This window comes from Podarcis muralis, chromosome 4 (genome assembly GCF_964188315.1).
Source record: "Podarcis muralis chromosome 4, rPodMur119.hap1.1, whole genome shotgun sequence".
NCBI classification, from domain to species: Eukaryota; Metazoa; Chordata; class Lepidosauria; order Squamata; family Lacertidae; genus Podarcis; species Podarcis muralis.
The window spans coordinates 15934465-16078139 of NC_135658.1; the positions used below are offsets into that span (position 1 = coordinate 15934465).

Consider the following 143675-nt stretch of genomic DNA (forward strand, 5'->3'; position numbering starts at 1 on the left):
TAGCACATTTGCAAAGCTAAGCAGGGTCCGGTGTGGTTTCCAATTGGATGGGAGACCATTTGTTGAGATTCCTGCATTGCATGGGGTTGGAATAGACAGGAGTTGGACGAGATGGCCATCGGGGTCCCTTCCAACTCTACAGTTCCTTGATTCTGTAACTCTTAAGATTTACATTGTTGCCCTTCAAAGTGTGTTTCGATGCAGAGTGGTCTGCCTGCGCGGCTGCAACACTGCTGCCCCCTGGCTGTGAGTCTGCAACTTTACAGCTTTCAGCTCCTGCCACCCCTGACCAAGTACATCACGACTGAGGTGATATATGTACAGACTTCCCATTTCGGGATGTGAGTGCGTCAAAGTGTGCAAACAGTTCAATTGCCCAAAGGCAAATAGACCTAATATTGTGCTGTGGGAATTATTATTCTTCCAGCAAATAATTACCTCTTGGAAACATGACAGAACCTTTTTTTTGTTTTTTGTACTTTTAATACCAGTGCGTCGGTAAGGCCTGAGGCCTACCTTAAATGTAGACCTTTCTCTATTGCTGTTTGTTTATAGTGCTGACTGCCACCCGAATCAATGGATTTCTTAACACATTATTTCCTTGCGTCCTGGCTCCAGGTCTCACTCACGTCGAAATACGGAATATATTTGACAGTCATACCCCCTGCCTCCTTCCCTCCCTTATAGTCCACCATAACCTAAGGAATTCTCACGCTAAGTGTTGCATATTGCCCCTGGATTTAACAAACTTCCAGAAAAGAACAGAGATGAGTTAAAAGGGAGTCTGTTTGTAGGTAAGATAGGGCACATCCAGGGAAAGAAATGAAAAAGCTCAAACAACTTTGCCAAAAAATGAAAAGTTCAACAAACAACAAAATGAACAAGGGTTTGGAGCAATTTCCCTATGAAGAAAAGTTGCTGCCTTTGGAACTTTTTAGTTTAGAGAAAAAAGTGGTATGACTGAGGTTATTTCATGGTATAGGGAAAGAGGGTCAAGATGAGATTTTCTCTGTCTGTCGTGTTATGAGAATTATAAGGTCTAAGATATAAAATAAATGTTTATAAATGTGCCAGGCAAACACATACACCAGTGTGGTGTAGTGGTTAAGAGTAGTAGACTCGTAATCTGGTGAACTGGGTTCGTGTCTCCGCTCCTCCACATGCAGCTGCTGGGTGACCTTGGGCCAGTCACACTTCTTTGAAGTCTCTCAGCCCCACTCACCTCACAGAGTGTTTGTTGTTGGGGAGGAAGGGAAAGGAGAATGTTAGCCGCTTTGAGACTCCTTAGGGTAGTGATAAAGCGGGACATCGAATCCAAACTCTTCTTCTTCTTCTTCAGAAACCACATGTCTGAAACAGTAGCTACAGGAGAACAGTCCTAAAGCTATTTTGACTCTTTCAGTGACCTCAAATATTCCTCTGCAGTTTGTATGGAAATGGGAAAAGCCTCCCCATTGTCTCTTGGGGAAAGTCACTTTAATTCTTTTCCCCCCTGAATTTCATTATATATCATGTCCCAAAAGGCCTTTGAAAAGAACGTTAGAGAAAGGGGCAGAAGCGCTAGCATTATATTCGAGGAAACTAATGCAATAATTCCAATGTCCAAATGCACCCTAAGAAAAATGGTCCTTTCTGTTTTGCTTATCATCGCGGTTAATCTCTCTACTCTGTATGTCTTCCACCACTTCCTTCTCTTCCAACAGAGCCCTATCAGGGTTTGCCGTTATTCTGTTTGAAAGGCAGCCGATGACGGATGGCTGATGTTTTCCCCAGCACCAGATGTTCTCTCCAACTGCTGCTGGATAAATGAAGACCCTCTGCAAATATGTCACCGGGTAATCATCCTGAGCTGGCAACATCTGGCCCATTTGCCGATGCCCCACGTCGCCCTAATGGTATCATCTTCAACGTCAACGATCTGCCATGAGTGACTAAAATAATGGATGTTTCTGTCAGGCAACAATCCTTAAAGAGCAGGGAGGGAAGCAGGTGGAGGCTGAAGGAATCAGGGCAAACACCGATAACTCCATCATATTAGCACTATGACCAGAAGTTATAGAAATGGGGGGAAAACTCCGCACAAGAGGGGCATTGCAGGGTGCAGCAAGCAAACTCTGCCCCGCTGTCCCCATTGCCCACTGCAAGATGAGGGGTGACTGTCTAAAGTGGGGAGCCTGCTTCTATTCGACACCCCAAACTATGGAGTCCCCACCACATACAGGTTCCTCACTTCAGACAGTCACTTCCGGGAAGCTTCTAACAGTTGTTGGAAGGGGACTTTCTTGGGTCCTACAGGAATCTCATTGGCCAATGTGAAAACAGGATATTGGAGTAGGTGGGCCACTGGCCTGATTCAGCAGATTCTTCTTATGTTAACCTCAGACAGGACACTCATGTGTGAACACTGTGGGCTGCATTTAATGTTGTTGGCATCTGTGTGTCTCAAGAGACAATGGAGTGCACCAGGGCCGGATTTAGGTTTGATGAGGCCCTAAGCTACTGCAGGTAATGGGGCCCTTTATATATCCTTTGTCAACAACAAATTGTCACTGTTTTTTGTGTTGAATATACGCTATATGGTAATTTATGGACCTAATAGGGATCTAAAGCCATTTGCACATGTAGAATATAGGCACCTTATATATAGAAATGATCAAACCAGTGATATTATAGGGAGCAGGCTAACAGGAAGGGCCCATTACTTACATCATAGGAGCCTGCACAGCACAAAACACTGCTTCTGTATCTAGTTTTTATTTTATTTTATTTTTTATCTTATATTTTGGAAATGTACATCCAGGTTTGTTTTTTACTTAAAAAATTTTGAGGGCCCCCAAGAGAGTGGGGCCCAAATTATAGCTTGTTTAGCTTATACAGTGGTACCTTGGGTTACATACGCTTCAGTTTACATACGCTTCAGGTTACAGACTCCGCTAACCCAGAAATAGTACCTCGGGTTAAGAACTTTGCTTCAGGATGAGAATAGAAATTGCATAGCAGCGGTGCGACGGCAGCAGGAGGCCCCATTAGCTAAAGTGGTGCTTCAGGTTCAGAACAGTTTCAGGTCAAGAACGGATATCTGGAATGAATTAAGTACTTAACCCGAGGTACCACAGTATACTTGTTCCTCCGGCAAAATATTTTGTGCCAACAGAATTTCATCGTGCAAGATCAGTGGCGTAGTGTGGGGGGTGCAGGGGGGGCCGGCCGCACCGGGCGCAACATCTGGGGGTTAGGGTTAGGGGGCGCAAATCCACGGGTTGGGGGCGCAAATCCATGGGTTAGGGGGCACAAATTACTTGCCTTGCCCCGGGTGCTGACAACCCACGCTACGCCACTGTGCAAGAGAATGTCTAAGCAGGTTGCTGGTAATGTGGTTGCACAAATATTGCACAATTGTTGTGCAACAACGTCCCACTAGTAGAGCTGTTGCACTGGATCCCTCCACTGCACAACATTAGAAGTCACCCCTCGTCTAGCGCATGAGACTTTGTGGTAGTGGACAGAGAACATTCCTGCTTCCTGTTCTTTTCACGCATCTAATTACAAAGCCCAGTGGTGTCGCTGTTTTCATCTGCTCACCTGGAGCAACCCATACAAATTGAAGCACAACAAATCTTTTGATGGTGATCGTTGGCTACAGACCAGCGTACTCGTCTGTGCGCAGTGCAGTCCCATTGTTAGCTTTGAAAGTAGAGCTGTATGTCAGCAAAGTATTCTGCCTCCGAGAGTGGGACATCCCCAGCTGTAAGCGTTGTGTTCTGTCCCTGGCCCCTGGCCATGCATTTGAAATTAAAAGCAAGAAACAAAAGAAAGTATTCTGTTTGTCAAAGTGCTATATCAATAGATCTTTAAAAAGCATGCCACTGAAACTGTGTCCCCCCCCCCAAGCACTGATTTAAATTACCTAGTTTTTCAGTTAACTTTGCTTTAAAAAACACAGTTCCTTTTTGTTGACACAACCACTTTCCCCCCATACTCCTTTTCCTATTCATTTTGATTTGGCTCATTTGATTTGGCTCGTTGTACAGATCACCCCGGGGACGCGGGTGGTGCTTTGGCTTAAACCACAGAGCCTAGGACTTGCCGATCAGATGGTCAGCAGTTCGAATCCCGGCAACGGGGTGAGCTCCCGTTGCTTGGTCCCTGCTCCTGCCAACCTAGCAGTTCGAAAGCACGTCAAAGTGCAAGTAGATAAATAGGTACCACTCCGGCGGGAAGGTAAACGGTGTTTCCGTGCACTGCTTTGGTTCGCTAGAAGCGGCTTAGTCATGCTGGCCACATGCCCTGGAAGCTGTACGCTGGCTCCCTCGGCCAATACAGCAAGATGAGCGCCGCAACCCCGGAGTTGGCCACGACTGGACCTAATGGTCAGGGGTCCCTTTACCTTTACCTTACACATCACCCCACTTAAACGGATGTCTTATGCGACGGATGCCAAGTGACTGTGCTTTAACCTGGTTTTCATTTTTTAAGATTTGCTTATGTATGGCAACTGTTGCAGAGGTTCAAGAGACCAAACAATAGCAATTGCGCCCTTCTGAATTTAAGTTAGATCAGGCCTCCTCCCACAAAAAAATATATCTAAGGTCACATCAAGGCTTGTTGTGGGTCAAGGAGCAATATCTACTGTCTCTCTGAGAACACAAGAACTGACTATTATCCTGATCTGCCTCTGTTACTTTTCAGCATGTCAGGAGACCTTTCAAAGAACAGAGCGGCAATAAAGAAAAATGTGGCATAATAGCAAAGCTAGAGAGATCTTTGAAGGCTGTGATCCAAGGATTGGAGCCCGAAGGACACATCCCGTTCTGGACAACTTTCCAGAGGCCATAATCCAGTGGTGGGCGGAGCCATGGGCAACAGTGGGTAGAGCTACCAATATAAATGTTACCTTTGTACAGGAGATAAGATAGCTCTCTGCCAGTAGCTAAAGGGTTGTCCAATGGAAGATGGAGCAAGCCTGTTTTCTCCTTTTCCAGAGGAGAGGACCGGAACCAATGGCTTCCAGGACTCACAGCCAAGTAGGTAGCCATCATTTTAGCATAATGGAAATGGCACTGATGTCAAATTGACTAGTTGTTCAATTGTCAATACTTCGGGATTCTCATACTTCCATTCATAAATTGTTGCCCGATATTCTAAAACCAGATTTCAATATCTATTTGCTTTGCAAGATCTGAAGGTTGTTACAGCAGAAAATATTGCCATGGCGGTTATTGGAAACACCAAGGGCAAAACTACCTGTAGACTTTCTTCACTCAGGTCCTATTGAAATGAATGGGAGCCGTGTGGGAGCTCCTAATCATTTCAGGGGTGCTTTCCAGAATAATATCTCCATGGATCATGCCCTGAAGCAGGGGCAGGTAGGAGAACTGTCGGGATCTACTAGGAGATGTGATTTGGTTTCCATTCTGACTCCCATTTGCTTAGCCTCAGCAAAATGACTTTTTCTTCTTTTGTCGATTATGTTGCTCAAATGAAGAAAACTTGAGGTGGTGGCAGAAACCAAGAATGGATTTTTATGCAACAGGATTGAGAGCTTAGGAAGTGGAAGGGGGCAAGCAGAATATAAAATGGAAGAATGGTATAAATAGGTGTGGAATATAGCTATTAATGATAGATTAACACGTGCCATTAAGGTAAGATGGGGAATATGCAGGAGAAATGATTTTGAGGAGAGATGGAGGGCGTTTGTAGAATTTGTACTGTTAAAATGGAAAGGGATCAAACCATCGCAAGAGGTGTTGAAATTTTGGGAGGTTGGATAGTTACAATGGAATGCTCTCTGTGGTGTAGTGCACATTTTTATTCTTATTTATTTATGATTATAGTCAAAATAATTTTCAAAAAAGAACTGAGGAAAAAAAGGATTGTGAGCCTAACTCTTTTTAAAATTATATTTTATTGAATTTTCAAAAAAAAATAACATATACACTCCAATACATTGTGAATTTTCCTTTTGTTTATTGACCTCCCACCCCGTTTTCCACAGCGTTTTTTATTGCTGTACCTTTGCTGAACTCTATATTCTGCCCCTAATACCACAACAACACAATGATCTCCAATTCCTTCCATTGCTCACAGTTCAAATCCTGCTTATGAGTTCATCACACTGAAATATTTCTTTTAAGTAATCCGAAAAAGGCTTCCATTCTTGCATAAAACAATCATCATTAGGTGATTGTGAACTCAGCTCTTGTACTGAAAAGAGATTCCTGGGCAAAGAATGCGGGCCTTAATTCCAAGAGCAATTTGCCCTCCCAGTATTTTGCTTCTGGTTCTTATTGGTGGATCTTGGGGTTCTTCTTAAAAGCAACCACACAAAACCCCCAAGAGTGGATCCCACATGCCAGAAGTCTTCCTTCTCCTGCTCTAAAGGATCCTTTGAAATTCAGAGTGTAGTGTATTGCAAGAGAAGTGGGAAGCTTGGTGGGAGCTGCTAGATCAATAAACATAAGAACGAGTGTAGCGCAAGCTAATGAGATTATTGTTGCAGAGAAAGGAAGTTGTGCAGTGAGAGAGAGAGAGAGAGAGAGAGAGAGAGAGAATGTTCCTGCCAGCGACATAAATCTCAAGCAGATGCTAGGCATTTAATTTTTACTACAGGGTGCCTGCGCCGGATAGTTGGGAAACGACTATAAATATCTGCTTTTTTTATTATGTCTCTGGGAAGGCAAGAAAACCCCAGAAAGGGAAGGAGAGCTCGCAGTGTGTCGTTTGACGGGGAGCCACCAGCTTTAGGAAGCACGAACCCACAATTTTATGAGCTGGACCCCCAGGCTAAGCTAACAGAAAATGGCTCCCCAAGACAATTTAGCCTCCTGTACATCCGATTCTCAGGTACCGTTCATTCCATAGGTTCGAGACAACTCTCCTTGTATGCTCTGTGCTCCATGATAGCAATTGTGGCTTCATAATTCAGCATCCTAAGGACCACTTTCTTAATGTGATAGATATTTGCCTTATGACACAAAGGTGACAAGGTCAGTGTATGATACATTGTAAATAGCTGGGGATGGGGACTAAAGAAGCGAAGCAAAGTTACCAGGGCCGGATTTAGGTTTGATGAGGCCCTAAGCTACTGAAGGTGATGGGGCCCTTTAGATGTCCAGCTGTCCTGTGTCAACAAATTTTCACTGTTTTTTGTGTTGAATATATGCTATATGGCAATTCATGGACCTGATAGGGAACTAAAGACATTTGCACATAATAATATATATATATTATCAAAGTAATTGTTGAACGGAAATACAACTGGAAATGTACATCCAGGGTTTTTCCCCTTAATTTTTTTGGGGGGCCCCCAAGAGAGTGGGGCCCTAAGTTATAGCTTTTTTAGTGTATAAGTAAATCCGGCATTGGAAGTTACAGGGCCTTCACGGTAGTGGCGCCCACCCTGTGGAACGCCCTCACATCAGATGTCAAAGAAAAAAACAACTATCTGACGTTTAGAAGACATCTGTTGGCAGCCCTGTTTAGGGAAGTTTTTAATGACTGATGTTTTAATGTATTTTTAATCTTTTGTTGAAAGCTGCCTAGAGTGGCTGGGAAAACTCAGCCAGCTGGGCGGGGTATAAATAAATATATTATTATTATTATTATTATTATTATTAATTTGTGGGGGAACTTATCACCCTGGCTGGTCTCCTCAGGCTGGAGCACGTGCTTGCCCAGAGTTTTGCAAACCAATCTGATCTTTTGATGTTGTTGCAGCTCTATAAACCAACAGACAAATAAAATTCAATTGCACAGTAAAAGGTTTTCATTGTCTAATCTATTTAAATGATAGCTATCTGCATGCAACTGAATTAGCAGAAAAAAATATAGAGCTGTGCTTTGCTTTAAAACTGGCAAGGGCATTATTATTATTATTATTATTATTATTATTATTATTATTATTATTAATTTATATATCATCCTATGCCCACAGGTCTCAGGGTGGTTCACAGGACAAAATCGCAACATAGAGACACAAAATACACAACCAAAATAAAAACAAGAACAACCCAGTAACTGTTGGGATATTTCCATTCCACCTTAAAAGGGAGCAGGCTTTTGTGAGTCACAGAGTCTGCGCATTTCCTGTTCACAGGATGTTTATGTTTTCTGTTGCTTTCGTTTTCTCTCTTCGTGCCTGAATGCTGAAGCAGGTGGTCATGTTTTTTCTCTGTTCTGACTAACGCTGAATAAACTTATAAATAATGCTCTCCTGCATGCATCTTTTGCTGTGCATTATCTGCTGATAAGAGTGTGCATCAGTTCCAGAATGTGGGACTATTTCTGGAGCTCGTGTCGCTAATTGCTGATACTGCGTGTCTACGGGAGATCGATGGATCGTCCAGCAGCCGGCTTGGGGGCCATGATGGACTTTGTCTCCCTGGCAGTATCCCAACAGTAACTCCCCCTCAACTAATCAGAGAGGGAAAACAGAATTTAAAGCACACATTCACAATATTTCTAATAAAGCGTATAAATATAAGCACCCACCAGGCATTGTCAAGGAGTAGATTAAAAGATCGATTTAACTGTCTTTCAAATAAAAACATTTTAGGCATTGGTCCCGTCCCCCAATTGCAACCATTCATAGAAGCTCTTTGATCCAGAGGAGGCTTCTATGAAGGCCCTCTGGGAGGCAATCCTCTATCATCCCTCCCTTCCTTTGCTCCCATCCCCAATTCCCCAAGGGGTTGGGGAAACCTTTGGGACAGAATTTGGTGGGAGCAGGGGAGATGGCCTTGAGGGCTGCAGGAGAAAGGTGGCATTTGCAAAAACTGCCTCCTACCTGTTAAGTTGTGGGTGAACCTATCAGACGACACAGCGATTCTTCAAACAGCTCTTGTTTATTCACAGGCCAGAACAGAACTGAACTGAAAGGTTCAGCCAGCCTGCTTATATAGAGCTCCACTACAACACAACAGTAACAACTTTCTGTAACTATCCAATCTCTGAATGACACTTTCAATTCCTTATTTGCATATGTGGACCTGAGTGAAAACTATCTACAGTATCCCCCTGCTGGCCTAGGGTGAGAACTTCAGTACATAACACTACCGTCCATGAAACTGGGGTTTGGGGTGGGGGCTCGTAGGGTCCAGTCCCACTCTGTATATTCCTCCACCCAGTGGCAACATGAGAAAAATAACTGGGGAGTGGGGCACAGAAGGAGCAAAGCATATTTCTGGGTGAACAAGGAAGAAAAATAACAGCACGTGCTAGTGACAGGAGTTCAGAAATGGGAGGCAGGCAAATAAATGCAAGGTGATCTCCTTTAATGGGGGGGGTCATTTGTCCCCCTCCTGTGTGCCGTCTGTCACAAAAACATTCAGCTTTCATTATTTTATTTCTTAAAGCGAAGTGTGGGTTGTGGAGATATTTTGTTTGTTTGTTTCATAAAAATTATGCACTGCTTGATTGTAAAACAAAAACAAAAACCAACTCAGTTTACAAAATTGAGTTTACAAAAGACACACACAAGTTAAAGTACTACACTGGTACCTCAGGTTAAGAACTTAATTCGTTCTGGAGGTCCATTCTTAACCTGAAACTGTTCTTAACCTGAGGTACCACTTTAGCTAATGGGGCCTTCTGCTGCTGCCACATGATTTCTCTTCTCATCCTGAAGCAAAGTTCTTAACCCAAGGTACTATTTCTGGTTTAGCGGAGTCTGTAACCTGAAGCGTCTGTAACCTGAGGTACCACTGTATTAAAATTACCTGAAATTTCTAAGCCTCTGGGGAGGATTACTAAAACAGGAATGATTTGAGCACATGCCAAAAAGATACAGAGATGCGGACGCACACAAACAAATAATGCATATATACACTCCTACAGTGTTTTTTTTTCTGGGGGGGGACACGCAGGGGTACGCATACCTCTAAGCATTTTGTGAATCTAAATTTGGCCTCATTGAGGGGCAGTATTTCAGTATGAGTAGGAAAATGAGAGTACCCCTAAACTTTGTTTTAGAAAAAAAAAGTACTGCGCTCCTACAGATGTTAGCAGGCAAAACATCCAACACAGCTATAACCATATTGGTTCTAAGTTTGGGAGGAAAGGAAGGCAGCTGACAAATGCACCACAGAGGGACGGGAGACAGGAAAGGTGGGCTGCCCCATAGATCACTGTGTTACAAGCTTGGGCAGGGAAGGAAGCAGTTTTCTGTAACTGATAATTTCTTATTTAAAAGCCTAGAAAGCGGGGAATGATGGCAGTGATTGTTCGTGGTGTAATCCTGCCATCTAGTGGTCAATTTGAAACATTAGTGGAAAGTGAAAGCTGCTTCCTTTGCTTGCTTGCTTCCTAGAATTAAATAAGGGATCATAGAATTGTGTAATTGTAAGGTTGGAAGGGGAAGGGACGCGGGTGGTGCTGTGGGTTAAACCACAGAGCCTAGGACTTGCCGATCAGAAGGTTGGCGGTTCAAGTCCCTGCGACGGCGTGGGCTTCCGTTGCTCGGTCCCTGCTCCTGTCAACCTAGCAGTTCGAAAGCACGTCAAAGTGCAAGTAGATAAATAGGTACCGCTCCAGCGGGAAGGTAAACAGTCTTTCCATGCGCTGCTCTGGTTCATCAGAAGCGGCTTAGTCATGCTGGCCACATGACCCGGAAGCTGTACGCCGGCTCCCTTAGCCAATAAAGCGAGATGAGGGCCGCAACCATAGAGTCGGCCAAGACTGGACCTAATGGTCAGGGGTCCCTTTACCTACCCTTTTAAGGCTGGAAGGGACCACAAGAGTCATCTAGCCCAACCCGCTTCAATGCAGGAATCTTTTGCCCAATGTGTGGCTTGAACCCACCATGTTCTACAACAGAACTATGGTTTTCTCTTTCACTCAAGAAAGGCTCATACAGGCCTGCAGCCTCCTTGAACATGCAAGGTTAATGGGAGCCACAGGAAGGCAGAATGCAAGACACTTTATAGTATTTGGTCTTTAAACATTGCGTTTATAATCCACCTTTTTCTGCAAGGAACTGTAAGTGGTCGTCATGCATGTGGTTCTCCCCCCTCCGCCAACCCCACAACAACCCTGTGAGGTAGGCCAGGAGGCAGTGATTGTGACCCAATATCACCAAGCGAGCCTCGTGGCCAAGTGGGGATTTGAATCCTGTGTCTCAGGTCTTAGTCTGACACAAATCAGTACACAGCGCTGCCTATTTATTTACTTCTGACTTGGAAAATAGGCTCTGCAAAACACCCATTATTATAATTACTTTATACCACATAATGCCAAAATAGGATTCTAAATAGACCACAGTGGGCTGCCTCCCCCCACTCTGAGATCATCTTCTGAGGCCCTTCTCTGTGTGTCTCCTCCATGAGAGGTCCAAAGGGTGGCAACACGAGAACGGGGCCTTTTTTGCAGTGGCTTCCCATTTGTGCAATGCTCTCCCTAGGGACAGATCCTGAAGCTGAGGCTCCAATACTTTGGCCACCTCATGAGAAGAGAAGACTCCTTGGAAAAGACCCTGATGTTGGGAAAGATGGAGGGCACAAGGAGAAGGGGACGACGGAGGACAAGATGGTTGGACAGTGTTCTCGAAGCTACCAGCATGAGTTTGACCAAACTGCGGGAGGCAGTGGAAGACAGGAGTGCCTGGCGTGCTCTGGTCCATGGGGTCACGAAGAGTCGGAAACAACTAAACAACAACTCCCTAGGGAAAATACAAAACACAATTGTATAGAAAAGAAAAAGAGCAAAAGTAATAGAAAAAGAGTAACTTAAAAGACTCTCTGTCATATTTATATTGTATATATCTTATCATTTATCCACACATAGAAAGGCAGACTCCCTTCCTGTCTATGTCCTCTTTGATCCATCATAAAGGAATACATCCCTCACTATTAGCCATAGGTGAAGGTAAAGGGACCCCTGACCATTAGGTTCAGTCGTGGCCAACTCTGGGGTTACGCCGCTCATCTCGCTTTATTGGCTGAGGGAGCTGGCGTACAGCTTCCGGGTCATGTGGTCAGCATGACAAAGTCGCTTCTGGCGAACCAGAGCAGCGCACGGAAACGCCGTTTACCTTCCTGCCAGAGTGGTACCTATTTATCTACTTGCACTTTGACGTGCTTTCGAACTGCTAGGTGGGCAGGAGCAGGGACCAAGCAACGAGAGCTCACCCCGTCGCGGGGATTCGAACCACAGACCTTCTGATTGGCAAGTCCTAGGCTCTGTGGTTAAACCCTATTAGCCATACTGGCTGGTAAAGATGAGAGTTGGAGTGTGCCCACATCTGGGTTGCCACCGTTTCCCCATCCCTGTATTTATGACGGCCAACACCTTTGCCTGTTTGTGTGATTCATTTATTCCTGATGGACGCCTCTCATTAATTGACAACGGATGCTGCCAAAACCGAGGCTGCCAAACCAGACCAGCCCTTCCAGAGCATCCCCGGTGGGACAGCGGTGGCCTCAGCCTGAGAAGACACCTGTTCCTGGCTTTGCTCTCCTCCAAAGCGAAGGAATGGCAGTGCCAGGCCTCAGACCTTGGCAGCGGTACAGCACTTGGAGCCTGGTTTGCAGAGGATCCTTCTCGTCTCTGCCTGCCCTCCTCGCAGCCTGCAGGAGGAGTCGAGATCTGTGTGCAGAGGAAAAGTGTGAGGACTTTGCCCCCTTGTACAGAGTCTCTCTCTCTCTCTCTCTCTCTCTCTCTCTCTCTCTCTCTCTCTCTCTCTCTCTCTCTCTCTCTTTCTCTCTCTGTGTGTATATGTGGCAGGGGACTGGAAGAGGTCAGGCGGAATCCAGAGCCTGGGAAAACTTTCTTTTGCAACAGGAAGGATGTGGAGCTCCCTGCATGCTGCCACGGAGCCTACCTACGCAAGGGGCGACAGGAGCCGTTCCTGGGTGCTGGCCGTGGGGGTGGCAGTTGGCGTGTTCCTCCTCGGATTCCTCATTGGTATGGTGCGGGCTGAGCCAAGAATCTCGTTTTATCTGCAAAAGGGCTTGGAGAGGAGGAGGCTGGAGGTCGAATTGCATGCGCTGCTGCTCTGTCACTCATTAGGGGAGGGAAATAATTGCCTTCGCATTCCAGGGAGCGAGTTCTCCTCCTGGAACTTGTTAGGAGGGGAAGAAGAAAGTTTAAGAGGAAAAAAAGTTGTTTTAGTCTGCAAGCAAGAAGCTTTGTTTCTTTAAAGTTTTGAACAGATGAGGGTTTTAAAAAAGGCATGGAAAGCTCTCGCCTTCCTCTCTTGCAGCTACTAAGAACAGACAAAGTGGATTTGCGGTATTCGCTCAGCAGCATAAGTCAGTGGCTTTTAAAAAACGGAAAGATTCACGGAGGGCAAAGTCAACAGTGACAAGTTGTGATCATTCAAGAGAACCTCTGCATACAGCAGCAAAATACCTTTGAGTGCTGGTTGCTAAGGACAGAGTGCTGTTTTTGTGGCTTGCTTGTGGGTTTGGCGGGGTTGGTTTGGTTGTGGTTGCACTTTACCTGCTCAGAGTAAGCCCCCTTGAATACTGAAGGGACTTACTTCCGAGTAAACATGCAGGTGGACTGGACTGCAGGTGGATCTTTGATCTGATGTGCCAAGGCATTGCTTATGTCCGTCTGTTCTCTTGCCCGTTAAAGGCACATTTGCTTTGCTTTAAACAGAACAGAACAAAAACAAAATTCAATTTCTGCGTGTTAAAATCATTTCAAACTTCTCTGCTCCATCCCTTTGTGTCTTCAAGGGGAGACTCCCATTGCTTATGGAGCCTAATGGCACCACAGACATACACTCAGTATCGTCAGGCTTTGGGGACAAAAAAAACCTGTGGGGCACCTCAAAAACAAACCCATGAGAACTGGACATGCTCACTGGGTTCCTTGTGTTTTTGATTCCATGGAAGCACTTCACACTGCAACATTTTGTTGCAGGGTCCTGCTTGCTATTTATTTACACTAGAACCAACGCGCATAAATAAACCCTTTACAAAGGCTGCGTGCACACAATTTAAATCTCATGTCTTATCCCCAAAAATCCTGGGTATTGTGGCTTGTTAAGGGTGCTGGGAATTGTAGCTTCATGAGGGGTGAACTACAGCGCCTAGGGGGTTTTTTTTGGGGGGGGGAGAGAATTGTGCTTTAACTGTGCTTCAAATGTCTGGTGGGCATTAACCCTAGGTGAACAAACCAAAATGGTATGCCTTTGCCCCAAAGGAGCTTACAATTTATTTATTTATTTTAAAAATAAAGACTATAGAGGGAGGGGACAAAGAAACAAATTAGGAGGGGGAAATGTTTCTCTCTCCAGCCTTCCCAATTTCTGAAACTGTGGCAATCAGTAGAAATGAATGGATTTCCTCTGGCATTTTTTCATATTCCATGAAGGTGAATGCATGGTTAACATTATGAACCTCAACGGTTGTATGGATAAAACTCACTCTGTAACAAGCAAAGGGCCTTTAAGCCATGTCTATCTAGGATTTGGGTCTTCAGTCAATGAGCTGACACTGCCACCGCCATGTTGGATTCCATGTTTTTAAGCAGACGGGTGGACTAGAAGACCTTTGGGGTCCCTTGCAAACGTACAATTCTGTGATTCTACGATGGCAGTTGCAGTTGTTGTAGCTCTCTCTGGTCTATCTTGCAGGTTGGCTGAGTAAACCTGAAGGTCAACTGCCAGCAACAGGTTCCCACGAGAAGATGAAGAAGGCGTTTATGACAGAAATGAAAGCTGCAAATATCAAGCAATTTCTATAGTAAGCAACGTGCACTGCGTTGATTTGTGTGTGTGTCTTTAAATTGACCCAGAAACCACTTTTTTGTGACTCTTTTGGAACAAGGTGGTTTTAGCAAATGACAATAAGCTCAGTCACCAGAGATCTATCAGAAATGGTAGATTTCTGATCTCTGATTCTAGTTATACAGGATTATTTATTTGTTTGGAATCTTTACTTTTCCCATCCCAAGGGGGGGGGCAAGACAAGGCAAAAGAGAATTAGATTAATGCCTAAATTCACCCCCAAGCTGGTGATATATAATAGCTTTTTTGAGAGTTAGAAGTGGCAAGATAAGGGGTTCATTGTCTGCGATGTGCACACTCATTTCTTTTGTCTGACTATCATCCCTGATCAAACACTAGAAAAAAGAAAAAGACTGATGCACAGTCCTGAACTTGTGGCACTGAACTGAAAAATAACAACCCTGTATTTGAATAACAGAAACAAGATGGCAGATATGGGTAACTGCTCTAGCCATGCAGCTTTATGGTGCAATTATTCCTGGTATATGCTGCCATTTTTAGGTAAAGGGACCCCTGACCATTAGGTCCAGTCGTGACTGACTCTGGGGTTGCGGTGTTCATCTCGCTTTATTGGCCGAGGGATCCGGCGTACAGCTTCCGGGTCATGTGGCCAGCATGACTAAGCCACTTCTGGCGAACCAGAGCAGCGCACGGAAACGCCGTTTACCTTCCCGCCAGAGCAGTACCTATTTATCTACTTGCACTGGCATTCTTTTGAACTGCTAGGTTGGCAGGAGCAGGGACCGAGCAACGGGAGCTCACCCCGTTGCGGGGATCTGAACCGCCAATCTTCTGATCGGCAAGTCCTAGGCTCTGTGGTTTAACCCACAGTGCCACCTGCATCCCTTGTCATTTTTAGAGACTGCCTTAAATTAGATACTTCAAGTGCATTGCAGCTAGGAGGCCTTAAGTCAGGGGTAGGTAACTTCCGGGAGGAAAAACAGAGGAAAAATTAAAAGTAGACTGGGCTTAAGGCTTAAGCCAACCAGACCCATGTAGCTTTCCTATGTACAAGAAGCTGGTGTAAATTTACATCAGATGAAAACCCTGTTCGGCAGCAGGGCTGTTGCTCTTCCTATGCCTGACAGAAGGAAAGCAAGCCTTTAAAATAGTGTTCTTTGCCTAGCGGGCAGGCGAGATGTTCTGGCCTTGCCTCAGTCAGATTCAGCTCAGCTGGTTGAGCCGCAGGTGAGCCAGGATGAACAAGCTATACTGAAGTACCTCTGATGGTGCCAGGACTGCAGGCTAAAATATATTTTTCAGTTTGGTTGGTGGCATTTCCTGAGATTAACTTAGCGGCATACATTTGTAATTACAGTGTTTTTAGTCCATGGCAGTGTTAATAATCAAAAAGCTGGCACACAGAGCACGTTTTCAAGTAGGAAAGAAAACTATCGCTCAGACTTATTTAGCAAATGAGTCAGTGTTCCAGTTATAAATGCTAATATGTCGACGTTTGTCCGCCCAGCGCCAGCTCAGTATGTTTTGTGATTGTTAAGCAGTGTTAAAGAGGAACCTTTCCCTCCTTTTATTCATACTTGTTCATGAGGGTGTGTTACACATTTTAGATGCCTGCAAAATGGATGCAGGGTGAATGAATGAATGAATGAATCTTTATTTGCGTCAGCCAACGGCCATAGCAATAAACCAACAATACAATATACAATGCCACTTAAAGGCCAAAAGAATAAGCATGTAGGTTTGAACTGCTTAGTCAATCGCAGCTTTTATTTAAGCACATAAGAACCTTAGACAAGCCTGCTGGATAAAGTCAATGGCCCATTTAAGTCCAGCATCATGTTCTCAAAGTGGCCAGGCCAGATGTCTGTGAGATACCCGCATTCAGGATCCAAGCAAAAGAGCATTTTCCCTCCTGTGGTTTCCAGCAACTGGTGAATACCTGCTACCAACCGGAGCTTTACATCTCCAGAATTGCTTTTGGCCAAGTTGTAGATCTATCCCTAGAGATGCAGAGAGGTTCTCATTCACTTCTTGCCCATTGTGCACCAAATCCTAGTTAAACAGAAAGCGTAAAGGTAAAGGTAAAGGGACCCCTGACCATTAGGTCCAGTCATGGCAGACTCTGGGGTTGCGGCGCTCATCTCGCTTTATTGGCCGAGGGAGCCAGCGTAAAGCCTCCGGATGATGTGGCCAGCATGACTAAGCCACTTCTGGCGAACCAGAACAGCGCACGGAAACACCGTTTACCTTCCCGCTGGAGCGGTACCTACTAATCTACTTGCACTTTGATGTGCTTTCGAACTGCTAGGTTGGCAGGAGCAGGGACCGAGCAACAGGAGCTCACCCCGTCACGGGGATTCAAACCGCCGACCTTCTGATCGGCAAGTCCTAGGCTCTGTGGTTTAACCCACAGCACCACCCACTTGCCAAAACAGAAAGCATAGCTTGTATATAATAATAATTTATTATTTATACCCCACCCATCTGACTGGGTTTCCCCAGCCACCCTGGGCGGCTTCCAGCAAAATATTAAAATACAATAATTCATCAAATATTAAAAGCTTCCCTTAACAGGGCTGCCTTCAGATGTCTTCTAAGAGTCAGATAGTTGTTTATTTCTTTGACATCGGATGGGAGGGCATTCCACAGGGCAGGAGCCACTACTGAGAAGGCCCTTTGCCTGGTTCCCTCCAACCTCACTTCTCGCAGTGAGGGAACCACCAGAAGGCCCTCAGAGCTGGACCTCAGTGTCCGGATGGAACAATGGGGGTGGAGATGCTCCTTCAGGTATACTGGGCCAAGGCCGTTTAGGGCTTTAGCAAGCATGCCAACTGGCCAAACCAACCAACACACTTGGGGTACATTTCAGAACATTCTCAAGACGAGGTAACCCAATGCCATCAAAGGCCCACGGGCAACATTAAAAACAATCAAGGTGGAGCCCACAAGGTGGAGATGGAGTTAGTGCTGAGCTGGTAATAGTCTGGAAGTGCATCCTGTGTATTTTATCTTATCTTAAACTTCTTGTACGCTGAGTTGGCAACTTTTTTTTTTTGCCACAAAGCAGTTGAGAAACATGCGAGAGAAAAATATTTAACAATTTGATTAATCAAATTTTCCTCCGCCACAGCCAGCACGGTTGCAGGGCTGAGAGAGATGGGAGATGTGCAGACCTAACATATAGAATAAGAGAACAAGGAGAACATACATTTAAAGAAGATTGGGAAATGTTTATTGAATATATGGGGGGAGATTGTGTACACTTGGAAACGTTGGCAGCTTTAAGATAAATTCAACAGTGTAAATAAGTTTTGATGGATGTAATAATGGAATACTGAGTGATTTAGTTTATGTAAAATATGCAGGGATTTATGTTATACAAAGTGAACCATAGAAAGAGAAGATGGGAAGTTATTGGTATCTTAAGGTTGTTTAAATGAATATTCTAAATTGCAAAACAGAATATATATATATATATATATATATATATATATATATATATATATATTGAATACTTAACTAACTGACCTGTCACATCAGTTTTGCCCCGCCCTAACAAAGTCCTTCCCCCCCCCCCCAAATCCTGGCTACATCCACGAAGCAAGACCTCAGTTTTTGTTCTCATTAGGCCTGACACTCTTGTGAAGATCCTGTTTTGCTATTAAAGAGTTAACTCTTGCTGGATTGGTGTGATTTGCTGCTGGCTCGCTCCTGTCAGTGACCCGCCTTTGGCCAAGATGGTCACCCGGCTGTGATTTGTGCAACTTGCACAGCGAGGACCGACGTCCAACAGCAGCAGCAAGCCCAATGAAAAAAATAAATAATTGTGATTTCATTCATTATACCCTTCTCCTCTTTTCCAGCAATTTCACTCGGCTGCCTCACTTGGCAGGCACACCAGAGAACCTGCGCCTGGCCAAACAAATACAGGCCCAGTGGAAGGAATTTGGCCTGGATTCGGTTCAGCTGGCTCACTATGATGTTCTGCTGTCCTACCCAAATGAAACAAATCCCAACTACATCTCAATTGTCGATGACCAAGGGCATGAGGTAAAGGGGAGAGGGAGAGAAAATGGATTTCCCCATCTGGCTTTAGCGTTTTTTTAAGTCAACCATCCCTGTCCCTTTCAGAACATTCAGTTTAACAGATAACGGTGCAGTTATGAGAGGTAAATCCCGCTGAGCTTTGAAAAGAGCAAAATACCTGGAAGAGATCTTTTCTCCAGGTGAACCTGCCCACACTTTGAGGTGACAATTCCTTAAATGCCAGTGTGGCGTAGTGGTTAAGAGCGGTGGACTCGTAATCTGGTGAACCGGGTTCGCTTCCCCGCTCCTCCACAGGCAGCTGCTGGGTGACCTTCGGCCAGTCACACTTCTCTGAAGTCTCTCAGCCCCACTCACCTCACAGAGATTGTTGGCCGCTTTGAGACTCCTTAAAGGTAAAGGGGCCCCTGACCATTAGGTCCAGTCGTGACTGACTCTGGGGTTGCGGTGCTCATCTCACTTTATTGGCCGAGGGAGCCGGCGTACAGCTTCCGGGTCATGTGGCCAGCGTGACTAAGCCACTACTGGCAAAACCAGAGCAGTGCACGGAAACGCCGTTTACCTTCCCGCCGGAGCGGTACCTATTTATCTACTTGCACTTTGACGTGCTTTCGAACTGCTAGGTTGGCAGGAGCAGGGACTGAGCAACGGGAGCTCACCCTGTTGCGGGGATTCGAACCGCCAACCTTCTGATTGGCAAGTCCTAAGCTCTGTGGTTTAACCCACAGCGCCACCCGCATCCCATGAGACTCCTTCGGGTAGTGATAAAGCGGGATATCAAATCCAAACTCTTCTTAAATGGCTTTCCCACCTTTGCCCAATAGGAGTTCACACTAGCAGTGGAACAAAGTGAATAGAATAAAATGAAAACATATTTGATAGCTTTTAATTTCAGTCACATACCCTCACAGGTAATAATTTCAAGGATGCCAGGGTAGTCTCTTTCAGCCATCAAATGCCTGGGTGAATAGAACTGTTTTTCCATTCCTTCTGAATGTTAATAATGAGGAAGACAGACACATCACTCCAGACAGAGCCTTCTTTGTCACAGAATCCCAACCTTTCCTCAGATATATGTGCCCAGTTCCTACTTTCTATGTGCATTGTGGAGGGAGGGACTGGCCACACTTTCTTTTCTCAAGCTTTTAGCAACATCTCCTCTCATTCTGCTAGGTTGTTTGCTTACAGTTGTGATTCCCCAAGTTGATTTTGGGGCCTGGTCATAGATGCCACCTGCAGCCCTAACATGAATGCAATGCGGGACGTTAACTGCGATTCCTGCATTGCAGACGGTTGGACCAGAAGGGAAACCCTTTGGATCCTTTCCAACCCCACAGTCCTATGAAATTTAACAAATGGATTGACAACATGATAACGCTCGCAACCTATGAACGGACTGCTTACAGATGTAGACTTGGATCAATATGGCAATATTTGGAATGAGCTTCTACGAAATGTAGTAGGCTATTAATATTTACATATGTCTTAGGATAAGAATATCAATTTCATATAAGAATGTATGGGCTAGGATGTTTTCGATATATTGTATATATTCGTATACTGCTTCTTTCTACATGTTTTTGTTTTGTTTTTATATATACATTTTTATTGATTTTTTAAACATATCAGTTCCAACAGTCATACACATCTTATACAAACTTCCATCAACACGTCTGATGATTTTCCATGCCTTATCACTTACTTTCTACGTGTTTTTGAGCCTTTTTATTTTTTCTTTTCTTTTCCCACATGCATCACTTTATTTCTTTATATTCGAAACCTTTGCAATTAAAATATTAATATGGGGGGGGGGGGATTATATGAAATTAGTCTAAACCTGACCTTAATATTCTGCCTCCTCCTCTGCTCCTTGTTAACTGCCCAGATTTTCAACACCTCATTATCTGAGCCTCTCCCTCCGGGGTATACACACATTGAAGATGTTGTTCCACCCTACAGTGCTTTCTCCGCTCAGGGCATGCCAGAGGTAAGGACTGATGTGGGGTAGAGGGTTGTGTGAATGTACCCTTCGGTTATGCGAATGACCCTCTCTCTCTCTGGATCAGGAGTGGTGATCCCTTTTCAGATCAAGTGTCGCTTTCCCTTGTGCTCAACCTTCTGAGGACCACATATTAGAAGTGGGCGGGGCCAGAGGCAAGAGTAGGCGGAGCACCCGATGCAAATTTTTTACTTTAGTGAAGCAGTAAGCTAGTTTCCACACATACACACACTCTGCCCTCCACCCAGACAAGCAGGAGGCATGGTCAGATCTTAAGGACATATTCCAAGTAGGCAGATACTCTCAAGGGGTGTGTGCATCCAAGGCAGCAAGGGGTGTGGTCTGGGGAAGATTCAGGGGCCAGATAGAGAGACCTCAGGAGCCACATGTGGTCCTCCTAACCTGAGTGTCAGGGGCTGGTCTGAATCGGAAGATTGGGGAATGGAGTCACAGGGAGATCAGCTCCTAACAGAAGAGGAGGAAGACTATTTGCCTCCCCTGCTTCCAGCGTTTCCAAAAACAGAGAGACAGGTAGACACAGCAGCTGCTCAGTTGAGAGGAGCTACCCAGCTATGAGATAGTAGCTAAGCAACCAGAAGGGAGGGAGCAGCTGGGCGATACATCAATAGAGAGTGGGGGAACCCCCTCCCCCCCTGAACTCAGAGGTCCAAGCGTGTCAAAGAACAAAGGAGACGCAGAGGGGGAGGAACTTCCCGTTGGCACGCTTCTTGCTGTGGAAGTGGGGAGGAGTCAGAGTAAGGCAGTATGGTGTAGTGGTTAAAAACTAAGCGATAAAAAAGGCAAGGTGATAAAGCATTATGAACATAAAAAGTAGGATGGCATGTGCCCATCTACATTATCAAAACCCTGCCTTAAACCTTCCTTAATGTTAAAAACCATGAGTGTAGATCTGTCCCTCATCAGAGAAAGATATTTTTGAAAAAGATATGAGGGTTCTTTTGGTGCTCCCTAGGAAGAAACAGACCCCCCAGAACTGCAAAGGCATACAGCTGATGTTGGGGGAACTGCTGTTGGCTGAAAGACTCTGGGCACCACAAACTGATGTTTTAGCATTATACAGAGCAAACAGCAATCTGGGGAAACCCGACTGCTGTTTATCCGATTCAGTGCTAAACCACAGGTTTTCCCAGGGGAAGTGGCAGGGCAAACTGGCGTGGATGAACCCTTGATCTTGACACAAGAATAGCGCATTGTTGGTAGATTTATTCTGCTCTAGTTTGTATTCTGCTGCTTCTCCAATGCCATCATATTGCCTGCATTCACACAGAAGCATATTCTATTTTCCCTCCAATGTTTCCTGCTATTCTCTGCATTTGAGCTTTCAGATGCCACAAAAACCACTTCTGGAAATATAGCAGAATATAACTTAGTGCAAGCTTAGCACTCATATCTGTGTTCTGTGCAAGTAAAGGTATGGTAAAGTAAAGGACCCCTGGATGGTTAAGTCCAGTCAAATGTGACTATGGGGCTGTCGCTTTTCAGGCTGAGCAAGCCGGAGTTTGTCCACAGACCGCTTTCCGGGTCATGTGGCCAGCAGGACTAAACCACTTCTGGCACAATGGGACACTGTGCTGAGTGCCAGAGCGCACAGAAACGCCGTTTACCTTCCTGCCACAGTGGTACCTATTTATCTACTTGCGCCGGTGTGCTTTCGAACTGCTAGGTGGGCAGAAGCTGGGACAGAGCAATGGGAGCTCACTCCGTCGTGGGGATTCGAACTGCTGACCTTCTGATTTGTGCAAGTAATACAGAATTGAGCACTAAACTTCTATCGAGCAGGCTCTTCTTACATTCTGTTGTTCTTATACCCCAGGGAGATCTGGTTTATGTGAACTATGGAAGCATAGAAGATTTCCAAAGATTAGAACGAGAACTCGGAATTAATTGCTCTGGGAAAATTGTCATTGTCAGATATGGGAAAATCTTCAGAGGAAACAAGGTAATGATGATTATATCCCATCTCAGTGTGTAGGGGATGCTTTGGCACACAGACGGAATTTGCCCAAATGGGAGAGCTGCTTTTAAATTGTTAAAACAACAACTACAAAGGCAGAAACTTACGGAGAGTAACTTAATACTGATGTGTGATATTTGGATATTTTTTCAGGTTAACACAACAACTGTGAAGGAGGTAATTCAGCATAGAGCAGGGCCTGGGGGCACTTTGATCATGCCCCCCCCCCAACATACCCATTTCACAGAAGGAAAACAGGCAATTCTCAAAAAAAACCCTCTCTAAAATAGCAGGCAAAACAGCTGCACACACTTCAAAACCAGTAGAACAAGTACAGTGGTACCTTGGTTCTCGAACTTAATCTGTTCCGGGAGTCCATTCGACTTTTGAAACCATTTGAAAACCAAGGCGCAGCTTCTGATTGGCTGCAGGAACTTCCTGCACTCAAGCGGAAGCCATGTCAGACATTTGGCTTCTGAAAAACGTCCGCAAACAGGAACACTTACTTCTGGGTTTGCGGCATTCGGGAGCCGATTTTCTGCAACTGAGCCATTCGGGAACCAAGGTAACACTGTACAACACTGTACAACAAAACCTTGAACCCACAAAGCATTCCCACAACAAGCAAACAAAAAACACCTCCCAAACATTAATGTTTAAGATAAAAAATGAGAGGGCCAGGGAACCTTTGGAGGCAGCGAGGATGCTATGGTGCCCACCAGCACCACATTGGGGACTCCAGGCCTAGGGGGCAATCCTATGTCCAGATTCCCCACGATAAATAGTTTAGGATGCAGCCGATTTCCAGCTCAGGCAGCTGATTCCTGGCTCTGCCAGCATTAAGTCTCCAACCTCAGTTCGACCAATGACACGCCGGTGTAGCTTGCTGATCCCAGCTCAGCCAGGGCTCAGACAGCTAAGCCAAAGCTGGCTGAACAAAGGCCAGTGTCAGTCCCCAAAAAGAGGCGTTCTGGCGGAGCTATGTGGATCGCACCAGCGAGGGCAGTGGCTGAGGCTGTATCCTGGCAACTCAGCACAGTATACTATTTTAAAAGGCTTGTTTTCTGACTGCCAGGCTTTGGCAGAGCAGCAACCTGCTGCTGAACAGGGTTTGGGCCTGCTGTAATTTTACATCAGCCTAACTTGCACCAGCGTCTCATGCATAGGATTGCTTCTTTAGTGTTGGAGCTCATGATTCCCTTACACCTTCGGTCCTGGTTGGCAGAAGTTTGGGGAGGTCTGGAAAGCTGGTCCAATACATTTTGTTGCCCGAAGTGAACAGCAAGAAGCCAACTCTCCACCTGCCTCTCCACCAGTGGCCAGGGCTGGATTTAGGTTTGATGAGGCCCTAAGCTACTGAAGGTAATGGGGCCCTTTATATGTCCAGCTGCCCTTTGTCAACAACAAATTGTCGCTGTTTTTTGTGTTGAATGTGTGCTATATGGTAATTCATGGACCTAATAGGTATCTAAAGCCATTTGCACATAACAAAATATGTATTTTATCAAAGTAACTGTTGAACTGAAATTAATCTGGAACGGATTAATCTGTTTTGCATTACTTTCTATGGGAAAGTGCACCTTGGTTTTGGAACGCTTTGGTTTTGGAACAGACTTCCACAATGGATTAAGTCTGAGAACCAAGGTACCACTGTATATAGAAATGAGCAAACCAGTGATATTTTAGGGAGCAGGCTAGCAGGCGGGGCCCATTACTTACATCATAGGAGCCTACACAACACAGAACACTGTTGCTGTATGTAGGTTTTATTTTATTTATTTTTTATCTTATATTTTGGAAATGTACATCCAGGTTTTTTTCCTTTCAATTTTTTCGCGGCCCCCAAGAGAGTGCAACCTTAAGCTATAGCTTGTTTAGGTTATACATAAATCCGGCACTGCAAGTGGCTCAGCAGTGGAATCTTATTTGAGCACTGGGATCTGGTGGGGATGGGACAGAAATCCTATTTGGTTAGGATTTCAATGCAAACCTACCTGCTTTGCACTGCCTAAAACTGTGTGCAAAAGTGAAACGCGGTGATCTGAATTTTGTGATGCAGTCCTCCAACCAAATAATGTGTACAAAAATGTTATATTGGGGAGGGTGTGTATGTGTGCATAAAAACATATGAAAATATATTTTTAAAAATAGCATTAAGTGCATTGTTTTAGGGTAAATTGCTTGCAAAAAAGCCCTAACATGTTGATGAATTTTCATGAGCTTTTTTATTTAAAAAAGTAACAAACTGATCCAGAACAGTGGAGAACTAACATAAGACTGGAAACTGGGATAAATTGGAAGCGATAGATTCATCCATCCTAGAGATTGCTGACACCATCAAACTTTGAAGGCAGCATATTAGGGATTGTTGTACGCAAAATGGGGCGGGGGGGTGTCCCCATTGGCTGCTATGGTGTCTGGCTGTGTCCGCAGATACAGACTTGGCCATCTCTGGCAACTACCAGGCTTTGCCATATGGAGGCAACCTCTCACCTTTGCAGGAAGGAACAAACTAACAGCAGCATCAATGTGATTCCCGCCCCCACCAGGTGAAGAATGCTGCTAATGCTGGAGCCAAAGGAGTCATTTTATACTCCGACCCAGCTGACTCTTGTGCCCCTGGAGTAGACCCTTACCCAGCAGGGTGGAATCTTCCCGAAGGTGGAGCTCAGCGTGGGAATGTCCTGATTCTGGATGGAGCTGGGGACCCCCTCACGCCAGGGTATCCTGCCAAAGGTGAATGAGACTGAAAATCACACTGCTTTATTTTGCATTCCCCCATTGCATTGGAGGGATACATTCTGAAATGTGGTTAACCGGGGGTTGGGGGAAATGGCAAGACAATGCCATAAGGTGATATATGTTTGAAAGGATAGTGGAGATTGCGGATTATAATCGCACTTCTGTATCCTAGATTTAAACTGGATTAGCAGTGTTTCCTCTGCTCGGGAAAATTTGGGAATAGTTTTTTTCCCCCCATTCCTCAGAAAAGTTTATTTGTGTATGCCACTACTGCAGCCCGTGTTTTGTTAGCCCCGAAATGGAAAATGAGCGAGGTCCCAACTAAAGAAGAATGGCTACTTAAGAATGAACGTTTAGAGAAGATTGGAAAATGTTTATTGAATATACGGAGGGAAATTGTGTACACTTGGAAATGTTGGCAGCATTAAGATGAATTCAGCAGTGTAAATAAGATTTGATAGATGTAATAATGGAATGCTGAATGGTTTAGTTTATGCAAAATATGCAGGGGTTTTATGATCTGCAAAATGAACCATGGAAAGAGAAGAAGGGAAGTCATTGATATTTTAACGATGTTTAAATGGGCATTCTAAATTGTGAAACAGAAAATTTAATAAAAATTAGGGCGGAGGGAATTCAGGGTTAGAGGAAGCCAGGGCTCTTTAGAAGAAGGATGGGGAAGAGGTGGCCCACCAGATGCACCAGCAGTTGCCCCTCCTTCTCCTTTCCCATCATGCACCAGCTTCAGTGCAGAGATCCTTGCTTATGGGGCTTTTTCTGCTGATCAGGAAGCGCAAGGAACAGGCTAGACTGCAGAATGCTGGAGAAATATTTATAGTGGGAAGAAAAACGCATGCGCTCCCCTTGACCACATCACTTTGATAAGATAAGCCCAAGCCTGCACTCACCGAAACTCTAAAGGACTGCGAGAAAGAGGCAGAAAAAGTGCAAATGTCTTGCACAGGGGGAAAGGGGGTTTGAGAAATTATGGGACAGGGCTTGGCACAGCAGTTTTTAGAAACCTGTCTCTAGCACCAAGGCCAATTTTGGGAATGCATCGCATGAAGTTGGAGCACAGTAAACAAATGATATTGACAGTACCAAACCATCTGCCAATGAGCGGTTCCTTTTATATGACAAACCTGCAGGCAAGGTTTCTTGCTTTTAACTTGGCTGGCAAGGAGTTTGAAGCCCTTCGTAATTAAGCAATATTGTAATTAAATACATGGGGTGATACTCCAAAACATTTCTCTTCAAAGGAACTGCGAATGGTTTCTGGTAGCTGCCAAAGGAACTGCGAATGGTTTCTGGTAGCTGCCAGACTTTCTATTGCACACACAAAAATGGAAGAACTTAAATGATGTGCCTCTTGATCATTGTGGCATAAGAACTTATGAAACCTCGGAATTGCTGAAAAGATAACTCACGGGATTCATGTGATGGAAGGCAAAGAACCAGCAGAACAATTTTATGCAACTTGGTGGGACTTTTTCATCCTTACCTGCCCCTAAAAAAAGCAAAAAGCAAAAATTTTGCTTTTGTTTAATGTACCAGGTATCTGTCAAAGTAATGTATCTTTTAAAAGTCATCTGAAGGCAGCCCTCTTTAGGGAAGTTTTTAATGTTTGATGCTGTACTGTTTTTAATATTCAGTTGGAAGCCGCCCAGAGTGGCTGGGGAAACCCAGCCAGATGGGCGGGGTATAAATTATTATTATTATTATTATTATTATTTACCATTGTTGCATAAGCATCTTTCTGGTGACTTTCTGCATACTTGTGTTGGAAACTTAATTAATTAATTAATAAGCGAGCAATGTTGTAATTATTATTTTCAATATTTCCCCACCCCCCCCTTGACCCAGAGTACACCTACCGCTACGATGAAGCCCAGGCGACAGCCCAGTTGAACATTCCTGTCCACCCTATCGGTTACCATGATGCTGAGATGTTGCTGAGGTAAGCATACCTGGTGGTTAACATTTACAGGTTTAGTCAATTCCACAATCAGCTTTGTGGGCCGGCATGGCAGGTTTCATTCACCTTGCTCCCACCCAGCCCAGGACCAACAGATGCGCAACACCACTGGTGTTTACTCCCAAAGCCTATATAAAAAATGGCAAAGGACCGTACAGTGTATTTACAATTGTTTGTCTCTCCCCTCCGCCCTTATATTGCTTTCACATAGGCAAAATTCTTGCCCTTCCACAATGGTGAAACATATCTGATACATAAACCACTGAGCCTCTTGGGCTTGCCGATCGGAAGGTCGGTGGTTCAAATCCCCGCAACGGGGTAAGCTCCTGTTGCTCTGTCCCAGCTCCTGTCAACCTAGCAGTTCAAAAACACACCAGTGCAAGTAGATAAATAGGTATCGCTGTGGCGGGAAGGTAAATGGCATTTCCATGTGCACTGGTTTCTGTCACAGTGTTCCGTTGTGCCTGAAGCAGTTTAGTCCTGCTGCCCACATGACCTGGAAAGCTGTCTGTGGACAAACGCCGGCTCCCTTGGCCTGAAAGTGAGCGCCACACCTCATAGTCACCTTTGACTGGACTCAACCGTCCAAGGGTCCTTTACCTTTACCTACATATCAAACTCCTTTCCCTATGTGATGTTTACTCTAATGCACCGCTGTGTTTTGTCTTGACTCAACCAACTGTGATTTCTGTACAGTGGTACCTCGGGTTACATACGCTTCAGGTTACAGATGCTTCAGGTTACAGACTCCGCTACGCTTCAGGTTACAGACTCCGCTAACCCAGAAATAGTACCTCGGGTTAAGAACTTTGCTTCAGGATGAGAACAGAAATGGTGCGGCGGCAGTGGGAGGCCCCATTAGCTAAAGTGTTACCTCAGGTTAGGAACAGTTTCAGGTTAAGAACGGACCTCCAGAACGAATTAAGTTCTTAACCTGAGGTACCACTGTACTTGCCTTGCCGCTTAACGGGATTGTTCGTCTGCTTGCAGAGCCTGATTTCTGTTTAAGAATAAGATCTGCAGTGCTGTGAAAGCATAAATATGCAGGCTAGCAAAGCTTTCCATTTCTCAACAGACTGTCACTTTTCCCCAGCGCTACAAAAAGGGTCAGGCTAGTCGGTTAAACAAACACCGCACCCTCGATTTACTGAGAAGCCCTGCATTCGTCACTGAACAAGGTAGAACCCACATATACCCAAGTGACTTGTTTATTTTTGAAAGGGCTCAGAGCAGAGCCATTGAGATTCCAGAGCATGGCTTGGCTCCAAGACGTCAATCTCCAGTAAGCTAATGCCAGTTAAAATCCTAAATGTCCAGTTTTGAGCAAAAGGTTACCTTGTGCGTCTACCCACAGTGACTGACAAAGCCAGCCGGGGTTACAGTTCCCAGGCTGAGACTTGTTCCTTGACGCTGGAGGAGTCCATCTAAGGATATGGGGGCAACAAATAATGACAAATTATAGGAAAATTAATAGGGAGGGAGGGAGGAGGATGGACAGAAAACAGGGAAACGGCTTTCAAAAAAGCTATTTCACTTCAAGCATCAAGGAAGCTGATGGGAAAGAGACTTATCTGCACTATACTTAAAGAGTCCTTGTGTTAGAACAATTAGTTATAAGAGAGATCGTTCTTTTTTTAAAAAAAAACATTAAGAGAACATTCTGTGCTGGTACATGTTTTTCAGCCTTTCCCCACTTTTCCTTGTCTTACAAAGGCAGAAACCTTGAGCCAAAAAGAGAGAAAGTCAAGGGGTGGGAGAGGAAACCAGGGCTTAATACAGCGAACAAAAAGGTCATAGAATCATAGAATTGTAGACCCCAAGAGTCATGATTTTAAGATGAAGAGTCTCATGCTTTACCAACTGAGCTGTCCTAGCAGCTTCGGAGATGAAGTTCTCAAATATATTTTCAAAGAACACATTCCCCTCTTTTCCTAAACGGATCGTGAACTTTATTATCACTGTTGGCAAGTCTGGGGTTCTTGAAGTATGTGGTTCATTGTGTAACTTCTGGCCCCTTTTCTGCAATTCCATCCTAGGCGCTGCCCCCTGCCCCAGTTTAAGCTGTGCTAAACCTGCTTGTTAGGAAGCAAACCATATTGACCACAGTGGGATTTCTTTCTCACTTAGACATGCATTGGGTTATGTTATAATAATAATAATTTTTTATTTATACCCCGCCCTTCCCGGTTCAAAAACCGGGCTCAGGGCGGCTAACAACAAATTTAAAACACTTAATTATAAAAGCAGCATAAAATACAGTATAAAAACATGAATAACAATAAAATTTAGGGGAAGTAAGCATTAGATAATCCCCAGGGCTAGCTGGCTGAATTGGTCCTACTTGGGCCAGCGAGGAGGCCAGGGGAAAATTAGCTGTGAGGTCTCAGAGCGGGTGATCTTCATAAAAGGGGAGGGAAGAGAAGGAAAATAAAAGATCAGGCTGAATTCAAATTAAAGGCCAGGCGGAATAGCTCTGTCTTAGAGGCCCGACGGAAGGAGGTTAAATCCTGAAGGGCCCTAGTCTCATGGGACAGAGCATTCCACCAGGTCGGAGCCATCACTGAAAAGGCCCTGGCCCTGGCGGAGGATAGTCTGACTTCCTTAGGGCCCGGGACCTCTAAACTTTGGTGGTTCATGGACCTTAAGGTCCTCTGCAGGGCATACCAGGAGAGGCGGTCCCGTAGATACATTATGTTGCCATAGAATCCTAGTTGGAAGGAACCTGAAGATCATCTAGTTCAACCCCCCGTGATGCAAGAATCTTTCCCAAATGTGGGTCTTGAACTCACAACCCCCTACGTTAAGAGTCCCATGCTCTACCAACTGAGCCATGAGTGTTCTTGTCCATGTATGTCTACGTGGTTCTCAGCCACATTATTGCTCTAGGAAGATTTTTGCTTGCAGTCTTCCCTCAGAGATTTGGTTGGCTGCTAGTGGGAAGTAAAAGACGAGCTTGTCAAAGCCTCAGTGACACACTGGGCAATAGATATAGGTCACAATATAGATTTTAACCTCTGGGAAAAACTCTGGAAAAGCAATCTCAAGTTCACAGCATGTTACTCTTTGAAGGAGAACTACTTGAAAATGCTTTACAGGTGGTGTTTAACTCCAAGTAGGCTTGCTAATACGTATAAGACTGAATCAGATAAGTGCTGGAGATGTAATGAGTTTGAGGGAATGTTCTTTCACATGTGGTAGACTTGTAAAATATAATAATAATAATAATAATAATAATAATAATAATAATAATAATAATAATAATAATAATAATAATTTATTATTTGTACCCTGCCCATCTGGCTGGGTTTCCCCAGCCACTCTGGGCGGCTTCCACAGAGACCAAAAATACACTAAAATGCCACACATTAAAAACTTCCCTGAACAGGGCTGCCTTAGGATGTCTTCTGAATGTTAGATAGTTGTTTATCACTTTGACATCTGATGGGAGGGCGTTCCACAGGGTGGGCGCCACTACCGAGAAGGCCCTCTGCCTGGTTCCCTGTAGCTTTGCTTCTCGCAGTGAGGGAACCGCCAGAAGGCCCTCAGAGCTGGACCTCAGTGTCCCGGCAGAATGATGGGGGTGGAGACGCTCCTTCAGGTATACTGGACCGAGGCCGTTTAGGGCTTTAAAGGTCAACACCAACACTTTGAATTGTACTCGGAAACGTACCGGGAGCCAATGTAGGTCTTTCAAGACCGGTGTTATGTGGTCTCGGCCTTTAAAAGGGTAAAAGAGTACAGTGGAGGCTTGGGTTGCGAACGTGATCCATGCGGGATGCATGTTCACAACCCGCGTCTGTACGTCTGCGCACGCGTGGGTTGCAATTTGGCGCTTCTGCGCATGCGCGACCACCAAAACCCGGAAGTAACCCATTCCGGTACTTCCAGGTTTCGGCGGTCCGCAACCCGGAAAAATGCAACCTGAAGCGTCTGTAATCCGAGGTGTGAATGTATTGGGGAATGATCCACAATGAATTGAAAAAAATGTTAAAAGTCCTTCCCCTCCCCCCCTCCAAAAAACCAGAGTCTTTTCTGTTGGGGATAATTCAGACTGAAATTCCCAGGTGTCAGAAAAGGTTATTTATGTATGCCACTACTGTAGCCCGTGTTTTGTTAGCCCAAAAATGGAAAACGAGTGAGGTCCCAACCAAAGAAGAATGGCAACTTAAGTTGACAGAATATGCACAGCTTGCAGACGTAACATATAGAATAAGAGAACAAGAAGAACATACGTTTAGAGAAGATTGGAAAACATTTATTGAATATATGGGAAATAACTGTATAACTTAATGCTGTTTAACTTAATGCTGGCAGCATTAAGATAAGTTCAACAGTGTAAATAAGGTATGATGGATGTAATAATGGAATGCTGAATGGTATAGTTTCTGTAAAATAGGTAATGATTTATGTTATGTAAAATGAACCATGGAAAGAGAAGGGGAGTCATTGATATTTTAAGGATGTAAAAACGAGTACTTTAAATTGTAACACAGAAATTTTTTTAAGCAATATTATATACAAACATTTGGTTGGTTGCTGTGAAAACAGGATATTGGACTAAATGGGCAAAATACCTTATCCAGCAGGCTCTTTTTTATGTTCTGATGTTGCTTATGGCACAGAAGGGCATAAACAGGGAGGGCAATTTATCCCTTTTGGGGAGAACTCGCCATCTGAGTGGCACCACAGCAGTAAAGGCCCTACTCTGTGCCTTAGCAGTTCTGACATTGGAACACTACTAAATTTGGACCAAGGCCTTATTTGATGGTGTGGGGAAATAGGGAGGTGAAAGAGAGAAGTTTTTCCCCTTAGTTATGAAGATCCCAGGCCGTTAAAGAGAGGGGGAAATACCTTGAGTCTGGGAGTTAATAGGGAAGGAGTGCAAATATTTTAAGACTGGTGAGACATGTTCTTTGTGAGGCCAACTCTATTCTGTGACGCTCCATTCTGTGCCAGCAGAATTTTCTTAATGAAATGTATAAAATGATGGCAGAATCAGAAGTACACACACAACCCTTAATAAAATAAATGGAAGTGGGATTTTGGAGGGAGGATTTCTGATGAAACATGGAAATGAGTTTGGTGGCTGGTCCCTTCCAAAACTCCACGTCTTTATAATGAAAAAAGCTTCTACAAAGCTCTTGTTGAATTGTTATCTTGAAGAATGAGCAACCTATTTCCAGAAGTTGAAGATAAATATTGGGTATATTGAGGTGTAAGAGCTGACTTGGTGCTTATTTTGAGGAAGTGTGCTAGTATTTATTTTTTTTAAAAAAAAAAGAAGCAATGTCAAGAAAATGAAAGGATATTGATTAACTCCTGTTCTGATAGTTATCTTGTTTGGCAATCTTAAAAGTGAAGAATTGGATTGAGATGGAGAAATGATTGCCACGCTGGCCAATGGCTGTACATAGATAAGCAATCAGCCATAAGTGCAGACAAAAAGTACCCTCTATTAATCAGAGATCCATTGAGCAGGATATAGGCCGTGAAAGCAGGATTTATGTTGAAAATGACTGACAGTATTAAATATAGAGAAGGCAGGCAAAGGAAGTAAAAGTTTCATTGGAAAAAATGGCCAGTGGTTATTATTGTACTGGAACAGATAATGTGCAACCATATAGCTTATTTTGGTGTGCTGTAATCCTATGTTATTTTCTTCGTTTTCTCCTCCTCCTTTATATGGAAACTGTATATATACAGGAATCGTAAAGTTACTTTTTCATTTCAGGTTTTTTTCTTTCTTTTTCTTTTGCCTTGCTCGTTTCTGCATTACAGAAACTAATAAGGGGAAAACGATGCACTGTTCTGCACTAGCATTCTGTGGCTTGGGAACTATCTCCAAGGGCAGATCCACAAGGAGTGCGTTGTAGTAGTCTGTGTTGGAGGTTCCTAGGGTCTTGTTTCTCGGGTCATAACACATGGTGTCCCTGTGCCAAAAGCAATAGTGTCCAGTAGAACCACCCCATGCCTCCAAAACTGCCTCCTTTCACTCCCCCAAGAAGTACCAATGGCCACCAACTTAGATGGTTTTGTAAGAGGATTACAGTGGCACCTCGGTTTACAGATGCTTCAGGTTACAGACACTTCAGGTTACAGACTCCGCTAACCCAGAAATAGTACCTTGGGTTAAGAACTTTGCTTCAGGGTGAGAATAGAAATCGTGCTCCGGCGGCGCGGCGGCAGCGGGAGGCCCCATTAGCTAAAGTGGTGCTTCAGGTTAAGAACAGTTTCAGGTTAAGAACAGACCTCTGGAACGATTTAAGTTCTTAACCTGAGGTACCACTGTAGACAATTTCCTGTGGCTACTTCCCATGCTGACTGTGTTTCACACCCACTGTTGGAAGCAGTAGGTCTCTGAATACCAGTTGCTGGAAACAGTGGCGGAGGAACCCTCTCCATCACCCGGGGCAGGACAAACTGCCCGGTGACGCATGCACGACAGCCCATACGCAAGCAGAAGCCTGTATGGACACTGTGTGGACGCGGCACGAGCGGCGCCCACACTGACTGCATGTGCACCCTCCGCCGCTCTACAGCTGGGGGGAGGCAGCGGACCATCTTGTCACCCCTCCCCAGTGCGGTGCCCGAGGCGGACCACCCCCTCCGCCCCCCACTTCATACACCCCTGGCTGGAAATCACAAATAGGGTGAATTCAGGTCCTGCTTGCAGACTTCCCATAGACATTTGGTCAGTCGCTGTGAGAACATGATTCCGGACTGGATGGGGATTTGCATTGATCCAGGAAGTCTCCTCTTAAGTTCTTGTGTTCCTTATGGTCGCTGGTAAGATTGGGTTTTCCTCTTCTCTCTTGATCCTTCTGCAGCAGGTGGGTCTTCTTCCTAGTGGATCACCCATCTCTAGCCAAAGGCATTCTAGGAAACAAGGTCTTCCACCCTGTGGCAACTCAGCTGGCAAGCGATCTTCCAGACTGAAAGACAAAACAACCCACGACCAAGTTTGAAAGCTTGGTTATGCCTGAAGTCTTTTCGCCTTCCGATTTTTATTTGCCAATCATTACCCTTTGGGGTTTCGCAGTTACAAAATGGAAGTGCCAAAAGAGGGACTTGGGGAACAAAATATTCTGGAAGCCTACATGCCAGAAGTTACTTCAGTTTTGGAATTTTTGTAAGGAGGATCACACAATTGCTCCTACTTCTTTCTCAGATGGATGCCAACTGTAATGTTATCTTTTTCCAACAGGGACATGGGAGGACCACCCCCACCAGATGACAGCTGGAAGGGAAAACTCTCTGTGCCTTACAACGTTGGGCCAGGCTTCATAGGAAGTTCTTCAAAAAGGTGGGAGGAGAATATAATCTTGTGATGTTGAGTAAATGGTCAATAGGAAAATGGAGCCACAGAACCTGCACTGAATAAGAAAGGTTTAGTTGGTTAGGGTAATGAAGGCTGTCTGTCAATCCTCTTTGTTTTGGACCAAACAAAGATCCCTCCTTAAGACCACCTTATTGTACTTGTATGAGCCTACCTGAACTTTATTTATTTACTTATATGCCACCTTTTTCCTGACGGGACTCAAAGCAGCTTACATATAAACTCAAGAACCACTAAAAATATAGAAAAATCAGTCATTAAAATACAGTTACATATTGATGTATATAAAACCTGTTCAAAACATACCAATAATTACAAAAAAAAAAAACCAGCATGGCACCAGCCCTTTAATGGAAAGCATTCAGTTCCCAAAATCCTGTTGGAACAAAAAAATATTCACTTGCTGGAAGAACAATAAGGAGGGAGCAAGTCAATAACTTCTCTAGGGAGGGAGTTTCAAAGTCTGGGAGCAGCCACTGAGAAGATCAGTGTTTGTACTCCTGCTTTCTGGTTGACTGGTAGAAAGGTAAAGGTAAAGGACCCCTGGATGGTTAAGTCCAGTCAAAGGTGACTGTGGGGTTGCGGCGCTTTCAGGCCGAGGGAGCCAGTGTCATGTGGGTCATATGGCCAGCAGGACTAAACTGCTTCTGGCGCAATGGAACACCGTGACGGAAGCCAGAGCACACGGAAACACCATTTACCTTCCCACCACAGTGGTACCTATTTATCTACTTGCACTGGTGTGCTTTTGAACAGCTAGGTTGGCAGGAGCTGGGACAGAGCAACGGGAGCTCACTCCATTGTGGGGATTCAAACCGCCGACCTTCTGATCAGCAAGCCCAAGAGGCTCGGTGGTTTAGACCACAGCGGCACCCTTTACCTTTTTGACCCATAGAAGATGCTAGAGTAGCAGATACATAAACAGGGTCTTCTTGGTGGTGGCCCCTCAACTTTGGAATTCCCTCACTAGGGAAATATATATGACCTCATTGCTGCTGGTTTTGCATATGACCTCATCACTGCTGGGACTTCCGCTTTCTTTCTTCCCTCTGCAGCCCACAGCACCCCCTTCCCCTCAGATCTGCTTCAAATGGTCGCCTCAAACCCTTCAGAGCACTTTGGATGGGGCGGGATGGGGGGACTGCAGAGGGAAGGGGAATCCATTCTGCCAACAATTTCTGTTTTGCTGATGGATGCTTACATGTTGGACTCCATCTAGAAAGATGAGCACACAGGTTCAAAAAAAAGTGGCTCTCATGCTGAAGGCTGGTGTTAAAACTAAGTCTACCTTCTGAAAATGATATTTCGTAATTTACTATACTATTACTATGCTGTGGTCTAAACCACAGAGCCTAGGGCTTGCCGATCAGAAGGTTGGCGGTTCGAATCCCCACAACGGGGTGAGCTCCTGTTGCTCGGTCCCTGCTCCTGCCAACCTAGCAGTTCGAAAGCACGTCAAAGTGCAAGTAGATAAATAGGTACCTCTCCAGTGGGAAGGTAAACGGCGTTTCCGTGCGCTGCTCTGGTTCGCCAGAAGCGGCTTGGTCATGCTGGCCACATGACCCGGAAGCTGTACGCCGGCTCCCTCGGCCAATAAAGCGAGATGAGCGCCGCAACCCCAGAGTCGGCCACGACTGGACCTAATGGTCAGGGGTCCCTTTACCTTTTTATAACAATGCAGAATTTCAGCCTTAATCCATTCTGACTTTAAAGTCTAAAGCATGCATTTATTTCTTAACCTGACATTTAACACTTGATTTTTTATATATATATTGCACTTGCATTAGCAAAGTCAAAATGCATGTCCACAGCATCAAAGAAGTAAGAAGAATTTACAACGTGATCGGTACTCTCCAAGGTGCAACAGAGCCAGGTAAAGCCATTCCCTTGCTCACGTTCTCTGTGGGATCAAGCCAGCGGCAGGGTTGTAGTTCAGAGGTAGAATGCATAGTTTGTATGATAAATGCCCCTGGCATTCCTGTGTAGAGCTAAGAAAGGCTTTCACCTGAAATCTAGGAAGTCCTTTAAATTTAGACAGTCCTCCAGACCAGATGGACCAATGATCTGACTCCTGATTTAATAATAATGCTATATTTTCCTAATACAGTCGTACCTTGGTTCTTGAACGGAATCTGTTCCGGAAGCCCATTAGACTTCCGAAAACGTTCGGAAACCAAGGCACAGCTTCCAATTGGCTGCAGGAGCTTCCTGCACTCAATCGGAAGCCGTGTCAGCCGCTCGGCTTCTAAAAAAGGTTTACGAACCGGAACACTCAAGCCGAAATGCTCAACCCACAAGGCATTCATGTAAAAAGCCTTAAAGTAACTTTAAGAGCGTAGAGAAACTGGGGGGAAATAACAAATGCCATAGAGTAACCTATAAAATAAATCCAGCGAAACAACAGTAAACACTTCAGTGGCAAAAAAGTACTATCATAGACACCATAATTGTCACAATCCATCAGATGCTGGCTAGAAGATGTTGAAGGAAATTAATGATGGTACCTCGTTGGTGCCTTTTTGGGAACAGCATTAGACATGCAGGGAGCCACAACTGAAAAGGCCCCCTCGCTTTAAACTTCCCTCAGAGGCGGAAGAGGGACCTCAGATTGAAGGGTCTGGGTAGGTATGTTCTGAAGATATGTTCTGAACGATATCGAGGTCTTGAGCCATGCAAGGCTGTCTAGTCAAAACCACGTCTATTTATTTGTTTTTATCCTGCTATTCCTCTTTTCATCATGGAACCAAAGTCCAGCCATCCTTCAGAATTCACACGTCTCCAAATTGAAGCGCACTTCTCCAGCTACAGAAAGATGTGCTACAGAAAAAAGGCACATACTGGGGTGAAGTGTGCATTTAAATGCATTTATTACTGAACGTAGCCTATAAAATTGCAATTTGTTAGGGGTTATGTCTCTGCAAATATGTATATCAGACAAAACGGCATATAAAAACGTACATTAGGGGAAAGTGACACTAAAATGCTGGTGAATTTTCATGAGGACTTTTTAAATCAAATTGCAAACTGATTTGGGAACGGAATGAAAGATTGGAAGGATGAGAAAGGGAGACCAAAATGGTCAGAACCTCTCATCTCTAGCGCCAGATTATCTTCAGAGGGGCCCTCAAGTAGAACTCTCGCCGTGATTTATTGCGCCCATTTAAAAATTAATCCTCATTTCCGTTGATCCAGACAGGTACGTTATCCTAGGTGGCCACCGAGACTCTTGGGTCTTTGGTGGGATTGACCCACAGAGCGGAGCGGCTGTCGTTCACGAGATTGTCCGAAGCTTTGGAAAGCTGAAGCAGCAAGGTGAGGCAAGAAGAATGCAGAACCTAAAAATTTATCAGTTTGGGGATCCATCCATCCAACCAACATCTCGTCTTCCTGTGAGCTGTTCTGCAGGTTCTTCCACCCCCTTTCCTGAGGCATTTTTGAGGGGTGCATAGGGAGGAGGAGATGGAGAGGAAAGCCTAGGCTTCTGCTAGCAGAACTTGCTACTTGAGTCCAGCCCAGGCATAGGTGCCAACTCACTGGGGCCCTGGATGCCCAAGCACCCACAAAATTCCCCAAGAAGGGGCTGAGTTGTCGTGCATGAAGGGGGAGCAGGAAAAAACTTAAACATGTAGCAGAGTTTCCAAAAAAATAGACCAGAGGCAATTGTCCTTCATCCAGCAGAGCTTTACTTGCTACTAAAGGTTAGTAGCTGTGCCGAAAAGCTGGAGGAGCCTGGGCCCATAACCTGTCGTCTATGAAGGGGAAGCAGGAAAAAACTTAAACACATAGCATTTTCCGTACGTCTCCTGTACGGACGACACTGCGACACACATCCAGTGGAGCTGTGTGCACGCTTTAGCAGAGTTCTGCAAGTAGCCAGACGGTGAAGGAATGTGTCACCACGATTTTATTCTTTATAGCAAATTAAAACAACAAAACATGGCTGGTGTGAACAGCATCTCTCACACACGTCTTCTCTGTCGGAGAGCAGAGAACAAAAAGGACCAAAGAACAGAAGTTCTCTAGTCTGAGTTCCATTCCCACACTTGCAGCAGTATGGAATGTAAACATGGAATCATGTGACCCAGCAATGGAAGAACGAATTACTGACATTCATGGGCACCCATGGTTGTAGGAACTCCTGGATCCAGGTGCAAAATACTGGTATGGGTGGGATGCAAGACATTCAGCCATGTAGCCAATCACCTTTTGGAACCTATAATCCGTACATTGGGATGTTTTGCATATATGATTCTTCATCTGGGATAGTAAAGATTGGGCGTCTAATGTAAGGTTGGGGAAAAGGTTCCTCATTTTATCCTAGTATGATCTACATCTTCCCTGCCACCCCCTGGTGTAAACACTGTTACAAAATAGTTTTTTCTGTTTATTAGTTTGTCACTTTGTAAAATGAGTTGTGTAGGACAGCAGTTCAAATTCTGCGCTCGGGGAGGGCGACGACCTGAATTCTGCAACCTGAATAACTGATAACAATAGAACGCATTAGGGCGATTTCCCCTATTTAGACATAATTTATTCTGGTTTGGGCTATCTTGGGGATGTGATTTTGGGTACAGATTTTTTATGTATTTTTTTACTTTATTGTGTGTGTCTTTCGATCTGTCTAATATGCAATGCAATGTAGCAACATGCAGAACCTTTGCAAGGAAAGGCCACAGCTCAGCAACAGAGCAGGTGGTCCTGGGTTCAAATCCCAGCATCTATAGGTAGGGCTGGGAGATACTCCTGCCTAAAATCCTGCAGAGCTGCTGCCAGTCAGTGCAGACAATGCTGGGGTAGATGGAGCAATGGTCTGCTTTGGTATAAGGAAGCTTCCTAAAATCCAAAACGAAACAAAAATTGAAGCAAAAATGCTTGCAATTTAGAGGGTTTCGGTCTTTTTTCATTATTTCCTGTAACAGCGGCAATCCTGCATGCACTGAGATTGCTCAGCTCTGATTGAAATCAATGGGATTTAAGCAGACACAAGGACTGACAAGCAGAAAAGAACAGGGCATGCAAATGTCTTGCCTTTGAATTGTTTTATTGATGATGGAGAGGCTTTAAGGAACAATGGCTTGTTGTTGTTGTTAAACGACCAAGTCAGAACTGCAAAGGACTTGCTCGATTTGGTGTGAATAACATTTTGCAGAAGAATACTGGCATCTTAATGGGTAAAGAAGCATGATACAAATCACTCCAGTCGATAGCAAGCTCAGGTTGTGAGTGCTGATAGGAATGTAGCCAAAATGGGACACTGACAACATGGCCTTTTTATAATGGTTTGGGGGGAGGTTATTGGGTTGTTGTTGTTGTTATTTTGATTATGTATTTTGTGGTTTTATATTCTGATTTTATCCCGTGAACTGCACTGAAACCTGCGGTTATATGACAGTATAATAATAATAATAATAATAATAATAATAATAATAATAATAGGGGGACGTGGGTGGCTCTGTGGGTAAAAGCCTCAGCGCCTAGGGCTTGCCGATCCAAAGGTCGGCGGTTCGAATCCCCGCGGCAGGGTGCGCTCCCGTTGTTCGGTCCCAGCGCCTGCCAACCTAGCAGTTCGAAAGCACCCCCGGGTGCAAGTAGATAAATAGGGACCGCTTACTAGCGGGAAGGTAAACGGCGTTTCCGTGTGCTGCGCTGGCTCACCAGATGCAGCTTTGTCACGCTGGCCACATGACCCGGAAGTGTCTCCGGACAGCGCTGGCCCCCGGCCTCTTAAGTGAGATGGGCACACAACCCTAGAGTCTGTCAAGACTGGCCTGTATGGGCAGGGGTACCTTTACCTTTACCTAATAATAATAGGAGGAGGAGGAGGAATCAACATGCCTGAGGGACCCTGAGATTGGCAGTAGTACAAAAAATCTGCAAAAGGCACTTCAGAAGGGCAAAACTTCCCCTCTGAAAAAGAAAATATGCCTTAGCCCGCTGAAACTGAGCCCATTCAGTAGCCACAGAACGCTGACTGTCAGTTGGAGAGGAAAACAAGCAAACCCAAAACAGGGGATGGGATGGTGGAAAGCTCTGCTTGAAGTCCTTGCAGCTTGTAGTATCCTGGATGAAGGCACGGCTGGTAGACACGCAACCCTGAATGGGATTCCCTCTTACAACAAATCAAGGAGTGTACATTGAAACATTCTCTTACAGGTCCCTCTTGTTAAATTCTGGTCCTGATCCCACTCAGAAAAAGGCCTACCTCAAGGTTATTTTCACCACTAGCTTCATCCTCTGATGAGCTGTGTGTGTGTGTGTGTGTGTGTGTGTGTGAGAGAGAGAGAGAGAGAGAGAGAGAGAGAGAGAGAGAGAGAGAGCGCGCTGGCGCAGAATGCAGTGGCCAGACTGTTGTCTAAAACACCTAGACCATGGGTAGGCACACTAAGGCCTGGGGGCCGGATCTGGCCCAATTGCCTTCTAAATCCGGCCCGCGGACGGCCCGGGAATCAGCGTGCTTTTACACGAGTAGAATGTGCCCTTTTATTTAAAATGTGTCTCTGGATTATTTGTGGGGCATAGGGATTCATTCACCCCCCCAAAATATATATATATATATATAGTCCAGCCCCCCACAAGGTCAGAGGGACAGTGAACCAGCCCCCTGCTGAAAAAGCTTGCTGACCCCTGACGTAGACACACACATATTGCACCTGTGCCAAGTTTTTCCTGGCTTTTGATCAGCTGCCAAGGTCTTCTAGTTAACATACAATTTCCTTAAGAACTCAGGACCAGGTGACTTGAAAGACCACTTGCCCCTGTATAGACCTGGCATAGCTGTCAACCTTTTCCTTTTTTTAAGGGAAATTCCCTTATTCCGAATAGGATTCCTCGCAAGAAAAGGGGAAAGTTGACAGCTATGGTGTGAGATCATTTCCAGGGAAATTATATTCATGGCATCGCACCCTACAGAATCTCACACCACAGTGAACCCCAAGAATGGCCATTTTTTTGCTGTTGCCCCTATACTGTGGAATGCCCTTTCAGAATGTCTTCCCTCTGCCGTACACGACACAGCAACCGTTCATTGCTTCAAACGTCTTGTAAAGCCTTCTCCTTTTGCCTAGGCCATCCCTGACCTGCAAGACGGGACCCTGTGTTTCATGTATGAATCCCCTGAATTTCTGTTTTAGGTGCTTTTATTTTAGTTTTATTTTATTTGCCTTTGTTTTATGGTTTCCATTTGTATTTTTGTTTTATATCAATAGTGGTTTTTATATCTCGCGTGTCATGCGCTGCTGAGGAGGTTTTTGAAATGCTAAGTGGTTTAGAAATGGTTTTTAATAAACAAATATATTGTGTTCGTAATGATGCTCTCAATATCTCAACTGCAGGATGGAGGCCTAGGAGAACGGTGATATTTGCCAGCTGGGATGCTGAGGAGTTTGGCTTGATAGGATCTACAGAGTGGGCTGAGGTAAATCAATAGGAACGACACTTCCAGGTGGTCGCTGTCTCTGAGTAGGATCCATTCACATACAGTGGTACCTTGCTTCTCAAATGCCTTGGTACTCAAACAACTTGGAACCCAAACACTGCAAACCCGGAAGTAAGTGTTGCGGTTTGCGAACTATTTCCGGAAGCCGAACATGCTCCATTTGGAGTGTTATGCTACTGTTTTGAGTGCCACACTTCTGTATTGAGTGTTACGCTGAGGTCTGTCTGTTTTTGCTATTTATTTTGCTTTTTTGCGGCTCTTTTCGTTTTGTTTTTCTGACTGTGTGGAACCCAGTTCAGCTACTGATTGATTGATTGATTGATTGATTGTGTGGCTGCAGTGTTTATTGCTTTCATTTTATGGATCAATGGTCTCGTTAGATAGAAAAATTCATGTTAAATCGCTGTTTTAGGGGTCATTTTTAAAAGTCTGGAACGGATCAATCTGTTTTGCATTACTTTCTATGGGAAAGCGCACCTTGGTTTTGGAATGCTTTGGTTTTGGAACAGACTTCTGGAATGGATTAAGTTTGAGAAGCAAGGTACCACTGTAGTGCCCAGTTCAGACTGCATAGTTACAGCCGATTTGGAACTCTTGTACAATAAACGCACGTCCTAAAAAGATCAGATTTTTTTGTGATAAGGAAAATGCTGAGGAAATTGAGCTAATACTATTCTTGCTGCAGTTGTCACATATATAAACAATTTTTAATCCTGCTTGTGAATCTCTGTACCTACTATACCTAGTAAAAGGGCTTCTTGTTTTTTTTTTACAAATGTATATTTCAACATTTTAAAAATCTCATTATAAATCATTTCCCAGAAGTCTTTTACTTTCTTACATTCCCACCACATATGGTAAAAAGTACCTTCTTTTCCCTTACATTTCCAGCATTTATTATTTGTTTTGTACATTTTAGCTAATTTCATCTGTCCATCATTTTCACCATGGAGAAATATTTTAGGCATGAACATGAACAAACATTTTCTTCATTTCCATTGTAGGAAAATGTCAAAATACTGCAGGAGCGTGGTGTGGCCTATATCAATGCTGATTCCTCCATAGAAGGTAAAATATATGCAAGTTTTAATAGAGAATGAGAAGGCTGTGGTCACTGAGTTGTCTTTTGGGGTTAAACTTCATAAACATGTAATCCTTGGGTTGGGGAACTGTGGATTTTTTTAAAAATCAATATAGCACCACGTCATGCTAAATTTCATTCGCACCAGTGGGTGTAATGTGATGCAACAGCGACCTCATTTGCACTTCTGTTCCTCCACTAAAATGAATATTTGGTCCATTAAGTTCATTGGGGGTGGATCTAGACACAGGGGGGAAACCGCGGTAAATAAGTCAAAGATTAGATTGTTATGACAAAAGGAAGAAATCTCTATGGAAAGTCGCGTTTTAAAATTTCCTGCTCTCTGGCGCCATCAGGTGTTACATGTTTATAGTGCATTCAAATCGCTGTATCTTTGCTAATGTAGCTGAGTCCTGGGTTTGATCTGAATAAAACTTAGTTGAATACCACCCAATAAAGCATTCAGGCCAGTGTGCATCAGAAAATACAACATCATGCAGTGAAACTCAAAAGAGAAGAAGATAGTGAATTGAAGGAGTTAATTTTATTAGAAATATGATCTTGGAGAACTGTTACAATGTGATACAATGAAATTCAGTTAGGGAGGATTTGAGAAAGCCAGTAAACAATGAAAGTTAAATTAGGTCTTAGAAGTAATAAGTGTTTTTCTTGTTTTTCTTTAGTATTGTAATGTGTTTCTTTTTTGTGTTTTGTATGTACAGTAATTTCTGTTATAAATGTGGGAAAGTAATTTTAAAAAATTGAAGAAGAAAAAAGAAACTCAAACTAGAAATTTAAAAAGATGGGATGTATCCTCTGCTCTTTGATCTAGTGGAGGCTTCTGAGATTGGGGGGGGAAAGGTCTTAAATTTCTGTTCCAAATGGCCCCCAACTCTATGGAACAGATTAAGGGGGTGCAGGGATTGCAGATACATAGCTGTCAACATTTTCCTTTTTTAAAGGGAAATTCCCTTATTCCGAATAGAATTCCTCGCAAGAAAAGGGAAAAGTTGACAGCTAGAATCCCCTCCTTTCCCTTCTGTTTATGGAAGCTGTCCCTTGGATTAAAGAGCCTTCCATTAGTGGAGTTTGGTGCATGCTCTGCCACTGGTTGCACAAATGCGCATGTTGTTGTTTAGTCGTTTAGTCGTGTCCAACTCTTCGTGACCCCATGGACCAGAGCACGCCAGGCACTCCTGTCTTCCACTGCCTCCCGCAGTTTGGGCAAACTCATGCTGGTAGCTTCGAGACCACTGTCCAACCATCGCGTCCTCTGTCGTCCCCTTCTCCTTGTGCCCTCCATCTTTCCCAACATCAGGGTCTTTTCCAGGGAGTCTTCTCTTCTCATGAGGTGGCCAAGGTACTGGAGCCTCAGCTTCAGGATCTGTCCTTCCAGTGAGCACTCAGGGCTGATTTCCTTCAGAATGGATCGGTTTGATCTTCTTGCAGTCCATGGGACTCTCAAGAGTCTCCTCCAGCACCATAATTCAAAAGCATCAATTCTTCGGCGATCAGCCTTCTTTATGGTCCAGCTCTCACTTCCATACATCACTACTGGGCAAATGTGCATATGAATTTTCCACCTCTATGATTCTATTCCATGACTATTAAATGGGGCCTGAATATGAAAATCATGAAGTTGTTTTAAAGGTCTATATACAAATGTGCATGTTGTTGTTGTTTAGTCGTTTAGTCGTGTCCGACTCTTCGTGACCCCATGGACCAGAGCACGCCAGGCACTCCTGTCTGCCACCGCCTCCCACAGTTTGGTCAGGCTCATGTTTGTAGCTTCGAGAACACTGTCCAACCATCTCATCCTCTGTCGTCCCCTTCTCCTTGTGCCCTCCATCTTTCCCAACATCAGGGTCTTTTCCAGGGAGTCTTCTCTTCTCATGAGGTGGCCAAAGTATTGGAGCCTCAACTTCACGATCTGTCCTTCCAGTGAGCACTCAGGTCTGATTTCCTTAAGAATGGATGCGTTCGATCTTCTTGCAGTCCATGGGACTCTCAAGAGTCTCCTCCAGCACCATAATTCAAAAGCATCAATTCTTCGGCGATCAGCCTTCTTTATGGTCCAGCTCTCACTTCCATACATCACTACTGGGAAAACCATGGCTTTAACTATACGACAAATGTGCATATAGACCTTTAAAACAACTTCATGATTTTCATATTCAGGCCCCATTTAATAGTCATGGAATAGAATCATAGAGTTGGAAGATTCTTCCAGTCCAACCTTCTGCAATGCAGGACCCCTTGCCCAATGTGGGGCTCAAACCCACGTCCCTAAGATCCAGAGTCTCGTGCTCTACCAACTGAGCTATCTAAAAGACAGTAGAGTGGCAACTACCCGTGTGGCGTAGTGGTTAGGGTGACGGGCTATGATCCAGGAGACCAGGGTTCTAATCCCCACCCAGCTGTGAAGATCGCTGGGCAACTTTGATTGAGTCACTGCCTCTCCGCCCAACCTACCTCACAGGGTTGTTGTGAGGATAAAATGGGGAGGAGAGCTTGACCTCCCCGGAGGAAAGGCATGATACAACTGCAATTAATTGATATTACTTCTCTTTCAGGCAACTACACCCTTCGAGTTGACTGCACCCCACTGATGTATAGCCTGGTATATAATCTGACTAAAGAGGTAAAATAAAAGAAGAGGAAGGGGGGAAATGAACTCTAAGAAGAAACATAATAGATTTATAAATATTAATAATAATTTATTATTTATTACCACTGTACTTACAATCAAGCGGTGTATAAATTTTAGGAAATGAATGAACGGACACATTTATGGAACTCCCAGCTGGGCAAAAAAAAAAAAACCCACCTGCCTCTAACAGTGCAATCTGAAAACTTTTTATTTGCTTTGAGATATGTGACGCGGGTGGCGCTGTGGGTAAAAGCCTCAGTGCCTAGGGCTTGCCGATTGAAAGGTTGACGGTTCGAATCCCCACGGCGGGGTGCGCTCCCGTTGTTTGGTCCCAGCGCCTGCCAACCTAGCAGTTCGAAAGCACTCCCGGGTGCAAGTAGATAAATAGGGACCGCTTACTAGCGGGAAGGTAAACGGCGTTCCGTGTGCTGCACTGGCTCGCCAGATGCAGCTTAGTCACGCTGGCCACGTGACCCGGAAGTGTCTCCGGACAGCGCTGGCCCCCGGCCTCTTAAGTGAGATGGGCGCACAACCCTAGAGTCTGTCAAGACTGGCCCGTACGGGCAGGGGTACCTTTACCTTTACCTTTTACAGCCATTGTTGTCTCCAACTTTGTTGCTGTTCTGTCTTTGATTGGCAGGTGCTAATGTGGTGGTTGTTTTCCAAATTTGGAATTTCCAAATTCCAAATTGTGATTGCATTCCTGTTCTTTTATATCACTACCTGCTCTGTGGTCCTTTGGGAATGGGGTGGGGGAAGGCAAGCAATAAAACTGATGGGGGGGGGAGGAAGTTCTTTCTGCTTCCTGTCTCTTGTTTGCCATGGAATAGGAAGAGGGCAGCTTGTTTGTCGCCCATCGCTTTCGTTTTCACGTTTGCAAAACTTACTATGTTTTAATAGATACCAAGCCCCGATGAAGGCTTTGAAGGCAGATCTCTTTATGAAAGCTGGCATGAGAAAAACCCCTCAACGGAGCAGGAAGGTGTGCCCAGGTAAATTCCAGGGGGGTTGGGATGGAGAGGGGATGGCGGAGGAAACAACTGTGGTTCCTTCCAGAAGTGGGGTTTCTTCATTTACCTGTTGCGTCACAAGGACCGAAGTGCAAAACAAGCAGGGCAGAAGTGGGACAGCTGTGCCTCGTTGGCCTTCACTGGATCTCCCTAGAGAGACAGTGTGGTGTAGTGGTTAGAGTATAGGACTAGGAGCTGGGACACTAGGGTTCAAATCCCTGCCTGGCCATGTAACCTCACTAGTGTTGTTGGACCAGTCAGTCTACCTCACTGGGTTGTTGTGAGGATGAAATGAGAACAGAGAGAGCCAAGTACACCACTGTGAGCTGTTTGGAGGAAAGAAGGGTTATGCATTTGTTACTATGCTTTCAATTGATTAGTCACTTACTATGTAAAACAAATTGGGACGCGGGTGGCACTGTGGGTTAAACCACAGAGCCTAGGACTTGACAATCAGAAGGTCGGCGGTTCGAATCCCCGCGATGGGGTGAGCTCCCATTGCTCGGTCCCTGCTCCTGCCAACCTAGCAGTTCGAAAGCACGTCAAAATTGCAAGTAGATAAATAGGTACCACTCTGGCGGGAAGGTGAACAGCGTTTCTGTGCAGTGCTGTGGTTCTCTGGTTCAGCCAATTAAACGAGATGAGCAGCCGCAACCCCAGAGTCGGCCACAACTGGACCTAATGGTCAGGGGTCCCTTTACCTTTATGTAAAACAAAATTAAAAAATTCCTTCCAGTAGCACCTTCGAGACCAACTAAGTTAGTTATTCGTGTGAGCTTTTGTGTGCATGCACACTTCTTCAGATACTTTTAACTCTTTACTATGTAAAGAGTCTCTAAGTGGCAACCCAGCCAGATGGACGGAGTATTATTATTATTATTATTATTATTATTATTATTATTATTATTAGCGGTAGTATTTATTACTACTACAGTGGTGCCTCGCAAGACGAAATTAATTCATTCCGTGAGTTTTTTCATCTTGCGATTTTTTCGTCTTGCGAAGCACGGTTTCGGAAAAGTTTTGGAAAAGCTTCAAAAATCACCAAAGTCTTCAAAAACCTCAAAAAAGGCTACCACACCACATGCTATGAGTTGCTCCTTGAAGTCAAGTCGCAACTGTATTAACGGTTTTAAGAAAAAGGAAACAAACTTGCAAGACGTTTCCGTCTTGCGAAGCAAGCCCATAGGGAAAATCGTCTTGCGAAGCAACTCAAAAAACCAAAAACCCTTTCGTCTTGTGAGTTTTCCGTCTTGCGAGGCATTCGTCTTGCGAGGTACCACTGTACTAAGTCACCCTTGCTTGTGGAGTGTTCCCTCAGCCTCCTCTCTTCTCCCCTCTCCTTGGGAGTCCTTTGGGCAGCTGCAGCTGCCGCCCCTGGTCTCTGAGCTGCCCCCCCCCCGCCCCAAAGAGAGGTGCCTCCTCTCACTTCCCCACAGGGGCCTGGGAAGCACCCCCTGGCCAGCCCCAGAGGCACCATTCACCTGGGGAGCTTGTAGCCAGGGCTGCTGTTGCAACAGACAGCCATGCAAGCCTTTGGGAGGCAAAGACAATAGCAGAATTTTAGAAGCATAACATAAAATTAGAAAAAAAGAGCAATGTGTTACAATGAAAGCTAGACAATAACCCATAAAAAAGATCAGTGTGTACACTGTGTTGCTTTGAAAACAATAATTTTACGGCAATGTTTACCCAGTTTGCCCTCTCTCCTGTCTCTTTTTTTCATTTCACGAAAGGATTAACAAGCTGGGCTCCGGCAATGATTTTGAAGTCTTTTTCCAGAGGTTGGGCATCGCTTCCGGAAGAGCTCGATACACGAAAAACTGGGTAAGCCTGTTCTGTTACTTCCACAGCATCTTGGCATAAGCGTCCTGGGGGATTTGGATATAAATCCCTTTAAAAGCTCATTGTGATTTATTGTTGCTGGCATATGTCTATCTGGGAAGACGATGGAGGAGTGCGCCTTTTGGGGGTGAAGTCAAACAGTTGGAAGGTTGCAGTGCCTGCTGTGGCTGGAGAGACCGATATGGGAGAGACATGTTTTGTTGCAGCTGGGGCAGATGAAGGCGTCTGGTTGTGCTGCTGCAGATGCACCGTGACATTTCATCTCTCTATACTCCTCCCAGCCGTCATTCCTTCTCTGGTCAGCACTGTGGATTCACAACCTGTCTGTCTGTCTCCAGCATAGGAGCCAGTTCCTAGGGGCTGAGGTCCCTTCAGCCCCCCTAGTAAAAACCACACAACAGAACAACAAACAAAAAGAAAAACAAGAACAGAGAAGTACATCAAAGAAGAAAACAATGTGAAAAGCACCATCCTTCCCACCATAATAAAAAAATAAAAACGAACTTAATCCTTTGAAAACCCAACCTTATTTACATGTGGATTGACTTCCTGTAATCTCTCCCTTCTGAATTTCTGCATGTAACAGCTTTCCAATATTTTAATATTTAATATTATTTATTTATTAATTAATTTATTAATTTATTAATTAATTATTAATTAATTAATATTATTTATTAATATTTGATAATTTTAATATTTCCAATATTTCCAATATTTTAAACAAAAATATTTCCAACTGTTATCTATCTTATTCACTTTTCTTACCAATCTAAATCGCGTTTATATAATTAAATCCTAATTTAGTCCTAGGCCTATTTGGTACTTTCAAGTAACTTCTAATTATTTATATTCCCCCAGTAAAATATTTGAGGGGCTGGTGAGCGCTGCCATTCGAATAGTGTGCGTCTTGTGAGTGATTTACTGCCCCCTCCCTCAATATTTTATTCAAGCTGGCACCCCTGGTCTCCAGGCACTGTGAATTTATTGTAGATGCCAAGTTAACCTGGCAAAATTCACTGGAAGCGAAAGGGGTTTGGCTGTGGAGTTCTGTAAGACTAAAACCGACCCCAAAGATTATTTAAGACCAATGGAGGCTGGCACTCATTCAGATTCACAGGGCGGAAGCTACTGACAGGTAGAGGAAAGCAATTTTGCTTTTGCCTCCATCCTCCTCCCAAATCTACAGTGGTGCCTCGCAAGACGAAATTAATTCGTTCCGCGAGTTTTGTCGTCTTGCGAAGCACGGTGTCGGAAAAGTTTTGGAAAAGCTTCAAAAAAATCACCAAAGTCTTCAAAAACCTCAAAAAAGGCTACCACACCGGATTCTATGAGTTGCTCCTCGAAGTCAAGTCGCAACTGTATTAACGGTGTTAAGAAAAAGGAAACAAACTTGCAAGACGTTTCCGTCTTGCGAAGCAAGCCCATAGGGAAAATCGTCTTGCGAAGCAGCTCAAAAAAACCCTTTCGTCTATCGAGTTTTTTGTCTTGCGAGGCATTCGTCTTGCGAGGTACCACTGTATAAAGGCCACGCTAAGGAGGAGATCCTATGACAAGATGCGCCAGCATGAGCAGTTTAGGATTCATTGCATCTCTGGCTCAGTCAGCCAATCCCTGGCTCAGCTTGGCTCAGCCAGAGAGTTAAACTAGCTGCTGCAAAGGACAGGAGAGGAAAGCGCCCTTGGGGTCAAATCCTGCTTGAGGGTTTCTGGTTGGCCACTGTGGAAACAGGATGCTGGACTAGATGGGCCATTGACCTGACCCAGCAGGGATGTTCTTACATTCTTAAGAATGTAACCAACCCCAGCTCAGCATAATTTCCTCATTGCGGCTCATATGGGGCTCAGCCAGCTGAGCTGAGGCCAGTGAGGTTCCCCCCAAAGGGGTGTTCTGGAGGCACTGCACGGCAAGACCAAGCCTGGATCCTAACTATGTCCAGTTGGGTCATGCAACTCGGAAACCCTGAATTCCATACCTGAATGTGCAGGCAGGCAGAAAGTCTGTATTGTATTTAACACTCGATTGGGAGCTGCCAAGAGTGGCTGGGGAAACTCAGCCAGATGGGCGGGGTATAAATAAATTATTATTATTATTATTATTATTATTATTATTATTATTATTATTATTATTAGAGTGAGTGTCAGGCTTCAGGGAATCTGACCCCCCTCCCTCAAGGTAGGCTGCCAGTCATGGATAAACAAGAAGCTCTTACCAAAGTTTTTATTCAGTATTCGCCTCTTGGAGTAATGGCATTGCTCCAGGTAATCTCCTTCCCCCTTCGCTTCTCAGTCGTCAACATTTTATGGTGGCTGCTTAAGGCCAATTGCCTCTTAGCCCTTTGTTCTCCTACTTTCACTGCTCACTGTGTTCTGGAGAAGGCGGGTCTGGAATGCTCTCTAGTGATAATGTAGGTACTGGTGTTGGTCTGACGCGGTCGAAATATATAAAAAAATTAAAAATTTTCCAGTAGCACCTTAGAGACCAACCAAGTATGTTCTTGGTATAAGCTTTCGTGTGCGAAAGCTTATACCAAGGACAAACTTCGTTGGTCTCTAAGGTGCTACTGGACAATATTTTATTTTTTATATATACAGTGGATGCTCAGGTTGCGAAAGTGATCCATGCTGGAGGCATGTTCGCAACCCACAGCGCTGCGTCTGTGCACGCGCTGGTCATGATTCGGTGCTTCTGCGCATGTGCAAAGTGCAATTTAGTGCTTCTGCACATGTGTGAGTGCCGAAACTCGGAAGTAACCTGTTCCGGTACTTCTGGGCTTGGCATGGTGTGCAACCTGAAAACATGCAACCTGAAGCGTCTGTAACCAGAGGTATGACTGTGTCATACCATAATGTGTCATCCAGCTGTTCCTGCTCTGCTTCTCCCATTATTTCCCAGCTCTGCGCCTCTTCTATCTCTGAGCTGTGACCTTCCTCAAACCACTGTTCTAAATCTATACTGTCCTCCTCTTCTTGGGAAGGTTCAGAAAGAGGGGGAGGCAGTCTCCAACTTTCCTCCTCTGATGTCCAGTCCCTGACAGCGAGGCAAGGCTGAGCTGACCCATATCCACTGGATGCTGAGCCGATCTCACAGTCAGTGCTGGCCAGCATGGGGCCTGATCTATCTCCCACCACAGGACCTCCTGGTCCTGCCATGAGTGACCAGGGAGCTGATGTGGCAGTGGCTGCCAAGAGTTTGCAAAGTTTGGGTGGCTACACATTTCACCCAACCCAGCTCGTAGGGCAGGCTTCCTCAATCTCGGCCCTCCAGATGTTTTTGACCTACAACTCCCATGATCCCTAGCTAGCAGGACCAGTGGTCAGGGATGATGGGAATTGTAGTCTCAAAACATCTGGAGGGCCGAGGTCGAGGAAGCCTGTTGTAGGGGGGTTTTTGGCTATGCGTAAAAACCGATGAGATGTGAAAACGCACTCTGAGTGTGCCCACTTCTTACTTTTCTTTTCTTTTTTATAATAATTTTTATTAAATTTTCCATTATACAAATATCACCATATCAAACATTTTCACAAATTTCAACTTTTGGACTTCCGTCAGCTTCTCTGCCAATCATCCGTCACTTCTTACTTTTCAGAGGGTGGACAAATACAGTAGCTACCCTGTTTATCACAGTGTCTACGAGACCTACGAGATCGTGGAGCAGTTTTATGACCCCACTTTTAAGAACCACCTTGCTGTGGCTCAGGTGCGTGGAGGGATGGTGTTTGAACTGGCCGATTCCATCGTCCTTCCTTTCGACTGCCGGGATTACGCCAAGGCACTCAGCGGTTACGCGAACGTCATTCACAACATGACCCTGAAACACCAGGAAGCCCTGGTGACGTACAACGTGTCGTTAGGTATGTGCTATCGGGCATAAGACAAGAATCAGAGAACAGCAGAGGTGGAAGCAATCTTGGAGGTCATTTGTTCCAGGGATAGCTAACAACTAGATGTTTAGGACTACATATCTCATCAGTTCCGGCCAGCATGGACCAATGGATGGTCAGGGATGATGGAAGGTGGAGCCCAACAAAACCCGTAGCAAACCACATTATTACCATGTTAGCTATCCGTACTTTCCTCCTACCAGAACCCCAAGAGGCTAAAGACATTCCGTTAGAATTTTATTTTATTTTCTCATTTAACAACATTTGTATACTAACTTGATTGTAATAAGACTTCTAAGAGTGGCTGGGGAAACCCAGCCAGATGGACGGGGTATAAATAATAACAGTAATAATAATAATAATAATAAATAAATTATCATTATCATCATTATCATTATCATTATCATCTAAGCAGATGGGGGCGACCCACAAACAATTAAAATTATAAATAAAAGACATTTTAAAAAGGCATTTTAATGAAGCCATTTTAAAACATCCAGAAATAATTAAAATCAACACTGAGCAAAAAGGTTAAATCACCTGTCAGTAGTCTGCATGACTGGATAAAGGTAAAGGTAAAGGGACCCCTGACCATTAGGTCCAGTCATGACCGACTCGGGTTGCGGTGCTCATCTCGCTTTACTGGCCGAGGGAGCTGGCATACAGCTTCCGGGTCATGTGGCCAGCATGACTAAGCCGCTTCTGGCGAACCAGAGCAGCGCACGGAAACGCTGTTTACCTTCCCGCTGGAGCGGTACCTATTTATCTACTTGCACTTTGACATGCTTTCGAACTGCTAGGTGGGCAGGAGCAGGGACCGAGCAACGGGAGCTCACCCCATTGCAGGGATTCGAACTGCCAACCTTCTGATCGGCAAGCCCTAGGCTCTGTGGTTTAACCCACAGCGCCACAGGCTTGCCTAAATAAAACCTTTTTTAACAGGCACCCAAAAGTGTACAAGGAAACCCCCCTCATATATCAAGACGCAGGGAGTTCCAAAGTGTTGCCGCAGAGGGCTTTCTTTCAAGTGCAGAACAGTGCATCTGTAACTGTGCCAGTTCCACAGATCAAAGGGGTTCAGAGAACATGGATGGGGTAAGGACATCCTGCCGTCCAAATGGTCCCAAGTTGTTATGGTCCTTACATGCTAATAGTAACATTTTGTACTTGTCCTGGAAACGAATCAGCACCCAGTGCCGATCTCTGAGCAGAATTAATGAACCGGGTGGCACTGAGCACACTCTGAGCCTAGGGATTTGTTTTCATTACCCTAACTGAACCGAACTTGCAGTCCTTTCACACGCCCTGGTTACCTTTCTTTATTTCAGCAGCCAGATTTAGATGGGGGAAAGTAATTTTGTTTATTGCCGTGGTCCAAATCCATTGCTGGCCCCTGCAAAATCACCCAAGGATCTACCAGGTAAACCTTCTGCCCACCTTTGCCTTGCTGCAATGCAGGAATCTTGCAGCAAAGACTCATAGAGGGAAAGTCTGAAGGGGAAGGTTGCAAAGTGGGACTCCTAAAAAAACAAACAGTTCCCCAGTGACTCTGTTAATCCAGCTGCTTTGCATATCCCACTGGTGTCGGATCAGTACCCCACCTGCGCATGAGTGCATCACAATTCCCTTTGTGGGCTCTTTCCCTTGCTACGCTGGTTGTGTCCAGGTCTTATGAACAAGCCCTGGTTTTTCCCTGGTCAGCAACTAGGCTTCCCATCGCTTAGGGGAGAAACCACAGGCCAGTGGCAGAGCACATCTTTCACGTGCAGAAGGTCTCTCTTTAGTTTTTTTAATTCATTTTCACTTTTACCATTTAACATCATATATAAATCATAATCAGGGACGCGGGTGGCACTGTGGGTAAAACCTCAGTGCCTAGGACTTGCCAATCGCATGGTCGGCGGTTCGAATCCCCGTGGCGGGGTGAGCTCCCGTCGTTTGGTCCCAGCTCCTGCCCACCTAGCAGTTTGAAAGCACCCCTAAGTGCAAGTAGATAAATAGGTACCGCTTTATAGCAGGAAGGTAAACGGCGTTTCCGTGTGCTGCGCTGGCTCGCCAGAGCAGCTTCGTCACGCTGGCCACGTGACCCGGAAGTGTCTTCGGACTGGCTCCTGGCCTCTTAAGCGAGATGAGCACGCAACCCCAGAGTCGGACAAGACTGGCCCGTACGGGCAGGGGTACCTTTACCTTTACCTTATAAATCATAATCATTTTACAAATAGGATTTTCAGAATCCCTGAACTTCCCTCCACCCCTCCACGGTTTCCCCAGATATTCTTTTCAAACTGCATCTTATCATATTCTCCATATTTTCCTAAAGCTCCATTTTTATCATAATTCTCACTTCATTGCATGTGTTTTTAAAATCCTGCCAATGTTTTCAATTGTTTACGGTGTTCTTTCAAATAACTTAAATTTTTTCCCCATTCTTTGTTAAATTGATTGTCCTCTTGATCTCTGATTTTCCCAGCCATTTTCATCAATTCGGCATAGTCCATCATCTTTATCAACCATTCTTCTTTCGTAGATAGATTGTCCTCCTTCCATCTTTGGGCAAGTAGCATCCTTGCAGCTGTTGGAGCATACATAAATAATCTCTTCTGATCACATGCAGAAGGTTTCAGTTTGCCCCGACGTCTCCAGATAAAGCACTTTAGCTGGCGCGGTTGAAAATCACCTCCCTTTGAACCACTGCTCATCAGAGCAGTCGGTGTGGAGCTAGACGAGACCTTGGGGCTGTAGTGAATTTTTCAATGAAGTTGTTCAATGAAGTTCAATGAAGTTTGCAGAAGCTGTGAAAAAGACAAATTCAATTATAGGCATCATTAGGAAACTTAAAACCAAACCACCAGCATAATAGGCATATACAAAGTCTGTTTGTCTGCGTTGTTATATGTAAATTGTTTTGCAATAAAGTTAAAATTAAAAAATAATAAATAAATAAATAAATAAATTTTATTTTTACCCCAGCCAAGACGGGCGGCTAACACCCGATATAAAAACAAATTGATTGAAATACAACTTAAAAACAAGATTTAAATACAACATTAAAACAGCCTCCTTTCAATGGAAACTCAAATAAAAAACTTTTTTGGGGATGAAAACGTCAAGTCTCCACCAAGGCTAACTATCCAGACTGGGCCAGAAAAAAGCCAGGGAAGTCCCCAAATAGGAGTTCTATCACAGGAGGAGAAAGGAAAAGAGATGAGGGGGAGGGAATAAAATTGATTAATAAACATTTAATAGGAGTGTTCGCACTATATCTCCGTGGATGGAGCAGACAAGATTCACGAAATCCATTGACGAGCTTTCCCCCCTCTTTGCTGTCCCAGGTTCTCTCCTGGATGCAGTGGGGAAGTTTTCAGAATCTGCCAGTGACTTTCACAAGAGATCGCAACTACTGGACACCAATAAGTAAGTCGCCTGGAATTATTGGACACCTGGCCTGTTCTGCCCAGGAGCAGAATTCTTCAGGCTGAGGTCTGCTGATAAATGCATGCTAAAGAGAGAGTTACCCTCAGTGGACTGGGAGGGTCTAGCTAAGAAAGTGCAGTGCTCAGCTTCCAAGAAGCTGTTGAACAGACCTGTGTGCATTTGAGAATGTCGGCTTTTGTGTTGGCTCCCAAAGGGCAGCGCCGAATGACTCTGTTGGAGCAGCTTTGATGCTTTTTTTTGTCCCTGTGTTCTGATTTTCAGCCCTATTGCAGTGAGATCTTGGAACGATCAGCTGATGTTTCTGGAAAGAGCATTTATTGATCCCCTTGGATTACCTGGCAGGCCGTTCTATAGGTAAGAAAACATATGCTTTTTATGGCTCAGTTGGTAGAACATGAGATTCTTAATCTCCGGGTTCTGGGATCCACTTTCAGCAAAAGATTCGTGCATTGCAGGATGTTGGACTAGATGACCCTTGGGATCCATTCCAAGTCTACAATTCTGTGATTTATCACCCCCACAAGTGATGGGGAGCCTCAAACACCAGCCCATGTTGCATTGGCATGTAAAGAAACCAAATGCCAAAAACAAATCATAATTAGGAAACGGCTCATTTGATTTCCAAGCATTTCCAAATGTGACCTGAGCTTCTCCCCCCAAACCCCTCAACTCCCTTCCTCCTACCTATCCTAATCCATCCCCTTTCCCCTTTGAACCTCACCTACTGTGGCCAGCAATGGTGGCAGGAATGATGGTTCTCCAACTGCCTTGAGAAGAAAAAGCAAGTGGTCTTTCCACCCTTCCTTCTTCGGCTGATGTTGGAGTCAGACCTGGTATAAATCACCCTTCCTGTCTTCCTAAGTGTGAGGTGCATCTATCAGAGACAAGAAAAATGCTTTTGCTTCTGGTCCATGGCAGAAAGAAATTCCCCACTCCTGACAAAGAGGAACAAAGAGATGGATATTGGAGGATAGGACTTGAGTCCCTGAAAAATTTCAGTAGGGTGGGTTAAGGTTCCTCACCAGGCACAATCTCTCCAGATGTTATCATGAACTCTGCTTTTTAAATATGGTTGCTTGTGTTTCCAGACACATCATCTTTGCTCCGAACAGCCACAACAAGTATGCTGGAGTATCCTTTCCTGGTATCTACGATGCCCTGTTTGACATTGCCAACGCAGAGGACCAGCAGAAGGCCTGGGAGGAAGTCAAGAGACAGATCTCCATTGCAGCCTTCACAGTCATTGCCGCAGCTGGGACTCTGAAAGAAACAGTGTGAATCCCTAGAGGGTCCAAGGAGCTGCCTCTACTTGCCAAAGTCCTGCTGAGTTTGGAACTTGGTGGCCGTAGAGACTTTCCTTGCTCACATGTTGCACTGAACACAGCTACAAGCTGCCTTTACCCATGTACAAGTGATTGTGTGAAAGAGTGCGCCCTTGTTAATTTGTTCACCTCAACCATTGTGCACACAGACAACACAGGCATTGAACATTACTGTGCACATAGGTACACAGGTTGTACACTCATAAATCCCAGGGATTTCAGTGGGCATGTAATCATGGATAACCATATAGGTTTTCAGCTCAGAGGACTTAACATCAAAAGAGAAATCCAAGCTATTCACACCATCACAACCCAATCTTGACAGGCATCTCTTTCATTGCCTTCCCTGCGTTGAGGTTTTGAGGGCCATCAAAGCCAATTTCTTGATGGAAAAACAAACAAGTAGTTCAATTGGTGCGGACCTTGATGCAGAAGAATGCCCACCTTCCAGATCCCCAAAGATGGGATCTGATGGCACACCAATGTGTTGATGGATCTCAGTTCCCTTGAAGGCATGAGGGGTGTTCACACATTACATTCAATATGAGTCACTTTGCAAAGGATTTAAATTTGGGCTTTATTTTAAAACTTACTTTTAAATTCCATGGCTTTATTATCTAATTGCACTCCAAAGCTTTGGGCGCATCTTTACAAACTTGTACACAACCAAGAACAAAAGCAAATGAAAGTTCTATGGAAAGGAGGGTGAATGAGCTACTGAACTTTTGGATATCTACGTTTAGAACTTAGAAGCTGAAAGGTCCCATCATGGTTGGTATTCTCACTGGTGGTGAGCACATGTTAGATGCCATTTTAAATTTCCCACAATGCCACAGAACAAGTCTACATTGGCTATTCTGGGGCACTGTGTGAAACTTAAATCAAATTAAGTTCTGGTGCTACCTGGAGTGCTGTCACCATGGAAGTCCATGTGGGGAGGGGAGCATTGGGCATAGGAGTGGCCCCACAGACAGATGTGGCCCTGGGGGCCCCTATTGGCTTTGAAAAGCAAATGACCCCAAGCTCAATACCTTCTGGAACATACACTGAAAAACGACAGATGAAGTTGCTGTACTCAGTTTCCCCATCAATAGAACCTCCCTTTAGAAATTGGTTTTGCTTTTGTGCCTTTACAAATCAAAATAAAGTTCCCACTAAAAAGATTGCCGAGTGTGGCATATTGTTCTCCCAGGATGTTGGTTTACAGAGCAAATGCTTTAAACTTAAACCTGACCTGTTACAGGATGGCACACCAATGTTGTTGCTGATCCATTGATGAGAAAATAATTGATGAGAAAATAATTGCTATTATTAATATGAAACACACCTAACCACCTTTGGGAAGAGCAACCAGGTGACCTCTGCTAGCTACTGATGGGCAACTGCAAGGCCCTGGAGCTCTCCTTTGTAGTCCTCTAGCTTTAAATTGGACTTCAACCATTCAGGACTTCAGATAGAGGCAGTTCAAGCTGTGACTGACTCAAGGTCACCCAGTAACAGTAGTGGATTTTTGAACCCAGGTCTCCCAAGTCCTGTTCTGATTCTCTAACCATTACACCACACCAGCTGCAGAAATGGTCAAAGGGATGAACAAGGACAGGATTTCTGCTATCATGTCATCTTCTCATCCCTCACCCTTGAAGTATGGATCCTGAGCCCCAACTCTGATATAACATTTATGGCTACGCATCTTCTGCTTTCCGTGGAGTGAAGCTTTCCTAACATCACCACCTAAATAAATAAATAAATAAATAAATAAAGTAGGGTCACATATGTCCACAGCCCTTAGCCTTAACACCGGCTCACCACAGGGTTGTGTGTTGAGTCCCCTGCTCTATGCTCTCTATACGTATGACTGTACAGCCATCTATTCCAGCAACAAAATCATCAAGTTTGCTGATGACACTACGGTGGTAGGGCTCATTTCAGGAGGGGATGAGTCCGCCTATCGGGACGAGGTGGAGCTGCTCTGTGTTTGGTGTGGAGAGAACAATCTGGCTCTTAATACGGCTAAGACCAAGGAATTGGTGGTGGATTACAGGGAAAAAAAGGCGGACATTCAGCCCTTGTATATCAACGGGGAACGGGTGGAGAGGGTGGCGGAATTCAGGTTTTTGGGAGTAACTATCGATCAGGGCATGACTTGGAGCGCAAATACCACTGCTCTGGTGAAGAAGGCCCAGCAGAGAATTTATTTCCTCAGACTTTTAAAGAAGAACAATCTGAGTGAGAGACTGCTGGTGTCCTTCTACCGAGGCTCCATAGAGAGCATTCTTACATACTGTATTTGTGCTTGGTTCTCCAGTTGTACAGCTAGGGAGAGGAAGGTGCTCCAGAAGGTCATAACCACAGCCCAAAGGATTATTGGTCATCCTCTCCCATCTTTGGAAGAACTGTACGGTTCCCGTTGTCTTAGGAAAGCAAACAACATCCTGCAGGATTCATCTCACCCGGGACACAGTCTGTTTGCACTACTGCCTTCTGGCAGGAGATATAGAAACATCAAGTCAAGGACAAATAGACTGAAAAACAGTTTCTATCCAAGAGCTGTGGCCTTTTTGAATGCTGTAACTCGATAGTGTGACCTGGGAGTTTGATGGGTGTTGGTGTGGGTGTGGCTGGAATGTGGTTTGTTTGGTTGTTGTTGTTGTTTTGCTTTTGTTGTTTTTAAGGGATGGCATCCAATTTCGTTGCACTTGTGCAATGTTGCACTTGTGTAATGACAATAAAGAATCTATTCTATTCTATTCTATTCTATTCTAAAGGCTTACATAACACTGCTAATAATACATGTTGCTTTCACAGCTATGGTTTGTGGAGGTGGCATCCCATCTGGTTAGACGTATCTTTGGCGAGATTTGTTGAAGCAGGGGCACCTCAGATTTGTCCGTGTTTTGACGAGAGCGTCAGAAGATGCCCTCAAAGGGCATAATGACAAACCTCGAGGACAGCTAGGTTTTGAGAGATCCAGAGGATAGCTAAAAGCAACTGATACAGCTCGTATCTTGAAGGAAACAAGAACTGTGGCAGAATCACAGCCAAGGAGCATCGAGCAAAGTCTCAGCTGCCTTATTTTGAGTCAGGACATTAGCTGCCTGGCAATGGCTCTGTAGCGGGATTGAAAGCAAGTTTGGACATAGCCACCCCTATTCAATGGGGATGCTTAATGGAAAGGACATGTGGAGAAGTCCATGTGCAGCATCTGCTGCATGACTTAAAGCTGCAACTGGGCATCCAAAATACCTGATTCAGCTAGTACAAAAAGTAACTAAAGGAAGCAGCAGCAGATATTTATTTTCTGTGGCTACAAAGAGGACAGCAAATGGGACACCTACACAATTTGCCCCTGGGGGTGGGAGGAACATATGTTTTAGACATTTTGGAAGAGTATTCTTCATATTTTCTTGATAGTATTTCCTTGGCATTTGGGTGTTAGGAGAGAAATAAACGCCACTTCATAAGACTTTTTCTTTCTGTTCTTTCTTGCACAGATTAATCTTTTGTCTCCAGGCAAACTACATACAGCACAGGAAATCCAATTGGCTCTCCCAATCTCTCTTTTTAACTCTTATCTGCAGTCGTGGTGTTGGGAGGGGAAGGGTTTAATATTTCTCCCCCCCCACACACACACACACTGCAAAGCTCCTAGAGGAGGGAAAATGTTATGTACTGAGTTGAATAGGATCCAAAATGCAGCAGTCTGATTGGTCCTAGAACAATAGGATCCAGAATGCAGCAGTCTGATTGGTCCACAGGAGCCACCCAATCCAGCTCCAGGTGGAAGTGAATCCGCAACCTGATTGGCCTACAGGAGAATCCTGGAATTAGCCAATCACGTGGGGCCCATTGTGTAAATAATGTATACAAAGCAGACATTCTGGGGGAACTTCCATTCCTCCTCACCAATATGAGCTGAATAAAGAGCATGAAATCCACTCTCAACTCGGAGTATATTTCAGGGAAACAGGTACAAGTGGGCCTTGCTTCTTAGTCCTGTCACAGCGACTGTTAAAGGCTAATGATATATCTCAAGAGATTTCATTTTCCACATCAGATGTGACTTGTCCAATGCCTGTCTTTGCCTGCCTCATACCTGATATCGTTTCCAACATCAGGTGTAGGGCGAGTGGACATAGCTTGGATAAAAAGACCTCACAGGTCAAACTGAGAGAAATGGTAGAACACAGAGAACAAGGCCCATCTGTACTATACAATTAAAGTGGTATCATCCCACTTTAAGAGGGACGCGGGTGGCGCTGTGGGTTAAAGCCTCAGTGCCTAGGGCTTGCCGATCGAAAGGTCAGCGGTTCGAATCCCCGCGGCGGGGTGCGCTCCCGCTGCTCGGTCCCAGCGCCTGCCAACCTAGCAGTTCGAAAGCACCCCCGGGTGCAAGTAGATAAATAGGGACCGCTTACTGGTGGGAAGGTAAACGGCGTTCCGTGTGCTGCGCTGGCTTGCCAGATGCAGCTTTGTCATGCTGGCCACGTGACCCGGAAGTGTCTGTGGACAGCGCTGGCCCCCGGACTCTTGAGTGAGATGGGCGCACAACCTTAGAGTCTGTCAAGACTGGCCCATATGGGCAGGGGTACCTTTACCTTTATCCCACTTTAAACAGCCATGGCTGCCCCCCACCCCAAAGAATCCTGAGAAAGTGCAGTTTGCTAAAGCTGCTGAGAGTAGTTAGGAGACTCCTGCTCCCCTCATAAAGTTACAATTCCCAGAGTTCCCCAAGAAGAGGACTTGACTGTTAAACCACTGAACAGGGCCTCCTTCATAAACTAAAACTTGTACATACTTGGCCTTGACAAGGATAGAACCTGGGACCACGGCTGGTCCAAAACATCTTGGAACCTGAGGCAGAACCTAAGAAGGGAAGAAGGGACAAAGGAAGACCTAGTTCTTGTAACTCAAAGCCATTGGTTCAAGTCCTACCCTCCGGAGCTTTCTCCATCTTCCACATGACAGCCCTTAAGACAGGAGTCCTCAAACTCGGCCCTCCATATGTTTTTGGCCTACAACTCCCATGATCCCTAGCTAGCAGGACCAATGGTCAAGGATGATGGGAATTGTAGTCTCAAAACATCTGGAGGGCTGAGTTTGAGGAAGCCTGCTGTGCTGGTCCCATGGGCTACCCAAGAGGCGAAGTCCAAGTCCGGTCCATGGTCAAAGGTGAAACATGGAGGTAGTCCATAGTAGCTGAAGCTGGGTGCAGGGCAGGGAGTCGGGTGAAGTCAGGAACAGGCATGCAAGCAGGGAACCAGGGCAGGTCAAGAGCTCAGGCAGGAAAGCAGGACAGGGTTCAGGCAGGGACTAGCAACCAACAATGTTGCTCCCGCAACTTGGGACTGGCCTGGAGGTGAGCACTCCTCCTGCGGGAACTTAGTTCCCTCCGCCTCTCTGCCCTGAGCCTCTGCAGCTCAGGAGAGGCTGGAGGGTTACCTGACCCAGAGGCAACCTCAGCTTCCTCTGACGGGGCTGAGAGTGGAGCACCTGCAGGCAATGGGTCCCCCATCACCTCAGGAGCCAGAGCAGACTCAGCTGGTGCCTGCCCCCTGAGGATCCAGCACAGGTGAGGACCCTTCAGGCTCATGCCCCAGCCCTGGCTCAGCTGGTTCTGGAGGCGGGGACTCCTGTGCAGGCTAGGATCCCTCAGGTTCAGCATCCGAGTCCGAATCCCAGGCCATCACACCTGCCTTAAGATATTTGAAGATGGCCATCATTATCTCCCCTCCAGTCTCCTCTTTTCCAGGCCAAACATACCCAACTCCCTCAACTGTTCCTCATAAGGCTTTGTTTCCAGTTAGTGGTGGGTTGCCCCTTGCAGGCCAGCTGTCCTCCATCTTCTATTTCTGCAGCTGGTTCTTCCTGCCTGAGTGCAGAACCTGACATTTGTCCCTGTTGGAAGTTTCCTTCCAAAGGGAGAGAGAGAGTTGCAGGAAGCAACACTCAACCAGTGCAACGGAAAGGCACTTTGCACATGCTTGAGGGCCCTCTCTCCCTGATTATCCGCCACAGATGTCCCAGGCCCAGCCACTACAAACTCAAAACTTCCTCAAAACAAGCCCTGCTTTGCAGGTGCTGAGTCTGAGAGTAATCATTAAGAAAAACCACAGCCCTCTAATTATTATTTATCTGATTCCTATACAGCCCTTTATCCAAATATCCCAGGGCAGTATAATTAAGTACAGAGAGGGGAGGGGTGGAAAAGAGAAAAACATCTTGATCTTTCCTTGTTTTCTTTTTTAATGGCAGTTTTGCAAACTTCTGGGGGAGGGAACCTTTGTGTCTTGCCGGCAGGAGACGTCCAGTGCCCACACAGGGGGCCCCTCCTGGCCTGGAGCGCCCCTCCAGCAACCTCGGCTCAACTCTCCCCTGCCCCCTTTCTCTCGACGTGAGAAAGATCTCACAGTGGGAGGAGGGACGGCTCGGATCCTCTCCCAAGAGGGTTGCGAAAGCCCGTCCCGTCCTGAGCAAGCCTCCTTTCGCTCCGGGACGCGCCATGGCCAGGAGGAGGGTGGCTATCTGCAGCTGGCTGGGCTTCGTGGCTCTCCTGGCGATCTTCCTGCTGGGGCTCTTGGTGGGTGAGTCGAGTGAGGATCCTGGCTTGTGGGCTCCGGGAAAGGGGGCAGCCCCCTACTTGGAACAGGGCGCGCGAGGTGGGGTGGGCGAGGCGGAAATCAGAGCAGGGCTTCGCGCGCGTCAAAGCAGCCAGACGGGCTTCCCTGAGCGCACGGATCTCTTCGGGGGAAGGGCCTACGGCTCAGTGCTTAAAGCAAGAAGATCGCGGGTTCGATCCCCGGCATCTCCAGGGAGGGTCGGGAGAGAAACCTGTCTGAAATCCTGATTTGCTGCTGCCAGTCCTGAGCTGGGCGCAGCGCACAGTGAGAGGAGAGGTGGCGGTGGGGTGCTCAGGTAAGCAACAGAAGAGGGAAATCTCTGCTGTCTAACACTTCGGCGGGTGTGGGACAAATAGTTCCGACCTAGTTAAAGGCAGCTTCCTGTGCACCCACACTGCATGGGACAAGCGCTTTGCACATGCTCCGAGGCGCTCTTGTTGCTCCCGGTTTGCACATGCTCCAAGGCTGAGCGCAGGCATTCCAAACGGACTCTGCCGTTTGCTGGAAGTCCCAGCGAACCCCAATAATAATAATAATAATAATAATAATAATAATAATAATAATAATAATAATAATAATAATAAATTTATTTATACCCGCCCATCTGTCTGGGTTTCCCCAGCCACTCTGGGCAGCTTCCAACGAAACACTAAAATACAGTAACCTATTAAACATTAAAAGCTTCCCTGAACAGGGCTGCCTTCAGATATCTTCTAAAAGTTTGGTAGTTATTTTTCTCTTCGACATCTGATGGGAGGGCGTTCCACAGGGCGGGTGCCACTACCGAGAAGGCCCTCTGCCTGGTTCACTGTAACTTGGCTTCTCGCAGTGAGGGAACCGCCAGAAGGCCCTCGGCACTGGACCTCAGTGTCCGCGTAGAATGATGGGGGTGGAGACGCTCCTTCAGATATACTGGACTGAGACTTTTTGTATTCCTGTTATGTACTGACCTTGTCACAGGCACCCTTTGGATTCGGAACCTCCCCCCACCAAGGCACAGGGTTTTTGGCAAACCTGCTGGACCCTTCAGCGGGCGATGTTATTGGGGAAGCCCATCCCTTAAACCTTCCATGCCCATCGCATCGCCCATCCAAGCTAAGGTGATGCTTGGATAATCAGATGCCCTTTATTCTTCCAAAGCGGCACAACCAATTACAAAGGAAGGACACCCATTTTATCATCTAGGACCTAGATAATAGCAGAGTAATCAATATGCTTCTGGCACCACATTCTCAAATTTCCCGTTTCTAACGTATTTATAGGGCGTCAGAAAACAAGCCTCCTGTAAAACCTCATGGCTTTTTATATATATAAAAAATGTTGACAGGTGATGAGTGTGACCTGCAACAGAGTGTTGCAGCGCATCTTCCCTCTGAAGAGGAGTGCTCCTGTTGAGGGTTCAGATCAGCCATTCATTCCAAACAGATTATCCCAATCCTCCCAAATCCTGGTTTTCTGTTTGTTTGTTTTCCAACTGATAGTCAATATTCTGTGGATATTGAGCATGCAGAGTAGTCTCCTATTTTGTGTGTGACCTTTGAGGTTTTGTACTTTCGCAAGCTTCAGGAGATGCCTTGAATACGCTGGATTTGGCTCCAGTCCTGTTGGCACCTGAGTTCACTGTTAGAAGGACTAATGAGAAAGACCTGAGACCTTGGGGAACTGCTACCAGCCAGAGCAGACAATATTGGCCTAGACGAATTGGCCAAAATGATAATGACTCCCTGTGTTGTGTTGCAGTGAGACTGTTTTGGCTCAATGCAACTTTATGCTTGTTTTTTTATGGTCCTCTTTATGGGGGAGGATAGAGGTGCAGCTTTGAAACAGCACAACTCTTAAGACAGGCAGGCCTTTTGCTGAGACTGAACACTTACATAACCCCAGTAAAGGAAGCAAGTCTGTCGAGGCAAGATTGTTGCAATTGTTGTTTTTTCCCCTTCCGTCTGCTCACAAATACACAAAAGGAGTAATTTGGAAAGCTCTGTGTTATGTTCGATAAGCTGACAGTGGGGGCTTTTATTTCCTTAGCAAAGACATCATGTCATGCTGGTTCCTCACCCCCCAATCCACCCCATCACCCAAAACTTCTGTTTTTGCTTTAAGCTGCTGAGGGTTTTTCTAAAGAAGGCAGGCTTGCAGCTTCCTAGCAGTGGTGCTCTCTGAACAGGACTTTGTGGCAGATACCCCAGGCTCCACTCAGCAGAGGGAGCAGCCCCAGCATTGGCTTATCACATTTTGAAACCTGTGCAGTAATGCGCAAGTAATGTATGGGGTGTTAGGGGAGGGGTCGTATTTCTGGTGGGGACACATCATGCTCCTTCTGGGGTAGTTTGTCTACCTTTGGGTCCCACCCTGCATTCAGCTCTCACCTGTGGTGACAGTACAGTGGTACCTCGGGTTAAGAACTTAATTCGTTCCGGAGGTCCATTCTTAACCTGAAACTGTTCTTAACCTGAGGCACCACTTTAGCTAATGGGGCCTTCCGCTGCTGCTGTGCCATTTCTGTTCTCATCCTGAAGCAAAGTTCTTAAACCGAGGTACTATTTCTGGGTTAGCGGAGTCTGTAACCTGAAGCATCTGTAACCCGAGGTAGTCACAACCTGGGGAACAGCTTCCCTGGCCAGCTAAACCAGGTAAGGGTAGCTGGTGGGTTTCAAACTAGCCTACTGCACAGTGGTAAAATGCACATTCATTGCCCCACCAATAACAACAACAACAATAACAATAATAACAACAACTTATTACTTACTCCCCAACCACTCTGGGCGGCTCCCAACAGAATACTAAAAGCACGATAAAAGATCAAACATTAAAAACTTCCCTAAACAGGACTGCCTTCAGATGTCTTCTAAAAGTCAGATAGTTGTTTATTTCCTTGACATCTGATGGGAGGATGTTCCACAAGGCAGGCACCACTACCAAGAAGGCCCTCTGCCTGGTTCCCTGTAACCTCACTTCTTGCAGGGAGGGAACTGCCGGGAGGCCCTCGACGCTGGACCTCAGTGTCTGGACTGAATGATGGGGATGGAGACGCTCCTTCAGGTATACTGGGCCGAGGCCGTTTAGGGCTTTAAAGGTCAGCACCAACACTTTGAATTGTGCTCGGAAACGTACTGGGAGCCAATGTAGGTCTTTCAGGACTGGTGTTATATGGTCTCGGCAGCCACTCCCAGTCATTGGCCCCGCCCACCCCTGGCATGTGGCCCCCAGAAAGTTGCCCCAAAGAGAATGTGGCCCTCAGACTGAAAAATCTTTCCCATCCCTCACTCTAGAGTGGATTCATTTCCCTCCTTCAGCTCCTCTTGCTGACAACTCTCCTTTGCGATCCCTGAGCGAGGGAAGGCATCTGAGCAATGCCACCGAACCAGCCGAAGCTCTGCTCATCTCTTTATTAGGCAGCCCAAGGGAGCAGTGACTCAGATAGCTCTTGCTCAGCTCAAGGGCTTTCTAATTTTATTTTTAATAAACAGAACAAAACAGAAATGCGGGCCGCTTACTGGTTTAGCTCCAAACTTGCCTGAGTATATATACAAGATTCTTTCCTGTGTCTTGGCAGCTTCTTTCGTTTAGCCTGGTGTTGCCAACTTTTGAAGCGGCTCCTATAGCTGTCTATTTGCTCCTAGAGTACATGGGGAGGAGTTAACCCTTCCATCCCCAGCTGCGAGCCTTCCCCAAAGATGTCCCCTATAGCCGCTGGACTGAATACAGTCTTCCATTGGCTCTAATAGGAGGCCAATTCCAAGCCTACCTGCCACACCAGGGAAATTGTGGAATTGTAGAGTTAGAAAAGAACCCAAGGGCCATCTAGCCCAATGTCCTGCAGTGCAGGAATCGCAACACATGGTTCCCCATCCAGTTTGAAACCATCCTGGACCCTGCTTAGCTTTGCAAATGTGCTAGCAGATTTACTGCTGCACCACTCCTCACAGGGTTGTTGTGAGGATGAAATTGAGAGGAGGGTGGGGGGAGATCCATGTTGGCCACCTTGAGCTCCTTTGAGAAAACACAGGGTGATTCATAATGGAAGCTGTATCCTTCATTATGAATCACCCCGTAATAAGACCTAAATATATCTACGCAGTATATACCTGAGGTGTGAGGACACATGGGGGGGGGGGGGAGAGAGAGAGGGAGGCTGCTCCAACCATTACATTACACTGCCTCCCATCAGATGTGAAGGAAATAAGCAGCTATCTTATTTTTAAAAGACCACCTGTTTAGGGGAGATTTTAATATTTAATGCTGTATTTTTTTTAACACTCGATTGGGAGTTGCCCAGAGTGGCTGAGGAAACTCAGCCAGATGGGCGGAGTATAAATATATTATTATTATTATTATTATTATTATTATTATTATTATTATTATTATTGCATGACCTTGGGCCAGTAACTCCCTCTCAGCCTAGCTGACCTCATGGGGTTGTTTTGAGGGTGAAATCAAGGGGGGAACGACATCTGGGTAGGCCCCCTTGAGTTCCTTGGAAAAAAGAGAACACACACAAACACACACACGAAACTTGGGGATGAGGACACAAGGAGAGGAAGGGAGAGAGAGAGAGAGAGAGACTGCTCTAACCACTGTGCCCCACTCCCTTGCATGACCTTGGGCCAGTCACTGTCTCTCCCTTCTCTCTCTCAGCCTGAAGCCAGAAGAGGAGGCCACTGCGGTTACATATGGTCCATGGAGCAGAGATTCATCACCCCTCCTTAGTTTAACAGATGCAGAACTTGCCAAGGATAGTGTTTTGTTCCACAGTATGAGAAGCCTACTGATTTCTCTGGTCACATCCACACGGCACATTTAAAGCACAGGTTTTCCCTGGAAATAATCCCATCTCATTGGATGATGGGCAAGTGAAAGGAACCTTGATATCTTGGCTGGTGCAATCCCATAATAGTAGTGCTTGGAAGGACGGGGGGGGGGGGGCAGAACTGACGGTTGTCATTGCGACGGCATTGCAGGATGGTGCGTGAAATCGTCGAACAAGCCAGCTGGCACAACACACGTCTTTCGAAATGCAAGAAGGCAACTTTTTGCAGAACTGAAGGCGGAAAACATCCGGGAATTTCTGCGGTGAGTTTTGGTGCTTTCTTTGGTGACTGTTTTAAAAGTTGTAAAAATGCAGAGCAAGCCCCAGAATGACATGAACAGACTGCCAAGTGAAAGGCAGTGGAAGCCAAAACAGGATCAGGCCCCTGCTTCAGTCTGTTATAGGAAAAAATGGGGTTGGCATATGCAGCCCAACTCCCCATCAAGGGACCCTGTGTCCTCTAAATCCATTATCAGTCAGAGAAGAATGGATGGAGGCAAAATCCAGTGAAAGCAAGGCAGATATTTATTTTTCTGTTGCAACTGAGTTCCCTCTCTACCCCATCTCCATTGCAAGGAGGCGAGGACCCAGAACAAAGGTGTGCAAGAACTTTTAAAGACTTTAGAAATCGCCCGGCCCCTTAGCCAAAAAAACACCCCCAAAGCATCATGCATAACATCACAGAAAGAGGCAGTCTACAACAGAAATTAGAGTGTGTGGCTGAGGGCCATATTTCCTTCTGGGCAGTCTTCCAAGGATCCACATGTCAGTGGTGGGTGCGGTCCCAAGCAAAAGTGGGGAGAGCAATACATGTGAATTTTACTTTTGTGCAGGAGGCTAGCTTCTGCACATGCTCACACACCTTTCTCTATGTGGTGGAACGCTCTGTCACAAGAGACTAGGGCCCTGCGGGACTTGACATCTTTCCGCAGGGCCTGCAAGACAGAGCTGTTCTGCCTGGCCTTTGGTTTGGACTCAGCCTGACCCTTATGGTCTTGATTGATCAGCTACTTTAAAATGAGGCTGCATTTTAAACTGCATTTTAACCTGTATTTTAATTTGGTCCCCCCCCCTCTTTCCCCCCTATTATTACTGTGATTTTATTGGTGTTAGCCGCCCTTTGCCTGGCTCTGGCCGGGGAGGGCGGGGTATAAATATATTATTATTATTATTATTATTATTATTATTATTATTATTATTATTATTATTATTATTTATGTTGCATTCAGATGAGCAAAAGGTGCTATCAGAAGTCAGGCAGAAATGCTCTGGGTACAAGGCAGGGGGTGGGTGGGCTAGGGAGATTTCCAAGGTGCAGAGAGAGAATCTTGGAGGGCCAGATTTGACCCCAAGGCCTAAGGGTTCCCCACCTCTGTCCTAGAGGGTGACAGGGGTGGTGCTTAGCATTCTTCCCCCCTGCTCTTGCTGCTCAAACATTGAACATCTGGGGAGAGATAAAGGAGGTACAGATTGGAAACCTTCTCAGATGCAGAGCATCACGTGAAGAACAGACTCAGCTGACTAACCATCAGAGTTGCTTGGACTGTAATTTGCTGCAGACTTTGATTAATCATTGAACCACAATGTCTGTCTTTGGAGAGGAGGCAGTCATGTACCTCCATCCTATCTAACCTGGTTCTCTTTTATCCCTCACCACCCCCACACATATTCCGCATACCCTACTGACCACAACCCTGGAATTTCACATATAGACACAGCACTCATTTAAACTTTAACCCACTTGAGAATCCACTCTTGGAAAATACCCTGAAAAGGATGCATTTCAGTTGGAATTTTTCCAGTTTGCCACATATCTGCTCTGCTTAAGGCAGCAGTTAACTATTCTTGCCCCTTGCCAAATGATGACTGCTTAATTTGTTTGCTTTTGGACACGGCAGTACAGACTTGTGGAACTGTAAGCATTATCTTACTATATATAAAGAAAAGTAAGGCTGTCGTCACGCTGCAGTTTTCATGGCCAGAAGCAGGCGGCCCAGGCAAGCTGTAGAATGAAGAATCATACAGGGAGGGAGAAACTTCACAGATGGTTTGGCTGGACTAGATAGGCTTTTGGTCTGATGCAGAAGGATCTTAGGTTCAGAGTAGTACAATAGTTTGCTAGATGGACTGATGAATTTTCTTAAATAAGGGGTAGGCAACTGCTTTCAGACCAAGGACTGTATTACTATCTGGGAAACCTTCTGAGGGGCAGATACCCAGGGCAGAAAGGGTCAGAGGCCAACTGGGCAGAGCAATGCATGCAAATAGTGCCTTTACACAGCAGGCTAGTCACGCTCAAACACGCCTATCTTTCATCTAGGAAAACAAGAAACATCCTTGAATCATAGAATTGTAGAGTTTGGAAGGGACCATGAGGGTCATCTAGTCCAACCCCCTGCAATGCAGGAATCTTTTGCCCAGTGTGGGGCTTGATCCCACAACCCTGAGATCTAGAGTCTTGTACTCTACTGACTGAGCTATCCCAGCAGAGTTCAGGCCAGAGCTCAGCCAGGCAAATAAACCCAAGGCCCAAAGTAAGGACCAGTGAAAGCAGTGGCCCCCCGAGAAGAGTTTTGAGGGCCACATTCAGAGGGCCACATTCAAGCCCCTGGACCAGTCCCTCCCTAGCTGTTGTTGGACCACAGTTCCCATCATCCCTAGCTAGCAGGACCAGTGGTCAGGAATGATGGGAGTTGTAGTCTCACAAGAGCTGGGGAGAATAAAACTGCCCTGGGCTGTCTTAAACCCCCACACCCATTTTTTAACAGAAAGATGCATCCTTTGTGGGAGGGGCAGCGATGATATGGAATAGAATTATTTTGGAATCACCGCTCCAGAGAAGCGGACACGGAGCAATGGATCCAAACTACAAGAAAGAAGATTCCCCTAAACATTAGGAAGAACTTCCTGACAGTAAGAGCTGTTCGACAGTGGAATTTGCTGCCAAGGAGTGTGGTGGAGTCTCCTTCTTTGGAGGTCTTTAAGCAGAGGCTTGACAACCATATGTCAGGAGTGCTCTGATGGTGTTTCCTGCTTGGCAGGGGGTTGGACTTGATGGGCCTTGTGGTCTCTTCCAACTCTATGATTCTAGGATTCTACCTTGGCTGTTCTAAACCATTTTGGAAAAGGTTTGCCTGCTTTGGGCTTTGGGGAACAGGAGATCCCAATGCTTATCCTCTCTCTCTCTCTTTTAATAATAAAAAACCAACCTCTGTGGTTCATTTCAGCTCTTTCACGAAGCTCCCTCATGTGGCAGGAACAGAACAAAATCTTCACCTGGCAAGACTGATACAAGCCCAGTGGAAGGAATTTGGCTTGGATACAGCCGAGCTGGTTCATTACGATGTCCTACTTTCCTACCCAAATCAAAGCGCCCCCAACTATGTTGCCATTACCGATGATCATGGAAACGAGGTAAAGAGGGCAGAATGTTCCCTCTGCTGCATGCGAGCTGAAAGAAAAGAAAGAATCGCATTCAGGAGGGCTAAACTGTGTCAGATCTCGGAATCAAATTTGAAAGCGGGTGGCTTTTGTATTCCAGGCGCTGCCAATCTTTCTTGGGGGAGGGGTTTACACGGGTACATTTGGGTTTTTGAGAGGGTGCCAAGAGTACCGCCTCTTCAGGTTGCTTCTTTCCCCTGCCCTGGCAGACACACAGAAAGAGAGGAACCACACACATGTGTGTGTAAACACAGAGAGTGTCTTTACTGGGTAAAAAATGGATCCGGTAGAATGAAGATGGATTCACATTAGTTTGCATGACTTCATATGATGTCCTCTCCAAAAAAAACCACACAAACAAACACCCCACTATCAAATCAAACCTTTGTGGGGCACTGCAAAGTAAGAAGAGCAGTGCAGGGTCAGGCCCAAGGCCCATCTTGTCCAGCACTCTGTTCTCACAGTGGCCAGTCTTATGGGAAGTCCATAAACAGAACCTGTGAAAAATCACAGATCTAGTGTGTTTGCGTGTTGAGGTCCCCCAAAACCCCTTCCCCAATAACTCACACTTCACTCGTAATTTTTGTTTAAGGTTTTTGGCATAATTTTGGCCACAACTTTATTTGCATACAAATTGAGAGTGGTTGCTTAGGCATTGGTTATGACTATCTGTCACCCCCCGCCATGGGTGACAGCTCTGACTCCCTAGTCAGTCCCGGAGGAACACGGGACAGAGTCAGCTGGAGCTGCGTCACAGGCCCTCAGCTACTCCGCGCATGTCCCTTGAAGCTTACACGGCCCGCACCCTGCCGTCAGGGTTTGGACAAAGGGGATGGTAAGCTTCAGAATTCCTTTAACGGAATACCCGTCAGCAGCAGCATTGGAGGGGCAGGCACAGCCAATCCATACCCCTCCACCAACCAATTTTAACCAATGCCTAACCGCCAACCTTACAAGTTGTGACGATTTGCTAAGCAGTAGGCAAAACCCAAAAGGCACGCACTAATCAGCCGATTGGAAAAATTCCTACTGGGCCCTCGCAACAATGCGAACGACCCCATGACAGGCAAAGCAAGGTCAAGGCGCAAGCCCAAACAAGGGAGGGCGGGCGGGAGATCCGGTGTCCACAGCAAAAGAGAAAGAGAAAGCTGTGGACCCTGCTTATAAAGCCCTATACCCCACCCCTAAATTGGCAACATCAAATTTGCCCCAGCAACAACATCCACCTTTCTACGCCCAGGCCTCTAGCCATCTATGGCCTGGCCACTAAAATGGGGTTTTGTTCGGCCCCAACCGCAACACGTGCTCTCTTTTATGTGAACACGCTTTGCCAGAGCCAGAAAAACATTGGAATGCTTCTGCAAGGTCAAGGCACAACAATGGAACCAGTGCTGTGAAGAACTTGACCAGTGTAATAGTTAGTGTCAGACTAGGACCCGGGAGACCAGGGATCAAATCCCCGCTTAGTCAGGGAGCACCCCGAGTGACCTTAGGTCCGGCACAGCCTCTTACTATAACCTACCCCAATAATAATAATAATAATAATAATAATAATAATTTATTATTTATACCCCGCCCATCTGGCTGGGCTTCCCCAGCCACTCTGGGTGGCTTCCAACAAAATATTAAAATACATTAATGCATCAAACATTAAAAGCTTCCCTAAACAGGGCTGCCTTCAGATGTCTTCTAAAAGTCAGGTAGTTGTTTTTCCTCTTTGACATCTGATGGGAGGGCGTTTCACAGGGCGGGCGCCACTACCAAGAAGGCCCTCTGCCTGGTTCCCTGTAACTTGGCTTCTCGCAGTGAGGGAACCGCCAGAAGGCCTTCGGTGCTGGACCTCAGCATCCAGGCAGAACGATGGGGATGGAGACTCTCCTTCAGATATACTGGACCGGGGCCATTTATACTACCTCAGAGGGTTGTTGGGTGGATTCAATGAGGAGAGGGAGAACCATACCCACCACCTTGAACTAGCGAGTGAAAAAGGTGGTGTATAAACCAACAAACGTTCCTTCCCTCTCCTCTCCCTGAACAGATTTTTTTTTTGGGGGGGGGGGGGGGGTAACAGGAAAGGGAAGGGAAATTCTGTTGGACAGCCAAAATTCCCTGCATTAATGGAAGCATATTGTTGGATGTTGCCTAATAACCGAAGGCACACGTCATCAAGTCTTCAGTATTTTTTTAAACAGTGTGACCAACAAATTATGCCACACATCATGGGCCAAAATGTTTGGTGACCCCTGTTTTAGCTGCTCAGGTACTGGCCTGAGCCCTGAGAAGAACACAGAGTTAGGAGAGGAGTTGGGAAAGGCAGTAGTCTCCCAATTCCCTCCTTTAATTCTGTGTGTTTTTCAAGAGGGGTAGCCACACTCACCACCTCGTCCTGAAGGGGCAGTGAGCAAGGTCGTTGGAGGACTTGGAGAGTTTGTGGACACCAGCGAGGTCCTCAAACCATGGGCACCTAGCTGGTAGCCCAGCTCTTTTCCAGAAGCAACAACAACAATAGAGGCTATTTGGCATTCAAAATATCAAATTCCAATTCTTACTGAGTACAAACTTTTTCTGAATGTATGTGACATGCTACTCCAGCTCTCTAATAGTGTCTCTTCTTCCGAACAGATTTTCAACACGTCACTCTTTGAGCTTCCTCCTCCAGGATATGAAAACGTCTCAGAGGTGCTGCCTCCATATAACGCTTTTTCAGCGCAAGGCACGCCAATGGTAAGGAGTGGGGAAACACAAATCCAGCCCTCAGAAGTCAGTGTGGGAAGGAGAGTGAAAAGTTCGCAAGCTAGGCAAGAAGACAATAATGGTATTGATATTGAGTATCTCCACGTTGTGCCTCTGAGCATGGGCGAAGTGTAAAGGGAGGGTTTGGGGTTGGCGAGTGATATGAGCAGGCACGCCAAGCCCTAGTAAGTCCATAGAGTTCTTTGGACTACAAAACCTCAGGGGCCCTCACCAATGATGGTATTTTTCTTACCTCAATCCTGCAGATCATAAACCACAAGTTTCATAAACATTTAGTCTTGGTGCCTGGGTCTGGACACTCTTATTATGGGGTGCAGAGCTGACAAGAGAGTGAGTTAGGGTATTGTTGCCCCTTGCACATCTCTCTACATCTCCCATACGTCTTCCTGACATGTGTGGACTTACAGTCTTTCCAGCTTGCGCATCACTGGTTTTAGAGTCATTGAGCACCCCAAATGTGCTGTTCTTCTATCTTCTTTCTCCTTTCCTCCATATCGGCAGGACCTTGAAAAAAACACTTATCTCAGCCTCCTTGCTTCAGCTTCCTAAAACAAACCCATCCAGGCATTCTGTGACTTCATTGTGATAAGGTTCAAATTGCTACAGCTAATAGTGTGGCAGAAAGCAGGTGTTAACTTCAACTGTAACCTAACTTCAAGGTTTTAAGGGTTTAACTGCAGGCTGCAATTTGATTTATTTATTTTTGTAGGGTAATTTTTTCTTAAAAGATTTCTGTTACATATATTCCACATTTATACAATAGCCAATAAAACAAAACATCAATCAGTTACGTATTGTTTGTGGAACGAAAGCAACAGCAATAAACACCAAACTTATTCGCTGATAGGATTTCCATTCTAGACATGAGACGAACAAATGAAAGACAGTAATTTCTGCTTCTGTTTTTCCTGGGATATCCCAAAATCTCTAGCCAGTACCCTGTTAGCAACATTGGTATCTCTTCCTCTATAACAGGGGTCAGCAAGCTTTTTCAGCAGGGGGCCAGTCCACTGTCCCTCAGGCCTTGCGGGGGGCCAGACTATATTTTTTTCTGGGGGGGGGGTGAACAGATTCCTATGCCCCACAAATAACAAGAGGTGCATTTTAAATAAAAGCACACATTCTACTCATGTGAAAACACGCTGATTCCCGGACCATCCGCAGCCAGATTTAGAAGGCAATTGGGCCGAATCCGGCCCCCGGGCCTTAGTTTGCCTACCCATGCCCTATAATATTGAACTCAAGTAGTCAGTGTCAACAGCTGTGGAGTCAAAATTGAGAAACAATTCAAACTTGAGTTCAAACTTACTGTGGAAGAAGGAACCCCTCCCCCCACCAAAGCAGTCAAAAAACCCATTGTTTCTTGAGTTTCAAATGGTAAAGAAAAAAGGAAAATTGGTTGTGGGACACAACGGAGTGTCCTGGAAGAAGGCATTGCTGGAATCCTGAACAAGGAATATTTTACCAGGAGCTAAGAGCACAATACAACATTTTGTAGCAGGTCTTACTTATTCATTTTCTGGCCCATCTCCAAGGGCAGCCCCCTGTATAATGTATCACGGTAGTCTGGATGGGAGTTGACCATTGCAAGACTCCCCAAGTTCATGTGTTTTGATATAGGTGTTTTAAAGACTATTACTCTACACAAGTACAGTGGTACCTCGGGTTACATACGCTTCAGGTTACATACGCTTCAGGTTACAGACTCAGCTAACCCAGAAATAGTACCTCGGGTTAAGAACTTTGCTTCAGAATAAGAACAGAAATCGTGCTCCGGCGGCGTGGCAGCAGCAGGAGGCCCCATTAGCTAAAGTGGTGCTTCAGGTTAAGAACAGTTTCAGGTTAAGAACGGACCTCCAGGACGAATTAAGTACTTAACCCAAGATACCACTGTACAGTGGAACCTCGGTTTTCAAACGTAATCCATTCCAGAAGACCGTTTGACTTTCGAAACGTTCAAAAACTGAGGCGCAAAGGGCTGAGAAAATTGAGAAACATGCAGTGGGAGCCATTCGACTTCTGAGGCACGTTCAAAAACGGAAGCATTTCCTTCCGGGTTTTGGGCGTTCGGGTTCCGAAACGTTTGTCAACAGAGATGTTCGAGAACCGATGTTCCACTGTATAAGAGATTCCCAATGTAACCATGGACAGTGACATCAAATGTAATATTTCCCCCCCCACCCCACAAAAAGGCAGATCTGGTGTATGTGAATTACGGCCGCACCGAAGACTTTTTCAAACTAGAGCGTGAGATGGGAATCAACTGTACAGGAAAGATTGTCATTGCCCGATATGGGAAAATATTCCGAGGAAACAAAGTAAGTTGATGATATCTCTGCTGCTGCATTCTCTTTCCTTCTTCCCCCCATTCCCTTCCCTAATAATAAATCTTTTCAGAGGCTGCTTTTCAGGTTTCTGTGTAGAAATACATCAGGTGGGAATGAGGGAGCAAACTCCCCGGGTGAGGGGGGGTTAGGGTGGATGATACCACTTCAGTTTGCAGGTAGAGATCCCATTTTTGAGTTCTCCCTGCTATAAAAACACCTCCCCATAAGTAGAAACCTGCAAAGCATAAAGCAAATTATGCCAGAAGCAATATTCCTAATATTACTGCGGTTTGTTTTTACCTGAAAAGCTTTGTTTCGTTGTTAATGCCAGGGAGTGTTTGAATATGTTATGTTCCCCTATAGTCTGCAGTGGTGTGTTCCATTTCATCATATAGTTGTATGACAGGCTCTCCCATTAAAGGCGGCAGATGGGTAGCCAGTGTTCTGGGTGTTTAAAAGAGTCAGCTCTCCCTCTTAGCTGTAATGGAGATGTCTGTTTTAACTGTTTGTTGTAAGGTTCCTTTATTAAAGAGCAGACGGGTATTTTGTTCATGTGAAGAATGCCTTGTGTCCACTTATCTCCCACCCAGAGGGTCACAATAAGAGGAGGCACTTCTGAAACAAAACTATATATTTTTTATTTATTTACGCTCAATGAGGGTTTCAAGCTTTATGGTTTATTCATGTGAGGCGCAATCCTTAGCTTCAGGCAAATGCTCTTTACAGAGAATTCCAATAGCTTATTCAGCTTATCTAAACATAGGGTGGATCTACACACAGGGAAAAAACGTTATAAATAAGTCAGAAATTAAATTGTTATAACAAAAGAAAAAAACAATATGGAAATTGCTTAATGTTTATTATTTTTTTGCTCTCTGGTTCCACCTGGTGTTGCATGTTTATAACGCATCCGAAACGTTGTTTCTTGGCTAATGTAGCTGAGTCCCTAGTTTCAGGATAGACTATTTCCACCTATTAATATTACCACACCAGCAACACTCTCACTGTCCCTTCTAGGAATTTGACTTGGAATGAAACTGAGTTGTGCTGCCTAGCTAACCCCAGATCCCTGTTAGGGCAGATCCTTCTGTTCCCCAGAGGCGAGGGGGTGTCAGAGGAGGCAAAAACTTGGCCCCCACTGGAGAGGAGCCGCAGGGTGCAGCCAGAGGGCCCCCCCCCAATTTCAGCAGGGTGGGCAGCTCTTCTCTGCCTCCTCATCCCTGCTGCTCCAACGCCACCTCAGAGTAGACCACTTTGAACTTCTCCTCCTGTAGGTCCTGCTTCAGCCAGGGGGCACCAAATTTTGTCCTTGCTCCAGGCACCATATTACCAAAGTCTGCCCCAATGGTAGCTGGGGGTTCAAGCACATCTAAAAAGGCCACAGGTTCTCCAGTCACACTATAATAATAATTAAAAAATAATAATTTTATTTATACCCCACCCTCCCCAGCCAAGACCTGGCTCAGGGAAGCTAACACCAGGTATAAAATAATTGATAAAATACAACTTAAAAACAAGATTAAAATAGACCATTAAAATGCAGCCTCATTTCAGTAAAGGTAAAGGTAAAGGAACCCCTGACCATTAGGTCCAGTCGTGGAAGACTCTGGGGTTGCGGTGCTCATCTCGCTTTATTGGCCGAGGGAGCCGGCGTACAGCTTCCGGGTCATGTGGCCAGCATGACTATGCCGCTTCTGGCGAACCAGAGCAGCGCAATGAAACGCCGTTTACCTTCCCGCCAGAGCATTTATCTACTTGCACTTTGACGTGCTTTCGAACTGCTAGGTTGGCAGGAGCAGGGACCGAGCAACGGGAGCTCACCCTGTTGCGGAGATTCGAACCAACAACCTTCTGATCGGCAAGTCCTAGGCTCTGTGGTTTCCCCACAGCGCCACCCGCGTAGAAACTCAAATCAAAAACCTTTTGGGGGTGAAAACGTCAAATCTCCACCAAGGCCAACTATCCAGACTGGTCTTACATGAGCCAGAAAAAAAGCCAAGGAAGTCCCCAAATAGGAGTTCCATTGCAGAAGGGGAAAGGAAAAAGGATAGAGGGGAAGGGGATCAAGTTGATTCCAAGCCAGTGGCAACAAGACAAGGAACGAATGCCACTGATTTCTCGGGCTATGGCAACGCACCTTTTGAAAACCACTTCTTAATGTTTGGCTGCTCTGTAGGTTAAAAATGCCATGTTAGCTGGAGCTAAAGGGATTATCCTTTACTCAGACTCTGCGGATTACTGTGCCCCTGGAATCGAGCCCTATCCGCATGGGTGGAATCTCCCTGGAGGAGGAGTGCAGCGCGGGAATGTCTTAAACCTCAACGGTGCAGGAGATCCCCTTACCCCGGGGTATCCAGCCAAAGGTTAGTGATGTACCCAGCACAGTCTTACACTTGGGAAGTAAGTTTAACTATTTGCTTCACGGGGTGAGTTTCAAGGTTTCCTGCCTGTTCAGGATTCACCCAGATTTGCTTGCACAAAGCTTAAAGGTAAAGGGACCCCTAAAGGGTGCGGCGCTCATCTCGCTTTATTGGCCGAGGGAGCTGGAGTACAGCTTCCGGGTCATGTGGCCAGCATGACTAAGCCGCTTCTGGCAAACCAGAGCAGCGCACGGAAACGCCGTTGTCCTTCCCGCCGGAGCGGTACCTATTTATCTACTTGCACTTTGACATGCTTTCGAACTGCTAGGTGGGCAGGAGCAGGGACCGAGCAACAGGAGCTCACCCCGTCGCGGAGATTCGAACCACCAACCTTCTGATCAGCAGGTCCTAGGCTCTGTGGTTTTACCCACAGCGCCACCTGCATCCCTTGCACAAAGCTTACACAGTGGTTATCTCGAAACTCTTCTTGGTTCCTCAGAATATACCTTCAGATACGGAGTTGACGATGGAGTAGGGATTCCCAGAATCCCAGTTCATCCCATTGGCTACCACGATGCTGAAATTTTATTACGGTATGTAGATTTCAGTCATCTTTGGTGTTTGCAGAAAGCAGGGTGAGCTCATACAGTTATTCTAGCAATATTAAAATATCGTTGTTTTACCCACCCCCACCCCCCTGTTTTTATTGATATGGAAAAAGAACTGGCATGACACCATATTTTTCTTGGAAATATGAGTTTGGCTCCTAATCTCACACTGCTTAAACTAAGATTTAGGCTCAAATCTCCATTTAGCCATGAAGGTCACTGGATGGGTCAGCCTAGTTTATTTTTAGCCTAACTAAATTTCAATGTATCTGTGAGGACAAAATTGTGAGGTGGGCATGCTTTATATGCTCTCCTGAGCTCCTTGGAGGAAGGGTTGGATTGAAAACATTATAAGTAAAGAAAATAAGTTAAAGTGGATGTTTCCTCTGAAAGGGACAGTGAAACACAATCATTTTGACATAGTAGGACCGCTACCTGCAATACAGCAATTCACAATTCTGCATGCATATCCAGAAGCCCTGACCCTAAAACAGAAAACATATCACATATTAATCTGATGACAAGCCCTAAAGCCACTAAATGTTGGGCCCCCTTCATACTTGCCATTTGGGAATCACTGTGTTAAGGAGATGATGGCTGCTAATTCAACAACCTTGCCAAGATCTGTCTGTCTGCTTTCGCTCCTGCAGGTCCATGGGAGGTCCTCCACCTCCAGATGAGAGTTGGAAGGGAAATCTCAATGTGTCCTATAACATTGGGCCCGGATTTTCCGGCACCTACTCCAGAAGGTCAGTCTGAACACTTCTACCATCCAGCTGCCGTTCCGAACCCTATGAAACAGCCTATGAAATATGAGAGTTGCTGCCATTTCCTGGAAGGTCTTCTGTGTCTTTCATGTAGCATACTGCCTACACAAATGGCATATCCCATTGGGACTGGCAAGGCAGAAGGTATGGAGGCCAACAGTAGGTGGCGCCAAAGCCAAGGACGGGCAGAGTCAACTCATTCTGTTTTTGTCCTTGTTCTCCCTGCAGAGTTCAACAAGGGGAAAACTTTAGACTAAGGAGAAATAGAAGAACATAGGAAGTGGACTTATACTGAGGCAAAGCATTGGGTCCCTCTAGCTCTGCTACTGAGCTATGGCCCTTTCCCTCAATCAGGGCCAGCCGTATCATTAGGCAGAAGGATGTGACCATCTCAGGTGGTGGATGTTGGAGTGCTGGAAGTGGTGGTGAGGTGTTGTGGGACACATAACCTGTTTTGCACCTCCCTCAGCTACCTGGCAGTGGAAGATGCCATCCTGGCACCAGTGTCAAGGTTTCTACTGCCACTTGAGTCAACTTTGAGTGGTGGCAGCAGGTTCCATGTTGCCTTTTGCCTCAGTCGGCAAAATCTCTTGCACTGACCCAGTTCATGAATTTGCCCTTTGCTCCCAGAAAGAGGTTGCATGAGCCAGAGCAGGAGTAACTGAAGACTTGATCCAAGGAACAGCTTATCCAGGGCAGCTTCTCACAGTACCAAAGCCTTGTTTTCTTGTACAGTCATACCTTGGAAGCCGAACGCCTTGGCTCCCGAACGATCGAAACCCAGAAGTGTTTGTTCCGGTTTCCAAACTATTTTCAGAAGCTGAACGTTCGGCGCGGCTTCTGCAGCTTCTGATTGGTTGCAGGACATTCCTGCAGCCAATCGGAAGCCAAGTTTTGGTTTTTGAATGGTTCCGGAAGTCGAACGGACTCCCGGAACACATCCTGTTCGAGAACCAAGGTGCGACTGTACAATCAAGAGATTAGCTTTGCTCTTGGGCACCAGGAGCAGACCCAACAATGCTAATTCATCCCCTCACTGTTGATCTGGCAAGTCCTAGTCTGGTTGACTCCTATGCTCTCACAGAATACTGTGCTTTCATTCTACAGGAAAGTCAGAATGCACGTTCACACAATCAATAAAATCACGCGAATATACAACGTCATCGGGACCATCAAAGGAGCAGTGGAACCTGGTGAGCTATTTCTGGCCTAACGGCTATTGGTTTTAGAGTGTTCCTAGAGTGAAAGGAAATTAAAAGACGCCTACTCCTTGGGAGAAAGGCGAGGGCAAACCTAGACAGCATCTTAAAAAGCAGAGACATCACCTTGCCAACAAAGGTCCATATAGTTAAAGCCATGGTTTTCCCAGTAGTGTTGTATGGAAGTGAGAGCTGGACCATGAAGAAGGCTGATTGCCAAAGAATTGATGCTTTTGAATTATGGTGCTGGAGGAGATTCTTGAGAGTCCCATGGACTGCAAGAAGATCAAACGTATCCATTCTGAAGGAAATCAGCCCTGAGTGCTCACTGGAAGGACAGATCGTGAAGCTGAGGCTCCAATACTTTGGCCACCTCATGAGAAGAGAAGACTTCCTGGGAAAGACCCTGATGTTGTGAAAGATTGAGGGCACAAGGAGAAGGGGACGACAGAGGATGAGATGGTTGGACAGTGTTCTTGAAGCTACCAGCATGAGTTTGACCAAACTGGGGGAGGCAGTGGAAGACAGGAGTGCCTGGTGTGCTCTGGTCCATGGGGTCATGAAGAGTCGGACATGACTAAACAACAACAACAGAGTGAAAGGTCCACCCAGAGGCCCATTTTGCCATCTTGTCCCTCCTTGAGATGGAGGTTTTTTTTAACATTGTAGTGCAAGCTCAGTCCCCATAAAGCTATTTGCAGATATTGGGGTTCCTTCTGTCCTGCTGATTTATACAGCCCCTTGGAAACCCTACTTGGAAGAGTTTGTTGGGACCCTGAAGAGCAGCAGGAGAGATGGTACAAGGGGCTGCTGTTAGAAAGGGGGGAGATCAGTAAATAAATGCCGCTCCTTCCTGGACTGCAGCAGGAGCTTCTGACAGACCCCAGCTCCTCCTGCTTTATTCTGCTGAGTGGGGCTCTAGGATTCTGCCCCTGAGCCTTACCCCTGCCAACGCCACTGTGGGGAGCTGCTAACACAGCTAGCAAAGCCAATCCTTTGTAGATCACTTCGGCTCAACCCTGGTTTTGAGCCTGTTAGTGCTCTGCAGTCATTTCTTTTGCAGAAGCTTCAGAGGTAACCGGAATTTGAGAATCTGAAAGAGCACTTTTTGCAGCATTGCTGAATGGAATGAATTGGGTTTCCTCTTATTCTTCCTCTGAAAAATTCTATTCTTCTCCCACCCCACTAGCCCCTTTGCGGGGGAAAAGTCTGATCAGAATAAGGAAAGAAAAATCTGCCAAGTATATTTTGAGTTAGATCCAGTTCTTTGTAACGTTTCTCTCTTATATTTTTGCTTTGTTTTTGCTCCCTCTCCCTAGATAGGTATGTAATTTTGGGAGGCCACAGAGATTCTTGGGTCTTTGGCGGCATCGACCCAACCACTGGGGCAGCCGTCCTTCAAGAAGTGGCTCAGAGTTTTGGCAAGTTGGTGAAGAAAGGTAATGAACTGCGCAAATAGAAAATAAAACATGAAACGTGCTGCCCAGGCTATCTGTTTCTAGACCCAATTCATCGTAATAGTGATTCACTTTACAGCTATATCCTGTTCTTAGAAATAAGTCTTGGCAAGTCTAGCGCAACTTTCATAAAGTTAAATGGGTACAGGATTGCAGACTTATATAAGCCTAAGGCAGCTTTGTTGGACTTTAGCTACCATCAATCCCTCCCAGAATGGCCATGAATTATGAGAGTTGTAGTCCAACAATAGACACTAGAGGCCAAAATTGTGGAAACCTTTTGGAAAAAGTGCATTTCTGAGGTTTGATGGCTCATAATACCATTTTATTTTGATAGTAATACCATAAAATTGCATATCAATGGAAAGATAATTTAATGAGGAATGTAATGCAACAAAGTTTGTTCAGTTATCTGTATTCTATTAAAAGTTATAGCCAAATAACCAGAAAAAGGAAGCACAACTTGCTTAGGTTGATATGCAGTAAGTTTCCTTCATTTGAATGTAGCCAATGAGCAAGAGTGTTTAGAGAGTCAGTCAGGTGTTATGAGCCATCAAACCTTGGAAATACGCTTTTCCCAAAAGATTTCCATAATTTTGGCCACTAGTGTATGGAGGTCACCAGGTTGGGGAAGCTGGTTTAGACCCTCAAGTCCATTCAGAGCCCACAAAGTATTTCTTCCTAAGCCCTAAGATCTGGAGATGATTTGGGTCCCAACACTTAGGTTTCATGTACACTTCCGTGGGGCATGAGAATTTCTTTGGTGGAACAGTTTCCCGAAAGATGCTTATTAGTCTTATCATCCTCATCATGTTTCAAAGGCATTTCTAAAACCCGATTCCATTTTTGTAATGGCATTGCCTTTTCAATTTTGATTGCTCTTGTTGATCAGAGTTGAAATTTTAAATGATTTTTTTTTAAGAGGTTGTAAGGCTGCTTGGTCCTTTGCTTAAGGAATATAATTGCCGGCGGATGGAATGAAAAGCAACGAATAAAACAAAATCCTGATCCCAAACTAAGGCAATCAGAAATAGAGCCTTATTTTATAGAGGTTCCTGAAGCATGGTTTTTAACTGCCCTGGGGCTGTGTTTAAAAAGCAGGCATGGGAAATCTTTGGTCCTCCAGGTGTTGCTAGACTACAACTCCTATCCTCCCTGGCCATTGGCCATGCTAGCTGAGGCTGATGGGAGTTGTAGTCCAATCCAGCTGGAAGCCCACAAATTCCTCAGCCTTGTTATAAGTTGAACCATCCAGAGAGATGATGACCTTTTCAATGCCAACAGGTTGGAAGCCTAGGAGAACAATAATTTTTGCCAGCTGGGATGCGGAAGAATTTGGGCTGTTGGGTTCCACCGAATGGGCAGAGGTAAGTGGTGAATTCCAGAATATTTTGCTGAGACTCGCAGGAACTCTCTATTTTTTTTACTCAGAACAGACCCATGGAAGTTAAGGATCTAACCTAGTCTTGTTCATTGATTGCAATGTGCCCCTCCAGACAGCAAGAATACATTGGTCCGGAGGGGCCCCGAGTTTTCCCACAAACAGCACAAACATCTTTAAAACCATGGGTTATGAGCACATTTGGGGGTCTGCCCCAGTAAATCCCATTAGCAGTGATGTGATGACCCCATGGGGAAGCACTCCCTTCCATTGTCTTCATTTCACTCTGCCCCCAATCCTGCTCTACATGGTGATTATCATTATCATTAATTAAAGGAGTGTCTCCACCCCCATCGTTCAGCCCGGACACTGAGATCCAGCCCCGAGGGCCTTCTGGCAGTTCCCTCATTGCGAGAAGTGAGGTTACAGGGAACCAGACAGAGGGCCTTCTCGGTAGTGGCGCCCGCCCTGTGGGCGGATGTGAAGGAAATAAGCAGCTATCCTATCTTTAAAAGACATCTGAAGGCAGCCCTGTTTAGGGAAGTTTTTAATATTCAATGCTGTATTGTTTTTAACACCACTCGATTGGGAGCTGCCCAGAGTGGCTGGGGAAACTCAGCCAGATGGGCGGGGTATAAATTATTTATTTATTTTTTTATTATTATTATTATTATTATTATTATTATTATTATTATTATATTTCTATATCTCCTTCCTTGGAGAAGGAGACATCATTTTCATCAATCATTTCACATAATTTCATAGCTTATACCATTTTTTTTACTTCTATCAATCACATCTGAGAATTTTCTCATCTTTTTCACTTAATTTACATTTCTTAATTTCACTATTACTTTCAATTATCTTAACTAATAACTCTCTTCATAATCTTCTCTGCAATATTTCTCAAAATCCTCCTTACAATACTTCTTGTAGTCCTACTAGCGTGATCTGTTTATTACAGTTGCTTTTCAAATAGTTTGAATATTTGCTCCAGTCCTCTGGGAATCTCTGGTCCCGCAGGTTTCGAATCCTTCCTGTCATCTTACCTAATTCTGCATTGTCCATTAATTTCATCTGCCATTCTTCTTTCGTTGGTAGTTCTTCCTGTTTCCATTTCTGGGCCAACAATACTCTTGGCTGCTGTTATTGCATATAAAAACAGTTTGTTGTCCTTTCTGTCAATATCCTCACTTACAATACCAAGTAAAAACGCTTCTGGTTTTTTTACTCTAAAGTTCTATTGTTCTATCCCTGCGGCAACTGGAGAAATGTGCATAGCTATTTCAGTTCATACATGTGATTGCACTAGGATGTCCGTTTCATAAACATCTGCTGCTGTGGCAAAAAACAACCCAGTTAACTTTGTCATCAGCCTGTGGTACTTGTATCTTTTTGTAACTGCAGGAGAATGCCAAAATTCTTCAAGCACGGGCTGTGGCTTACATCAACTCAGACTCTTCTATAGAAGGTGAGCATCGTTTGACCATCTTCAGTTCTGTGCCACTTTTACATTCAGAGAGATAAAGGTAAAGGTAAAGGGACCGCTGACCGTTAGGTCCAGTTGTGACCGACTCTGGGGTTGCGGCGCTCATCTCGCTTTATTGGCCGAGGGAGCCGGCATACAGCTTCCAGGTCATGTGGCCAGCATGACTAAGCAACTTCTGGCGAACCAGAGCAGTGCATGGAAACATCGTTTACCTTCCTGCCGGAGCGGTACCTATTTATCTACTTGCACTTTGATGTGCTTTCAAACTGCTTGGTGGGCAGGAGCAGGGACCGAGCAACGGGAGCTCACCCCGTTGCAGGGATTCGAACCTCTGACCTTCTGATCAGCAAGTCCTAGGCTCTGTAGTTTAACCCACAGCGCCACCCGCGTCCCCATTCAGAGAGATACCAGTGCTTAAATAGCCAATACTGAGAGACGGCACTCGAATAGCCAATGTCGAGAGAGGTAGATTTAGGTTTGATGAGGCCCTAAGCTACTGAAGGTAATGGGGCCCTTTATATGTCCAGCTGTCCTTTGTCAACAACAAATTGTCACTGTTTTTCATGTTGAATATATGCTATATGGTAATTTATGGAACTAATAAGTATCTAAAGCCATTGTATTTGTTTTTTATCTTATATTTTGGAAATGTACATCCAGGTGTTTTTTTTCCTTTAAATTTTTTGGGGGGCCCCAAGAGAGTGGGGCCCTAAGCTATAGCTTGTTTAGCTTATACAGTGGTACCTCTGGTTGCGAATGGGATCCGTTCCGGAGGCCTGTTCACAATATGAAAAGTTCGCAACCTGAAGCACCGTATCTGCGCAGGTGCACAGTGCAATTTGGTGCTTGTGCGCATGCGCAAGTGGCGAAACCCAGAAGTAACCCTTTCTGGTACTTCCGGGTCGCCACGGGATGCAACCTGAAAAAACGTAACATGAAGCAAACGTAACATGAGGTATAACTGTACGTAAATCTGGCACTGTCTGGTATGACGTAGCCAATTATAATTTTTTAAAATCAAATTTTATTTTTTTAAGAGTGTCCCATCAGTATTAATACAAATGTCTATATATACTTTTGGTTTTCAGGCAACTACACATTAAGAGTAGACTGCACTCCTCTTCTCAATCAATTGGTGTATGATCTGACAAAAGAGGTACAAATCATCTCATTTTTCTGGCTCCGCCCCAACCCTCCCTTTTCCTTCTCCTAGTTTCATCTGTCCTTGTGTGGCTGGAAGAAGCACTTGAGGTGAACGATGACAGGGATCCTCGGTGCAGGGAATGCTTCTTAAGGAATCACAGTTTTTTAAAATAAAAAAAAATCAAGTTTCTAGACCTCATGGTTCTGAGGACAGGTGCAAACGCAGGTCTAGCGTTTGTGCACCGTTTCGTGCTGAATCAACATTCCAAAGGAGGCAGGGTTCCCACAGTTCCCTGGGAAGTGGAATTGGCTGTTAAACCACTCAGAATTTCGGCTTTACAGGGAGAATAGGGGTTTTCTAAGAACTCTTGGCATCCTTAACAAAACTACAGTTCCCAGAGTTCCTTGGGGGAACTGGCTGTTTAAAGTGAAAGGATACTGCTTTAAACGTATAGGAGAGGTGGCACCTCTCTTATAGTGCTGAAATCGTCATATTCAGACCCATTGTTTTCCTTCCCTAGATAGTAAGCCCCGATGATGGATATGGAAGCAAAACCCTCTATGAAAGCTGGCTTGAGAAAGACCCATCCCCAGAAAGTAAGACTCTGCCCAGGTAAGAGAATCCCTTGCTTAATCCACACATGCAAGTCCATAACTTTTCATTTTTAATTAGAAGTTTATTAGCATAAACTAGGATTGCCAATTTGGGGGGGGGGGCATGTTGTTGAGCTTTCTTTTGCATAGGCTGACAAAAAAAGAAGCTTTGAGCTATTTTTAAGGAAATTCACCAAAATCTACACTTCCATGCATCTGGATTTTCCTGGATGATTGCTGCCCTGACACTGTTTGTGAGGGCCGAATCCAGGTTATGTCCAGGAAATTCCGGATGTATGGCAGCCCTAGCACGAATATCCGTTACTTAAATAATTGCACGTATGAGTGTGCCATCAAAATTCCCACACAAGGGGCAGCTAGAGCTTTCTTATCCTTGCTTTCATTCATTTAGTGTCACCAGCCCTGTGCTGCAGAACACTCTTCCAACAGGGATTTGGCAGGCACCCTCGCTTTTTATTTTCAGAAGTTCCTTGAACAACTATTCATGCCAGCAGACATTTTTGCGCTTTAATTTTCATCTTAATTAGCCAGTCACCTTAATAATTATTTGTGGAATGCCCTCCCCAGGGAGGCTTGCCTGGCAAAAAAACATTTCTCTTCAACCCGCCTATGGCTTTTAAAATGTGTCTGTGGGAAGTGGGTCATTGGTTTGCTTAGGTTTTATTATGTATCTTACGTTGTATGTTTCACTTGTCAGCTGCCCCAAGATCTTTGGATGAAGGGTGGTATACAAATTTTAATAAATAAAATAATAATAATAAATGTGTATTTTTATTCACATTTTTAAATGTGGTTTTATCTATTTATCATTAACAACGTTTATATCGCTCTTTATCGCAAAACAAAAGAAACCCCTCTGAGTGAGTGCTTTAAAGAAATATAAAATAAACATTAAAATCATTGATTTAAAACAGTCAAAGCCAGGTTTTTTTTATTATTTTAACCCAAAGAGGATTAAAAATCAACACTAGCTTAAAAGAAGACGAAATAAAGCACACATAACTTCTGCATGTCTCGATAGGCGTTCCTAAACAAAAAGCTTTACCGGCAAGTGTATTGGGAAAGCACTTGCCTGATGTCATGAAGCAGGGCATTCTAAAGTGTGGTTACGGTACGTTTTATGTTTCAAGATTTTATGGCATGGCAGAATAAGGTAAAGGTAAAGGTACCCCTGCCCGTACGGGCTAGTCTTGCCAGACTCTAGGGTTGTGCGCTCATCTCACTCTATAGGCCGGGAGCCAGCGCTGTCCGCAGACACTTCTGGGTCACGTGGCCAGCGTGACAAGCTGCATCTGGCGAGCCAGCGCAGCACACGGAAACGCCATTTACCTTCCTGCTAGTAAGCGGTCCCTATTTATCTACTTGCACCCGGAGGTGCTTTCGAACTGCTAGTTTGGCAGGCGCTGGGACCGAGCAACGGGAGCGCACCCCGCTGCGGGGATCAGCAAGTCCTAGGCACTGAGGTTTTACCCACAGCGCCACCCTCGTCCCTAGCGTGGCAGAATAGAAATACTTAAATTAATAAGTAACTAAATTGTAGTCCAAAACATCTGGGAGGCACTATGGTGGAGAAGTCTGATACAGATCCTTATGGCCCTATCTAACAACCCTCCCCCTTCCACGTATACTCCCAATTTCCGGGTTTAGCTTCAGAGTTTCCTTTCCTTTTGGATGTCACCCATGGTGATCTGGCAAATTGTGGGCATGTAGGTAAGCATCCCATTTGGGTCCCTACTTTGAGTCATCTTCATTATTTTCAGAGTGCTCCAAAGCTTCTTTTACCCCCCCCTTTTTTTTCTGCTGTGCCATTGCAAGAAATCTAACCCAGGCACAGGCAAACCCATCATCCCTGACCACTGGTCCTGTAAGCTAGGGATGATGGGAGTTGTAGTCCCAAAACAGCTGGAGGGCTGAGTTTGCCTACGCCTGATATAACTAGTACTTTTTTTTCTAAAAAAACATGTTTAGGGGTACTCTCATTTTCCTTCTCATATTGAAATACTGCCCCTCAAGGCCAAACTTAGACTCACAAAATGTTTAGGGGTATGCGTACCCCTGCGTACCCCCAGAAACAAAGCACTGGATCTAACTATAGCAACATCTTCCCCTCTTTCTGGGCAGGATCAGCAAGCTCGGATCAGGCAGCGATTTCGAAGCTTTCTTCCAGCGATTGGGGATCGTGTCTGGCAGAGCCCGGTACACTAAGAATAGGGTAAGCCGAACAGCTGTCCGAAAGATGACATCCCTCTGTTTATTTCTGGACAGCTGTGAAAAACACCAGAGCAAGTGGGTCTCCTTTTTTATTTTTTGGAAAGCTCCCAATGGGGGGAAAATGGACAGGGAAGTACTAATCCAGTCTTCTGCAAAGAATTGTAAAAGAATAAAGCAGCAGTCCACTGCACACTTACCTGGGATAAATCATAAACCCCACTGAGTGTCAGAGCTTTTGAAAAAGGTCTCAGTTTCCATCTCCCTGCTTGAAATACTGGGGTGCTGCTGACAGTCAGTGTAGACATTATGGAGGTAGATGGACCAATGGTCTGACTCTGCATAAGACAGCTCCCTATATCCCTGTGTCCAATTTGCCCCTCAGTGCTTGATCTTGCCTTTACCAAACTGACAGTGAGCCAAGTTGGACTGGGCCTGTGATGTGGGGAAACTTTAATACAGTGGTACCTTGGTTCTCAAAATTAATCCGTTCCGGGAATCCGTTCCAATCCTGAAACTGTTCAAAAACCAAGGCGCGGCTTCCGATTGGCTGCAGGAGCTTCCTGCACTCAGGCAGAAGCCGCGTCAGAAGTTCAGCTCCGAAAAACGTTCGCAAACCAGAACACTTACTTCCGGGTTTACGGTGTTCGGGAGCCGATTTGTTCGGCAACTAAGCCATTCGAGAACCAAGGTACAACTGTAATTGAGTTTCCACCTTTATTAGAATCATAGGGAAGTTTTTAATATGTAACGCTGTACTGTTTTTAACACCGATTGGGAGCCGCCCAGAGTGGCTGGGGAAACTCAGCCAGATGGGCGGGGTATAAATAATAAATTATTATTATTATTATTATCATAGAACTGTAGTTTGAAGGAACCCCGATGGTCACCCCCTTCAATGCAGGAATCTCAACTAAAGCATCCAGCTCAGGCACATTTGACCCATATCTTTCCTCTCCTTTTCCAGAAAGTAGACAAATTCAGTAACTACCCTCTCTACCACACCACGTACGAGACCTTTGAATTAGTTGAGCGGTTTTACGACCCCGAATTCAGGAAGCAGCTTGCCGTTGCTCACCTCCGGGCGGGCTTGGTCTACGAACTGGCCGATTCCCAGGTCCTTCCTCTCCGTTGCCAAGATTACGCAGAAGCGTTGAGAAACTATGCTGATGGAATCTACGATGTAGCCAAGAGGCACAAAGCGCAGCTGAGAACCTACCAAGTATTGTTTGGTGAGCCTGACACAAAAGGGGTACAAAGTCCGTTCAGATGTGCTTCCTGTTGCTACGGGCCTCTGTTAGCGACAGATGTTGGTCACACCCACACGTTTAAAGCACATAGGTTCCCCCCAGAGCATCCTGGAAAGTGAAATTTGTTATTTGGAAGACCGTATTCCCTCCTGTGAACCTGCCTGGGTTCTGAGATCTTCAGAAGATCTCTCGGTCCCACCACCCTCACTGGGACGCTTGGTGCAGGAGAGGGCCTTCTCGGTGGTTGCTCCCAAAAAACTCTGAAACTCCTTCCCTGGAGGAGCCAGACTGGCTCCCTCCTTGTGGTCCTCCCACCAGCAGGCAAAGACCTTCTTGTTCCAACAAACTTTGGGAAACTGACTGCTTTTAATGAAAGGGCTGGTGCTGTGCTATTTTTATGGTAGTTATTTGTACGTTTATATATGTGTATCTATAATAATCACTTTAATTCTATTAATGTTTCATATTTTTTTAATGGCATTTCCCCCAATGTTTTTAGTTGTTCCTATTTGTAAGCCATCATGCCTCCCTGTCAGGGGAAGGGGCAAGGCTATAAAGAAATATAATAATAATCATAATAATCATAATCATAATACTTCTGGGAATTGTAGCTCTGTGAGAAGGAAGCTACAGTCCTCAGGATTATTATTATTATTTTGGGGGGAAGCCATGTGCTTTAAATGAATACTGTGGAATCATGAATCTGGCAGGGAAGCCAGAGTTAAAGTATCTCCAAGAAATGGTTGCCCAACATCTGCTTGAAGACCTCCAAGTCTGGGAGAGTCCACTACCCCATTTGGAAGTTGGTTCGGCCTTAGAACTGCTCTTAAAAAAGGTAAAGGGACCCCTGACCATGAGGTCCAGTCGTGACCGACTCTGGGGTTGTGGCGCTCATCTCGCTTTATTGGCCGAGGGAGCCGGCGTACAGCTTCCGGGTCATGTGGCCAGCATGACTAAGCCGGTTCTGGCGAACCAGAGCAGCGCATAGAAACACCGTTTACCTTCCTGCCGGAGTGGTACCTATTTATCTACTTGCACTTTGACGTGCTTTCAAACTGCTAGGTTGGCAGGAGCAGGAACTGAGCAACGGGAGCTCACCCCGTTGCGGGGATTTGAACCGCCAACCTTCTGATCGGCAAGTCCTAGGCTCTGTGGTTTAACCCACAGCGCCACCCGCGTCCCTTAGAACTGCTCTTACTTTCCAAGATTTCCCCCTAAGGCTCAGCCAACAAACTACCTACCCTCCCGTGATTTAATACAAGAACGTAAGACAAGCCTGCTGGATCAGGCCAACAACCCATCTAGTCCAGAATCCTGTTCTCACAGTGGCTGAACAGATTCAGAAACCTGAAAGTTGGGCATGAGCGCAAGAGAGTCCACCTGTGATTTCCCTGCAACTAGCATTTAGAAGCATAATGCTTCTTTCAGTGGAGATGGAACATAGAACATAGTACCCACTGATAGCCCAATTTTCTATGGTAAAAAGGTAAAGGACCCCTGGACTGTTAAGTCCAGTCAAAGGCAACTATGGGGTTGCGGCACTCATCTTGCTTTCAGGCCGAGGAAGCCGGCGTTTGTCCACAGACAGCTTTCCAGGTCATGTGGCCAGCAGGACTAAACCACCTCCGGTGCAATGGGACACCGTGATGGAAGCCAGAGCACACGGAAATGCCGTTTACCTTCCCGCTGCAGTGGTACCTATTTATCTACTTGCTTTTGAACTGCTAGGTTGGCAAGAGCTGGGACAGAGCAATGGGAGCTCACTCCATTGTGGGGTTTCGAACCGCTGACCAGCAAGCCCAAGAGGCTCTGTGGTTTAAACCACAGCGCCGTCCTCTATGACCCATTTGAAACCATCACTCATCAGCATAGTCAATACTGAACTAGATCTGATTGGCCACCTTCCTGTTTGTTTGGAACTGGAGGTGACCAGGATTTAAGCCTGGGACCCCCTGACACTGAACTGTGAGCTTTACTCTTTTCTAAATTAGGAAATTGACTTGTCAACTCTGTATTTGCAGATCCTCTCTTTTCTGCTGTGGCTAATTTCACGGAGGCAGCTGCTGATTTTCACCATAGATTATCACAGCTTGATCAGAACGAGTGAGTATGGGTTTGCAAAACTGGTTTTTCTTTTTTAAAAAAATAAACAGACAGAATGCGCTGCTGTTCAGCATTTTTCAAATACTCTATTTTTAAGAAATTTATGTAACGGAGATGGAGATCAATGTTGAGTCACAAGACAAACGCAAGGCACATTTAAAAGCAATAAGCAACTAGAAAATAAAAATAAATGGTTTGGGGTTAATAAAGAGCCTGGCAAACTTAAGTCCATATCCCTGATTTGCAAACCACAGTTTGCTTGGAACCAGCATTGCATTTTCATCGGACCCAAGATTCCTACACTGTTGCTGAAATGAGAATGCCTTTATGCAACTTAAGTAAAGCTGCAGGTGCAGCTACCATCACTTGTATTCTTCTTCTTCTCCTCTTCTTTGGTGATCACTCATAGCTGAGTAAGATTGCCTTCCATAAACACGGTTTTAACAATGAGTCTGTAAGTGACTGTGGAGGCCAATTCTGGAACCACAAGTCCTTCCACAGTGGGGACATTGCTTTCCGGGCGGGAGTTGATCATGTTGTGGATTTGCCAAGCGTGCCTTCCTCTTAGCACGTTTCTCCCTTATGTCCTGAGTTCGAGTGTCTTCAAAGCCCATGACACCTTTGGTAAAGGCTGTTCTCCAATTGGAGCGCTCGCAGGCCAGTGTTTCCCAGTCGTCAGTGTTTACACTACATTTTTTTTTTTTTAGATTTGCCTTGAGACAGTCTTTAAACCTCTTTTGTTGACCACCAGCATTACGCTTTCCATTTTTAAGTTCGGAATAGAGTAGTTGCTTTAGAAGACGATAATCAGGCATCCGAACAAAATGACCAGTCCAACGAAGCTGATGTTGAAGAATCATTGCTTCAACAGTAGTGAGGCTCGATAAATTTATATATGGAAACAAAGGCACAGAGACCGCTTCTGTATGTCACAGGCTCTGTTGACAGCAGATGGAAGGCAGGTGAGCAGCTGAGTGGGTGAATGAAAAAGCAAGGAAAGGCAAAACAGCCTGGATCTTCTAAGCAACATGATTGCTAAAAATACATTAACTTCAAAGCTGGTTGGAATGTAGTATCACACACTTTAGGAGAGAGCCTATGGAAAGCAGAACATTAGGCTAAAGCGCCTTCCATGTGCCCAGAACCATCTGATGTCATACAAACTTACAGATCTAAGAAAGGACTGGACAAACTCATCGAGGATAAGGCTAGCATTGGAGGTAGCATATAGCCTGGAGACAGTAATGGGCATAATATTTGTCTTCTACCTCCAGGCTGTGTACTTCTGAAGACCCATTGCTGGGTTATTGTCCTCTTGCTGTGCTCGTGGGCTTTCACAGAGGAATGCTTGACCATTGGAAGAAATGGTCATTGGTGTGATCCAACAGGGCTTTCCTATGTTCTTATGATGTCTCTCACTTTACAGCCCCATTGCTGTGCGGATGGCGAATGATCAGCTGATGCTTCTGGAGAGAGCGTTCATCGATCCCCTTGGGTTGCCAGGCAGGCGGTTTTACAGGTAAGCCATCGTAACACAGAGAGGGGTTGTTTGCAGGGCACAGGGCAGACGACCTGTTTCCCCGCTCTCTCAGACAAATGGATTAGAGCTGTGGTTCCCCACCTCTGACACCCAACAGACCACTCAAAATTTGCTAATGGCCTTGGAGGGAAGGGGTGGGGACTTAATAGTTTTTTCTGCCTTTTGTAGCAATTGTAATGTTCTGGGAAAGACACTTCATGATTTTTAAATTTTATTTTTTTGTTCCTTCTTTTATTTCAATGATGCTGTATTTCCTTGTATTACAACCTGAATTCCACGGAACTCAAAATTGCAGTACAATAAAAAGCAATGTAAGAAAAGAAGCAATAAAAGTGCTATAAAAATCCAGCATATATATTTAATATGTCATGCAGCAGACCACCTGAATGAAGCTCACGGACCATTGGTGGTCTGGGAAACCTTGAATGAAGGTACCCATTTCCCCACACACTCGATGCCCATAGTTACCCCAATAGGAGGACAAGTTGGGTAGCTTCTAAAAGCAATGTTTTCTGTGATAACAGTTGAGCAGATGGATGTGGAACCATAGTTAATGCCAGCAAGGAAAAAGAGGGAGCGCCCATTCCAGAGACAGCATTATTATTATTATTATTATTATTATTATTATTATTATTATTATTATTATTATTATTATACCACTCTTTATCAAAGGATCCCAGGGTGGAAAGTAGGGAGTTGGGAATATGCATTTCTGGACCTGCAGATTTCCAAACCAAAAATTAAATGCTTTTGCATAGTCCGAGTGAGGTTGACCCCTCATGTGAGCAATGGGCACCTTCATTGACCACATACTGCACTAAAACAACCCAGGCGACTAAACACCTAGCATTGGGATATGCCTTTGCCAACCTATCTTGCCAGTAATGTCTTGCACAATTTCTAAGCCAGGTGCTGCTTAACTCAACTCATAAAACCCAAATGCCTGACAGGTTTTCATTTACTGGGCTATACATTAAGGTCATCAGCAGTGGTCCTTTCCAGGGAGGGGAGGCAATGCTGTAAGAGGAGAGGGAGTATTCTCAATTGCTGTGTCCTTGTTTGTGCAGTTCATCCCCAAGAAAGTTCATACAGCAGCCATGTCATTATCATTTGTGTCAGGAAAGATGTATTTTAATTATTTCAGGCTTCTAAAATGCTCACACTTGTGCTTCTTTAGTGTAATGCTCTCCCTGAAATGTAGCTTCCGATGTTTTATTGCTTTAGAAAATGGCCCTGGGAACCCTATAAAGGTCCAGCAACAGAAATTAAGACTTTGGGGTGGGGGGTGGGGTTGTAGTCAGCTGTTTTACTCGAGTAGATCCACTAAATTTAATGAAACAAATTAGGTCCACTAGTTTTAATAGGTCTACACTGACTTTTAGTCAGTTGCCTAACTTCCTGCCAGAGTTTGCTTGCTTTATTTTTTAAAAAAATGTGTTCGCTTGCCCCACAGACACATCATCTTTGCTCCAAGCAGCCGCAACAAGTATGCAGGTGTGTCTTTCCCTGGAATCTATGATGCCATGTTCGATATCGACAGCAGGACAGATCAACGCAAAGCTTGGGAAGAAGTCAAGAGGCAAATCTCTGTTGCAACTTTCGCGGTTCAGGCTGCTGCAGGAACACTGAAAACTGTGTTGTAGGATAGTTGGGAGCAGCAGGAACGATAACGGAAACAAACTATTTGCATTGCATGCCCAGAAAGCTGATTCTTCTCAACACAGACATAATATTCAAACAGCAGCACCATGAGGCTACTTCCCTTGTCATGTTCAGTGCTCATGATCAGAAAGACCCATCAGAAAGTTTGACTGGAGGGGATGGAAAGTTAGACTGTCCCCACCCCCCAGGACCTTGGAAGAAGGGTTGGGATAAACATTATTAAAAAATGGACTTAGCAAGAGATCTTCTTTGCTGCTCATCTACACTTCCAACCCAGACTGACGACAACAAGAATACTTTTTAATCAGACAGTGCTACTTCTGGCAGTTTTAAGCATTCACTCACATGCCATTTCTAAACTGTCCTAAGCCAGCTCTAAAGCTCTCGTTTACAGCATGGGCCAAGACTGAGCACATTTCCAGCAAAGTGTGCAGCTGCCAGTGATTTTGATAGCCACAGTGGAAGAATTATATGTTTTCAGCACCAGCCACCACTTAACCTTGCCTGGAACAGTATTTCACTCAGAAGCCCAGCTGAATCCATTTCACCTTGCATTCATTTGACGCTACTCACTAGTTCATCTAATTCCACTCCTCCTTCCCTGGCTGTTTGCAGTTTCCACCTCTATACTACAGCAGTGATATATGGTTTGCATGAAACACACAAGACTGCAGCTGGGCTACCGCAGAATAAATACTCAACAATCATAACTCAGATGCTATTGGAAGGAGGGTTTCCCTTCAAAGCTGAGTAGAAGAAGCACCTGGATGTAGAACAAAAATGAAGAGTGAAATGACATTAAAATTCTATTAAATGTTCAGTGTGGTTGTGACTACAGTTACCCATTTAAAGAAGCACTATGTGTAACCGCTCTTAAAATAAAAAATATCAGTGTACCTTCTACATCGTTTTACCACCATAAAGAAAGCCATTAAGTTGTGCAAGGAATGTTTTCTGACTGGGGTAAGCAGAACAGAAGGCAGGATGTTAAACCAAAAGAAATATTTACTGAATTTGTTTAATTGAACTCCTAATACATAACCAAAACTTGTTCAAACACTCATTCTGCTCACACAGTAGAAATCAGAAACTGAATGAAACCAGCTCCAGGTTAACTGTTTATTCCATAAATTTATAAAAAGGCCTGAAGGGATGAGACCTTTAACAAATGTTCTTCATCAACAAAAATTAAACACACATCCATGCAGGGGGAAAAACACTAGGAAAAGAAGTTGGTTTTTGTTTTTTAAAAAAAGAACCTTGATTTTTTTTTTTTAAGGTGTTCCAGACACCTACTTTTTCCAGTTTCCCTATACAAATGAAATTCACGGCCGCAATATGGAAAAACTTATTTAACTTAACCACTGTTGTATATATATATCTTTTTAATCCTCATGCTATAATTTAAAGCGAGTAGTTGCATTATTACACAGAATCAATTCTTTTCAAGGCAAAACAATTAAAAAGCACAGGCTGCTGAAGTGGTGACTTGGCTGAGTAACATTTCAAGCACTGAGGAAATCTTAACACAGTGTGGACCACAATATGAACGTATGTCGATGCTGAACCAGGATGCACGTACAGCTTTGGAATTCTAAAAATAAAAGTCGTGGTCCAGGGTTGATTGCTGCAGCAGCTGCCAAAACTGACAGCTGTATTAGGTCGTGAACGCTGAGCCTGGCCCTACGCACTGCCAGTAAGCACCCGTGACAGAGTACTCACAATAGAACACAGCCTTAAGCAAATAAAACACTGCCCTACAATAGGGAGGAATAAACAAACAACTTCCTCAGCCCTTTTCTGGTGTTAAAAACAGAGACTTGTCAGGGGGAGAGAACCAGCGAGCAACGGCAGTGCTGAGAAGGTGGCAAAGGGCATCTTCCTCGGGTGCCTGTGGCTATTGGTTCCAACTACTGCTGCTCACACCCACAACACTTCCATGAGCACCAGCCTTAACCGTCTGGGGAAGATCCAGTACAACAAACAAAACAAACATTGTGCTACTGAAAAGCCTAGAACTACACCCAATCTGGAATGCAACTTTTTTTGTGATTATGCAGAAAATTAAGTTACATTAAAACAGCAAAGTCACCACTTCACCAGGGGCAAAAACTGGCCTCTTCTGAGATTTCAAGCTTGCGCCGCAATTTCTTGCTGCTCTTTTGGTTTTACTTTGGATACTGGGAGTTCCAAGCCTGCCCATAACATAGGCTCAGCTTTCCTCATCGTGAGCTCAATCTTTGTAGCCGTCATATTTACGTAACTCCTTTTCACATCAATCACCTGGAAGAAGACATGTACATTTCAGTTTGCTACTTAACTGCACGCCTGATTAACACTACAGAATTGAGTTTTTTTCAGCTTGCTGCTATAAAGTAACTGCTTTTAAAAACAAAGAAGCATAACCCAGAAAAAATATTGTAACTATTTGTAAGAGAAAATTTAAACATTGCCCTGTGTAACGTAGGACTAGAAAAATTAGCCTAAGTGTAAGGTCCCATGAATATAGGTAAACAAATAAGTGCTGCCTCGTTGACACATGTTCCAAGATACAAGTTGCTTCCTATGTTGAACACACAGCCCTGGCTGTTTTGCACAGAGATTATGATGCTATTGAGGAAACAGTGAATTGTTTAAGGGCTGGCATTTACTTAAGAGCATTTTGCTCTAAACCAGATACTTACTAATTCAGTCAAAACGGAAAAGCAGAAAGTTATGTTCCGGAAACTAAGCATAGAACTACAGCAAGACTGAGGAGCAGGAACAGCTTTAATATTACTCATCACAATGCCAGGATTTTTATTTATTTTTACACAAAAGTGGACTATTTTAAATGCCTCAGGTTTGCAGTAAATCAGAATACAAAAGGAACAAGGAAAGTGTAGATTTTATGATTTGTATCTTCAATTGCATTGAGATTAGTAGAATATTGAATGAGAGGTATTCTGTAGTTAGCATCTACTTATCTACTAAGTTATACTCAGAAGTTAGTCATGTCCATTAATTTCAATGGATATACTCTGAGCAGGACAAATTCAAGATATACATATCTTGTAGTACTTAATCTTGCTACAAGCACCTGACTGTGATTTTGAACCTGCTTCAAGTTTACTTGAATGCAAATATGTATGTACTTACACCCCATAGATTCAGATTCTGATTAAATTCCTTATCACCTTCGAAGACAATATGGATATTTAACTGGAAGAGAAGGAAAAGTTTATGCAGTAGCAGTAGTAGCTAAACATGCAGTATTTATTTCAGCTTGTGATGCTAGAAAGCAGAAAGTTTTCATTCATTCATTCACTCACTCATTCCATAAAATTTATACATTGCTTGATTGTGAAAAAGAAAGAAAAAACAGTAAAATCAAGAAATATTTACAACCCTGCTTTAAAACATCCAAGTTGTAAAATGCTAAAACAGGTTAAAATTACCTAAACTTTCTAGGCAACTGAGTAGGCTTGTCTAAACAGGAATGTTTTTAGCAGGCGCCGACAAGAGTACAGTGAAGTTTCCAAATGCAGGTGCTGCCACACTAAACAATCAATTTGAACTTGGAGTTAAAACGGGAACAATACAGGCCAATTAGGGTAACTCACCACCGTGCTATTTGCTTCTACGTGACTAAGTTCAGGAATGGAATTCTTGGCATAAATAGAAATTGTCACTTCACCTCCAGTTTGATGCCAATCGTGCCTGCATGGAACCACTTTTTTCTCCTGTAGGCGATTAAGAGTTAAAGACACAAATCATGGTTTCAGCCCATTTGCAAATACTTTCCTTGCTACTTATCTTTTTCCAAAGTACACTGGGCTCCTACGGAGGCATATCCTAAGACTCTTTCCATACCGATTCTTAACAATTCCTTCAATGTCATTGTTATTGCACCCCCCCCCCCAATGTTCTATGGCTGAAGCCAGAAGCTCACTTTAACGGGATGGAAAGCGAGTCAATGTTTCGGCATTTGTCATCATTGTACAGTATATAGCCTAGGTAAAAGAAAACAAAAACAGAGAAACCGACAGAACCACGTTTCTGAAGAGATCTTTAATTAATTGAGGCACAACTTCTATGTTATGGTTCTATCTGGTTAGTTGCTCCACTAAACTTTGTGCCCTCTGTTTTATTCTGCAAAGTCCAGATATTGTCATCTCACTGCATTCAAGTCGTTGTTGTAAAGTACAAGTTGATTGACCAATGATGGAAAAAGAAATATTCAAAGTTTCATACACAAGTCAGCCTATCCAAGCAGGTGTATTAATGTTTAGCAACACAGGTAAGAATAGTAAGCTATTAATAACACAGCCCTTGCTACTTACAGCATCCTTCTTAATCCATGCATGTATTCCTGTCGCACAACCCTCTTGAGACAAGAAAGTATTGAAGTCTGATGTTTTCCTCTTGCAGCAACTCCAGTATTTCATCCTGTGTATTAAGATTTAAAGACTCATATAAACAACTGCAACAAAACTAATCTCAAGTTTCATTGTGCCTAGCTAGCGGATGGTTAACAGAGAATTCGAGGAAGACACATACTACTAACCCTTCATGGAATATAGGGACACCTGCGTGGTATGTACATGTTTCTTCCATGCTGTGTGGTCCTTCAAATGTCTAAGGGAAATAATAATAACAGACAAATAACGTTTTACTAGTCATTGCATTAGATTATTGCTTTACAGCTTCCACCCAACAGCTGAGGTGGCCGCTTACAGTGCAATCCCAACCACACCTGCTCAAAAAGTTTATAGAATTCAATGGAGCTTACTCCCAGGTAGGTAAATTTAGGACTGCGGTTGTATCAAGTAGCTCAGTTTCCTCCGGTTGACTGGTCCAATCAGTGCCAAAGCTTTCGTTTGGGGGTCTAAGTAGAAACTTGTAACAATGCCCCCCACCTCCCACGTGACCCATAACATGACCCATCCCATCCATGCAACATTTTGAGTCATGAAAGAGATTTCTCCTTTAATTCTAAAATTACGCTTTTAACATTTCTGAAACTACACCATGGCACCATAGCCCACAATGGGACTCTTCTGCCATGCCCTCAACTCCCTCTATTTTTGTGCTATTTTTGTTTTAACATCTAAGCCTGAAGAATATAGTCTTACAACGCTTGCTGACTATTTCCTAACTTTTTAATTGGACCTAGGAAAGTCTCTAATATTAATATGCCTGGGGTTATCCTATCCTAAGAGGTTGTACTGTGTTATGATTGTTTTTAAATAGATTATTTTTTTTTGCATGCTGTTAATTTTGTTGAAAGTTGCCTGGAGACTAACTGATGTTACATGACTAAACTAAATGATTTTCTGAACAGTCTGAACAGTTAAACAGCCATAAATGTTTACATGTGCCAGTGCTGACCAAACACATGACAAAATTCTGATGGAAGTGTAATGTAGAAGCTTACACAATACTTTATAACTGTTAAAGAAATGAGTAACAGCTCACATTCTTGGCAGTGCAAAAACACATGCCCATACAAATATCCCTCACCTGTACTCAAGAACTATATGCTACAATAATTACTGGTGCGTGCCGAGAGATGTCATGCAATATTGGGTAATGTGATCTGTACTGTAGTGATAACTTACTGACTGGTTTTATTTATAAAGATATTTTTATATTGCTATACATACAATAAATCAAAGGAGTTAACAACATACATGCATATATACAATAAATGCCACATTAAAATCTAAAATCCAAGACCACCTAATTCCCTGCAAAAGCTTGGCAGCAAAGAAAAGTTCTCGGCAACTTACAAAAGGATGGGGAACTAAGGGGGTTTGAAGTGTGGCACATTTCCATAACATTGAGAAATTTACCTTTTTACAGCCTGCATTTTTACATGGAGTCCCAATCTTTATCTCATCACTATCATCCTCTGTAAAACAGGAATAGTTTGCTTTATAAGTCTTAAGAATTCACTTTTCTTCTAAAGAAATGAGCAGAACTCAAGCATATAGGAGAATACAAATGACATTTTCTACCCAAGTTGTTTATCTTTCAGGAACCGTCTGCTATACAGACAAGATACTTCCATGTTCAGTGCTCTGAACTCCAAGGAGGGGTTCAATAATAATAGCAATAGATTCACTGAACCTATCTAGCACTGAGCTACAACACACTCAATTAGGTAAAAACATGAACCCTATCAAGCTATATACCTTTTTTTATTTCGTTTCCCGACGACAGCTTTAGCTTCTCTAATGCTTGCTTCAAGGAAGCAGATACTTTCAGCTCCAAGCAACTCATCGGCTCATCTGGGCTAAAGAAAGCAGAGGGAATAAGTTGGGTTACTTTTTAACGTGACAAAAGCAATTCGTTTCAAAATACTTATGAAGTCTTCTAGAACACTGGTATTTTACAGGTGCATTAGGACAGATAAATAGGCTGCAGCCTGACCCAAGGTAGTTTGTACCAGCATGCGCACATAAGTGGTGTATAAATACAGTGGTACCTTGACTAAAGTCCAGTCTATTCTAAGTCCGTTTTGGACTAAGTCCAATTGCAACCCAGAAATGAGTACTCCGGGTTCAGTCATTTTTTTGATATAAGTCGGGCCCGGCTGCTGTTTAAGGGGTCGCTTTTCAATGTCTGGTTCCTGTTGAGTGTGTTTCGTTTGTTAATTGAGTCCCTCGCTGCTAATCAGAGGCTTCCTGTTGAGTCTGCCAGCTGTTGAGTCCTGAGCATCCACGCAACACAGAGATGATATTTGGAGGTTTAGTTTTTGCTTTTCTTTTTTTTTGCATTTTGGTTTGTGCGGCTTTTTCAGTTTTTTGACTGTGACTTCGTTTTATGGGACTGACCTGTGACTGTGGCTTGTGACTTCGTTTTTGTGACTTGTTTTTGTGACTGTGGGGAACCCAGTTCAGCTACTGGCTGATTGTGTGAGTGCAGAAATGGATAAAAGTCCCCCATTCAAACAATGTTAATTTTTTTCCATCTACAATACTGTGTTATTTATTTTACAGTACAGTACATTGATTATTGCCTTTTATGGATCAATGGTCCCGTTAGACAGTAAAATTTGTGTTAAATTGCTGGGTTGTTTGTTGTTGTTTTTTTTGGGGGGGGGGGGTTCATTGTCTAGAACAGATCAATCCATTTTCAATTACTTTCTATGGGAAAGCACACCTTGTTTTAAGTCCGCTTTGTTTTAAGACCGGACTTCCGGAACTGATTACGGTCTTAAATCAAGTTACCACTGTAAATGAAAAAACAGGGATTATAATTTGGATCTGACTAAAGGTGTACCCCAGGGTCTGAAAAGGTTGAAAAGTACTTTTCTGGAATTTTTCATCGAGAACTTTCATATGAACACAGTAAGCTACCTTATAGTAGCTTGTATGACTGGCCCCTCAAGCCCAATACTATCTAGCCTGACAAGGAGTGGCTCTCCAGTACCTTTCGCACTCTTGCCTCCAGGTCCTTTAACTGGAGGTGCCTGGGATAGAATGGGAACTTCCATTACGAAAAGCTTATGCTTATTCGGTAAGCTATAGTTGTTCTCTTTCCATTTCCCATGACTTTCATCCATGCAAACTCTAAAAACAGCAAACCAATTCCAGTCCCAGAGAAGAGGAATAAGCCCCAAGACCCAGCAAAGGATGCTCAGGCTCTGGAGGAAGAGAAATGGCTCTGCTCTCCTATACATGGTTTAAAGAAGCTTTGCCATCTGACTCAAGAGTTTCATCACTACTGGATGCATACTATTCCCCCCAGAGACAAGAAGCGCTTTTTTCCTTTGCCTGATATTTGGTCACAGAAACAAGGCACCTTCTGACTGCATCCTGAAGCTGCTCAACTGCAAAATATACACATAAAGCAGGTTTTAACATTATATATCCACTCCCAAAACGCTGGAAAATGGGGCATATATATGTAAGATAGATAGATAGTAATTTGGCACAAATGCCCGCTCTCAGGACAATACCTTGGCCTCTGTATTGCTTCCACAGGCTTTGGTGCCTGAATTATGTGTTCTTGAAATTTAGGCTTCAGGTCAGCTAACTCCTTTCGCTCAGAGGTAGTTTTGACTTCAGGTTTGACAGGTTCAGGGGGCTTCTCACTATTATGGAAGCCCTTTGTACAGCCCTGATAACAACAATAATAATGTTATTATTTATACCCCGCCCATCTGGCTGGGTTTCCCAAGCCACTCTGGGCAGCTTATAGCGCATAAAAACATGTATGTATACTAGTACAGTACCTAATGTTGGCTGCATATTCAGCTCTAACAATGCAATTTTCTTAAGCTAATTCTGCCACTTCAGCGCTTAATATTTAGAAGTAAATACTAGGGTTAAGTACAAACATTCAGATCAACTTCCTCCCATCAGTTTCTCAAATGCAGCAACCTACCATCTTTCATGTTATTACATGCAGGCCTGTGCAGGGGGCAGTGCAGAGAGGTACACTCGCCCCAAGCCTCAGAGGGCTAAGCTGGCCAGAGGACCTGTCGGATTTACACCAGGAACAAGACTCCTGCCCCATGCCTCAGACAAGCTCAGCACACACACATGGTTTTAAAGGTCTTCCATACTTATTAGAATCATACAAAGTAATAGCAGATTCAATTATTCCACTGTCAATCATTATCTAGCCCAAACAGTAGCATTCATGTGTAAGAGGGAAGCAGCAGGTTCAGGGAAGCACAACAAAATATTTAGGGGAAAAACCAAAGAGCCTAGTGAGGACTAAGCATGCACGGTGACCTTGGAACAGAATGTTAGGGAGAGAAATGAAATGGAGTAACCTGGAAAATGGCATGGCTGGCACACACACTGCACACACTACAACTTTTGATTCAGGCCTCACTTTTATAATCAAAATGTCAAGAAATAATTGAAACACCTGCAGAGAAGACACACACTTTCTTCACTTGAAGGCAGCTGATTTGAACACTCCATGTCAGTGGCAAACAGTTGTACAACATCTACAGGTGAAGCTACAAGCAAATGCAGGTTTTTAGAACCTGATTTTTCTAAGTGTGTCTAGGGCAACCTGTTTTTGACTGCTGTTGACTACAGTCTAAGCCAGGCATAGGCAAACTCGGCCCTCCAGATGTTTTTGGCCTACAACTCCCATCATCCCTAGCTAACAGGACCAGTGGTCAGGGATGATGGGAGTTGTAGTCCCAAAACAGCTGGAGGGCTGAGTTTGCCTATGCCTGGTCTAAGCTAAAATGTGAGCCAGAGTCTAGCAACAACTGGAAGGCCACATGTTGCCCATTCCTGTTCTAAGGGATTCCCACCCCCTCAAATGAGCAACTTTCAATTTTTCATTTGTAGTAAAATACAACCATTACAAATTATTAATACATACCGCAATGCTTAAGAAGTCAGAAAAGTCTGTTGTCCTTCTTTTACAGCATGACCAGCCCTGTAAGATACAAGCCATGAATTTACCATCTTAACATCAAAAACAACTAAGGAGAAAAAAGTGAATGTTTCCCCAATGTGAGATAACAAAGCTACACGAAAAGACCATAAATTATTCAACAGCTGGTACAGCAATGTAGGGCCCAATCTTTCAAATTCCCAAGACATGTTATTTTTAGATAAAGTGATAATCATCACTTTGTTAAAAAGCAATAAAAACTTACTAAACATTCCAACCCCGGTATCCAGCAATACGCAATAACAAGTGTCACCAACATACTTTGGGAGAGATGTACTGTAGCGTAAGGTTCAATAGAGACCTGGAACGTGTTTAACACAATGCATTCAAGTGATCACTGCTGCCTGGAACAGCATATGTTTCTATAATAACTAAACAGGGTAAATCTTTTATTTCAAGAAAAAAGTGGGCATTCCACCAAACTCAAGCAGATTGATACATCAAAGGTCACGAAGGGAATTGAAATATTGCCATGAGCATGATTTAGTTGAAGTTTTGGAAAGCTTTTCAACAATTATGTTTGTACACCTACTTTAAGAGCATCATGAAAGACTGGTACTCCTGGGTGATAGGTACAGGACTCTAAAAGAAGGAGAAAAAAGGATTAGCAGAGGACAGCAGTGATACCATCCCTAAAGCTACAGGTTATATTTAGCAAAGTAAGTTAATCAGTCTTGTGATTGCTGTCAATATTTTCATATTCATCAAGGCTCAATATCATGTAGCAGCACACGGAACACTTTTTCAGTTGGAAACAGAACAAAGAATTCAGGAAACACAAGCGGTTGTTACAAAATACTCCCTTTGGACGTTTGTGTGCTTTCCTGGATGACATGTTATCTATAAAATCCAGAAATGAATTGAGGCATAAAATTAAATATACATTTTAATAAGTAGAAATACCCAGCCTAAACTATTAGGTGGATTTGTAGTTGGATTGAATGACCAAATCCAAAGAGTGCTCATTAATGGTTCCTCACCATCCTTGAAAAAAGGGACAAGTGGAGTGCCACAGGATTCTGTCCTGGGCCTGTTGTTGTTCAGCATCTTTATAAATTAATTGGATGAAGGAATTGAGGAGATGCTCAATTCTGCCGATGACACCAAACTGGGGGTAGGGGATGGGTGGACAGGTATCCAATACCGCCGAATACTGAACTGGTTTCAATATGACCTTAACAGATTGGAGAACTGGGCCCAAACTAACAAAATGAATTTCATGGGACAAATACAAGGTTTTAAACTTAGGCTGAAAGAACCAGCAGCACAAATAGCAGACCACAATATGAACATGAATCAACAATGTGAAGCTACAGGGGGGGAATGCTAAAGCTACTCTAGGCTGCAACAACAGAAGTATAGTGTCAAGGGAAGTAATTGTACCACTCTATTCTGCCTTGGTCAGACCACACCTGGAATACTGTGTCCAGTTCTGGACTCCACAATTTGAGGAGGATACTGACAATCTGGAATGTGTATAGAAGAGGACAACCAAGATGATCAAGGGTCTGGAAACCAAGCTTTATGAGGTATGGTTGAGGGAATTAGGTATGATTACCCTATTAAGAAGCAGATAGGACAGCTTCAAATATCTAAAGGGCTGTCACATGAAAGACGGAGCAACTTCTCCTACTCTGGAAGGTAGGACCTGAACAAATGGCTTCAAGTTATAAGAATGGAGATTCCAACTAAACATCAGGAAGAACTTTCTGAAGGTAAGAGCTGTTAGATAGTGGAAGGACTCTTCCAGGATGTGGTGGACACTCCATCACCAGAGGTTTTAAGGAGAGGTTAAATTACCATCTGCCATGGATGCTTCAGTTGAGATCCCTGCATTGAAGGGGGTTGGACTAGATGAGACCCCCAGGATCCCTTCCAACTCTATAATTATATGATTCTATGACCCAGCTCCACTGGCACTGCCTATATCACATACAATTGAAACATGAGTACCATACAAGAAAGAGGTCACGGCTAGGATTCAAGTGGAGTGTTTTGGACTTGTATTTCTTTAAGCACTCTACTTGTAACTGATGGGGATTTCAAAGGAGAAGGGCATTTAAAAGATGAGATCCTACCAGGTGTGCCCAAATCATGTGACATGCCTAAAGTAGGTCTTTGGATTCCAGCTTAAGTGTTTGCAATGGACTCATGTACCACTTCTTAAGCGTGCAAACAAGTTTCAAGGAGCTACATAACACTTTCCCAGAACAAGTAACCAAATAAACATAGGGCAGTTTTGAAACCCACAATTTATATATAAAGTTCCACAATCCAACACTAAAATACTTGCCTGAAATGTCTAGGCAAAGCATACTTTGTGGAGTGAGGAGAAAGAGGAAATGGTCTGTCTCTCTCTTTCTTACCTGTTAGTCATTTCTTACCCCACCCCCTTGCAGGATTTGCATCCTGAAAAGTGGGGTGTAAGTAATTATAAATAAGAACTTGTGCCCACTAACCAGGCAGTAGTAGTTCAGGTACAGTTCAGGTGATGCACGGCAAGCACTTATTCCTCAACAGGAAACACAATACAGCATCTCAACTTCACATCAAAGTAAGGCACCTTAAACATTAAGTTTCTATTCCAGCAAAACACCTGACATATCCAGACCTTTCCCCATCCAAGAAGTAGACCACTTCAGAAGCAGTCTGCTGATGCAATTAAAAATCTTCCACAGTCTAACTTCAACATATCTTTCTTTCTAAGCTTGCCAGTCAAACAAAAGTACTAACAGAATCTTTTACTAATGACAGTATATTCATATGATGCCTTTCTCACCATCCAGACCACAATGTAATACCAGCTTAGTGGGTACAGATCTGCTGTCTTAGCAGCAGGACCAGATGAGTTACTAAATGCCAGAATACAAGTGAAAAACGGGCATTATTTGCTTTCTGGGACTCATATAAATTGTGAAGCCATTCTGACAACAGAATCCCCATGCTTAGTAGAATATATACCGGTAAATTCAGAAGAAGTCGAAATGCCAGTTCTATTATATACTTGTTCCAAATAAGAAGCATTAACTTGCTTACAGTTCTATCATACGTAGCACAGACCCAGTTGCTTCCAAGTTCAAGACGTCTTATCCTGTTATGATAAACAGTATGCCCAGTGCAATCAAACCTCAAAACATTAAATATAATATAAAATAAATTAAGCAGCATTTTTTTTTTTACAATACTGAACATGCTACTGACATTCTTAGTCCTAACACTGAGCTCTTTGAAGTGAAAAAGTTGCTGATCAGTATCTACAGTAGAACATCTGAATTACTATGGGTGTACCAGTCTAGATGGAAAAAATAAGCAAATTGCAGGTGCCACACATGTAATTATTCTAATGACTAACAGGAGTCTCAAAGGTGCTGAGAATTGCAAAGATGAAATGTTTGGATTTCTTCACAGTGGGACCACATTCATATCCACACTCAACTCTTCCTTCTTCTGCTCTTTTCAGTAATGCCAGATCACTCATGTCAGGCGTGGTTACCTTTCACCCACCAGTAGTTGCAATAACTCCCACTGGCCCCAGCAAGCATGGCCAATGGCCAGGGATAATGGGAGTTGTAGTGCAGCAACATCTAGAGCAGGGATCAACAAACTTTTTCAGCCGGGGGCCGGTCCACTGTCCCTCAGACCTTGTGGGGGGCCAGACTGTACTTTTTCGGGGGGGGGGGGGGGAGAATGAATTCTTATGCCCCACAAATAACCCAGAGATGCATTTTCAATAAAAGCACACATTGTACTTATGTAAAAACACCAGACAGGCCCCACAAATAACCCAGAGATGCATTTTCAATAAAAGGACACATTCTACTCATGTAAAAACACGCTGATTTCTGGATCGTCCATGGGCTGGATTTAGAAGGCAATTGGGCCGGATCCGGCCCCCGGGCCTTAGTTTGCCTACCCATGATCCAGAGGGCCAAAGATTCCCTACACCTGATTTACACAGCTCCACCCTGCTTCAAAACCACTCCTTACATGAAGTCACTAGTTTCAACTTCTCAGTCCTCATTCCCCACTAAAGGAGCCCATATGTGTAACTGCATTTACTTGCAGTCACCCTGTCATTCGTCCATTCCTCCCTCTCCACTAGTTTATTATGGTTGCCCCCTCTTACTTCATTGTTCCCACCCGCTAGACCAAATTTACAGTTTAAGCTTGTCATGGTAAGATCATAGAATCAGATTTGGAGGCTAGGTGGGTTGTAAGCCCTCTGGCCCACCCAGCTCCCTGCTCAATTCAGGAAGTATGGAGTACTGTATGTGTTTCGCTATGTTAGTATAATGCCATATTGTGATACCACCTCTCAGGGTTGTATGCTGGAAGTTTCCAGGGTGAAATCATAGATCTGTTATTTTTAAAACACCACTTGAACGGCACTCCCCCGCTTGCACCCCAGGACTCTGCATTCTGCATGGGCATTTGTATCACATGTGCTACTAAGGCTCATCTCCCAAGATAACTTAATGTTGCTTTGTAACTCAAGACCAGTATCAGTGCATGGCAACAAAACATGATGTTCCCAAAACAAGCACAAAACATTATCCATGCCAGGAGAGGACAAAACAACTGATGCAGGGTCTTCTCTATTGTTGACTTAAAGCCCTCAGAAACTGTCTTGTTCCCACAGAAGTATTTGAACAATGTTGCTGATAAGCAGCACAGAGCACCTGCTGTATCTTAGTTCAACCTACGTGATATGGGAGAGGAGGAACATATTATTCTAATACAATTTAGTGTCAATTGTGTGTCTAACAAGTATTTCTTCTATAGGTCTTTTACACATACATATGTTACATTTATAACCATGATGCTATGGGGAAAGAAGAGTGTGCAAGTAGTACATAAACAAACACACTTTCCAAGTAGCCCTATCACTATACAGTATTAGGAAATAATCCAAAAGAGATACAATACAGTGGTACCTCTGGTTGCAAATTTAATTCGTTTCAGAGGTCCGTTTCTTAACCTGGGGTACCACTTTAGCTAATGGGGCCTCCCGCTGCTGCTGCGCCACCGCCGCACGATTTTTGTTCTCATAATGGGGCAACGTTCTTAACCCGAGGTACTACTTCCGGGTTAGCGGAGTCTGTAACCCGAAGTGTTTGTAACCCAAGGTACCACTGTACTGGAATACATTGCCCAACCTACTGCCCTTCAGACCCTGCTGGGCTCCCAACTCCATTATCAGTTCCAGCCAACATGGCCAATGACCAGGGAAGTTGGTGGGCCATAAGTTCCCCACGCCTACATTACTTCATTCACATCTCAGTCTTCCTCCACAGAGTGGGCATAAATAGCTCAACACTCTTTTATACTCACAACAATCTTGTGAAGTAGCTGAAGTGATGAACTTCATGGCTGAAAAAATAGGATTTGAACCTGGATCCCCCTCGTTCTAATCTACGTGTGCGCATACACACACAAACACACACGTGTATTTATGTGACTGGCCCATAGCTTAGCGGTAGAGCACCTGCTTTGGACAGTCCCACAGTCCCTCTGGCATCTCCAGGTTGGGCTGGGAAAATTTCCTCTTTGAAACCCTGGAGAGCTGCTGGCAGTCAGTGCAGATGATACTGAGCTAAATGGCCCAATTGTCTGTTCCAATTTAAGGCAGCTTCCTATGCTCCATGGTCACCCAATGAGCTTCATAATAATAAATAATAATAATAATAATAATAATAATAATAATAATAATAATAATAATAATAATATATTTATATGCCACCCATCTGGGAGGTGATGACGAGGGGAGAAGCTGACCCTGGATCTACCTGGTCCTAACAGGACACTCAATTTCCCCTCATTCCTGGGCTGCCGCTCATGCTGGCCAGGACTAACAGAAGCTGGGATTCCAGCCATGGAGGGTGAGGACTCATGGGGGGGGGGGGAGAGAAAGAGACAAAGACTCCTCTAACCACTTGTTTTGATGGTAGAATCAAGGGAAGGGAAGGAATGTATGTAGGCCACCTTGAGCTCCTTGGAGAAAAGATAGGATATGAACAAAACACATATCTATAAAGTATAGAATAGGGGGTGAAGACATGCATAGGTGCATGAGGCTGCAACACTCCCTTGCATGGCCTCAGGCTTGTCACTCCTCTCTCCCTCTCTCTTAGCCTGGCCCACCTCACGGGGTTGTTGTGAGTATGAAATCAAGGGGGGGGGGGGAGGAGAGATCTGTGCAGCTCCCGACCTTGAGCTCCTTAGAGAAAAGATATAACAGAATACAACACACACACACATATATACACACACAACGGGATGAAGACACACGTGTGTAGGGAGAGAGAGCAAGACTGCTCTAACCACTACGCCACACTCCCCTGAATGACCTTAGGATAGTCAAGAGGGGGGGGAGCTCTGCATAGCCCCCCCCAGCTCCTTAGAGAATAATATATAATACAATATAAACACACACAGAGAGGGAGTATATGCAACGGGATGAGGACGTGTGTAGGGAGAGAGCGCGAGACTGCTCTAACCACTAGGCTACACTCCCTCACATGGCCTCAGGCCTGTCACTCCTCTCTCCCTCTCTCTTAGCCTGGCCCACCTCACGGGGTTGTTATGAGTATGAAATCAAGAGGGGGGGAGATCTGTGTAGCCCCCAACCTTGAGTTCCTTAGAGAAAAGATAATATATAACAGAATACAACACACACACACACACACACACACACATATATACACACAACGGGATGAAGACACACGTTGTGTGTAGGGAGAGAGAGCAAGACTGCTCTAACCACTACGCCACACTCCCCTGAATGACCTTAGGCCAGTCAAGAGGGGAGAGCTCTGCATAGCCCCCCCCCTCCTTAGAAAATAATATATAATACAATATAAACACACACACACTGAGTATATGCAACGGGATGAGGATGTGTGAAGGGAGAGAGCGCGAGACTGCTCTAACCACTACGCCACACTCCCTCGCATGGCCTTCTTGGGCCAGCCACTCTCTCAGCCTGGCCTACCTCACGGGGTGGTTGTGAGGGCGGAGTGGAGAGCAGAAAAGCTTAAAATACCATTATAGTAGAGTAATATCCCATTATTCCTCACCGCCCACGTTGGCCTCGGGGTCGAAGCGCTGCCCGCAGCCCCGGTTGTAGCACAGCAGAGCCATGGCCGAGAAGCGACGAGGAAGGAGCCGGCGGTTGCGAGCGGAGAGGGAGCCGAGGAGAAGCCGCCGCTGAGCTGACACGGGAAAGGAAGAGGCTCTCGCGCGCTCTTTCCGGAAAAAGCCGGGCGGAAGCTTCGGCGAGGGAGGGGGGGACCCTTCGCGAAACTTCGGAGGAGGGAATGCTCAGGGCGCACGCGCAGGGCGCTTCGGCCGGCGCGAGGAAAGGTAGACTGTTGGGGGGGGGAGGCGGAACGGCGGCGCGGGAAACGCACATGCGCAGTGCGGGGTGAGGTAGGTGGCGTGTGAGAGAGCGGGGGCGGTTTGGGGGCGGGGCTTAAGTATTGCGTGAGCGTCTGAGGGCAGAGTCGTTGGAACGGCAATGATTGGATGGCGGGACTTTTTTTTTTTTTAAAAAAAAGAGGCGCAGGTTCGATGGAAATACGGTAACTGGCGCTGCAGATATTTATATGTATTTGTTCTGACCGGATCAGTTTATTTGGAATGGTGCATGTTAAGTTGTGGTTAAAACATATCAGACGACAAAGCGATTCTTCAAACAGCTGTTTATTCACAGGCCAGAACAGAACTGAACTGAACTGAAGGGTTCAGCCAACCTGCTTATATTGTTGCTTAGTCGTTTAGTCGTGTCCGACTCTTCGTGACCCTCTGGACCAGAGCATGCCAGGCACTTCTTTCTTCCACTGCCTCCCGCAGTTTGGTCAAACTCATGCTGGTAGCTTGGAGAACACTGTCCAACCATCTCGTCCTCTGTCGTCCCCTTCTCCTTGTGCCCTCAATCTTTCCCAGTATCAGCGTCTTTTCCAGGGAGTCTTCTCTTCTCATGAGGTGGCCAAAGTATTGGAGCCTCAGCTTCAGGATCTGTCCTTCCAGTGAGCACTCAGGGCTGATTTCCTTCAGAATTGATAGGTTTGTTCTTCTTGCAGTCCATGGGACTCTCAAGAGTCTCCTCCAGCACCATAATTCACAAGCATCAATTCTTCGGCGATCAGCCTTCTTTATGGTCCAGCTCTCACTTCCATACATCACTACTGGGAAAACCATGGCTTTAACTATACGGACCTTTGTTGGCAAGGTGATGTCTCTGCTTTTTAAGATGCTCTCTAGGTTTGTCATTGCTTTTCTCCCAAGAAGCAGGCGTCTTTTAATTTCGTGGCTGCTGTCACCATCTGCAGTGATCATGGAGCCCAAGAAAGTAAAATCTCTCACTGCCTCCATTTCTTCCCCTTCTATTTGCCAGGAGGTGATGGGACCAGTGACCATGATCTTCGTTTTTTTGATGTTGAGCTTCAGACCATATTTTGCGTTCTCCTCTTTCACCGTCATTGAAAGGTTCTTTAATTCCTCCTCACTTTCTGCCATCAAGGTTGTGTCATCTGCATATCTGAGGTTGTTGATATTTCTTCAGGCGATCTTAATTCCGGCTTGGGATTCATCCAGCCCAGCCTTTCGCATGATGAGTTCTGCATATAAGTTAAATAAGCAGGGAGACAATATACAGCCTTGCCGTACTCCTTTCCCAGTTTTGAACCAATCAGTTGTTCCATATCCAGTGCTAACTGTAGTTCTAACATGCCAGGTTAGGGAAGGCTGTTACAAGGGATAACACTAAGGCTTCTCTACCTTTAAAAATTGTGCAGTCAATAGGAATTTGGGCGTGTTCCAGCTGTCAGTCATGCAGGAGTGACAAAAGCTGCCTTTGCTTAAATTCTTTCTCTCAAAAGAGACCTTTGTCCTCCTTTGTTTTTCCTTCATTCTCTGTCTGTCTCTTTAAAAAAAGGGGGTGGGGAGGGGAGGGAGCTCTAAGCAAAGAAGGAAAATGGGGTTGACAGTACCTTCTGCAGTCTATCTTTGAGTCAAGGTGTCAAAGACCAACAATACAGAAAATCAAAGTCAATTCTCTCCACCTCGAATCTTCAAAAACCCCATTGGACTATCCTGCATCTTAAGTTTTCAAAACTCGATGGACAAAGAAAATACCCTTAGATCTCCCCATAAACAGAACACTTTAAATCCACAGCTGTGAAGTGATCACAGAAATCCATAAAGGCTTATATTTTCATGAATTCTTACTTAACACACAAAATATCTGTGTTGGAGTCTCCTGTAGAGAGAACCATCTGTGATGTTAAACTGTCTTAAGCTTCCAACCCTCTCCCCCCTTTTTCTAAGCAAAAAAAAAAATTAATTTGCTTCTTTGATACCGCACAAGTATGCGCACGCAAAAAGGCCTTGGCTTTTCTTTTCTTAAAAAGGCATATTTTATTTTGCTCGTGAAATGATGTGTTCCCAGCAAAGCGGCAGGTTTGGGATAATTAGCTCAGCGAAGCCTTTGCGGATTCAAATGTCTGGGCCAAGAGCTATCGGGTGAAGCCAGATGTCGCCCTGTTGAAAATTTTCTAGCTCCTTGGTGGAGCTAGAAGCAGAATGATCTGTTTCGATGAGTGACATTCATCAAAGTTTTCAAGGAAGCCTGGGTTTCTTTGGATGCATCAGAGGACAACGACAATAGACAGTAAGTTTCCTTGAGAGAAAGCATGGCCTCCAAGATCCGTTTTCCCTTGCTCTTTGCAGCCTCAGGAGAGTGCTAGTATGCTCTAGGTTGTGATCCTAGTTCATGTGGATCACTGGACTGCTTTTGCCCTCTAGAAAAAAGGATGGGGTACAATTTTATTCATTGAATTTATATCCCACCTTTTCCTCTAAGGAACTCAAGGTGTATGTCGTTCTCCCTCATTTCATCCCAGAACAACTTTGCAAGGTCGTTTAGGCTGAGAGATGGCGACTGGCCTAGGGTTGCCATATTTCAAGAAGTAAAATTCCTGACACCCTCAAAGTTGGCGGACAGGGCGAGAGGCAAAAGTGGTCAGAGCGACAATTGAGATTGTTACCTTTATACAGTAGATTAGCAGTATCGGAGCTCAAGGGCACATTCCAGTCAGGCAAAAACCACTGAGGTGGGTGTTAAGCAAGTTGGGTGTGGGGTTTTGCCTAGGGAGAGAGACCTGGAGTAGCCCATTCATCCTCCTGAACTGAGGTTCCACATCTCTGCTCTAGAAGGTGAGAATGTGGAGAGCTTCCTTAGCATTTTATAGCTCCTGCAAATAAAGATGAGCTCACTGTGAGACCATAGGCAAGTCTCATGGGAGCGTGTTGGTCAGTAATCTCACAGTTCAAAAAACACGATCGCTACAGACTTAGTTTGAGTGTCAGGCCTAATCATAGCTGTCAACCGTCCCTTATTTGGCAGAAAAGTCCCTTATCCCAGCGCTGTGTCCCGCTGCTGTCCCTTATTGATGATGTCCCGTAAATTTCCCGGGTTTCAAAGGAAGCAGCTCCTCTCCCTCCCTTCCTGCTGGCCAGGGAGGAGGGAGGCTCCAACTGTGTTGCTTGGCTGCGTTGCTCACCCAATAAGGAGTCTAAGAACGACTGGGGGGTGGAGCTTGCATGCCTTGTGCCGATCAAATCGGCTGCGTTGCCTGGGGCCTCGCCTTTGCTCAGCGCTTCCCAGCGGAGAGATGACGGTGGTTTCCCTTGCTGCATCCCCTTTGCCAGGTTGCTGTGCTGTGGGAACCACCACTTGAGGTTTCGTTTGGCTGCTGGCTGGGCTTTCTGCCTTTGGCTCGGAGGGGCTCCGAAGTTGAACATACCTGTGCTGATCCTTTATTTTTGAGGCTGCTGGTCCCTTATTTTCAAATCTGTAAGTTGACAGCTATGGGCCTAATGAAGAGAGCAGCTCATTCGCGGGGGTCTTCCTCCATGAGAATCAGTTGCCAACACTGAAAGTCTCCGCCTCATCACCAGGGCTTTCCCCAAGCAATCAGAGACTGTGCCTGCATGCAGACAACCTCTGCTCTGCCCTTTCCATGCCTCTTCTGGTTATGGGAGTCCAGCAAGGGAAGGGAGCTTGTCATAGCACCATTCCTCTGCATCCAGCCAGTCTGTGACACAGAAACATGCACCCTCCACATCCGCGACATGAAGATAATGGTTCAGAACTACCTTACGAGGCTGCTGTAAAAATTGCACAGGGGTTGCCAACATGGCAACCATGGATGCACATGTGCTCTCAGAGCCCTTTTCTAGCAGCCGCAGGTCTCCTCTCCTTGCTTAAATCAGCCTTGAAAGAAGCAGAATCAGTCTTGGATTCCAGCATGGTAATAATGTGCATGAAGCCCTTTGAACCCCAAAGCACTGTAGAGTATTGTTCTTGTCCAGCGTTCTTTCCTGGCATATATGAAAAAGGACTTGTGAACAAAAGCACCCCCCTGTGTTCCAGATTAATGGATGCTCACATTCCCCATATGTCGTATTGCTTTGCAATTTTTATCCAATATGAAGTCTTACGAGGTCGGCTGTCAGATACTAAGTGCCACCGCGTGCCGCCAACTATCAAGCTCAGCGTTACATGCCAAGCCTTGTCAAACACCGACTGTCAAATATCAAGCCATGGAATGAAACGGAACCGGCTGCCAAATACGGGCAATATTTGGCAAATATTGAAATAGGCAGAGCATCCAGTGAGTATTTGAACCTTGAAATCAGATGTTATCAGACGCCAAATGCAAACAACGTTTGGCAAATCTTGAAATATGCACAACATCCTGTGACTATTCAACTCTGGGAGAGGAGTATTCTAGACTTGTGCACAGTCTCGGGGGTGCCAAGACCTCTTCAGTTGTCCTTGTCATTTTAGGCAATAATCTGGGCAGGTCTCTTACACGTTCCTTGTAATATGAGTTATTAGTCCGCATCAGAAAAACGTTCCAATCGGTCGGAGCCCATTAGATGTTCCTGTTCCCACCAGGATGTTAAAGTCACCCTACTTAGAAGGGATGATTGCTCATTAACCCCACTTTTACTGCTCTTTCCGACTACACTGATGACACGCTTAATGACTGCGGCAGCCTGATAAATTGGACAACGACCATTTACGATGTCAGTGTGACATTCAAGAGCGTGTATACATGACTTCAAAGGACATGATGCAGGCTGTAATTTGCAGCTCTATTCACGTTGGCTGTAGCCCATTGGCAATAAGTCAATGAGACAGTGACACTAAATCAAGGAGGCAGTGTGGTGTAGTGGTTAGAGTCTGAGACTAGAACCTGGGACACCAGGGTTCAAATCTGTCGATGAAGGGCAATATCATCACCATCTCATCAGCTTCCTGCCAGTCCCTGACAAATGTCCCAAAATGTCTTGAGCTGGCTCTGCCATTCAGTAGGGCTGAGCAATGTCTGGCTTTCAAGATCATGATATATCACTAAGTAAACATTGTGATACACCAATATATCACAATGTTTGAAAAAAGGATGTAACAAAGGAGAGGCGAACAGGGCAATGTCCTGGAAACTGCTACTGCTTAGGGATCTAAAACAAATTATTTTTTATTTACCTTTAACATATTATTACAACTGTTATTTTATAGTACAGATCAACAGGGGCAACAGGAATCCTGAGAGAAGCAGTGACTGGCTTCACGGTTTCCCCCACCTCATGATTTTTTCACATAGCACACACACACACATTGCGATTTGCAATACATATATCACCATGTTGAATATTATGAAACTGTTACCACGATGTGGACTTGAAACCGATTTTTGGTGATGTATTGATAGATTGTCCAGCCCTACCAGTCAGCATGGTTGATGGTGAGGGACAAGGCTGGTCGTGACATTTTGGCACCTGAGGCGAATCACAAAATGGCGCCCCACTCCCCACTAGGGAATAAGGGGTGAGAGGAGATCTACATTAGGAACAAGGGAGTAATAAAGATCTTTGTCGGAATCTGCTGTCTCTCTGGATCCTCTCACCTTGGTTTACCTCATGGGTGGGCCACCCCGGGTGAGGGATTAGTCCAGTAGGAGGCCACCACAATGGCTAACCCTGAGCTAGCTTATGAAGGAAGGTGCTTTTCACTCAGCTAGCATTGTCTTCTCTGGTTGACAGTGGCCTTCCAGACTCTTGAGCTGAGGCCCATCTCATCCTGCTTCCCAAAATATTTTTTCTAGAGATCCCAGTAATTGATCCCAGGCCCTCTCTCATACAAAGAGGTGACAACCTCAAATAAGTGCATAGACCCCCATTTTCAATGCGCTCGAACATTTCGTTTTGCCAAAGTAACGAGCACAGCTTCTGCATGTACCAGTAGATGGCACTCCTGGGCTAAACTCCGAAAACTCTTGTGAATTAAAAACCCAAGTGATTATGACATATTATGGCAAGGCCTTTACTGAGGTGATGTAAAAACTGCCAATGATCAAATCTATGGTTCAGCATTCTCCCCTCGTATCCCAGTCACAGTATTTAAAATAGCAAAGGCCTGGGATGCCTCAGTTCTTGCATTCAGGTCCTGTCACCTCAAGTCGAACAATCCCATGCAAGCCCCCCAATAAAGACAACCAATCAGCATTTAAAGGTAAAGGTAAAGGTACCCCTGCCCGTATGGGCCAGTCTTGACAGACTCTAGGGTTGTGTGCTCATCTCACTCTAGAGGCCAGGAGCCAGCGCTGTCCGCAGACACTTCCGGGTCACGTGGCCAGCGTGACAAGCTGCATCTGGCGAGCCAGCGCAGCACATGGAACGCCGTTTACCTTCCTGCTGGTAAGCGGTCCCTATTTATCTACTTGCACCCGGAGGTGCTTTCGAACTGCTAGTTTGGCAGGCGCTGGGACCGAACGACGGGAGCGCACCCCGCCGCAGGGATTCGAACCGCCAACCATGCGATCGGCAAGTCCTAGGCGCTGAGGTTTTACCCACAGCGCCACCCGTGTCCCTAAATAAATCAGCATTTATTTTATTTTAAAAATAATTTTGAATTAGTTTTACATAAAAGTTATACACCACAAACATAACATTTTCACACATTAAAGAAAATGGTTCTTTTGAACCTTGTATCCTCCTTCCTTCGCTCCATGGGTTCCAATTCTAAATTTTATTCCTGCATCTTCTACTGTAATCTACCTGATATATAATCATAGTATCCAAAATCCATGTTGCATTACAAGTGTCATTGTATTCCTGCCAATGATTTCAACTATTTACAGTGATTTCTCAAATATGTTAGAAAGTTATTCCAGGCTTTTAAAAAATACTTGGTCTTCCTGATTTCTGATTTTCCCCATCAGTCTTGCCATTTCTGCATATTCCATCAGCTTGGTCTGCCACTCTTCTCTGGTCGGAACTTCTTCTTCTTTCCATCTCTGGGCAAGAAGTATCCTTGCTGTTGTTGTTGCATACATAAGCATTCTTTTATTTTATTTTGGTAGTTCTGCACCTATAACCAATCAGCGGTATTAGTAGCAGACAAAATGGACTAGTGGCCATTTTGTCCTGCGGGACAATATTGCTTCCTTGACCTCCCATCACCTCTATCACTATAGCTTAACAGGAGGAGGTATCAACGAGGTCAGCATGGTGCAAACACACCCATGGGAGCACTGTATTGGCTCTGCCAGAGTGTTTGCACCATGTCATCACCTTGCCAACAAAGGTCCGTATAGCTAAAACTATGGTTTTACCAGTAGTGATGTATGGAAGTGAGAGCTGGACCATAAAGAAGGCTGATCACCGAAAAATTGATGCTTTTGAATTATGGTGCTGGAGGAGACTCTTGAGAGTCCCATGGACTGCAAGAAGATCCAACCTATCCATTCTGAAGGAAATCAGCCCTGAGTGCTCACTGGAAGGACAGATCCTGAAGCTGAGGCTCCAATACTTTGGCCACCTCATGAGAAGAGAAGACTCCCTGGAAAAGACCCTGATGTTGGGAAAGATGGAGGGCACAAGGAGAAGGGGACGACAGAGGACGAGATGGCTGGACAGTGTTCTCGAAGCTACCAGCATGAGTTTGACCAAAGTGCGGGAGGCAGTGGAAGACGGGAGTGCCTGGCGTGCTCTGGTCCATGGGGTCACAAAGAGTCGGACACGACTAAATGACTAAACAACAACAGCACCAAACTCACTGTCCCCTTGACCCTCCCTGTAAGGCGCAGCAATGCCAGTGACAGGAGGTCAGGTAAGTGCTGCCACCCTGTCCCGCTGAATGCTGCTGCCACCCTGTCCCACTGAAACTGTATCATGAGGCGGCTCATCTCTCCTGTATCTGGGAATGGCCGACGTTAAAAAATACTGACTTGCTGGATCTAGAAGGATTCAATAATAGATATGGCTAGCATGCCTACCTAGGATATGAGAAGGTCAAAGTCCACAAAGGCTTCTTGAATCATGTGGTTAGGAAATCGTTTTATATGGTGTAGGCTAAGTATAAGGACTTACTAGAACCAAAAATTCCACGGTGGCTTTCCCTGACAGAAGCATTCTAGGTTAAAAAACAACATGCGAAGTAATTGGGCAACTTATAAAGATCTATTGGAGGAAAAAGAAAAGAGGCTAAAATTAAAAATAAAGAAAGAAATTTGGACCCATTTTACTGATTGGTTGCAATATTTCCAACTACATGAAACATTTCAGAAGGACAAACAGAAAGGCTTTTCCACAGAAATTTCAAGACTTGAGAAAGATCTAATTCAAACACACACAAAACCGCTCATAAGAGAACTTTACAAAACTAACACAACCAAATAACCTAGAAGAGCTAAAGTTAAGTGCTCAGTCAAAAAATGTAATTTAGAATCACAATGGGGGGATTGTAAGTCATGTTAGAATTAGTTATGTGTGAACTTAAATCCTTTTTTTTTTTAAATGAGTGTTGATTTTGGGTTGTCTTTTGTTGATTGTTTTGTATTGTTTTGTATTTGTATTGTTTTTGTTATGTACTGAAGTTCTTACCCTGGGCCAGCAGGGGGATACTGTAGATAGTTATGCAAATGAAGGATCGAAAGTGACGTTCAGTGATTGGATAGTTTTAGAAAGTTGTTACAGTAACGTTGTACTGGAGCTCTATATAAGCAGGCTGACTGAACCCTTCAGTTCAGTTCAGTTCTGGCCTGTGAATAAACAAGAGCTGTTTGAAGAATCGCTGTGTCGTCTGATATGTTCACCCACAACTTAACAGTTTTGTTTTTAAAACCAATAAAGGATATAAAAAAAGAATGTTGCTGCCGGCCATGCCTCAAGGGAATGTACCCTCTAGTGGTCAAGAGACTGAGCTATGGACTATTCAGATAGATATTCTTCTTGGACCCTAAATACTTTTTTAGAAACAAAGTGAATTCCGACCTGCTTGCATATGATATAGGATGATCACAGATTGCAGCATCTGTGTTGGTAAGAGTCAACCTTTCGTGTTTTGGCTGAATTCTTTGGCACCCTCCTACTGGAATTAATTTGACTGCATCTTGTATTCCTTTGTAGTGTCTACAGGAACTTGACAATGCCTACGGCTGTCTGTTGTTGTTTTTTGCCCTCCTTTCGTGAACGTATATTTCCCTTCTTCCCTCTGTACACAGGGCTCACATCGGCCCACCTAAGTGACTGCTTTATGTATCGGGCAATGTGGATTTTGGCCCGCGAAAGCTTTCACCACAATAAATAAATTAGTCTTCAGGGCTGCAAGATTCTCCCTTGTTTTTGCTGCGAGAAGAAAGGGATTGAACCATAAACTAAAGGCACATCAAAGGGAAAATAAACACCAGCAATTTATTTCATTTAAGGGTGGAATTCAGAGTTGAAATAAGCTTCGATTTTTTTTTGGGGGGGGTTGTTGTTTAAAAATGAGGGGATTATAATGATATGTAAATAAAAGCAGGAACAACAGAAGGCGAGGGCTCCGAACGCTTCATGAATAACATTTCCATAACTCTGAACAGGGAATAAAAATCGTTCTGCTAAAATTAAGATGCATACATCTTTTGAAATAACTAATTGTAGCTCTGGAGCTAGATCATTACATGTGCTGTAGGTTGTATTATCTGCAGCCCCCCCCCTCCTGTTTGTCTTTTCAATCAATACAGTTAGTGGGAGAAAAACTTCAGTAACTAACTGGCCGGAACCAATAAGTTGTTCGAAATCTGCAACTCTGCAATGCCTAGGACTGCGGCTGTCAAATGTTCTACCTTCAAAATCCACTTTCCGTATCACCTTGTCTGCGGAAGGACCCCTGCACAACGGATACAGAAACCCCGATACGCCACAGAGGATTCTGAAGTATGTTCAAGGTTGTATGTGTCACAGGTTGCATTTCTTGGGGAAGGGCCATAGGTCAGAGAGAGAGCATCTGTGTGCTGAAGGTCCAAAGTTCAGCATCTACTTCATTTCCTTATTGCATTTCTATCCCACATTTTCCCCTAAGGAGCTTAAGGTGGTATACATGGTTCTTTCTCGCTGCTCATATAACGACAACAGCATCAACAGCAATTTATTATTTATATGCCACCCATATGACCGGGTTTCTCCAGCCACTCTGGGTGGCTTCCAGCAAATTAAAACCTCAAACAAAGTAAAACATTGAGCATTAAAAACTTCCCAATACAGGGCTGCCTCCAGATGTCTTCTAAAAGTCAGATACAGTGACACCTTGGTTCTCAAATGCCTTGGTACTCAAACAACTTGGAACCCAAACACTGCAAACCCAGAAATAAGTGTTCCGGTTTGCGAACTTTGTTCGGAAGCTGAACGTGCTCCGTTTTGAGTGTTATGCTTCCGATTTGAGTGTTACGCTTCCGTTTTGTGTGCCACATTTTCATTTTGAGTGTTAAGCTGAGGTCTGTCTGTTTTTGCTATTTATTTTGCATTTTTGTTTTGCGGCTCTTTTTGTTTTGTTTTGTGACTGTGTGGAACCCAGTTCAGCTACTGACTGATTGATTGTGTGACTGCAGTACATTGTTTTTTGCTTTCATTTTATGGATCAGTGGTCTCATTAGATAGTAAAATGCATGTTAAATTGCTGTTTTAGGGGTTGTTTTTAAAAGTCTGGAACAGATAAATCCATTTTACATTACTTTGTATGGGAAAGCGTGTCTTAGCTTTGGAACGCTTTGGTTTTGGAACAGACTTGAGGAACGGATTAAGTTTGAGAACCCAGGTACCACTGTAGTTGTTTATTTCCTTGACACCTGACTGGAGGGCGTTCCACAGGACAGGCACCACTACCAAGAAGGCCCTCTGCCTGGTTCCCTGTAACCTCACTTCTCACAGTGAGGGAACCGCCAGAAAGCCCTCAGAGCTGGACCTCACTGTCCAGGTTGGACGATGGAGGTGGAAATGTTCCTTCTGGTATACAGGGCCAGGGCCTTTTAGGGCTTTAAAGGTCAGCACCAGGACTTGGAATTGTGCTCTGAATGTACATTGAGCCAATGTAGATATTTTAGGACTAGTGCTATATGGTCATAGAATCATAGAATCATAGAATCATAGAATCATAGAATCATAGAGTTGGAAGAGACCACAAGGGCCATCGAGTCCAACCCCCTGCCAAGCAGGAAACACCATCAGAGCACTCCTGACATATGGTTGTCAAGCCTCTGCTTAAAGACCTCCAAAGAAGGAGACTCCACCACACTCCTTGGCAGCAAATTCCACTGTCGAACAGCTCTTACTGTCAGGAAGTTCTTCCTAATGTTTAGGTGGAATCTTCTTTCTTGTAGTTTGGATCCATTGCTCCGTGTCCGCTTCTCTGGAGCAGCAGAAAACAGCCTTTCTCCCTCCTCTATGTGACATCCTTTTATATATTTGAACATGGCTATCATATCACCCCTTAACCTCCTCTTCTCCAGGCTAAACATGCCCAGCTCCCTTAGCCGTTCCTCATAAGGCATCATTTCCAGGCCTTTGACCATTTTGGTTGCCCTCCTCTGGACACGTTCCAGTTTGTCAGTGTCCTTCTTGAACTGTGGTGCCCAGAACTGGACACAGTACTCCAGGTGAGGTCTGACCAGAGCAGAATACAGTGGCACTATTACTTCCCTTGATCTAGATGCTATACTCCTATTGATGAGGCCCAGAATTGCATTGGCTTTTTTAGCTGCCGCGTCACACTGTTGGCTCATGTCAAGTTTGTGGTCAACCAAGACTCCTAGATCCTTTTCACATGTACTGCTCTCAAGCCAGGTGTCACCCATCTTGTATTTGTGCCTCTCATTTTTTTTGCCCAAGTGCAATACTTTACATTTCTCCCTGTTAAAATTCATCTTGTTTGTTTTGGCCCAGTTCTCTAATCTGTCAAGGTCGTTTTGAAGTGTGATCCTGTCCTCTGGGGTGTTAGCCACCCCTCCCAGTTTGGTGTCATCTGCAAATTTGATCAGGATGCCCTTGAGTCCATCATCCAAGTCGTTGATAAAGATGTTGAATAAGACCGGGCCCAAGACAGAACCCTGTGGCACCCCACTAGTCACTCTTCTCCAGGATGAAGGGGAACCATTGATGAGCACCCTTTGGGTTCGGTCAGTCAGCCAGTTACAAATCCACTGAGTGGTAGCATAGTCAAGACCGCATTTTACCAGCTTCTTTACAAGAATATCATGGGGCACCTTGTCAAATGCCTTGCTGAAATCAAGGTAGACTACATCCACTGCGTTCCCTTCATCTACCAGGCTTGTAATTCTGTCAAAAAACGAGATCAGGTTAGTCTGACATGACTTATTTTTCAGAAATCCATGCTGACTATTGGTGATCACAGCATTCCTTTCCAGGTGCTCACAGACTGTTTGCTTAATGATCTGCTCCAGAATCTTCCCTGGTATTGATGTCAGACTGACTGGGCGGTAATTATTTGGGTCCTCTCTTTTCCCCTTTTTGAAAATAGGGACAACATTTGCCCTCCTCCAGTCTGCCGGGACTTCGCCTGTTCTCCAGGAATTCTCAAAGATGACTGCCAGTGGTTCTGAAATCACATCTGCCAGTTCTTTTAATACTCTTGGATGCAGTTCATCTGGCCCTGGAGACTTGAATACATCTAGACTAGCCAAGTATTCTTGTACTATCTCCTTAGTTATTCTGGGCTGTGTTTCCTCTGCTGAATCATTTGCTCCAAATTCTTCAGGTCGGGCATTGTTTTCTTTATCGGAGAAGACTGAGGCAAAGAAGGCATTGAGGAGTTCAGCCCTTTCTGTGTCCCCTGTTTGCATTTCACCATCTTCTCCTCTGAGTGACCCCACGGTTTCTTTGTTCTTCCTTTTGCTACGAACATACCCATAAAAGCCTTTTTTGTTGCTTTTAACCTCTCTAGCAAGCCTGAGTTCATTTTGTGCTTTAGCTTTTCTGACTTTGTGTCTACACGTGCTGGCTATTTGTTTGAATTCCTCTTTGGTGGTTTCCCCCCTTTTCCATTTTTTGTACACATCCTTTTTTAATCTTAACTCAGTTAAAAGTTCTTTAGATAGCCACCCTGGCTTCTTTAGGCACCTTCCATGTTTCCGTCTCATTGGTATTGCCTGAAGTTGTGCTTTTACTATCTCCCTCTTAACAAACTCCCAGCCATCTTGAACTCCCTTTCCTTTTAGTATTACTGTCCATGGGATCTCACCCAGCACTTCCCTAAGCTTTATGAAGTCCTGGTCCTGGTAGCCATTCCCAGACACCAATCTGGCAGCCGCATTCTGGATTTGTTAATAGTTTCCGAGTCATCTTCAAAATTAGCCCCACAAAGAGCACATTGCAGTAGTCTAAGCGGGAGATAACCAGAGCATGCACCACTCTGGCAAGACAGGACATGGGCAGGTAGGGTATCAGCTGTCATACCAGATGGCGCTGGTAGACAGCTACCCTGTAAGGTATTTTAGGCTGAGAGGGAGTGACTAGGCCTGGCCTCCCTCTAACTGCCACACCACACTGCTAGGCCAGTCAAGGGTCCGTAACCCCAACACAGATGCACTGACAAGTTCTCTGCAATTGCTGGAGTGAGGAGGTAGCCTCATTGAAGAAGGGAATGCTGCGGAGGGCGTCTCGCCCAAGGACTCTCCAAAACCTAGAGCTAAACCTGGTGACCACCACAGGTTCCTCCCTGGAGAACTTTGTATAGGAAGTCTGACCATTGGTCCAGCTAGCCCAGTGTTGCTCTACACCAGGGGTGAGAGGCCCGCCCCTCGCAGGCCAAACCTGGCAGGCAAGTGAAGCTCCCCACCTGTCAATCACCTGGTGTTGTAATGGGATTGGGTGACCTTTCCTGCTCTTTTCCTCAGCATTTAGAACTGGGCGTCTGACGATCCAACAACTGAATTAGAAAATAGTGATTCCAGGCATCTTCAGAAGCCAATTTCAGAGCACTGTGCTGCCCTGTACTTTGAAAGGGGCTTTGTGGGCACCATTGATCAACCGATTTGCGGGTTCTTTAAAGCTCATTTCTTCATCATGCTGCCTAATGATAGGGCCGGTCTTGGGGTGTGCAGAGAATCTACAGGCCGTGGGATCAGGCGCATAACACCCGGGGAACCAAGCTGTGAAAATAACATCCCAGTCTACGGGATTGCTTAATACTTTGATACTGTCTTTGAGCAAAGGGAAACACAGCAACCCCACAGCCTTGGAAAATGGTTTCTGTCTGTTAAATAAGTCCATCTCTCACTTTGTCAGGCAGACATTCTGTGCCGTTTGTGTATTAAAATAAGATTGTTATATTTGTGTGTGTTTGTGTGTGTGTCCACAAAGCCCCTGCAAAATTGCACTTGTCCCTGGAAATGCTCTTTAATAACCAAGAGGTGGCACTGCAGATATGTTTCCTTTTTGCTTTTCAGGAGGGGGGGGGGAGTTTAACAAGAAGAAAGAGTAACATACACCAGACGAGAGATTTCCCTCCTTCAAACACATTCCCCTTGCTCTTAGGTATCTGTGTTTGAACGCTAAACGATGCGAAGGCCCCGGGAGTGAGGCCGTATCTTAAAATAATAATAAAAAAATAAATAAATGAGAAAGCCACAGGTGAGGCCAGCACAAATTGCCTGATGCTGACCTGTCAGATTTAATCCGGCCTGAACATCTTTGTCGGAGATGATAGAGGACATGCTAGCTTGGAAATTGAGATTAGCCAAACGATAGCTGGATACTGCGGTTTCAAAGCGCTGGGTGAGATTAGTGACCGCTGTTTAGAAAATGGCAGGTTCCTTAGGAGAAATAAATTGAGGCTTGTTGTTCTTTTTTCCAAAAAATCTAATAGTGAAATTTGAAGATACTGAGGGTTGTATTGAATGTGGAACAAAGTCTCCTTGGACATTTCCCACCCTCTGTGTCTCCCCTTAATTCTGTTCAAGGTTTTCCCCCAACCCTCTGGAGCAGATCTGGTGATGGGGAGAGAGGTTGCTCAGGGGTGGAGAATGGGAAGGCGCCCCCTCTCCCCTCCGATGGCTCACTTACTGGGGCTGCCAAGATCTCAGAAGATCTTGTGAGATCTCATGGAACTCTCGTGAGATCTCGGCAGCGGCCACCACCAGTTCTCCTTGCTTCTATGGCAGTGGCAGCAGCAGGCAAGGGCACTGTCTCATGAGATTCTGCCGCCTGAGGCGACTGCCTTAGATTCCCTCATGGGTGGGCTGGTCCTGCTAATGAGATGTGATCCAGCATGCTTGCCCTAAACTTATTTCCCCAGGAAACCTCAATTCTCCTTGCTACTTGGTAAGATGATACGGACAACTGAGAGCCGGTGTGGTGTAGCAGTTTGAGAGTTGGACTAGGGTCTGCGAGACCAGGGTTCGAATCCCCACTCCGCCATGAAGCTGACTGGGTGACCTACCTCATAGGGTTGTTTTTGTGGATTAAATAAGGAGAGGAGAACAATGTGCACAACCTAGAGCTCCTTGGAGAAAAAGGTGGGATATGAATGCAGTAAATACAGTGGTACCTCGGGTTACAGACGCTTCAGGTTACATACGCTTCAGGTTACAGACTCCACTAACCCAGAAATAGTGCTTCAGGTTAAGAACTTCGCTTCAGGATGAGAACAGAAATCGTGCTCCAGCGGTGCGGCGGCAGCAGGAGGCCCCATTAGCTAAAGTGGAGCTTCAGGTTAAGAACAGTTTCAGGTTAAGTACGGACCTCCGAAACCAATTAAGTACTTAACCCGAGGTACCACTGTAAATAAAATGAAAACAAGCTTTATGTGTGAAAATGCATACCCCGCCAGTGGTTCCTTGATAGGGGAAGCTTTTTCTCATGACTGTACCTCAGTCCTGGACAACCCTTTCCCCTTGAACCTGTGCTTGTCACAAGGATGCTTAGGAGTGGCACGGTCACACAGGTGGGAGAAGGAAGCTGGCAATCCTTTTCTCTATCAGCCTTATAAATCTCACAGAGGTCTTCTTTTTAGTTTAGTCCGTCGCTGCTCCCAAAGGCTATTCTGAAAGAAATGACGGCCTTAAACACAAGAGAGCCAGTTTCCCACACGATTCGCTGTAGCCCATAATTTATTCTGTCCTCCTTTCCACCAACCACGGCAATATATACCGAGCCTGTAAATAGTCTTTAATCTACAGCCATTGTTAACTAAAGAATGCAGGTAGCCTCAGAAGCAAATTGCCACTGTCTGCTTGGAATGCCATGAAAGTGAAGATTTCTCGTGCAATCTTTCTCCCCTTCTAAAAATAATGCATAATATATATGGCACAGTTATCTGTTTTCAGTCGCAATCAGTTTTGCATTTTCTCCCTCCACCCTTGTGTCTCTTGTTAGGCATATGATGAATAAAACAGAGAGGGGGAGATGATTGAGCTGATAGGACTTATGGAGAGAAGGCGTAAAGCCAGAGACTCAGTATGACACGGTGTCTTGCAGTCTTCTGGGTTCACACCATGCGCCCTCAGAGAAAGATGTGCAGCAGCATGCAGGCATGAGGATCAAGTGCTTTCATCATTCCTCCTTAAGGACACAATAAGAGCCTGCAGGATCAGGCCAGTGGCTAATAATAATAATAATAATAATAATAATAATAATAATAATAATATATTATTTATACCCCGCCCATCTGGCTGGGCTTCCCCAGCCACTCTGGGCGGCTTCCAACAAAATATTAAAATACAGTAATGCATCAAACATTAAAAGCTTCCCTAAACAGGGCTGCCTTCAGATGTCTTCTAAAAGTCTGGTAGTTGTTGTTCTCTTTGACATCTGGTGGGAGGGCGTTCCACAGGGTGGGCACCACTACCAAGAAGGCCCGATACTCACAGTGGCCAACCAGATGCCTGAGGGAAACCCAGAAGGAGTAACTGAGTACAATAACACACTCCTGTGTTCTCCAGCAACTGGTATTCAGAAGCATTACTGCTTCCGTCCATAGCAGTCATGAATAGCCCCAACCTCCATGAACTTCGAGGGACGCGGGTGGCACTATGGGTTAAACCACAGAGCCTAGGGCTTGCCGATCAGAAGGTCGGTGGTTCGAATCCCCGCGATGGGGTGAGCTCCTGTTGCTCGATCCCTGCTCCTGCCAACCTAGCAGTTCGAAAGCACGTCAAAGTGCAAGTAGATAAATAGGTACCGCTCCGGCGGGAAGGTAAACGGCGTTTCCGTGCACTGCTCTGGTTCGCCAGAAGCGGCTTAGTCATGCTGGCCACATGACCCGGAAGCTGTACGCTGGCTCCCTCGGCCAATAAAGCGAGATGAGCGCCGCAACCCCAGAGTCGGTCACGACAGGACCTAATGGTCAGGAGTCCCTTTACCTTTTACTGTGAACTTATCCAATCCTCTTTTAAAGCCACACTCTGCATGATGCTACCTTTGAAGGTGACCCCGTAACTACAACTAATCCAGAATGCGGCAGCTATACTGGTGACGGCCGCCGAGACCATATAACACCGGTCCTGAAAGACCCACATTGGCTTCCAGGGCTACACCCTGGGTCAAATGTGCAATGACAGTGTTTGAACTGCACAGAGGATGGCTCAATGCAGTGCTCTCCTTCCCATGACCAAAAAACAGCTTGTACATAGATGGTCCTTTGGTAGCATTCCATGTAGAACCAGATTCACTTTGTTTCCAAGGAGAGGATGCGGGCAAACCTGAAGTTGGCTCCACCTGCCGTTAGTTCTGGCTCCATCTACGTACGGTTGGTCCTTCTGTCCCACCGGTCTCAATAGGCAGCAGCCACCACTGTTGTCTTCCCTGACTGATGGCAGCTCTACACAGACTTTGGCCGAGGCCATTCCCATCATTCCCTGCTCTCCAATCCTTTCAGTACGTTTCTGAGCACAATTCAAAGTGTTGGTGCTGACCTTTAAAGCCCTAAACGGCCTCAGCCCAGTATACCTGAAGGAGCGTCTACACCCCCATCATTCAGCCCAGACACTGAGGTCCAGCTCTGACAGCCTTCTGGTGGTTCCCTCACTACGAGAAGTGAGGTTGGAGGGAACCAGGCAGAGGGCCTTCTTGGTAGTAGCGCCTGCCCTCCCATCAGATGTCAAGGAAATAATCAACTATCCTACTTTTAAAAGACATCTGAAGGCAGTCCTGTTTAGGGAAGTTTTTAATGTTTAATGCTGTATTGTGTTTTTAATATTTGATTGGGAGCCGCCCAGAGTGGCTGGAGAAACCCAGCCAGATGGGCAGGGCAATAATAATAAATTATTCTTATTCTTATTATCCCAGTTAGTGGCCATCACTTTTTCCTGTGGCAGTGAGTTCCATAGTTTAACCATGCACTACATGAAGAAGTCCTTTCTTTTACCAGCCCTCATTGATCCTGCAGCTGGAATGGGGAACCTGCGGCCTTCCAGATGTTGCTAAACTCCAACTCCCAGCTGCCCAATCCAGTACAGCCAACGGCCAGGAACGGTGGGGTGCTGCAGTCCGGCAAAACATCTGCAAGTCCACAGGCTCCCCCACTCCTGCTCCATGGGATTGAATAGCAAGTCCCTACACCAGGCAGGTTGCTATTTTTGAATGCAAAGCAAGCCGATATTTCGCAGGAAAGCATATCAGTTATGACAGCCAAGGCGGCGGAAGGGGGTTAATTCCCTTTACTCAGTTTACAAGATTTTTTAGTTAAATGAGGTTGAGGGTAAAGATTAAAAAGCATTCGTCGGAATGACAGAACTTTCATCTGGAGGATGTGCGGCCACATAATTCTCAGCCAATACTAAGTGACCTCCTCAAGGTTTTCAACTTAAGCCTTGCTTCCAGTCCCTTTCATCTCTGACCTGGAGGATTGATTATCTGTTTCCAAAGCATTAATAAATTTGCCAAGCATCTTTGCCGCACTAAACGGCAGCACTAAATTGTTCCCTTTTCCTCTAAGACCTTACCATGGGAAGAAGGCAATTATTATTATTATTTTAAGTCCACGGTTTAATCACCCATGCAAGTTATGGGTTATTTGCTTGTGAAAGTTATCTTCCTTTTGGGAAGATTACAGGGGCAGAACTACCCAAACTGTATAGAAATTTATTCATGTACCTAACCACAGCGGCAAGAATGTTATTTGCCCAAAAATGGAAAGAAGGAGAAATCACAGCGAAAGAAGAATGGATACAAAAACTGATGGAATATGCAGAAATGGTGAAACTTACGGGAAAAACAAGAAATCAAGATAACAAACTTTTTATAAAAGAATGGAAGTGGTTTATGGAATATTTACAAACAAGCTGTAAACAGACAAGAACACTGGTAGGATTATTGTTACAACCTGCAGTTTTATAAGAGTATATATTTAAAGTAGATTAATAAATTTGGAAATTTGGAACGTGCAGGAAGTACAAAGAATAAATTTAAGGAACCGCAGAATGAGGGGGAAGGGAGTTTCGAAATGTTAAAATGATTGTAAAACTATTGAAATGTATATAACTGAAAATTATAAATAAAAATAAAAAAAAGAAAAGAAAGGTATCTTGCACTACATGCTGAGGGATGCGTGCAAGAAGATAAAGGAAGTATTACCTTAATAACATAAAACATGTTCTCTCTGGGGTGCAGGAAGTGAGACAACCAAGCCTTGCTGGCTATTGGAAAGAAGGATTGGCTCCAACATCCAGCCAAGATTTGTGGAACCCAGTTATAGTTTTCCTAAACTCTTTCACACTAGAGTTGTTGTTGTTTAGTCGTTGATTCGTGTCCGACTCTTTGTGACCCCATGGACCAGAGCACGCCAGGCCCTCCTGTCTTCCACTGCCTCCCGCAGTTTGGTCAAACTCATGCTGGTAGCTTCGAGAACACTGTCCAACCATAGAATCATAGAATCATAGAATCATAGAGTTGGAAGAGACCACAAGGGCCATCGAGTCCAACCCCCTGCCAAGCAGGAAACACCATCAGAGCACTCCTGACATATGGTTGTCAAGCCTCTGCTTAAAGACCTCCAAAGAAGGAGACTCCACCACACTCCTTGGCAGCAAATTCCACTGTCGAACAGCTCTTACTGTCAGGAAGTTCTTCCTAATGTTTAGGTGGAATCTTCTTTCTTGTAGTTTGGATCCATTGCTCCGTGTCCGCTTCTCTGGAGCAGCAGAAAACAACTTTTCTCCCTCCTCTATGTGACATCCTTTTATATATTTGAACATGGCTATCATATCACCCCTTAACCTCCTCTTCTCCAGGCTAAACATGCCCAGCTCCCTTAGCCGTTCCTCATAAGGCATCGTTTCCAGGCCTTTGACCATTTTGGTTGCCCTCCTCTGGACACGTTCCAGTTTGTCAGTGTCCTTCTTGAACTGTGGTGCCCAGAACTGGACACAGTACTCCAGGTGAGGTCTGACCAGAGCAGAATACAGTGGCACTATTACTTCCCTTGATCTAGATGCTATACTCCTATTGATGCAGCCCAGAATTGCATTGGCTTTTTTAGCTGCCGCGTCACACTGTTGGCTCATGTCAAGTTTGTGGTCAACCAAGACTCCTAGATCCTTTTCACATGTACTGCTCTCAAGCCAGGTGTCACCCATCTTGTATTTGTGCCTCTCATTTTTTTTGCCCAAGTGCAAGATCTTCTTCTTCTTGTTTATACCTGCACTTTTCCTTGTCTTTTGTTGGTCTCTTTCTTAATTTCTTTCCTTTCTCATTGAGGAGTAGGTCTCTGGGAGATTCCAGCCCAAAATTATCTCCATCTCCCCTCATCAGACCAGCCCATTCCCCACAGTCCCACTCCCCACAGTCATCAGTGTAATCCAAAAATATTTAAAAGCATATTTCAAAGTCGACCATCTCGTCCGGAAGCAGTCTTCAGAAGGGTCATCTTGAGTAATGATGCCAGAGGCTTTGTTAGAGCCATCCAGAGCTATCTGTTTGTTTTTGCAGTAAATCCTCCTTTTTAATTACCTACACTTACTGTGTTATCAAGCTGAGAACTGGGACTCCTAACAATAGTCCTGAGATGACTGGGCCAAGGGTCTAACTTAGAATAAGACGGGCTCCTATGTTCCCCATCCTCACCAGTTTGCTAAGCTAAAATTCCCCACGTGTTCTAGCATTTCCTCAAAGGGGAGTTGCTCCCGCCCCCTGACCGTTAAGCTGCCTTTTCCTGAACCTTTTCAAAGAACTTTGAGTTGTGCTTGGAGGACAGGATCACACCAGAAGATGCCTGCTGGATCAGGCCAAAGAAGGTCCAGGAAGGTCCCGCATACTGTTCTCACGGTAGCCAACCAGCTGCTTCAGATGCAAAAGAGGACAGCATTCCCAAATTTGGAAGAGTTGTGTGAGAATTTGTAGCTGTGCAAGGCGTAGCTTCCCATGGTAGCCAAGATGTGCTGCAGCCCACACTCAAACCATCATTAGAGATGCAGGAGTTTTGTCCCCTGTTGCATCTGGCAAAAACTCAAATGGCTGGTGCATGGTTCCGCAGTCCTTGTAACATGGGGCTTAAGAACATAAGAACATAAGGAACACCTGTTGGATTGGGCCCAAGGCCCATACTGTGACCAGTCAACTGCTTCTGGGAAGCCTCCTATTGTTTTGTCTCCTGAAATAATAAGGGGAGTGTAGGACTGTGCAGAAGGAGGAGCAAAGGGGATCAATATGCCTCCTTGGGGAGGACACGGGTGGTGCTGTGGGTAAAACCTCAGCGCCTAGGACTTGCCGATCGCATGGTCGGCGGTTCGAATCCCCACGGTGGGGTGCGCTCCTGTCGCTCGGTCCCAGCGCCTGCCAACCTAGCAGTTCGAAAGCACCCCCGGGTGCAAGTAGATAAATAGGGACCGCTTACCAGCGGGAAGGTAAACGGCGTTCCGTGTGCTGTGCTGGCTCACCAGGTGCAGCTTGTCACGCTGGCCATGTGACGCGGAAGTGTCTGCGGACAGCGCTGGCTCCCGGCCTATAGAGTGAGATGAGCGCACAACCCTAGAGTCTGTCAAGACTGGCCCGTACGGGCAGGGGTACCTTTCCCTTTACCTTTTTATGCCTCCTTGACATTCTTTCCTCATGCTCTTCTTGGTGGCCTTTGAAGATACCCGGTTGTGAAGAACACTTGGAGATTTATTTCATGTTAATCACCATCAGTGGGTTTTTAATTTTATTTTCCTTAATGAACACATTACGCTTAATGTTTTCGGTGCTAAATGTAGCAGCGCTCCACAAAACAACCAGGGCATGCCACGCAGTTGAGTTCATGATAATCGGCAAAAATTTCCACCCATTCCTATAATGAACTTAATGGTGGGTGAACAATTACTCTTGGTTATTTGTGGGGGACCTGTTTGGATTTGTTCTTCTGACAAATGAGTTGATCTGGGTTGCCTTGACAAGCAATGTTTCTGCTCCAGATGCAGGGACAGATGCTGTGAAAATACCCCCGTTGGGGCCAGCGACAGTGCAAAAATGTTGCATCCACCCTGTTACAGCTCTTGGCATATCTGGCTATGTAGGTATTACTGGAAGGACAGAGCCTGAAGCTGAGGCTCCAATACTTTGGCTACCTCATGAGAAGAGAAGACTCCCTGGAAAAGACCCTGATGTTGGGAAAGATGGAGGGCACAAGGAGAAGGGGACGACAGAGGATGAGATGGTTGGACAGTGTTCTCGAAGCTACCAGCATGAGTTTGATCAAACTGCGGGAGGCAGTGGAAGACAGGAGTGCCTGGTGTGCTCTGGTCCAGGGGGTCACGAAGAGTCGGACACGACTAAACATATCATTTATATTTATTGGTTGCCTCGTAAAAAATCCAGGTGATGTACAAATAGCTGAATTATTTAATATTCCTCACTTCAGTCCATAGGACCATCTCCATACCTGTTCTTCAGCCCTGAGATTCACTTTTGAGGGCCTTCTGGCGGTTCCTTCATTGGCTCCCACTACGTTTCCGAGCACAATTCAAAGTGTTGGTGCTGACCTTTAAAGCCTTAAACGATCTCGGACCAGTATACCTGAAAGAGTATATCCACCCCCATCATGCTGCCCAGACACTGAGGTCCAGTGCCGAGGGTCTCCTGGCAGTTCCCTCACTGCAAGAAGTGAGGTTGTAGGGAACCAGGCAGAGGGCCTTCTCGGTGGTGGCGCCCGCCCTGTGGAATGCACTTCCATCAGATGTCAAGGAGATGAGTAACTATACAACCTTTAGAAGACATCTGAAGGCAGCCCTGTATTGGGAAGTTTGTTAATGTTTGATGCTTTATTGTGTTTTTGTATGTGTTGGAAGCTGCACAGAGTGGCTGGAGCAACCCAGTCAGATGGGTGGGGTATAAACAATAAAAATTATTATTATTATTATTATTATTATTATTATTATTATTATTATTATTAGGATGTCCCTATTTTCATCGGAGAGACGTTGGAGGGTGTGGATCAGGAAATTGTTCTCCTACGTATTTGCCATGTTAAAAACTCTCCTTTTGTGTGCAAAAATCATTCCTTTATCTTTTTCAAGTTGCCTGACTGTCTGAGGCCCTGACAAACTCCACCATTCTTGTGTTTATCGCTGCAGCACAGAGACCGTCTTGTCTGGATCGGCGCTGCCTTTGCTTCTCACACTGGCATTTATTAAATTGTCAGCGAAAGGAGAGGGGGGACACCGCCTTTGTGCTTCAGTGGCATTGTTAGGGATAGGGACATTCGGCACGCCGAAATGGCAAGCGATGGCTCAGGGCCAACCTCCCGTGATCCTCGCTTTACAGCATCTCCATTGCCTTGTGCAATATATATCCTGGCTGGATATTTACCTAAGCATCTCTTCATACAACCCACTCCAGGTGTTCCCATATAATTGGCTTATGCATTCGAAACAGCCTGTGCGGTACATATCTAAATAAAGCACAATGCTTGTCTTCTCCTCGCTTTTTCTCTGCTGTCAGGCCCTTTAAAAGGAAAACAGAAAAGAAACAGAATGCAGATGTCAAGCTGCAAATTGCTTTTTGCACCTGAAGCAATCTCTCCTTTCCTTTCCTTTCCTTGGATGCTACCACTCTGCAAGTCTTTGGTTCCTTATCAGTGAGCCTAAAGGGGACAGAGTCCTGGGTGTCTATGCTTCAGGTTTTCTGGTTTCAATTTGCTTGGCCAATGGGACCCATCAAAATACAGTGGTACCTCTGGTTACGTACTTAATTCGTTCCGGAGGTCCGTTCTTAACCTGAAACTGTTCTTAACCTGAAGCACCACTTTAGCTAATGGGGCCTCCCAGTGCTGCCACGCTGCCGCTGTGTGATTTCTGTTCTCATCCTGAAGCAAAGTTCTTAACCCAAGGTACTATTTCTGGGTTAGCGGAGTCTGTAACCTGAAGCGCATGTAACCCGGGGTACCACTGTATTGACTCTGATCCCACCCCCCTTATTTTCAAGCCCATCTGCTTCTCTCTTTAAAGCAGGGATGGGTGACCTGTGACCCTCCCGTGTGTTGTTGGACTCCCATCATCCCAGACCACGTTGGCTGTTGCTGATGGGAGTTGGAGTCTAACAACCTCTTGAGGGCTGCAACTTCTCAGCCCTGCATTAATGCCTGCAGAGTGAGCTAGCAGTAGTGTAAGCCAGTCTAGGTTACAATGGTTAGAGTGCCAGGCTAGGACCTGGGAGACGAGAGTTCAAATCCCGGCTCGCCATGAAGCTCAGTGAGTGACTTTGAGCCAGCCACTGTGTATCTATGTCAAAGCTGTCAACGTTTTCCCTTTTTTAAGGGAAATCCACTTATTCCGAATAGGATTCCTTGCAAGAAAAGGGAAAAGTTGACAGCTATGATCTATGTTGTGGTGAGGATAAGATTGGGGTAGGTGAACCATGTAGACCAGCTTGAGTATATTAGAATAAAGGTGAAATATGAATGAAATAAAGAGAAAGCTAGTGTTGAGTGTCGAACTAGGACCTGGGATATTGGGGTTCAAATCCTTACTTAGCCATAAAACTCTTTGGGTGACTTTAGGCCAGTTACTACCTCTCAGCCTAACCTACCTAACAGGGTTGTTTTGGGGATCAAATGAGGATGGGGAGAACCATGTTTGCCAACTTGGAGAAAAAGGAAGGATAGAAACAGTGGTGTAATGTGGGGGGCACAGGGGCAGTTGTCCCAGGTGCAAAATTGTTAGGGGTGCAAAATTTCAAGACTTGGTGCTGCCTCAATACGGCTGTGTGCTTCTGTCGCTGGGTTTCATTGAAAAGGGCTTCTGCATGTGAACCAGGAAGTGACCTCTCCAGACAATGGAACACCTCTTCTTTTTTTAATGTCTGTGGCTGCCAACTCCTGGGTGATGCGGATGCTGTTAGGCTGTTGAATGCACATGCATACTCTGGCTGTTTCCCTTCCTCCCACCCACCGCTTCACATGGCCCTGGCAACCCACGTTATGCCACTGGATAGAAATGCAATGCAATGCAATGCAATGCAATGCAATGCAATGCAATGCAATGCAATGCAATGCAATGCAATGCAACGCAACGCAACGCAACGCAATAAAATAAAATAAAATAAAATAAAATAAAATAAAATAAAACCAATAACTAAGTCTTAAGTGGCCTTAGGGTAAGGGAAGTGAATGTGATGCTCTCAGATGTCACTGGACTACAATTTCCATCGATCATTGGCTACCCTGCCTGGGGATAATTTGGAGGGTGGTAGGAATATGTTAAGGGATGTGGGTGGCACTGTGGGTTAAACCACAGAGCCTAGGACTTGCCGATCAGAAGGTCGGCGGTTTGAATCCCCGTGACGGGGTGAGCTCCCGTTGCTTGGTTCCTGCTCCTGCCAACCTAGCAGTTCGAAAGCACATCAAAGTGCAAGTAGATAAATAGGTAACGCTCTGTCGGGAAGGTAAACAGCATTTCCGTGCGCTGCTCTGGTTCTCCAGAAGTGGCTTAGTCATGCTGGCCACATGACCCAGAAGCTGTATGCCGGCTCCCTCGGCCAATAAAGCGAGATGAGCGCCTCAACCCCAGAGTCGGCCACGACTGGACCTAATGGTCAAGGGTCCCTTTACCTTTAGCAATATGTTGTCATACCTGGACCAGTGTGAGCAGCAAAGTATGCACAGCTCTGGCAAAGTGGTCCAGCTGAACATCAGGGTCTTCTTCCCCTGCAGTTGGTAGCTTTTCCAGGGTTGACGATTAAGAAAACTCCTTGCCCCCACAGTTCAACGTGAAGTGTTTATTGTCTCAAAGCACCTGACAAGTCCAACACACTGTCTGAACTTAAAAGATGCTGGTGCATCAAGAACTATTCTACTAAGTACAGCTCTCTGGTCTTAGAGGCAAAGATTCAATGACAAACAGAGATCCAGCTCAATCCTATCCACAGTTGTGCATACAGCACAGCTCAGTAATGCAAGAGCGATGCTAAGTTTGGGCTTCCTGTAATCACAGCTGAACTGCAGCCTTGGCTTTATAACTGCTAATATACATACACATATTCCTTAGAGGAAGGGAGGGTGGATGAGTAATACCAGAAGCCTTTAACCTTGAGCTGTTTCTAACAACCCAGCTGGTGTGCTAACCCTGAACAGAATTCAGACATGAGAGATGGGCAACTCCAGATGCCAACCAAGAAGTTAGTGCAATTTCACCCGTATCGCCAAATTGCACCAACAGAGGGCACCGTGTTAGCTGCCCTCTACCTTAGTGTGTGCCTTCTCCTCCCTAGCGCCCTATAAGTTGAGATTAGTTAAAGTGATATGGTTTCTGTTGTCTCTGCCATCTTAGACGCTGCTTAAACCAGGCATAGGCAAACTCGGCCCTCTAGATGTTTTGGGACTACAACTCCCATGATCCCTAGCTAACAGGACCAGTGGTCAGGGATGATGGCTTAAACCTTTGCCTTGCCCCGCTGGTTAATGCCTGCAAGGAAGAACTGCCCCATCACACCAAGGAAATGGTAAATTCCTATTTGAGAGAGGAAGTCGCAACACCCTCTCAAAAATTCCAGAGACGTTTCCCCCCACCCCAGCCAAATCTTCTGAGAATGTTTTGTTGTGGTCCACCCACTGCACCCAACAAATGACCAAAAGAAACTTCTTTCAAAAAATTTAGACTTGTCCAGCGATTAAAGGGAATGTATGTTGTCACCTGTTTGAATCATGAACGTGGGAATTCTTCCCATAGCAAACTACATATGGTACTTGAAATTCTTTTTTTCCATGTGGCATTAAAAAGAAAATCAATTTCCTTACTGTCATTAGACCGAGTTGCCACCTATATCCCTGAATCCCTGTGGCCATTTCCAGCAGCATAAACTGGCATATTAGTTAAACTGAAAGAAGACCTCATATAAAATTTCATTAGCTGAGGAATTCTCAGTATTCTCCTGGATGAGCCAAGTCTCTCTGACACGTGAATTATGAATTCACTCCGGGGGTCTTTTTCGGTTCTGAGTGTGCCGAATTTGCTAAGGGATTTTGGAGAGACAGCTCCAGTTAATTGAAATCATGGAGAATATATATATATATATAGAGAGAGAGAGAGAGAGAGAACTGTGTGCCAGGTTCCCCTCCACCTGAAAGGAAGGAATTGTACTTTACGATTTGTTTTTGCCACTTAGTTATTACTTATAGCTGCTTCGTCTGCTCCTGGTGCAAATTCTCAGGTGGTACACAAAAAAATGAGCATGAAGCGAGATTCAAAACATGTCGGCTACATGGTAAAGTTTCACACTAAAATCCCAAACCAGCAGAAACAGACAAAGCTGACACCAACCACAAAGAAACCGTTCAACTCATGAGGAAAGATGAAGCTGCCATGTTAAAATTATAAAACCTACCAGTGATCATGAATTACTGTTTGGACTTAGGACTCAGCTATACAGCTGCAAATGTAACTTTTTAGGTGCGTCATAAGTGCATTATACAAATGCGACACTAGGTGGCGAGGGTGAGCTTATGGCAAATTCAATATATATTTTTAAAACTTTTTTTTTAAAAAAGCATTTTCACAGCATTTTTTAAATAGGTTTCTAGATTCCACCTTAGGGTGGGTTGGGGGAGATTTATAGAACTTGAGGCAAATGACTGGCTGGGTATTCGAACCCTGATCTCCCAGGTCTTTAGTCTAAGACTCCAACCACTACACCGTGCTGTCTCTCTATGCAGGGTCGGATTTAGGTTTGATGAGGCCCTAAGCTACTGAAGGTAATGGGGCCCTTTAGATGTCCAGCTGTCCTTTGGCAACAACAAATTGCTGCTGTTTTTTGTGTTGAGTTTTTGTGGACCTAATAGGTATCTAAAAGGGATGTGGGTGATGCTGTGGGTTAAACCACAGAGCCTAGGACTTGCCGATCAGAAGGTCGGCGGTTCGAATCCCTGCGAGCTCCCGTTGCTCGGTCCCTGCTCCTGCCAACCTAGCAGTTCGAAAGCATGTCAAAGTGCAAGTAGATAAATAGGTACCGCTCCAGCGGGAAGGTAAACGGCGTTTCCATGTGCTGCTCTGGTTCACCAGAAGCAGCTTAGTCATGCTGGCCACATGACCCGGAAGCTCTACGCCGGCTCCCTCGGCCAATAAAGCGAGATGAACGCCACAACCCCAGAGTCGGCCACGACTGGACCTAACGGTCAGGGGTCCCTTTACCTTTACGTAGGTATCTAAAGCCATTTGCACATGTTGCCATGCAACCAGTCCATGCAGAATGTAGGCACCCTATATATAGAAATGAGCAAACCAGTGATATTTTAGGGAGCAGGCTAGAAGGCGGGGCCTATTACTTACATCATAGGAGCCTACACAACACAAAACCCTGTTGCTGTATGTAGGTTTATTTAATTTGTTTTGTATCTTATATTTTGGAAAAGTACATCCAGGGTTTTTTCCCCCTTTAAATTTTTTGAGACCCCCGAAGAGAGTGGGGCCCTAAGCTATAGCTTGTTTAGCTTATACATAAATATGGCACTGTCTCTCTGTGCTATGCACCCAGCTGTGCTTTTGCACCCCGAAACTCGGCCCTCCAGATGTTTTGGGACTACAACTCCCACGATCCCTAGCTAACAGGACCAGTGGTCAGGGATGATGGGAATTGTAGTCCCAAACATCTGGAGGGCCGAGTTTGCGGGTGCCTGCTTTAGATGGACCTGTGCATGTGGAGGAGATACAAGTGAGCTCTGCAAGGCAAAGTGTAACAGCGTGAAGATCTGCCGTTTACAATTCCAGCTTCTCCACTCCCCCCCCCCCATTGCTCCATTTCCCTGAACAGTCAGTCAGAATCCTGTGGACACTGAGCACATTTTGGTCCTCATTAAATTGTCCCCCCCCAGTGGCATAGCGTGGGGGGTGCAGGGGGGGGGCCGGCCGCACCGGGCGCAACATCTGGGGTTAGGGCAAATCCACAGGTTAGGGGGCGCAAATCCACGGGTTAGGGGGCGCAAATTACTTGCCTTGCCCCGGGTGCTGACAACCCACGCTACGCCACTGCCCCCCACTTAATTATTCTCCCTACTGATGATTTCCCCCCCTGCAAATATCAGGGTTGTTGGGCACCCGCAATTTCCTCTTCTGCACAGCTGTTGCCCATTTGACCGCATAAGGACTGGCGCTCAGAGAACAGAACCAGATTTAGAATACAGGGCGACTCTTTTGCCTGCAAGCCACGCAGTTCCATCCTTAACGCATCTCTGCCTGACTTTCTTTTTAAAACCCGAGCCTCCAAAAATTCTGAAGGGCAGTTTCCCCCTCTCTAGGTCATCCACAGCCTCATTAAAATGTACAGGTAACAGTGCCAGGCTGCAAGTGTAACAGACAGCACTTGCCCT

At 45.0% G+C, this 143675-nt stretch overlaps 3 protein-coding genes across 7 annotated transcripts; 2 read left to right on the forward strand and 1 right to left on the reverse strand.

Annotated features, from left to right (window-relative positions):
• Positions 1-12683: 12683 nt before the first annotated feature.
• LOC114595614 (Putative N-acetylated-alpha-linked acidic dipeptidase) lies at positions 12684-58585 on the forward strand. Of its 5 annotated transcripts, XR_013392510.1 has the most exons (20): positions 12685-12897; positions 14579-14687; positions 18556-18742; positions 20622-20723; positions 22570-22695; positions 25260-25446; positions 27316-27409; positions 34632-34730; positions 36551-36636; positions 37956-38075; positions 42095-42177; positions 43203-43266; positions 45853-45920; positions 46830-46921; positions 48676-48766; positions 52371-52635; positions 55998-56079; positions 56362-56454; positions 57189-57747; positions 57779-58585. XR_013392510.1 is itself a non-coding variant. In XM_028726031.2 (19 exons), exons 1-19 carry the CDS (start codon positions 12780-12782, stop codon positions 57376-57378), a joined length of 2256 nt encoding a protein of 751 aa, XP_028581864.2. In that variant the 5' UTR covers positions 12685-12779; the 3' UTR covers positions 57379-58585. The 5 variants fall into 5 exon arrangements, 4 of the variants coding, with proteins under 4 accessions (XP_028581866.2, XP_028581864.2, XP_028581867.2 ...); XM_028726031.2 differs by having other exon boundaries at positions 57189-58585; XM_028726032.2 differs by lacking the exon at positions 12685-12897 and adding an exon at positions 13035-13244 and having other exon boundaries at positions 57189-58585.
• Positions 58586-63830: 5245 nt separating this feature from the next.
• NAALAD2 (N-acetylated alpha-linked acidic dipeptidase 2) lies at positions 63831-98054 on the forward strand. Its single transcript, XM_028726035.2, has 19 exons — positions 63831-64003; positions 69001-69112; positions 72077-72263; positions 74913-75014; positions 77237-77362; positions 79548-79734; positions 80231-80324; positions 80990-81088; positions 82214-82299; positions 83625-83744; positions 85047-85129; positions 86551-86614; positions 87721-87788; positions 88297-88388; positions 90512-90602; positions 91566-91830; positions 93870-93951; positions 95378-95470; positions 96945-98054. The coding sequence occupies exons 1-19, from the start codon at positions 63922-63924 to the stop codon at positions 97132-97134; spliced, it is 2223 nt and encodes a 740-aa protein (XP_028581868.2). The 5' UTR covers positions 63831-63921; the 3' UTR covers positions 97135-98054.
• A 204-nt stretch (positions 98055-98258) lies between these two features.
• On the reverse strand, positions 98259-113838 carry CHORDC1 (cysteine and histidine rich domain containing 1). Its single transcript, XM_028726036.2, has 11 exons — positions 113641-113838; positions 107097-107146; positions 106490-106546; positions 105099-105259; positions 103330-103430; positions 102988-103046; positions 101700-101770; positions 101476-101581; positions 100756-100875; positions 100292-100354; positions 98259-99436 (listed from the first exon to the last, which is right to left on the reverse strand). Exons 1-11 carry the CDS (start codon positions 113702-113704, stop codon positions 99284-99286), a joined length of 1005 nt encoding a protein of 334 aa, XP_028581869.1. The 5' UTR covers positions 113705-113838; the 3' UTR covers positions 98259-99283.
• Between the last annotated feature and the right edge of the window lie 29837 nt (positions 113839-143675).

Excerpts from the sequence above, each read along its gene's own strand:
- LOC114595614 (XM_028726031.2), top strand. The coding sequence starts at position 12,780 with ATGTGGAGCTCCCTGCATGCTGCCACGGAGCCTACCTACGCAAGGGGC. Across the intron at positions 18,743-20,621 it reads TCGATGACCAAGGGCATGAG|ATTTTCAACACCTCATTATC; the intron begins GTAAAGGGGAGA and ends TTAACTGCCCAG. Across the intron at positions 48,767-52,370 it reads CTCGATACACGAAAAACTGG|AGGGTGGACAAATACAGTAG; the intron begins GTAAGCCTGTTC and ends CTTACTTTTCAG.
- NAALAD2 (XM_028726035.2), top strand. The coding sequence starts at position 63,922 with ATGGCCAGGAGGAGGGTGGCTATCTGCAGCTGGCTGGGCTTCGTGGCT. Across the intron at positions 85,130-86,550 it reads GTTCCACCGAATGGGCAGAG|GAGAATGCCAAAATTCTTCA; the intron begins GTAAGTGGTGAA and ends TTGTAACTGCAG. Across the intron at positions 88,389-90,511 it reads GAAAGTAAGACTCTGCCCAG|GATCAGCAAGCTCGGATCAG; the intron begins GTAAGAGAATCC and ends CTTTCTGGGCAG.
- CHORDC1 (XM_028726036.2), bottom strand. The coding sequence starts at position 113,704 with ATGGCTCTGCTGTGCTACAACCGGGGCTGCGGGCAGCGCTTCGACCCC. Across the intron at positions 105,260-106,489 it reads CTGACTTCTTAAGCATTGCG|GGCTGTACAAAGGGCTTCCA; the intron begins GTATGTATTAAT and ends TGTTGTTATCAG. Across the intron at positions 101,771-102,987 it reads AAAATGCAGGCTGTAAAAAG|ACATTTGAAGGACCACACAG; the intron begins GTAAATTTCTCA and ends TATTTCCCTTAG.